Here is a 116,898-nt window from a genome sequence, read left to right on the forward strand (position 1 = left end):
TTTTGTACTATCTGACATTCACTGCCACCCCTCCCTATTCCTAATTGACGTTGAATATCAACAAAAATTAAAAGAGTACTCTTATTATTTTAACATGCAGTTCAGGAAGATGACGTTATTAGTTACAATTATTACAGTAACAATATTGAAATATTTGAGATTAACAATTGTAACTGTTTGCCAACACTATCTCAGTCCAGGCCAATTAGATTTAAACTGCCAAATAAAGTCTCCACCACAAAGTTCAAAGAAGGGAATGAAGGCTTTAGATTAAAACCTAAAGGAGCTTAGAATGACTCTACTTTTCCCAAGGAGAGGCCAGTGTCAGCAGAAACCTCAAGATGAGAGTCTACATAATAACCTAAGAATCAATATATACCCCATGAAGGAAGGAACTAATGTAACCTTAATGGCAATGGAAAAACGAACACAGCGCTGACCTCCCGTACTAAGAGGGAGTAACTAAGCTAGAGAATAAGCCAACTTCTATCCCCTTTAAGCTCTTTTCTGTATCATAATTGTCGTATTTGACAATTCTAACGTTGCTCACTTTCCTGCATGAAGGCCAGCTTGTCCTTCCGCTACATTTTTTTCTTCTTTTTTTACTTGTCATTTACCAATAACATAAAGGAGATCTAGAAAGTTTACGGACAGAGATTCCAAACAAGACCAGATTGTATAGATAGCACTGTGCATATAACTGCATAGCTTCTTGATTTACACACAGCATATGTGGAATTAATTATTTAAAAAACAAAGAAAATATTGTGTGCAGAGCATAAATGGGAGAATAGTAATAAGAAGACTCACCATATTCAGTTTATCTGTCTTGGAGACACGATGAAATGCGTGCAATGAATGGGGTAGTTCAAGAGGTGCAATAGGGTCACAAAATCCATCTTTTGGAGCCCTCATCCTCATGATAATATGCCAGCTGAAAAGAAAAAAATAATAGAATCAGTAACCTAAAAAAGGTTAAAAATCAAACAGACAAGAGATGAAGTGTCCCACTTCACTGATTAGTGTGCAAAACAGGTGGAGAAAAAGAAGCATACAAATGTTGGAAAAAGGTAAAAGCATGCATCCAAATCTAAATATCGTGTAACAAGCCCATTGTTAAAGTACTGATTGCTACAACAGTATTGAAACCGCGCGGGGGACGCGGGGGGGTGGGGCGCTGGAAAGGGCAGGAAAATTGGATGTAATGATTCTAGCTCCACGTTATCATTTTGACAATTCACAAAGAATATTTTACCTTTTCCTTCTCTCTTTTTCTTTTTTTTTTTTTTTTTCTTATGGATATGTCAAAAGTTATGGCCTATATAGTTTTTCTTCTTGAATTTGTACTTCATATTTGTTCTGGGAGAGCATATTAGGTTTTCATCTCATTCCTCTGTCCAGATCTGCTAGAAAAGCAATGAGGAGCAAGATTGAGAGAAAAGATATTACAACATTCTTCCATGATAAAATTGAGCTGATATGGATGAAATGGCAACATAAGGTTCATTTTTCTGGTTTGTGTGTGTGTCCATATGCTTTTCTTATTAAGTCAAAGCTTGAAGTATAAGGGATATAACCTGTCAATTTTCATTTCCTTTGCAGTCTTTACATGATTCAAGAATGATTCCACAGATTGACGATCTGTGCCTGGATTTTTCTTTCCCTGTAAGTTAACAATGCCCATGTTATGCAAAGCTGCTGAGTTCAACAAGCTTCAAATGCTGGCCACATTTATGAAACATTATTTCTCAAGATGCAGAACACCAATAGACATCCATTTAGATCTTGAAGAAACATAAAGAAAAAATTTAGCATCTCCATGATTTGACATGTGCATGCATGATGAAGAAGATTTAGTTTAGCGTCATTTCCAGCTACAAGTAAATAACCACCAGGTGGCTAGCGCACTAAAGCTTTCACTTAAAAAGTATCATAAAAACGTGGTGTTTTCTTCTATGAAATATATTATTGTAGCTACAATTACGGGGATAAGTTATAGGCAAGAAATATTCATATCATTAGTAGTACGTCTTATCTATACAGCAGTCAGTAAATCAGGGCAAACAAGAATAACAATGAGGAAATTAACACATAAACCATCACTATACTGACATTCAACAATTTCATCTATACAATAACAGTAAACATCACATCTTACCCAGCCAAAAGAAAATGGTATGTTGTTTCCAGTTCCCAACGGTATTGTTGCAATTGGAGGCGGCTGTGGTAGCTTGAGATCACATACTACTCCAAGGAGCCAGCTGGCTGTCCCATCCCCACCAGCAACCTAATGATAAATGTGTACAATAGATATAAAAGAAAAGGAAATCGAGGTTAATCTGCAATTATTTTTTACACTTGTGCGTTTGTGTCTGGGAATTCAGAAGGAGATAACATGAGTCATACTTAAAGTAAACTCACAATTATTCTCAATTTCTTTTGAATTTCAGCTGCCAAAACGTCTCCACCGTACTTCAGAGTTTCTAAAGTAACATAGAGCTGGTGTAGCACCTTATCAGGAGCCATTTCTCCCAAATCAAAAACCTGAAAATCAGTCACCACAATGTCAATCCCATTAGTAACAAGAAATCTTATAACCACAACTGCATATCCTATTCTTAAGACATCTTTCACCAAGAATCTAACTTTTGGGCAAGAACTAGATTTACCTGGTTTTCATTTAGAAGAGCACGATACGTAACAAGAAGTTCCCCTCCCAGCTGGCCCCCGCTTTTAGAATTAATGAAGACTATTACAGGACAAGCAGGAATATGCGAAGCATTTTTTACCTCTGAATCAGGTACAAGTATGTAATTTGGAATGTAGAATTCCTTCATAGTTTTATCAGATACCATATCACCCATTACCACTTCCCAACTGCAGATTAAGCAGGACCGTCAAAATTCTGCAATCAAGTAATCACAAACCTATAAGTAAGTTCACTAAAACTATATGAAAGCAATTTAGAAAAGAAATCTTTGATGACAAATACCAGGGCAAACAATAAGTATACTAATTATTGTCACATGTAAGTTGCTGTTGACACAAATTTGATCAGTTAAGGGCAAGACAATTTATGACACTAACAATTAACATTAAGCACAAACTTGTATAGTTGAATTTTTTTAGACTCAAATATGAAACAATAGATGGATAAACCAATTGATGCATAATATAGTCTAAGGTCCCTTGTTTGACAAGCTAACAAGCAAAGCACTACCATATACGCGATTAATAAGCAAAAGAATAACGATATTTCCATATTCATTACTCCATCATATCACATACATACATATTATGTATGTTTATATATCACATTGATCACAAGTGTAATATAGCTCCATAATCCCACACCTCCAAGCAAGAAAACCATGAATAGAAGCCCTAACATCCCAGGCTACAATTTGAGAGAACTCAATGACAATTCACGCAAGCGATTCCCCGAACGGAACGAAATCATGTTCAGGAACTCCATTTCCCTTCTACGCTCCCGTTCGGCCGAGGAGAAAATCAACGCACACAAAAAATTCAACCAAACAAATTTTCTTTGCTTTCGATTTGCTTGGATTTCGCGGCAAACAAACAGGGTTATTAGTTATCCACAGAGGCAGAAAACGTTGTCGTAAAGGGAATATAAATCGAAAGTAGTAGATCCTTTACCTGTAGAAATATACTCGAAAGGAAAACAGAGAGAGAGAGAGAGAGAGATTCAAAGCGTTGAGAACAATGTTTGGGATCCCAAGCGATTCTTCGATTCTTCGATTCTTACTCTGAATTGTAGTTTTAAGATTGAATATCTTTGTTATTGTAAGCGCGTTTGTTTAGAAAATATGTGGGAATGAGAGAAAGCAGTGCGAACTGCGAAGGTGCTGATTCCTTAGCAGTTAAGGTATCAATATGAAAAGAAAGGGAATTTGGATTTTGTTTTCGATTGGCCCTTTCCGCGGGATTTGGTAGCTGAGAGAGCTTGTTTCTCCGAAAGTATCTGCGAGCCTGTGAGGGCTATTTGGTTTCTGTTGTTTGCGCCTAAAATATTTAAGTAGGTGCGTTTCGCACGTGGAACGGGGCGGAGGGGTTTTTCTTACGTGCGGTAGCGTCCATGGGCCAACAACGAAGGAGCTCAATGGCTCAAGCAAAAAAGATACGGTTTCTTTAAGAGTAATTAAATTGGACGTTATTTGTGTTTTAAATGGCTTTTAATTTAATTTATAAAATTATCATATATTCTTTGATTAGGTAAAGATATGGTTTATTTTTTCAGTGTAACCCATGTAAGGAGGGAGGCTAAATCAACCGCACATATATTAGCCAAATCGATTGTAGCTCATGTCAAATATTTAATATCATAAGAAATCTACTTTTCCTAACTTTTTACCTCAGGTCCTCTAAAGGTTATCAATGAGAATTGCAAATTGTTCCAGAAAAAAGAAATATTGAATTCTTTGTCATGTTACCATTCTTGGAGACGTTGATGATGCACATTCCACGTCAATTTTCACAACCGGTCCTTCATAACAAGTCAATTCATGAAATCGATTCTTTACGAAACGAAATTGCGGTCGCTTCCGTACTGGACCCTTTATCGAAAATAACGGAAACGTGTGACCTAGGAAAGGACGCGGCAACTTCGACATTTGAAGTTATGAAAGGACGCGGGCTTTTCCGCGAACGGGACAAGCAATTGTTGGCTACGTTATGAAAGCTAGGAGTTCTTGCCATGGTTTTAGACAAGGGATTAACATATTCCCGAATTATTTTGTTCGAATTAAATAGAATTTGTGTAATTGATTATAAAAGGTCACTTATAAAATCTTCTTGACCAAACAAAAATTTTGAATTACCCGATCATTATCCGATCAGATGAATGTTATAAAAAATATATTAGCTGCACAATAATTATATAGCAATACATCGATGTGCCCATCATTTTTATTTTTTATTTTTTACAAAAATTAGAGTGATCCTTGCACTCTTTATGCACAATAATGGCACAACACCAAGGTACATTGGGGGTCCCACCCCAATGTGCCTTGGTGTTATGTCACTGTTGTGCATTGTGAGTGTTTTGATCATTTTCCTTAAAAAAAAATGGGGAGTGATCCTTACACTCACAATGCACAACAATGACACAACACCAAGGCACAATAGAGTGGGGTTCATGTGTGAGCCCCACTCCATTGTGCCTTGGTGTTGTGTCATTGTTGTGTAGTGTGAGTGTTTTAATCATTTCCTTAAAAAAATACTCGACACATCAACATTGTTGTGTAAGAGTTGTGCAAATAACATATCTCGTCTCATAAATGATTTCTTACAATTATCTGTTCAATTTTTTTCAAATTCGAACAAATAATTTGAGAGGATCACAATCCAAAAGACAAAAACTCATATGTTTAAACAGATATCAAACAATATCCATATTTACTCTTTATATTACTAGCCATCCAAGCCCTAAATCTTGAAAAATTATATTTACTGTTTAAAAATTCTCTCACAAAATGTTGGAAATCCAGATTTGCTAGGAAATTGAAAAGAGTCTGCCCTGTCCGTGTGGATTCTGCACAATATTTATGGAAACTTAAAATAGCGCTGGAATGGTTTGGATTACGGGTCCAAAACTCTATATGGCCTGTTTGGAAACTTCTATTTCGGGAGGAGGCCTCCAAGTCCAAATCGTTCGTTTGGGCCCATAAATGAGTATGGGATTTGATTCATTTGAAGTTGGCGAAGCCAGCCTACCTACCTAAGTGAATTGTGAATTGACTTTTCTTGTAACTTTTTTTTTTTAATTATTATTATTATTTTTTTAGTACATCAAATAGGAACACAACCAAGAACAACGACAAAGGATTGGGAAATCCAATAATAAGCTCCAAAATAACCAAATTAGTGCAAGTAAACAAAAACTTAAAAAGAATACATCAAATAAATTACGCAGCCTTAAAGATTTTTGGAACAAAGATCAAGAAAAATTGTTGTCATTTAAGACAATTCAACAAGACAAGCAAGGGATAACACATCCAAGAGGCACAAAAAAAAATGCCACAAACCTCGAAAGGTCCATCAACCCTTTTCAAACCCTCATAGAGACAGTTGAAACAATAATCTAAAAAGATAACCATAACAGAAAAGAAGGCACTGATGAAGTTCGAAAAGAAAAAAAGCCGCATAAAGCGGTAAAAGCACCTAAACAAGGGGCGATAGTTGGGGCATGACTCTTACGAGACCCTTCAACCCTACTCGAAATCCCAATACAAATTACTTGGATATGAGGATGACCCTTTAAATACTCTTCAACCATACCCAAACCCCTATTTGGCAATAACAACTATAACAACAACAACAACAAATAAAAGCATAAATAAAACACCAAACCTATAAATCAACAGCACTAGCATCAAAGATGGTGGCGGAATAGACGTTGGGGACGCATGGGCAAGTGAGGGCCAAGCAAGGGCGAGTGAAGGCCAGGCAGAGATGGAAGGGTGGACTGAACTGACAGACAAATTTAGCTTAGAAAAAACTAGGCTTGAAAACCAAGTCAGTATCAAAAGTAGTAGAGGCAGAGAATGGAGTAATGGAGGAAATGAACGACACAGTGGATCGGAGAAGGTGGCATGGCAGTGGTGGATATGATGAGGTTGTGGTTTTAGGAGAAAGAGACGAATCCCTTCAGATAGATCGCTAAAGGCAATGAATAAAGCCTCAAAATAGGTGAAAAACTCTAAAAGGAAAAGGGGAAAAACAAGGAGAGGAGTAGGAGAGGGAGAGGGAGAGGGAGGAGGAGGGAGCCAAAGAGATGCCTCCCTCCTCCCACGGCAGCTTGGTGTTCGTAGCTTGGAGAAGAATTTATTTGTTTATTGGAGAGAGAGTTGCGCTAAAGAGTTAAATAAAACTTCTTGTAACTTGTTATCTGCCCAAAAATTAGTTGTTACTTCCTTACAAATCAATATGGTAGTCTATGTAACATTTACCACCAGCACTACAACACTTACAATCTAACATGTCAATCGCTTTCAAATTCACCCAATCACGTCGCAACTAGTGCAAGGAGCGTGGGAAGGTCACCAATACCCCATCCATCCACGCTAGAGGTTGGTGGGTGGCCACTCACCCACCCTTAAAGGGTGTAGGTAGATTGCCCCACCCACACATATTGCCACTAACACTAATAAAGGGGGCGTGGGTTGCCCCATCACCTCTCATTTGTCGGATGTGGGTCATGACCCACCCATGCTCTTGTGCCAATGAGGGCATGGGTGGGTTGTCCCACACACCCATGTTGCCATTAGCGGAGGGGGAATGAGTGGATTATAACTCAAGCCCTCTCCTAATATAGGTGAGTGGGTTGCAACATCAGAGGAGAGGGTGAAGTCACCCCACTGCCCTGTTCGTTAACTGGCAAAGGATTTGGGTCACAAGACTCACCACACCCACTTGCTCTACCAGTGGGACACCCCCCAACATGGGTAGGTGAGGCGACCCATCCACACCCTCCATGGGGTGGTAGGTGCTTGAAATTTGAGAAAAGATTTCAATTTATGCTCGTAAGAAGGGGAAAATAGTGGCTTTCACTCATGTTGATCTCTCTTGTTCTTCTCCCCTATATAATTAGGTGGAAGTCTCCGTTTGTTTCGACATAAAATGTTTTCTGTCGTAAAAATATTTTTAATGAAATCATTTTTCAGAAAAAATGATTTTCTTGAAAATATTTTTCGGTGTTTAACTCTTACGAAAAAATCACCAACGGCAAAAAATTACTGGTGACAAAATTTCGTTACTGGCTAGCAGGATTTGAGCCACTTTCTCCGAATTTTGGCTATTGTTGCCAGATTTCGGCGATGGAGGTCGAAATCTAACAACACTGGCCAGATTTTGGGCCGGATTCCGACAATTGCTGCAAGAATCTGAAAATTTATGCCGGAATCCGACCTGTTTTGCTAAGCTAGATTCCTGCCAATGTCGCTAGATTCCAGCAATCAAATACCAAAATTTGGGGACCTTCGATGATAGATTCGGGCTACCAACAAACTCCAATCAGTTGATTTCTAAAAGGTTTTAGAAGGTTGACTAAGTGATGTGACTATATTTTAACCTTTGGATGTTGATGCTTTAGACGTTGCCTATGTGGCTTATATGCAAATAAGGAAAATGTTGGGGTACCCACCAGCATCCCACCAAGCCTACGTGGCTTTGTTTTTTTATTTAGTAAATTCTTTTCAGTTTTTAAGATTTACTCATTTCTTTTCATTTTTTATCCCGCATCTTTCTCTCTCTGCTATTTCACAAAGAGAAAAAGCCAAAAACTATTCCTATTCATATTCCAAAATCTTATGCGGTCCCCCCTCTCTCTTGCCGGAAAAGTCTCGCCAGAAAAATTGCCATTTTTACCGGAAAGTCTCCATTTTTGCAGGGGAAAAAAAAAAAAAAAAAGTCTTCATTTTTCAGCTGGACTCCCTCTTGTTCTCGTTGGACTCTCTCTCACTTTTCCCTGGAAAAATGTCTCATTTTCGCCGGGAAATCTCTCCCTCGTTGGAAATCTCTTACTCACCGGAAAACTCCACTCTCGGCAGGTGCTCATTTCTTTCATTAATAACATCACTTGTATAAGGAAAGAGGGAGTGAGAGATGGATAGTCATATTTATGTGTTTATTGGAGTTGAAAGTAAAATAGGACTGTACTTGAAGGAACAAAATGTTAAGTTGGATATGGTAAGATTTAGGGAGTACTTGAAGGAAGTGTACAAGAAGGCCAAGAAACTCATGGACAAGGAGGGATAGTAACGAGGGTCCTGATATTATTAATTTTTGTTTTATTTTTCGCATTTATTTGTATAATTCATAAGAAAAATTAGAATTTGAAGATATGAGTGAAGCATTACGAATTTGTTTAAACTTTTAGGGCTGACTAATTAACTAATGTTTTGCCATTGCCAATCCAAGATACGAATAAAAAAATAGAATTAATTAATCTAACACAATGTGATTGTTAACTTATATCATTTTGTTGGGTAAATTAATATTGTTATTCAAATGTAGCTACAATGGGAGGATTTGAAAAGAAGGCTTAAGTAGATGTAATATGTTTAATCCCCTTTTTTGTTTGTATTGTCTGATTATGTTGTTATTTTGTAATTTTGTTTGGGTGGTGTTCACAATTTTGGTGTTGTCTTGTTTTTAGTTTGCTTATGGGCTTTTTTTATAAACAGTAAATGTTCATGGTGATGTTAGTTTTTGGCTAAGGTCTTGTAATTGGATCAAGACCAAATTCTGGTTTGAAGCCCCTTTGTCCCCTAGTCAAGTGGTATTTGTCTAGTTTTTCAATGTATATATATATATATATATATATATATATATATATATATATATATATATATATATATATATATATATATATATATATATATATATATTTCGTCTTAAAAAATTCTATTGTGTTTCTCAAACCTTGTTCATTGTAATGTTCTTCCTTAAATAGAATTATAGGCATATAGGCATTATAATATCTTATTATTATTGCACTCTTAATTCTACGCCACATTCTGTTCTCTTAAATGGACGATTCAACCAACGAAGATGGACCTGAATTTGGTTAGGCTTTTAACTTTTGCATTATTTATCTAAATTCTATATTATTGATTTGATTTTTTATTTATTTATTTTTTTGTAATATGTGATTTAGAGTTGGATGATGAGGATAATGAGCCACAATACAAGATGATAGATGTTTCAAATGATGACGATTCAACCGACGAAGATGAACCTGAATTTGGTTAGGCTTTTAAGTTTTGCATTATTTATTTGAACTCCATTATTGATTTGATTTGATTTTTGATTTTTGATTTTTGATTTTTGATTTTTGATTTTTGATTTTTGATTTTTGATTTTTTTTTTTTTTTTTTTTTTTTTTTTTTTTTTTTTTTTTTTTTTTGTATTATGTGATTTAGAGTTGGATGATAAGGAGGATAATGGGCCACGATATAAGATAATAGATGTGAATGATAAAGTTGAAGAACTTAATGAATCAATGGTGTTTGATTCGTTGGAATACGTGGAAGACTATTATAAGAAGCATGGTCAGCAAGTTGGTTTTGGTGTGGTAAAAAGAACCGAAAAAAAAAAAGGGGAAAGATGGAAGTCCTAAGTACATAATCCTTACATGTATTCGGCAAGGCAAACCAAAAAAAGGCAAAGGTGATTGTACAGAGGCAGTTCAAAAAATAATTAGAACACAATGTAAAGCCAGGATTTGTGCGACCTTGTATGCTGATGGAAAGTGGTTTTTGAGTTATGTTGTGGTGGAGCATAATCATTGTTTAAGCCCAGAAAAATCAAGGTTTTTAAGATACTATAAGAATATAGATGCTGCGGTGAAAATAAGGCTTGAGCTAAATGATCGGGCCAGAATACGTTTGAATAAGAATTTTAATTCCTTAGTTGTTGAAAAATGGGGTTATGAGCAGTTTACTTTTGGAGAGAAAGATTGTAGGAATTATATTGAAAATGCAAGAAAGCTCAGTCTTGGCAAAGGAAGTGCTCAAGCACTTCGTAATTATTTCAGTAGAATGCAAAAGCAGAATGATGGGTTCTATTATGTGATGGATGTGGATGATGATAGTAAGTTGCGAAATGTATTTTGGGTTCATGCACGAAGTAGGGTAGCATATGAATTCTTTGGGGACGTCATTTCGTTTGACATGACCTATTTGACCAATAGATATGACATGCCATTTGCTCATTTCGTAGGTGTGAATCATCATAGTCAGTCAATATTTTTGGGGGCAGGACTAATATCAAATGAGAATACTGAAACATTTGTTTGGTTGTTTAGTTCTTGGTTAGAATGCATAAATGACAAATCTCCAAATGCAATTATAACAGATTAAGATAGGGCAATGAAAAATTCAATTGCTATAGTTTTCACTGAGAGAACTCGACATAAATATTGTTTGTGGCACATTACAAGAAAACTGCAAGAAAAATTTGCAACACATACTCAATTCAATGGCATTAAGAGTGTCTTTAATGTTTGTTTGTATGATTCTCAAAGTTGTAATGAATTCGAAGAAAAATGAAAAATCTTCTTGAGACTTATAAACTTCAGGACAATGCATGGCTCAATGGGTTATATAATGAGCGGACTTTTTGGGTGCCGGCATATATGAAGGATACATTTTGGGCTGAAATAAATACTACGCAGCGGAGTGAAAGTATGAATACGTTTTTTGATGATTATGTGCACTCATGGACTACATTGAAGGAATTTGTTGATCAATTTGATAGTGATTTGAAGAGAATGGTTGAGAAAGAGAAAAAAGCTGATTTCGATTCTTTTAATCGCATGATTTTATGTTTTTCTCCCTATCTTTTAGAGGCGAAATTTCAAGATGTGTACACCAATGCAAAGTTCAAAGAAGTTCAGAGGGAGTTTATGAAAGTTGTGGGTTGTAATAACTCGTCTTGCAGATGAAGGTGCAATTTCTACCTATCAAGTGACTGAAGTTGGTGTCATTAATAGAAATATGAAAGACATATCACATTGTGTTTACTACAATGAAGAAAATGAAGATGAGGTAGAAGTGAAGTGCACTTGTGCATTGTTTGAAACAAGAGGTATCTTGTGCAGGCACATCATTTTTGTGCTATTGTCAAAAAAAGTTGAAACATTGGCACCAAGATTCTTTCTTCCGAGATGGAGGAAGGATCTAAGGTGAAAATACACATTGTTTAAGAGTAGTTACAACAATTTTGGTGGTAATTCTGATGATGAAAAATATAACAACTTGTCCAAGAATGAATTGGCATTGCTCGGATTAAAAGGCAAGCACATTTACACTATGGCGATGAAAGGAATTGATGTTTTAAAAGAAGAATGCCGTAAATTAAGTCTCATTTCAATCCCATCTTCTAGTTGTAATGAGGTTGTTCAAAGTAATTAAGATTCAATGTTGCAAAGTAATATTTTGCTTAGTCCTGTTAAAGTTGCACATAAAGGTAGACCATCGTTTATAAGAATGGCGCCAACAGTTGAACAAGCAGCGACGAAGAAGTCACAACTCACAAGTGACAAATGAGCCAACAAGTGACAGCAATGCCAAAACAAGTAGACGCAAAAAATAGGTTCATTCATTTTTTCTTTTTCCCATAATTTTGAAACACATACATGTCTAGGTTTATCTTGCATTTTGTTTGAAACACATGAACCTAACCATTTTTTAATTGTAGATCTCCAAAAAAGCAAAGTAAGATCAAGTAAACAGAAGTCAAACTCCATTGCCTTCAGTAATTGATGATCAACATAGTCATTTAGTTCGTACTCAGGTATTTTCATTAATATGTGAACAAATATGACGGTTTACTTGATGCCAATTTTAAAATCTTTTCGAACTTTGGATTGTCTCATTTGTGTATTAGGTTGGGGTGGCCGTTGATGTAACAAGGAAGTTATTAAAATTGGTATATGAGCAAAATTTTGAACATGCTTTCCACATAGCCCTTTCAAGATGTGATTTGTCATTGCGTCTTGGTTATGTTTACAGGTGATTTTTCCATTGTGCCTTGGCTATGTTCACAATATGTGAAAATTTATGGGTTTTTTTTTTTTTTTTTTTTTTTTTTTGTAAAAGAATAATAACAACTCTTTCTTTGACATTTGAAGATACGCATGTGACTGATGCAACGAAAACTTTCTTTTCAAGTTGATCTACAATGGATATTGTCTATAGTTCCTCTCCCTCTGAGCCAAGGAGTACTGCTCTACCTTCTGTGGCAATTAGTTTGTGATATCAACAACCCATCCAAAAAACTTGCTTGAATGACAGTTGTGGCCAATTCAATAATACCAACCGACCCAGCGATTGCATTGCATGTGCAACCCATCTTATTTCAAGTCTATAACATTCTCAACCATCAGAGCACCTTACCCTTACAAGCTGGTGTTGAGCTTTCAAATATTCATTTTTTTTTTTATCAATGTCATCAATTCCATGATCATGACATCTAAATAGTTCTAAAGTTATTATATTTGTACTCTTATCATGGTCAGGTTATGTAATTTTGTGAAATATTATTACTATCATGGTCATGTAATTTTTTTAATTGTAACATATTTAAGTTATTCTCTAGATGATTGACTTTTTGTAGAGGCAAATTCTCGAGGAGGCATTGAAATCGTAATATGAAAGTGTTGATGGCTAAGTAGTGGAGTTTTTTTTTGTAATTAGTTTGATTTGAACCATTCCACAGGTGAAACGGTTGTTTGAGAGTTTCAATGTCATCTTGTATGTGATGCATTTTTTGGATTTGGGCATGTACATTTTGTTTGAAATTTTAGTGTTGATATTAAAATTTCTAAAGATGCAATTTGGATTCGGGCATGTACATTTTGTTTGAAATTTTATGTCAGAACGCTTCCAGTCACAAAGTGATTTCAAAGGCATACTTGTGGATAATTATTTACATAAATTAAAATGATTTTCGAATTCAATTTGAGTAGTTGGCAATTGGAGTAGTTGGGAGTAGTTCAATTAAAGTGTGACTTTGTTGTAAATCTTCACAAAAATGCACTTGCTTTCTCCTTGTTTTTTAACGCTTCCACGCATTCTTTTCTTGTTGGACTTCGACATGAAATAAAGCGGTAGGCATTTACAATTTTTAGTGGTTCCCTTGGTTATATTTTTTACTAAATAATTGCTGCTTTGGAGAATGCAGACAAAATAGTCTATTTTTAATGTCAAAGTATGCGAAGAAGCAACAACTTGGTTTCGTATTATTGTGTTGAAAGGGCGCTTATCGTGCAAACAATAAAGAATTTTCCCTCCTTGCTTTGCTTCCTGATTGATATTATCTACGTTCTTATTTCTGAATTGAAACCTGATAATTAGAAATGTTGTATAAGAAACTCAAATTAATTGATTAATTTTTATAGCACTTAGCAAATGTCTGTATATATATTTTCAAGATAAATAACACAAGAGACAACTACATTTGATTATATTAGTGTACATACACATCTTATAGCACTTAGCATTGAACAAAATTACAAAAACATTTAGATTTAAGAGAATGCAGTGACACAAAATTACAAGAGCATTTTCTCTCTATCCTTGAACTGAATTTCAAAACTAAGCTTAACTATATCATCATGTCAACGCACTGTCTCCCTGTGAAAAAAACAAAAAACAAAAAAGATAAACATCACCACATAACCATCAATAAACATCACCGCCTAATCACCATAAAACCATTGGTAAACCCATTATCATCAATCTTTCATTCCTACATATTACAACAACGTTGTTAAAGGTAATAACAAAGAGAACGTATACAATCTTTTAAAACATTAGAACTATATACGTAAAACAGAATGTGTATGTGTATAGTACAATGCAATTATAGCACTTGACTTAATTTTTCTACAACTGTTCCTAAGCGTAACAATCACATGTAACTTAAATTTTATAATATACTACATTGCAGTGCAGACTGCAGAGTAATAGGAAACTACATATATCATCAAACATATTGTCGAATTGCAATACATGTGTATTTTACCAAGTGATCATCACATGTACACTATGCATGGTTCCTAATATTTTACTAAGTAATCTTTTTATAAACTAACAGTTAATCATAGTTGCAGATGTACTTGAAAGACCAAACCACTCTCAAGCAAAAAATACAAAGAATAATGAGAAAAAGACAAATCACTCCCATTAGAATAAAGGAACCTCGAACTATAAAAGACTAGACCCACCCATATTCCAGGATAGTAGCAGCAATAAGAGACCTTGTGCAATATGCTAGCTCATAAAGCATAAAATGTACATTATAATATAAAACATAAAATGAATCATCGAATCACCCAAAAATGAATCACTGAATCAATAGTTTGTCATAGTTCTCATAATCTAAGTACACAATTCTAAAAATCTGATTAACTGCAATATCTAGTCATTCTTCATTCTCACGTTTCTACATTAGAAATTTACAAATTCTAAAATTCTTGAAGTTGCAGGAGCCATTTTATAGAAAACAAAATAAAAAGGTGCACAACCCATTTTATATAGATCATGTTGATAATATTGTGCATAACTACAAAGTTTAGGAGGTAATCTTGATATAAGATTGACCACAGGATGTTAGGAGTGTGGATGTCTCGAATTAGTTTGTGTATCACACAACATGATGATGCAAAAGTCAATAGTGTAATAAAATTCAATCAAACCAACAAATCCCTCCTTCATTTGAAGCAAGACCACTTAAAAGTCATCAACCCATTAACCCTTTTGTACAACTTAAACCTCATTTATGTAGGACTAAAAGCTAACACATACCTAATTGACAAATTCAATCAAAAACCAAATCTGCCACACACCCAGCTGATAAATTGAACTTGAAACCAAAATCTAACACAAACCCAAATCATAATTCAATCAAAACCAAATGCAAACAACAGGAAAGACAAGGAATAAAAAAACTCACTCAATCATCAACCAACAATTGATAAGAAATTCACAAAACACAAAGGATGTTTAGTTCTCACCTCAAATCCCCAAACAACTGATTCTTTTTTTTTGGGCAATTAATGAGTCTACTTACCCAAAAAGAAGTCAACCTCAACAATGTGCAAGCTTTCCATCACCAAGAAAACCACAATACAAAGAACCCAGATCATCGAATGTAGAAAAATCAATACTTCGACCAGAACCCATATTTCTATCAAAATTTTTCCCTAAACACCCATATTTTGACTAGAACCAAGAACAAAGAAAAAAAGAAACTAGATCATTGAATGTAGAAAAACCAAATCGAACTTAGAACATAGTGCCTTATGTAAAAAAACAGAAAAAAAAAAGTTTCAAAAAAAACCTTGGTTCTGCCGGATTTGGTTCCGTCTCACTTGCCGGTGGAGATGGCGTCGGTGAAGGATGGCCGGAGAGAGAGAGAGAGAGAGAGAGAGAGAGAGAGAGCTACAACTAGATCTTATTGCTGGTGAAGAACGAACGAGAGAGAGAGAGAGATGTGGGCCGGTGGAGATGGCACCGATGAAGAAGATGGACGGCCGGCCGAGAGAGAGAGAGAGAGAGGGAGAGGCGGTGGGAGGGAAAATGAAATTTTTTTTCCCTCCCAACTCATTTTAGATTCAAAACTCAAAAAAAAAAGAAAAAATAAAAAAGAATAAAAAATAAAAAAAATGAGTAAATCTTAAAAACTGAAAAGAATTTATTAAATTAAAAAAAAGCCACGTAGGCATGGTGGGATGCTGGCGGGTACCCTAGCATTTTCGTACAAGGAACAATCAGCAGGATACCAACCGGAGGCGAGGTGCGCCTTTCCGAAATCTCTTCAAATTTGGCGCCTTTTCTGCCATTTTCACACCTTCCAAGCCCTCGCCCTCACACGGCATTAGCGACAGAGTAAAAACAAACCCAGAAGTAGAAGGATCATAGGCCACCACAGAACTTCCGTCGTCGCCAAGCCAAGATGGTGCTTCTCCACCAAGTCCCTTCCCGTAAAAGACCCTCCTCCTCCGTTCCCCCCTTCCTTCCCCCCAAAACTGCCAAATCCACCCAACCCGCCCGGCGAAACGACGTCGCGGAAGCCCCGGCAATAGATAAGATGGTATCGGTTCTAGCAGAGGCCGGGTGCACCCTCATTAACCCGGCGGGGCCACCATGCCTCCCCGCAGACCCTAACAAGTTCCGCCGCCACCTTCACCGCCTCTTCTCTTCTTCCGAAAATGCCTCTGCTCTCCGCTCCGATTTCCTCTCCGGCTTCTCTTCCTACATTCGTACTCCACATAATCTCCGCAGGTCAGTTTCTTTTCACATTCTAATTCTTTATTGGGTTTCGAACCCATTTCCTGTTTTACCCTATTTCTCATTCATTTCCTTAGGAACCATACGGATAATTATATCCTAAAACGAATTGTATTTTTAAAATATTTGGAAAAGAGGGGAAAGCCTAGGATTCTATTAACATGTTGGGCTTATATGTGACTTTCCAGTGCTTTCATTTTGCATTTTTCCTGTATTTTCTCGGCAATCAAACAAAGCGTATTTTTAAATTTTACCAAAACAACCTGACCCTCACTTCTATTCATACGTTTTAGTGTGTTATCTTTCAAAGTTGTCTGACATTTACATGTCTTCAGGGTTCTCACCCCTACGAATAAAGATGGTTTTGGTTCCACCAGAAGCGAGAGCTTTGTCCGACATCTCTTGCTGGTCCCATCTGTCCAATTAGACATTCAGAGCATGCTTCTCGAGAAAATTCCAGAATATTTCGATGTAATTCCAGAACACTTGGGAACATCTTTGTCGTTGGAAGATGATGTCGCTAGGCTTATCATTAATCAGTTCCGATGGCTTGATTTCATTGTCGATCCTGATGTCTTCACTGATAAATTGATGCAAGTCCTCTCGATTTGTCCTTTACACTTAAAGAAAGAGATCATTGGATCATTGCCGGAGATTATTGGTGATCAAAACAATAGGACTGTGGTTGATGGCCTTGAACAAATGCTTGAAGAGGATTCCTCTATCATTATACCGGTGCTTGACTCTCTTTCGAATCTTAATTTGGACGATCAGTTGCAAGAGCAGGTTTTCCATTAACTTTTAAATTGAGTCTCTGTTGGTGAGAAAATATAGGAAACAAAATTTTCAAGCATTTTGAATCGTACTTTAATTTGGTTTCTAAGAAATGCAAAACTTGCCATATAGTTGAATTGAGCTTAATGAACTGAAGGTTTCTGCTTTCTCAGGTTCCCTGCAATAATATGAATGAGATTCAAAAACTTGATTTATGTTCTTTGCTTCAAATTTACACCAACCAAATGGTGCATTAGGCTTTTTTTGGTTGCTAACGAATATGGAGTCTCTAAAATTTTATTCTTTAGGACTCGGGGAAAGAAGACAATTCAGTTAGTTGAGTCGGACATGACTGCTTTTCTTTTAGTGGATTATTTTGTTTCTTGGAAAACCATACCAACCGTTAGAGTGAGATTCATATTGATCGTCTTTTTATACATTTTCTATGCAATCAATTAGTGCTCAATAGCTATGTCTAAGTGTTTTCTTGGGTTTTTTTTTTTTTTTTTAAATTGAAGGTCATCACCATTGCATTATCATGCATCCGAACGATTGATGCGGAGCACATGCCATATCTACTTAGGTTTCTACTGCTTTCAGCGACACCAGTAAATGTTCGGAGAATAATCTCACAGATTCGTGAGCAGTTAAAATTTGTTGGACTGTCGAACTCTCGAGCATTGCAACACAATAAGCTCAAAGGAAAGTCTCAAGTAAACAACACGGAGGCTTCTATTCTTGATGCATTAAGATCAAGTCTACGATTCAAGAATGTATGCTATCTGCTCTACTGTGTCTTGAGATTCTCTATATGTGTTTAACATAGCTTTTTGCATTTGCTGCTATCCACAGTTGCTCTGTCAGGAGATTTTGAAAGAATTGAATTGCCTTGAGAAACCTCGTGATCACAAAGCAATTGACATATGGCTACTTATGCTCATATATAGTAACAGTGAGTCCCTGCAGAAGAGCATTGAAAAGATGTTCAAGAAGAAAATTATTGAAGATTGCATTCAGGAAGTAATGCTTGATCAGTGCATTTGTGGAAATAAGGAATTGGTACAGGTATCTATGACAATTATTTGGTTTAAGGAATATTTCACTTCAATTTTATATGTTCTGAAACTCTATCTGCGTCTCATTAAATTTCGTAGGATTATTTTCCATTGTTTCTTTCGTTGTCTGAGTACTTGTTGGCTTCCAAAGAACAAAAAGCAAGGGAGTTTGGCATTCACATGTATACTCGTCTGTTTGAAGAGTTCATTGACACTTATTCAAGACAGGAAGTAAGCAGCCTAAAAATTAATTTGTTTGTATACTAATGAATGAGAAGATGTATTATGGGAACTCTTAGTTGTGGTTTCTTTGCAGGTTCTTGGTGCACTGGTTACTCATGTCGGATCTGGTGTTAGTTTTGAAGTGCAGTCTGCTTTGGACACTATGGCTCTGCTGGCCTCCAAATATGCACAAGATTTGATTCCTCTTTCTTCTCATATGAATGGTACCTTCTTTGTTCTGTCTAGATTCTAGTGCATCTTTTAAGGTGATCCATTGCCAAGATGCCTTGATGTGTTATTCGTTTTGAAATCCAGGTATTTTGGATTACTTGGAGGGATTTACTGTTGAAAATCTGCACAAGGTATTTTAGTATCATGTGCATTATTATTTTAGTGTTCTACCTTCCATTGTTTCACTGACTTACTGATTGTGCAGGTTTATGAGGTTTTTGGCCATTTGGCACTTTCAGCTAGATCAAGTGCAGATTCATATGGATCTTCGATTGCAAATGAAGTATTGATGATAATAAGGAAGCAGGTACCATAAAAGCCCTTTTCATATGGAATGTATACATTAAATCCTTTGATCAACTTTGTTAAATGAGAGTATCTCTGTTTTGGATGTATTCATCGTCTTTTTAGAGTCTCTGGTAACTGTAAAGTATTTCTGCTGCCCCTCCCTTAGGTAAGCAATCCAGATCTGAAGTACAAGAAGATGGGCTTAATTGGAACTCTAAAGATAGTTTCCTGTCTTGGAGGTGCAAATAGTGTTTCCTATGCATCTGCATCTCAGGTAGGACCTTGTAATACTGAAATTAGAGATCTTCCACAGGCGAAGTTTGTTGCTGACTTAAAGTTTTTTGACATTTATGTTAATTATCAGAAATATAGAGGACTGCATACAAACACCCAAATATATATGGATGCATATGTACATACATAAATACATATATGTATATCTCTATCTGTGGTGAATGTGTTATATACTCTCTTACATGCATATATCCCCATAATTACCATATGTCAATCTTAACATTTATATTAGGATTTAACATCTGAGACGCTGTTTGCTTCTTGTATGGAGGTAATGTGTGGAATTGACAAGAATTTCTCAACAAAAGTAGTCTCAGGATGAAAAAATGTAATATTCTCTAGCTTAGTGCACATACAGTTCCATTGGCCTGTTGGACATCGCCATTTTGACATCTGTGTATTAAAGAAAAAAGTTCAATTTATCCCGGAAATAATTGCTGTATGTTGTTTTCAGTGCTAAAATCATTTAAGAACTTGTGATCTTTTAATACTCTTATATGCTAAGGATTTCTTTGAAATGCAACTAGCATTAGTTTGTTAAGTTTTGCCATATTTTTTTCTCCTACTAATATATATTGCATGATGTGCATTTACCATTTGTGAACATTACTGGTACAGAAATCAAATTGGGAAGAGGCTTTGGAACTCTTGACAACATCTCTGGACTCTTGCAAACAGTTTTCATTACCTTTGATACTATTTTATGATGAACTGACTGCAATGTTGTACCACAGAACTCTTCATCCATCAATTATGGAATGGTAAGCTAAGTTTAACAACCCAATGCTTGTACCACATGGCTACTTAACAATATGGAAATAATATTGTGATTACTTTAAAACTTGTCTGCATTATTGTAGGATAGGGAAACATGTAGGAGAGTTCGAATCTGTTTTTCTGTCTGATCTTGAAGGTGGGAAAATGTCTTCTAAGGAATCATATTGTGGTTTAGAAGGTGAGTTACGTGGTGCAGCCTATGTTCCTGCCTAGACTAATAAAAAGATTACGCTGGCTTATAGATTTGTATCTTTTCTTGGTACTTTTTGCAGGCGAATTGTGGATGAACTTGGATGGTGATATATCTCCTGTTTGTTTGAACATTTTGCCATTGGCTTCCTCTTCCCTGCCGTATTGTTTTGGCCATGCTCTCCCATGTATCATACCATCAAGAACTTCTCTAAATGTTTATGAATGCTGAAGTTAAAATTTTATTGTATGCAGGTCAGCTTCTTTACAAATTCTTCCGGCTAACTTCCTTTTACTATCCGCTGTAAGTGTATTGGACCTTTTGGAAGTGAGACGAGAGATAAGTAATGGGATAACTAATTGGGATTCTCTGTCAATTTTCAGATCGAGAGGTTGACAAATCAAGGATCTCTTGAAGGAATTGACGCATTACTTGGCTGCCCTTTGCACCTTCCTTCCTCTAAGGTCAGAGCGACAAAAATTCTTTTCTTAACATCATTAAATTGCTTCTATACCTTAATGTGCCACTCTACTTGTGTTTTAAAGCTTAAGAGATTCAATTGCTTTTGTCTTGATCGGTGTTACTTCTCTTCAATAGCATCAATTTGTTAAAGGAAGACTTTGAGTAAATTGAAACTTTAGTTTTCCATAAAATCATCTAAACAAGAAGCAGAGATTATTATAAATATAGCCCGGGGAATAACTTTGAGCCGATGAATACAAACTAGACAATAGTGTCGAAAACTTGCATGCTGGCTAGGATGATGGACCTTAACAAGCCTTGTTGTTACGTAAAGCAAAATTGTTTTTTAAGAATTACTTTTAAAAAGATAAGTCTAAGACTTAATGTAGCTGAAGATATATTTCAGAAACAAGAATCATTTTTCTGCTTTTGGTTCTCTATCTTTGTCTTTGCCAACTAATCATCTATATGAACTTTAATTTCTATTTTCTACCATTAACACACTTTTCAAAACAACTCAGAAAACATTTTTCAAAAAACAAAAAAATAAAACACAAAACACTTTTTAGAGAACTTCCCACACCTTCATATAGGAATGTTTTGAAAATATATGCTCATTCTCAGATATGGAAGCTGGACTTGTTACTTAAAAACAATAAAAATGTATCAAGGTCGCGGGATTTGTGTGGCCGCTGCTGGATCTGTCTGGCCCATTGGATTTGCGTGGCGGTCTCCACCCCTCATAGATGTGGGGCTGCAGCCGCCACTGATGGAGGCTAACCTCCAACAGGCCCAATTTTTTTTGTTTTTTTGGTTTTGTTTCTTTTATTTTTTGAAAACACTTTTCAGTTTTTTTTTTGCTTTAGAAACACTTCCTAGTTTACCAAACAAATTTTCTTTTGTGGACCCCACAACAACACTTTCAAATGTGGTCCCTGCCAAAAGCACTTCTCAATTTTCACTTTTCAAAACCCAAAACACTTTTCAAAAACTTTACCCAACTTTAGAAAACTGTAAACTAAAAGAAATGGTGATTAGTGTCACTTCTCAATTCAACTTTTCATATTATAATTCAAAGTCTAAAATTTTTCTAGTCACTAGATCTTAGAGTATTACAAGTTCAGAATAATCAAATTTCACTTAAGTTGGTATTTCACTTTTTCTATCAACAAAGTTAGGTTCAGAACTTGATTTGATTTTTTGGTTTGAGCTCAAATATATGTCCCCCCCCCCCCCCCCTCTTTTCTTTCTTCTTTTGCACTTGGTAATTAAAGTTTTTAGAATCAAGTTTGAGAGGCTTTGGCGGAGCAAAACATTGGACTCTTTATTTGGTTCCAAGTAATGTGTGTGGGGAAGTGGGAGTGTGCTCTTTGGTTCCCTCTCCATTTCTTTTTTTATGTCAGGAAGGGCCTGCAATCGTATACATGACTGCCTTTGCACATTGGAATGGCTGCTTTTTTATGCCATGTCTTGGGCATTCACAGTCTAGTGATATTTTAATATTTTTGCTACCTTTAGTTGTTGCAAGATTTTGGATGTAATATCTATATTTTTCTTTTCTGCTACCTGGCATTGTGATTCGAGTGCACTGCAGTTGTGATAGTCAATATCTTATTTTCTTTTTTTTGCAAAATGGGCAACCATTGCAAGTTTGACAACTATGTTGGAAAGTCCTTCAATTGTTAAAACTTTAAAGGGGGGCCCCGTGGGGGGGGGGGGGGGGGGGGTGTTGGAGTATTGGTATTGTTTGAGGTGAACGGTACTTCAACTTCAAAATAATTTAGGCTGACAATAGGCAACTTCCTCATCAGTTCTCTTTTGAAGAGGTTCAGTCTTTTGCTTTTTTTTTTTTTTTTTTTTTTCCTGTACTGTGTTTGGATTAGTCCTCTAGATTACTATCTTAAGTTCCTCGCTGTCATTTCTCCATAGTTGAAGAGAATTGATCCATTATTTAAATACTGATTACATCCTTCAAATAACTTAATCTAAAAATTAACTTTTTTCACGAAATAAAAATTGATCTCTAATGTCTCCATAGATACATGCTAGTAGAACTTTGAGTTCCAACTCAGTTTCTTCTAGTTAATGTCCTGAATCTGCATATGAAATTATTAAGTGAAAATTATTTAATTTGCTTTTAATTTTATAGTTTTGTCTTGATTGATAACATCTTTTTGTTATTGTGATCTGGCATGGCTTCTATATTGAGCCTGTCAATACTGCCAACTGTGCCTAGTGTATTGACTTTTTTGTTTGGCTTGTGCAATACCAGTACTTCTCCGGAGCTGGCTGGAAGTCTTTGACCGGGAAGCAGAAACAGATTGTGTCCCTCTCTCTCTATTATGCAGCAAATTGGATACGGGAACTGGTAAATTCATGAAGTTTGCAAATGCTACCTTCATCTTTGGATGTGCCTGTTATTCACATTTTGGTTTGTTACACTCCTGCTGCCTCATGTAGCTTAATGCCTTCTGTACACAAGTAGAAGGAAGAATTGCCTGTACAAGTCAAGCTACAAAAGAGGATACTGTTTGCAAGCTATTGAAGCGTTTGAGGAACCTTGTGTATGTTCTTGTGCTTTCAATTCCTTGACAATGTTTGTTTGAATAGTTAGTTAGTTAGTTATTATTATTATATAATTAAAACTCTCTGTACTAATTTTCAGGGTGGTGCTTTGCTGAAATTTGTAACTTGAGCAGTATTTTCCTTGATTGTTTTCTTGTTTCCAACTTTTGATGCTTTAGTTCAATATGACTTTCATCTCTATTTTCCAATTTGTCTTGTCCAAGCCAATTTCTCTCTCTCTCTCTCTCTCTCTCTCTCTTACTGTAGTCGTAATCTGTGTCTTTAATAATTGATTTGCATCCATTCACTCAGTTTTGTCAATCTTGTTGCATTTCATACACACAGAATAAATTTGAGAAGATTCATAAAAAGAGAATGTTTGGTAAAAGCTCCTGAAATGAAGTAAGTTTCGTGAAGAAAAATAATCAATAGTAAATTCAGCTATCGTTTTACTTCTGATGATAAAGAATAATGGAGATGTAAACCCTGAAACATAGATGTTGATGGGAGTCTTGCAAACAAAGAAAGTCATTACTTTATTCTTGATAAGTATTACTTATAGGCAAAAAAAGAAAAAAAAAACTACACGTAATAGAAATTGGGTTCTTAAGTCTCATTACTTTTCTATTTATCTTGAAGTTTTTTAAAAATTAAAGTAATTGATTAGTCATTTATCTAGAGAAATATTAAACACTGCAATGGATGTGGGCTCTATCTTGTTTTAAGAGAAATACTTGTCTAAGATAGATTAGGTACTGCCTCTTTTGTCCTTGAAAGGAAGTTGGAAGATGTGAGGGAGCCCCACTGATTAATGCAGTTGAAGTGCTGCAGTTTTGTATTTAAACAGTAAACAAGAGCATGCTTTTTCACTAATGTGAACATTCTAGAGACCTGAGCATACTACCTGATTAGGAAATTGTATTTCAGACAAGAGACTGTAGTATGAGACTGACTTTTCTAGGTTGGATAGGTTATACAATGTAAAAATAGAACAGGCTTATAACAGTTGTTGCATATGAGGGAAAAAGTAAAAGTGTAGCATGTGCACACATTTTTCAATGTAAAAATAGAATAGGCTTACACATGCTTTTTTCCTTTTTTGAGGATGGCAGCATGTGCACACATTTTTCAAGAGTTACAAAGAACTGAAATTCCTTTGGATGAACACTCAACAAGTTGATTACTATACTAAAGATGGTGAAACTTAGATGTTATTTGTGACAAGTGACAAGATGTTTCAAAGTGTCATTTGTATCATGACTTTCGGATTTGTCTGTCTTGATAATGCAGATTTTTGGATATCTTATTGAACTATTCCATTGAGCGGTGCTCTATATCTCTACCTGAGCTTCACTTTTATGTTGATCATTTTGGACCTCCACTCCTAAACCAACCTAACCATATGGGGCATGTGCAAAAGAATGAGCATAAGAGAACACAAGACAGTGCATCGCCAAAGAAAAATAGGAGACCCAAAAAGATATCAAGGGCCTCAATTTCAGATACTAAAGGGAAACTCAAGCAGCCCACAGTATTGGATGTGTTGAAGAAAGCAGGAGCTTTGACTAGTCAAGAGGTGCCAAATGAGGAGTCTGTTGATCTAAATTCACATGGAAGGACATCTAATTCAGCAGATCAAAATCTCTGTGACTCCGATGAGCCTGTAATTATAGAAGTTTCTGCAGTTACCAAGGCTTTGGAAGCGCAAAGATTCAAGTTCAGGCCTCTTCTGGTGCAATGCTTTTCAATTTTGACATTTTCAGAGGTGTGTAGGGATTGCATTGTATTTGGAGTGAGTAGTACCCATTGCATTCGCAAAGTACCACCTGCAGGTTCTTGTGAATTAGTGCAACTTAACTACTTAAGTTTTTGAAGCCATTTTTTTCCATATTTTCTTCAATGAAGAACAGAAAAAAAAATCTATGACCAAGAATTTCATGTATGAAATATAATTTAGAATACGTTTGTTTCTCTACCAACTCAGACAAAATCATTCACTTTAGGACTTCAATGTTATTTACAATTGATCAATTGTTTATGAGGAGTTGAATAACCTTCTATTCTTTACCTGAAAGCTTACCTACTCCAATTATGTTATTTTATTTTTTTAACAATGTGATGTATCTCTAACACACTGTATTATGAGAGTGCTTAAGGACATGAATAGAAAGAGTGTTACAGTTGTCTTCTTTTAACATACATGCATGAAGTTATTCTGAGAAATATTATGAAATGCGTACTTCCTTTGAATATATTTTCTGAAAACTAATCACGTTATAAGGGTTTCAAGAAACTAGTGAGAACAAGAAGACTGAGAGTATATATTTGTGAATGATGACAATAAAATCTAATTTGTGAATGTTATAAAGTAGTTTTGCTAAGAAAAGCTCTATATTCGTAATAAAAACATTTAAATGCTAATAAGAAGTTACTTTTTAGTTTTAGTTACTCATGCTACAAATATATCCCGTCTCTCTGTCTCTGTTTTCTCCTCTCTCTCTCTCTCTCTCTCTCTCCATCAATATTATTTTCATTGGTTCGTATTTGTGCTGCTATAAACATTGTCACAAATAAAAGTTACTCATAGTTTTGGTTATGATTGCTCAGTTGAACAATGCAGCATTTGTGACTTTGTCAGTATTAGTAGGTGAAGCTGATTTTCAAAACCCAGTACACAAAAGGTCATCATGCTCAAATGGCAATGATGAAATTGATGCTTGTTTCTGATTTATTGAATCTGATTGCTGCTAGTCCAAGCACCTAACAATCTTTTATCTTAGTGAGATTTTGGCAAATACTGTTTACTTGCTGCTTTGGAGAGTGAAAGCTACTTCTGTATGCTGGGTTTAGAGGTATGATCATCTTGTCATAGATGGTTTAGGCTTAGCAGTTGGAACTTGCAATCTCTTAGAGATTGCCTAATATGCAAGTACAAGTCCTCTCAAATTTTGTGTTCTATTTTCAAAATACAGAATCTTTAATTGACCAAGATGTGTAGATTGTCAAAGTGCATTAATTACAAGTTCCAGAAAACTATGTTGCACTAGAATTAGAATAACTTTAATTGCCCTAATTTAATTGCATTACTTCTAATAGTCATATCAGTCTAATTGCTCATTGCTGCTAATGAGATCTGGTCAGATGACCTGCGACTACATTACAGACAGTTTGTGCTTGGAAATGTGCAGTATATATGAATAGAAGAATGATGAGAGTTTTTTAATGTGTCCTTTAAAATGCAGAATCAAGGTTCCTGTTGCTCTGATCCTGCTGCAGAGGTACCATTTTAATTTTACACTGAATCTGGTTGACGAGTTTTTCTCTTAAAAATAAATGAATTCATAAAAATTGAAAGCTGGTTATTGCCTTTGCTAGTTACCTCTATATCTATACCTTCTGCGGGATCTTCACTACAAGCTGGATTATTTCACTCCTGCTAAACAATTCTTCTCTAGAAGTTCCAGTCCTCCAGCTGGTTTCACCAGGATGACAGCGGATGATTTCTTGAACAAAATTAGATCACTCTTTCCAAGTCTTAAGAAGCATTTCGACAATGCAGTTTGTACGCTAAAAGAATGTAAGATGATAGCATTCAACTTGGTTGGATGAATACTATAACAGAGCTTCAATGTTCTTGTAATCTTAGATCAAACTCTTTGTAGGTGATGAAACTTGTCAAGAACATTGGAAAGTTCAATCTGCTTCTGCCGAAAACCCCAATGGACCCCATCTTGTGCTTTCAAGACCTGCAGTTTCTACGTTTGTTTTCAAAGAAACGGTTCATTGTTTCAGTAAGGTGAACTTTTTACTTTGTCTATTCTGTCTCTCTGTTTGTGTGTGTGTGCATGTGGCTCTACCTGACCAATACCTCACCATGCTGATTAATTGCAGAAAATTTATTGCATCCAAAACTACTAAACTTTTATTCTAACTTGTGAGCGCAGATGCTAAATCTTCCTTCCATTCTTAGAGAAAAAAAAGTTCTCTCAGATCTGCTTGAAGCCTTCCAGCCCATCAAGATACCGGATAGTGTTTTATCAGACATACAGCCCAACATTTTGCCTGGGACTGTCGAATTTTTGTATTTAGGTGCTTATTCATATATAGAAGGTGTCTTGAACATAGGTATATAATCCTGTTCTGTTTCCTGTTGTTGTTTATGATGCTCTTTATGATTATTATTATTATTAACTAAATTTGTGTTGGCATCCGGTTCCTGCAGTATGCTCCTTTTGCTTTACACTGGCATCAGAATCTCTTCTTACCCTAGAATCAATTATAAACTCGTGCCAGAAATTTCTTGATAAGTTGGAGGAAAATGGTAAAAACATACATTCAGAATTTATCCACAGGGCTCTTCCTACCTTGCGAACCAGACTTGGAGCTTCTGCTCAGAAGCTTTTAAGGCATAACTGGGATAACAGCCAACTTCAGAGTGGTTGGAAGAGCAAAGTAAGACCATCTATGTTATGTTTTCTAGCACTTATTCTCCTTATAATTTTAGCAATGATTAGGAATGATCTTGGCACTTTTGCAGTATGTTTGTTTGCATGTATAGAAGTGTTAAACCTTCTGATTGCAGGGAGAAATGGTACAGAAAGTATTGCACATTTACTTGGAAAATAGCGACTCACCTTCTGATTTGCTGGATGAGCTGGCCTGCTCTATCTTACCTCAGGTGCTTGAATTTGTCCAATACTTTTTTAATTGGGTTGGTTGTGTTGACATCCAGACTAATGGTGACTTAATTGTCCTTATGCTGCATCTCAACATAAGGAACTGTTTTGGAACTGGAAATTGATTACGCTAACGCTACCAATTTCTAGATTATCAAAATTTTGTCCTTTGTTTAGGAGGGGAGAGGAGAGTGTAGGTATGACAGAACTTAATGAAACGTGGATTTAAGAAAACGAAAACACTAACACTGACTTGATTCAAGTTTGGATATAACGTCCAAAATAATTTGAACCTGCCAATCCATTATGCATTTTTCCTGGATTGGCTTTCATAAATGTATAAAGAGTCCCTTTCTTTAACAGGTTTCTTCAACAAAGGAAGAAGATGCTCATCATGGTTTCCAAACTCTATGTTCTGCAACATTTGTTGTATGGTACAAAGTTCTGGTAAGGCATCTCTGGTTTCCTATTACGATATTTTATACTGTGTCTTGATGGACATGTTACAGAAGGTTTAATGTGCAGCATGAAGTGAATCTTACTGTTCTTAACAAATTGGTAAGCTGTAGACTCTTATCTTTATATCTTCCAGTAATCATAGATGAGCTAGGGAGAACTCACTGTATGAAAGAATTAGAGTTGTTACTTGTTTCTCTCTCAATATTAGGTCAAGGAAGTTGTTCTCTTAGAGAAACCCAGAGCTGGTGTCCAACTTCAAATTGTTGAAAAACTTCTGATCAAGCTACAACACTGTGTGAACGTGGTAGTATCATTGGTTAACATGTGCAAAACTCATAGCAAGGTAAAGAAACAGAACTTCTGAAGTGTGTGTCAAAATTTGTTTTAGTTTTATGGTCACCTTCTGAAGTTCTGATGTAGTAGGATGTTAACTTATTAAAATGATGGTACAGGTAACTGTGCATGCCATGGCTGTCAAGTATGGTGGCAAGTTTGTGGACTCCTTCCTGAAAGGTATAGGTCTGATACGTTTACATGCAATGATCCGAGGTCTAATCTTGGGGGTACTGAATTTGGAATCTTCTCCAGTTTTTGACTTCTTACAGGCCCATTCCAACACGTGCAACGAGCTTATAATCCACTTGGTAAGATAAGGTGCACCAAATTTTTTCTGGCATGATTAATTGCAAGTAGAAATTCTAAAGATGCAAGTCTTTTTTATTTGTTCAAATTTTTCTGGTTTGTTCAGGTGAAAGAGCTGCAAAAAGCCACAAGAACGATACAGACCCTATGTTCTGAAGCAAAGGTTTAACTTGTATCTCAACTCTTTTCCTTTTACAGAATGACTTAATCAGGAAAAGAATTAGGAGATTAAATAATCTAAATCTTCACTTAATTTGTTTTGTTCATATTTCAAAGGGCTTGAAACAGACAATTATCACCAGCAAAATCCCCGCTACAAAGAGATCTATGGAACGCTTTTTGTTCTGTGTCAAGGCTCTTCTCCATACGACATCAAGTGGATGCTCTTTCTGGATGGGTATGCAACAATTCAGCGGTTTCGTTGCAAGAAAAATACCTTATTTTTTAGCCTTGAATTATGCTCACTCTTTTTGTTGTTTTCTAGCCTTGAATTATTTTTTTGGTCAAGATTTTGGTGGACGAATATAAATTTAGATTGGAGAACTTATTTACAACTTTATAACCATGCTTTGCTTTGGTTTTATTCAACACAGAGAGAGAGAGAGAGAGAGAGAGAGAGAGAGAGAGAGAGAGAGAGAGAGAGGTGGTTAATAAGTCCAAGGTGTCGATATCATCTATATTTATGTTTCACAGCTAACCATTCATCTCTTTTCTTGACAGGGAATCTAAAGCATAAAGACTTGACAGGACAGGTAGTGAGCTCCCAGGCGTATGTGGATGATCAAAATAACAACGATGAAGAAAATTCAGCAGAAGCTGTTGATGATGATCAACCTGCCGTTGTTTCCAGCGAAGAGGACAGAGAAATAGAGTGAAAAGTGACTTGGTGTCTTGAAAGCTTCATTAACGCTGAAACATGGTGAGTTTTGAGTGGTCCGACTCAGATTAGCAATCTTCACACTGCTGGGTGGGCCCATCGGCTGTTCAAGCTGCTCTGGCTTTATGAATTGTAGATAGTTATAGCCCTTTAATGTTAGGACCATGCTTGGGTTCCACCTCAATGTGTTTTGGAGTTACTCAATAGTTGAGTTAAGGTTATATTTTTGTCATTTCCCTTAATGTTATCATTGCTTTTGTGAATATAAAACTACATTTTTTTATTTTTTGTTTTCTAACTTGCTATAAAATATAGGAAAATCTTCATTTAACCCCATAAACTTTTATTACATTTGTAATTATTTCTCTAAACTTAAAAAAACTCTCAATTTAGTAGATTCATTTTTCATTTTTTTTTTTAATTTCATATTTCCGTTAGGATTTATTATTAAATTCTGTCAAAATTTCTAAAATACCACATTTTTTTTAAATAAAAAAATATAAAAAAATTTCAAAGATTCATGCCCGGGTATTTGCGTTAAATCTTGATCAACGCTTAAATTTTTGCAATTCTTTTTTCTTTTTCTTTAAAGAAATGGGTATTTTGAAAATTTTGATAGACCACCGTTAGTATTTAACGAGAAATTTTAACGGAGGGATAAAATTAAAAAATAAAAATAAAAATAAAAAGATGGATACACTAAATTGAAAGTTTTTTAAGTTTAGATAAATAATCGCAAAAGTGATGGAAGGTCAAGGGGATTAAGTGGAGTTTTCTCTAAAATCTACTAATATTTAACCAACCCCCCCCCCCCCCCCCCCCCCCCCACCCAGCAAAAAAAATAAAAAAAACAAAAAATTATAGCATTTGATGGCCATGATTTGTTAGGATGCAGCTGCAAAGTGTTAGTCGCCAAATTGTATCCGTTGACCACACTTTTCTGATAGAGTACAAAGAGAGATGTTAGCTGCACAATATTTGCACAACAATACTTACGTGTAAGTAGTTTTAATTTTTAATTTTTTAATTAATTAATTTATTTTTTAAATGCCGGACAACATTAAGAGAAGGGAAACTCACTTAAACGTAAACATTATTGTGCAATTGTTGTATAAAAGTTGTGCAGTTAACATATCTCGAGTACAAATCCCTAGTCTCTCTAATACTGTTAAGAGTCCAAAGATTATACAAGAGAGAGAATTGGATAGATGATATAATAAAGTCTTACAACTCTTAGCGTATAACTGTGTAATTTTCTTATAAATCCAATCAATGGCTACATGTGACCAATGAATACATCCGTAAAAATGACTTTGAGCGGAATATCAAATCTTATCAAGACTAAGAAAAGTGTCTCCCAATGCCCCTACTCATTGGGGCACTACGGATTGAAAATCTTCAATTGGCTTCGAGTTTCAACTCAAAGCTATATATTCAATCTCAATATAGTAATTTATCTGCCAATAATTGTATTATAAGGTCCAAGAAGTGACAAAAATTATGTTGACGGCGAGCATAGAAAATATGTTACCAAGTAGTCCTCTTTTTCCTCTCATGTTATTTAATATTATCCAATCGTTTTCTCAACTTGTGTCCTTTTAGACCCAGTCAATTCCGTTTATATATAGGCAACATGTCAAAGTAGTAGTTGTCAAACCTAGACCTTATAAGCTTATAACTAATCAAAAGTTATACAAGGCCTGATAAGGTCAACAATAACAATCCATACAAGCTAAGTCACGTGGTAAGGAAATATGGTTATTTTTCCTCATTTGCCTAATTATTAGTTAATTAACAAGCACATGTAGTGTGAATTGCATTTGTCTATGTTGTTTCAATTTGCATAAATTGAGTAAGGAGTAGTTTTTGAATTGTTATAAATTGAGTTATGGAGGATTTTCATAAGATATATGAACAGTACTGCATGATTCTCCTATGGACTATATATATACTTGATAAAACTGAGTTAGGTTGACTCATTCGGAACCCGTTCGGACGAGGTTTTTTTATAAAGAGATCATAAAGAGACTCGTTTGGTATCGTGTTCCGACTTTGTCCAGACGAGGCAAACCAGAAAAAGCTTTGTTCGGACCCTGTTCGGACGAAATGTTTTTATAAGGGAGGCAATAACACTTGTTTGTGATAATCCGTTCGGATACCATTTGGATGAGCTACTCAGGTAAAGAAAAATAACGATTGTTTTGAGGACAATACTAATAAGTAGTCTAATAATTTTTAAGACTATGAGATTAAAACTAAAAACTAACATGAGATTAAAACATAAATTAATACAGATGGTTAGAAACTACGAGCTAGATATACACTATCAAGGAAGGAATAGCAAGTGTAAGTAAAATATCTCGATCAAGCCTTCATTAAAATGCTTTAAATTTCATAAATTGATATGCATGCTTATTTAATGACTATGAGCATATGCTATAAATATGTTATTTATGAACTATACATGCAATACAATGATCAGCTTAGTGCTGTTTAAAGAAAAAGATATTTAAGAAGGAGTTTGAAAGAACCCATGTTAATCTAAACTATAAAATGTTTATGTAAGACCTAATATGTGAATGAGGGTTAAATGCCCAACATATGATCCTGTTAGTGGGGGTGAAGCACTTACATCATGACCCAGTGCGTGAACGGATCGGAGGGTAAACGCTCGACATATGATCCTGTGAGTGGGGGCCTCATAGGATTTAAACACTTATACCATGATCTAGTGTGTGAAGCATGGCTTATATGCTCGACATATGATCCTATAAGTGGGGATTAAACACTTACATATATGTTCTATTTGTATATATATATATATATATATATATATATATATATATATATATATATATATACATATATTGTGATTTTAACTCTGGTAATATCTACATCTAAATTCTGAAAGAAAAGCATCTCTTAATGATTTTTTTCCATGGTACAAAAACCCATTCCCTTGAAGAATGGGAAGTTAATACACCTTTAGATAGGTCGTTAGCAACATATTTTGAAGCTTTAGTGACAATGACCGATGATCGTCTCTCTAAATGTCCAAGAATCCAACTTGAAGAAATTGATGCTACCTCTTTGAAACGTAATCCAAGACTATATTCGCAAATATGAGAATTTCATGTTACCTTACAAGATGAAATCTAACGTGTTTATTTTAAAGTTGGTCCATCAACACAAGCTTTCATAATATCCATTTTTCAGGATTGGATAATCATCGTTGCCGATCTCAAGTTTCTAGGTTCAAGACTACTCAAATTGGTTGGAGTAGTCACCCTCAAAGTAAGCCATATTTTGTCTTTCATGCTACAATTTTGCTAAGAAATCAACATGTCGTCTAGGATCATATGCATTTGCTAATAGGACATGTGGGGAAAAATTCAAATTCACCACATAAAATTATTGAAATGTTGTGAAGATCCAATGCATTCACGGCATAGTTACAAGTTAATTGAAAAAAAAAATCATGACAAGAAATTGAGAATAATTGGTTGCGGCTTAAAACCTCAATGGATTGTGTTTGATGACTAGCATTCCATGCATGTACGTTTATAGATCATGATGAAAACTTTGACTAAAAAAATAGGATAATTTCATTGAATTGATAAAGTTGCCGGACTTGTCTTGAAAACTGCTTCACGACACTAATCCCCCCAAAATTTTTAAAAAGTCCTCTAATTTTGCATATCCTTGCGAGTAAAGTTCAAGATGTATCGTGAAGAAATTGGGGATGTCAAATTTTGCATTCTCATTGATGAAGTCGAGGATGAGTCGAAAATGGAGAAAATGACTATTATTTTGAGGTTTGTTGATAAAGATGGTTTTATTGTAGAGTGATTCTTTCCTATTTTGCATGTCAAAGGTACTATTGCAAGAAATTTTAAAAATGGGATAATGTGTTGTCCCTTTTTCGTTACAACCTCCAAGTTAAGAATATTCGAGGTTAGTGAATTGATGGATGTAGTAATATGTGTTGAATGGAATGAGCTAGAAGCTTTATTTCTTAGAGATTGTCCCTGAGCATATTATGTGCATTTCTTGGCTCATAAACTACAATTAGCTTTAGTTGTAGCATCTAAAGAAGCAAAATATGTTAATAAGTTCTTTATCCATTTGATTTTTTATTATCAAATATTATCATTGGTTACTCTAAACATAATGATGAATTGCAATATGTTGAAATTGAACGTATGATTGCATGAAATTAAGATTGGAAATGGGGCAAATCAAATCGGTACTTTGCAACAAGCTGAAGATACTCGATGATCATCTCATTTTCAATTTGTTTGTAGCTAGATAAGAATGTTTGGTGTAACTTGCTAAGTTATCAACACTGTCTCAAAGGAGGGAGCCACTATTCTCAACGTGATGATGTTGAAGCTGCTTACATGGTATTAATATCATTTGACATTATTTCGATATTGCATTTGAGGAAAGAGATTATGGGAATCACTAGTATTCTTTGGAAAACTTTGCAACAAAATTCTTAAGACATTTTAAATGCCATGAATATAGTTTCAACTAAAAAATACTCATTCAACAGTTGATCAAGAGATGATGGATGAGAGCCTTCGATTGATACTGTTGTTGTAAGTTTTAAAGTACTCGCAAGCAAGCAAATCGTTTGAAAATATAGTGTGTATGCAAGTGCGAGGTCAAATCTACAAAGAATTGTGTTGCGAAAATTAATCTCTATTTAAACTAACCCTATTTTAACCTAGTTCCAAATTTAGGGCTCTTTAATAAAAGATAACATAAACTAAATAAATCAAAAGATAGGGTTCTAAGGTTCAAGAACCAACACCTACCAAATCATAGCAACATATTCTTATGTTCATCAACAAACATTTGAAGTTCGCACCATACAAATCTTAGGTTCATTCTACTTTGCTTCAAAAATTGATTAAATCATTCAATGAATCCATTCTTGCACAAATCACAAAAGATATCTAGTTTTGACTAAATCATTAAATGTATCCGTAGAATAAAACACACCGAATATCCAACATTTTGATAAATAAAAACCTAAGCAATCAATTAAATGAAACTATCTCAAATCATTACATGTATCCGAAAATCACAATAGATATCCAAGATTAATCTCAATAATTGAAGTAGAACAATAAGAAATCAAAAACCTATAAACTCAAATGGTGTAAACAAGCATGAAAACATAGTTTCTCTTCAATGGTGAGGCTTCATCCTCAACTTTAGTTGAGATTTTAGCCTCTTATGGAAAAAGAAAGCATAAAGAAACAACAAGAATCCATTAAAAATCAAAGAAACTTGCAAAATATGGGAGTTTTAGGTGAAAATCACTCAAGAAACCCTAAAAACTAGTGAGAACGGTGCCTAGGACTCTCTCCTAGCATCCTCTGCGAAAGAAATGAGAAATAGGAGTATTTATAGAGCTGGCTAGGGTTTATGCACATCAAGGTCAGCAAAAGTATACTTGATCGCACTTATGGTGTGCTCGAGCGCACTCGGGCATTCGTCGGGGCTTCTGCAGCGCAGCGCATGGGCGCTGTGAGCAGTTTTTCGCTTGATCAGAATCAAAGTTGCTTGATCGATTTGTGCTGTCTGATTTTCATCCTCTCCCCGCTTCTCTGCAATTACACATGAAAAGCACAATTTTTCTCTTAATGACCTGCAAAACATCAAAACTAGCCAAGACATCAGAAAATAAAAAAACTAAAGGATTAACTTATGCAAATTAAGGGGGGTTCAAATGTGCAATATTTGGCACTCATCAATTATTAAATCATTTTGTGAACAACATGAAATTGATATTCTTGATATGAATACTTATTATACTAGAGTTTGAGGTAGATCCCTCAAGATGGAGAATCTTCGAGAACAATGAAACATCATTTTAGAATTGATGTACTTACCGTTGCGATATACTTCTAATTGCAAGAACTTAATAATATATTTAGTGAGTATGCAGTGAAACTTCTCGTTCTTAGCACCACTTTAAGCCCTAAATATGCATAAAAATAATTTAATATTGATGATATATGCAACTTAGTCGAGAAGTTTTATCTTTAAGATTATACTGAGCAATAAAAAATCCATTTGAGATTTTAATTGTAACATTATGAGCTTAATGTGCAAAACATATGGATTAGGAGTGTACAACCGGTTGCGGTAGCGGTAGCGATTATTAGCTCATAACCGCAACCGGGGTCCTTGGTTATTACTATTTCAATAACCGCAACCGCAACTGGTAAGCCGGTTGTAGTTTTTACCAACCCTCGATTATCCGGTTATTTTAACCAGGTTATTAACCGGATAACCAGTTTTATTTATTTTTTAACAATAACAAATGGTATTACGTTTAATTTGTATAAATTATTGGTCCTCTCGTTACTGGTCGGTGCAATTGCGTCTAGCAATTAAGTTGTAGGACTTTTCGCAAGCGGTGAATGGAAAGTTTTGGAGAAAGAGATGAATGAATATGAAAAAGGAAAGACATCCTACTTGATGACTTTGAATTGGACGGTTGTGACATGACAGATTTCTTCAGTGGGTATTCTCTTTTCCAATGTCATTGATAGATTGGCTTTGCCTCTTGTTTCCATTCTTGCGGTAGTATTTTTCCATGACAAGTTAGATGGGGCGAAGGTGATCGCCCTGCTAGCAATCTAGGGCTTTCTTTTATACATCTATCAATGTTATCTCGATGACTCTAAATCCAAGGTAAACAAAACGAGTGCTGATGAGGCTTCGAGCTCTATTATAGAGATTTGTTGAAGGTAAAGGATATTCAAAAATTCCTTCTTTGCTGATGACAGGGTTTTTTTTTTTTCCCCAAACTTAATGCATGTATACACTAATTATAATTTTATATAATAATAAAAACCGGTTGCGGTTACCCAGTTATTAACCGGTTTTTTAGAATGTAATAACTGGTGACCGCAATCGGGTACCGGTTACCCTGTTATCCGGTTGCGGTTATTTCTGGTTTCTCGATTTTTTGATTTTTCCTGTTTCGGTTATTGATGGTTATTAGCGGTTACTGGTTATTTCCGGTTAATAACCGTCCCGCTTGTACACCCCTAATATGGATTTTCAAAATATGTCTACATTATCTGAGTTATGCAAAGGATTAGCAAAATTTCAAAAAATTTAAAGGACTATCATTTGATTGACAGGTTGATTTGTCTAATGTTGACTCTCCCTGTTTCTACTGTCACTACAGAACGAACTTTCTCTACCATGAAACTTGTAAAATCTAGATTACGTACGTACTAGAATAGAAATTGAGTTTTTGGTAGATAAGTTGATAGTTTATATTGAAAAGAATTGCAAAGAATTTCACTCCATAGATGATAATGGATGAATTTCATTCAATAAAATACTATTGTCGAGTATAATTTGAAAGATATGCACTACAAAAAATTCAAGATTTTTTGACGGTTTGAAACCGTCCAGAAATGGCAAAAACCTGTCTGGAACAAAGTCCAAACTGTTTATTCTGGACAGTTTTAAACCGTCCAGGAATATGGGTTGGGAATTCGGGTTATGGACGGTTTGGGCCAAACCGTCAGGAATTCCAGTCGGTTTGGGAAAACCATTCAGAATTAGTTCTAGACGGTTTGAGACCAAACCGTCCAGAATTAATAATTTTTTTTTCCTGCCTTGATTTATTTATTTTATATATATATATATATAATATTTATATATATATATATATATATATATATATATATATATATATATATATTAATATCATTAATTAATATATATTTTTAATTAATTATTTATTTGCCAGAATTTTGTTTTTGTTTTTTCTGTTTCATTTCATTTTCATCAACGGTGCCGCCAGGTCGACGACGGAGAGGATGGAAATAGCATTCCCACACTAAGCCTAGCTTCTGCACAAATCCTTCACAAACCCAAAAATTTTCACAAATCAAACCCAAAATTTTTCACAAATCCTTCATAACCCCTTCTTTTAGCCGTGAATCATTACAATCCAAACTCAAAACAATTTCACTTACCCAAAGAAAAAAAAAAAAAAGAGGATCCGGCCAGATCTCTCTCTGTATTCCGGCTAGAGATCCGACCGAGCGTGGGTTTCGGTCGAATCTGTCAAACCCATGCATGTACACCAGTGTAGGTTTGACAATTTCGGTTGGATCTGTCAAACCGACACACATACACCGGCGTAGGTTTGACATATCCGGCCAAAAACCCACTCTCTCCAGTTGTGAGATCCCGTCGTCCCGTTCCCGTCATCCCGATCCCGTCTTCAATTGCCGGCCAGAGAGAGGAAGAAGAACGAGAGAGAAAGAGAGAGAGAGAGAGAGAGAGAGAGAGAGAGAGAGAGAGAGAGATAAACTTCATCATTGGATTACCAAAGGTGAAGGATTTGTGGTCGAACCTTCTTAAAAAATGTCTCTAAAGGTAGATAATGGGATGACTTTTGTTTTAAAAAGAAAGAAATAGGAAAAAAAAAAAGAGGAAAAAAAATTGTTACAAACGGTTTTTTTGAAACCTTCTATAAGTTATAGGCTGTTTCAAAAAAACCGTCTCTAAATTTATTTGAAAATTAATTTTCAGACGGTTTTAACCAAACCGTCTCTAAATTTACTAACAGTTTTATAAAACCGACTGTAAAACTATAATTCTAGACGGTTTTCAAAACCGTCTAATAAAAAACCGACTAAAATCAACCCTTTTTTTGAAGTGATGCTACGTTCTTTTTTGAAATTTTTTTTTTGTTCATGTCTATAGCAAATTAAGAGACTTTTGTATTCCAAAGAAAAGTTCTATTTTAAGACGATTTCATAAATATGTAACTTTTGTATATAATTATGACTTGTGACCGACTATAGAAATAAATTTAAAACTTATCTGTTTATATTTTATATAATAAAAAAAGTCTAAACTTCTAGATATTTCGTCAAGGCCACATATTAAATTTCTCAATAATGTGAATGTATTGGCAAAAAGTAAAAATAAAAAAGTTTATTTTTTATTTTTTATTGGGGGGTATTTAGGAAAGTTTTAGATATTTCGTACGTCAACGTCAACGTCAACATCAAGGCCACGTATTAAATTTCTCGATCAATAATATGAATATATTGGTAAAAAAAAAAGAAAGTGATTTTCTTCTTCTTCTTCATATTTTTCTTTTTAAATAATAAATAAATATATATATAAAGCAAAATAAATATATATATATATATATAGAGAGAGAGAGAGAGAGAGAGAGAGAGAGAAAGAAGGGAGGATGATGTAAGCGCAATGCACGTATTGGTAGATGAATCGATGATATGAAATAGCACTAATTAATGATTCAAAAAAAAAAAAGAAATAGCACTAATTAATTAATTGTATGCTATCCACACAACTCACTCGGATATCCTATTCGTGGAATCGTGGCAACCGGCAAGCCTTGTAAATACGTGAGTTGGCTAGTTAAACACCTACGTACAATATTAAACACACCTTTAATAAACAGAAATTAACAAAATCCCACCAAACTTGTGTGCATCAGCAAGTCAACTAAGACACGTGGGCAGCTAACTTAATCGGGTAGCTCAGCTTTTCCGATCCGCGAGAAAGTCCTAGATTTCCAACATGTAATTAACTAATAATTAATTGGGCATTATGCGTAAGCTTTCCCTAATTTAAGTATATGTATATATTTCATGGTAGGATTCAGGACGTACGGTGGTTAAGTCCGTTTGGAATTGCGATTTCGTAGATAATAATAGTGCGTTTAGAATTGTGATTTTATGGAGAAAAAGTGCGATTTTAAACCTAATCACAGAAAATGAACCATTTGAAAACTACATTTTTAAAAAATTACGATTTGAAAACGCAGAAAAGTGCTTATTCAAATCTCAGGCAATGAAGTGTTTTTTTGAAAATGCAGTATTTTAAAAGGTTAATTTGCGATTTTAAAGACAAAATTATAATTTTGCCAAATACTTAACTGCGTTTTTAAAAATCACTTTTTTAAATCGCACATTTTAAAATCGCTATTTTTAAAATCGCATTTTTTGAAATCGCAAACTCAAACGGATCATAAGTGTGATTTTAAACCAAATTACAAAACATAAATTGTTTGAGAACTGCGTTTTCAAAAATTGCGATTTAAAAATACAGAAAATTTGTTTTTTTAAATCGCATATGAGATAATACTTTTTTGAAAACGCAAAATTTTAAAGGTTAATCTGTGATTTTAAAGGTTAATCTGTGATTTTAAAGGTTAAACTGCGATTTTGTCAAATGATTAAATGCATTTTTAAAAATTATTTTTTTCAAATCATATATTTTAAAATTATTATTTTAAATCGCAATTTTTTTTTTTAAAATTATAAATCCGAACGAATGTTAGTAAACAAATTAAAATGCGCGCGTAAAAGTTTTTTCTTTGAATTATAGAGTTAACAACTTTTCAACCTGAGTCTTTGTGAGCGAATTGAATACGAACGATTGTTTTTTTCTCTGCTGCTTAATTTAGTCAAGAACAAGGACAAGGACCCTGGAAAAAGTTAACTTTAATATTAATTAAATATATTCTTGTTTCCATAATTGGCTCCAGAAGTTGAGACATCACTGCAGGCTTGTCTTAATAAATTCCAAGATATATAATTTTATAATTAAAGCAAGTCTAAGAACAACGTAGGCAATGACATAAATTTTAATTAGCTAATTATAATTTGTTCATATATAACGGGCATTTGAAGTGTCAGTGTGCATGACTCATATATATGCCACATATGATTTAATGTGGTTTAATTAAATATAAAAAATTAAAAGTGTTTAGTAATTTATTCTAAAAATAAAATTATTTATAAAATTCTAATTAAAAATTAGATTTTATTGTTTGATGAGAAGAATAAAAGTCGATGGATCAATTGGTCATGTTGATCTGGAAGGGAAAGCTTAGGATCGGAATTGTACACGTTCGTTAGACATATTTTGGTTAACAAACTCTGTAGTTTTTTTTTTTTTTTGAATGAATCAAAAAAATTTATAAAGCTCAACCAACAGTATACGCTAGTAAGCACTAGCCCAAAAACCCCGAGAAGAAGACTCTATCCAAAATGACCTATACAGTCATTACTACATGAACGCACCAAACCTAGCTATATCAACAACGTATTTTTGTAAATTCCAACTAATTACAAGCTTTATACATTTATTTAGATTCTTAAAAGATCCCTTAACAAGGATTCAAGTACGAAAAACTCTGGAGTTTTAGTTTGACTTGATATATATCGTATGATGCATGCAAACTAGAAGTCTAGAACAGATAAATAATTGCATGTTATATATATATAATATAATAGCCCGTGCGTCTATGGATAGAGCAAATAAATATATTTCATGCATGCCACAGATCAGAAGAGAAAGGGCCATTTAATTTCTTGTCCACAAATGCCCATGATATCGTGTCCATTATTAACGTTAAAATATACAAAGCATGCATGTAACATATATATTAGACAATCATCCATCATATATATACAGATCGAATTAATTTGATAATATATGCATAGGTGGTCGATCAATAGACGCTATGTTGGTGAGTCATGCTCAGAATGATCTGGATGTCTGTTATATATGTTTGAATAATTCTTCACAATTACAATCAAGCCTTAGATTTAAGCCAATTAAGTGCTTACCATAACGAGTATAGGATGTCAGCCTTCTATGGTTTTAAGTATATATTGAAACCTCAATCGAAAACCCTCATAGAATAATTAATTAGTAAGTTCGTATATATATATATATATATATATACCGTTTGAAGTACATCAAATATAGTTGTTATAAGATTTCCTTGCCGGCCACCAAACTTAAAGATATAATTAAGTGTTAATTAAATGATTAAATTTATTTTGTTTAAGCTTTTGGTGATCTGAGTCAAAGGCGTGGCGGCATTAGTTATGAATTTGGACCACGTTAATCTTTTTTTTTTTTCTTAACTGAAAGTGATAGTAGCTAGCTAGGTTGTTCTAACAATGTGAGTTAATCTCTTTCCTCCCTTATAGAAGATCTATACATATGGATGCCATGGAGCTGTATATAGGAATGAAAGTACGTTGCCGTTGTAAATATATAAAACAAAAATGGTTTTCTGAAAGTCAAAATTATCATTGCCACTAACGAGTTATTTTCCTCCAATATTATTAAAATTAGGGTTGTTGAGAAAAAATCTCAAGAGCATATCTTAATTAATTAGATAATCGATAAAATAATATTTGACCCACCCCGGCCTTGTCGTGTATTGTGATTGAATTATTGCTTTATAAGCTTAATTAATTATATATATCTAAGGAGAGTGTAGTACGTAATTAGTACACTCACACCTTATCTATCTGCGTTGGGAACAAATCTAGCTAGGGAGTAGATGTAGATATATAGCTGACGATCAGGCCGGTTCCATAGCATTCAATTATATTGCTGCTTGAATGAACAGACCTTAACGTTAACGTTAATTAGTTGCAGCCGGCAATCTCAATCGAGGGCTGCCGACTGCCGACTGGGTTCAGATCACTGTGGTCCACGTACTGGTCCATCAAGCACATGATCTTTGTCGGTAAGAATTGACCATGAACCGCGCGCGTCACAATAAATATAGAACCGTATATATATGATAAATTGATAAATATTAATAAATTAATTATACTATGAGACTGCAAATCTCATGAGCCAATTAGGCTTGTGGCCCTTGAGCCGAACCTGTAGCAGGAGCCATGGCTTTGATCAGTTCTCTTTTTTCTTTCTTTTTTTTTTTTCTTTTTTTTTTTTTAAAAAAAAAAAATTAAAAATTTAAATTAAGCTTATTCATTTATAATCATCACTATTACTAGATGTGTTTTTTAATGGATGCGTAGATTCCGTTTGGTTTTGTTCATAGAAAATGTATCTAAATGTATAGGAAGAGAACTGATCACTAGTTTGTGTTTATTGGTTTTATTCATCAGAAATACCATGGATCAAAGCTAGCCCATGGTATTGCATGATAAGAAATTTTATTTCAACTGAATAATCAGTTAATTGGACATTGTACTTCATGTCAACAAAATATGCAATGGAGAAGAAAATCAAGCACGAGTGACTTCATTGGAGTGCCAACAGAGAAATACTTTAATTAATTTAGTGCCTAAGTCAGTATTTACTTGGGAGAAAAGAATAAGAAACTTAGAAGATTGTCGTGTGGTGATTGAATGAATAGATGGTTTCGTACCTCTCAATAATTCCTTTAATTTATTTTCACATCATGTACGTGCTCTCTCTCCTCTTGAGCAATGCTTTGAGTTGGGAGTGTTTGTTTACTAACCTTGACGAATCACATCTCAAAACCTGCTTCGCCTTTCGGCGCGATACAATTCTAACGGAGTAATGATGTCGAATTAAATGTTATATACTATTGTTACAAGAAGGTAAGGCATCTCATGTGTACCAAGGCAAGGTGTTGCCTAATATTCTGCTGATAATTTGTGAAGTGATTGAAGTAGCACAACGCGGTAGGATGACACTCCTTAAACTTATTGTGTATCGAGTTGTTGGGCTTTCCAGAGGCTCGATCGGGTTTGGCTTGCTTGAGTGTTACCTGCCAAATAGGCCTTATTAATTGGACAAATTCTTACAAACCAGTCTTTAAAAATGATACGTGTCTTTTAAATTATTAAAAAAAATATGCTATTAGAAAAACACGTTTCTTGCTAAAAAATATAGGGATAATTGCACCGTTGGTCCATGTGGTATACCATAATTATTTTTCACTCCCTATGGTTTAAAAAGTTCATGGGAGGTCCTCGTGATATGCAATAATTACAAATCGATCCCTGGCGTCAAATTCTGTTAAAATTTTTAACAGATTCCGTCAAATGCCACGTCAGCGCCACGTGTCGCCAATAAGATGGCGACACGCGTCTACCGTAATAAAAAAATTATAAATTTATTAAAAAATAAATAAAAATACTTATTTTTTTATAAAAAAAAATTCAAAAAAATAAAAAAGCTGAAGGGGTGGGGTGGCGCATGGCCACCCCCTTTCTCCATTTTTGTTTTTTTCTTCTTTTTTTTTTTAAAAAAAAAAATAAGTATTTTTTATTTATTTTTTAATAAATTTATATTATTTTATTAAGATTAGACATGTTAGCGCCATGTATCACCAATAAGATGACGACACGTGGCGCTGGCGTGGCATTTGACGGAATCTGTTAAAAATTTTAACAGAATTTGACGCCAGGGATTGATTTGTAATTATTGCATATCAGAAGAACCTCCCATGAACTTTTTAAACCATAGGGAGTGAAAAATAATTATGGTATACCACAATGACCAATGATGCAATTATCCCAAAAATATATATCATTTTTAGAAGTTGAATTGTAGAAAATTTGTGTTCTAACTCTATCTCGGACTTAGGGCCCACTACATGTGAGAATTACTCTTGAGTACACACCATCTACGCTTCTCTTTTTTCCAATTTTTTCCCTCCCTACATTTGAATAAAGAAGAAAAAGAAAAAAAGGGCTCTCTTTTCTTTTTATTAATTAATTTCTAACAACTATTTGAGGGGGTTGAGGCATATAGAAAAGGAATCTAACACGCTGCTTTTTTAATTTCCTAAAAGGACGCATCGGCATCTTATTTTCCACTAGCTCTCCACATGATGAATTGAAGCAAGTGCTTGCCACTAATCATCCATTTATGGACCTTTTAAATGCAGTCAATAATCATACATTCTAGTCAATGGATTCATATTGATGATGAGTCAATGATTGAAAAGTAAAACGTGGGGCTCCGCCCTAACCATTAGCTTAGGAAAATTGCGACACTTTCAAACCTAGCTAGCTAGATGCATTCACCCTATATAGCTCTTACAATTTGCCATGATTTAGTGGATAAATAGTACCAAAGTTTACTAAACTATTATATATATATATCCGCAGCCATATTCATCATCAATTCTCCGAAAAGTTAGTCCTCTTTGCACAGCTGTTTATGGAAAAGCTTCTGCTGCTCTTTTGGCTGTTCGTCTGACCTTATTTTTACAGCTCTCTTCTTTTATATTAGAAGGTGATTCTTTTACTGTAACTTTGGCTATTCAGAAACTGGATCATACACAAGACTAGCGTATTGCTCCTATCATCTCTGAGGCTTTATCCATGATTCTTTCTTCATCTACTTGGCTGGCTAGTCATGTTAACCGAAGTGCAAACTTCTGAGCCCATTATGTGGCAAATTGGGCGGCAACTAGAAGTTTTTCTGGCTGCATTCCCACTCTTTCTTTCTTGTCTGGACTTTCTCCTATCTGTTTTGAAAAAGCTTCCGCCTCTACTTTTTTAGTTCCTTAACTTGTTGTTTCTTCTTTCTACTTAAAAAAAAAAAAAAATTCTCCGAAAAGTTATTTTATCTCATTAATTCCGATTTTCCAAATTCTTAGCTTCACAGGATTTATCTTAAATTATAATGGCATATATATATATATGGAAATTATCAAGTTGCTGCAGAAGATCGAGAAACGGCACTTGGGAAAAGAACCACGTGTATTTTTTCTTTTTCTTTTTTGTTTGAATAAGACATGGCAACTTGGCCTAGAAAAGCAAAAAAGCAAAAAAGAAAAAGAAAAAAAGAAAAATATCAGATGGGAATAGCTCTCTCTCTCTCTCTCTGTGTGTGTGTGTATATATATATATATATATATATATATATGTATATATAATATGATCAGTTATTGCCTGGCCGGGTGCTTACTGTCATTGGATTAATTTCACTGCAATGTTTCAAACTTCTCCCAAACTTTTGTTGACAAGAGAAAGCATCCAATCCAATATGGTAGAAATCCTGTACAAAACAGTGATAGCTAGCTAGCTAGGGAAAACTAGTGGAGCCCAGAAAGAAATGTGAGTAGGACCTTGATATGATTGGTGGACTGGTTCTTCAATAACTAGTTCATGGAAAAGAAACCTGATATTACGGCCTATATAGTTCAGTTTTTTTTTTTGTTGACTTTCGAGAGTTAGAAATACATAATTTTTTAAGCCAGAGGAGGCTAATCCATTAAAATCACAGATCAAATTAATTTGTGAAGATGAACAAACTTTTTCGAGAGTTAGAATTATATATATTTATATATATTGCGGACAATATTAACTAGGTTCTTTTTCAAATTAAGCATTAATATTGCTACAATAATTAATTTCCTTGTTATTTTTTATTAAGGAGAGCAATAAAATTCAGATAGAATTTTTTTAATTAATGTAAAAGATAAAGAATTATGACCAAACAACCATGCAAACTGTACATCACAGTAAAATTAATGGTCAAACAGAAGAAACAAGAGATGGTCAGACACTTAATAGTCACATGATTAATTAATAGTTGTCTCAAGGAAATGAGTGGTTGGGGGAATTCGGAAAAGTATGGTCACTATGATGAAGATGAAAGCCACTAATACCGTTTCTCCTTGATCGATCTCTTCGCTAGCTCTAGAGTCATCGATCCTTCCTAGCAGTACTCTAAGACTCACCTACGTACATTTCTGTCCAAATGAATTCCATCTGAAAGGCAATATTCATGCTAATAAGAGATCTTTGCTTTACTCCTTGCAATAGATCTTTCTTTGTCTACGCATTAATATCTCCCTTTGAACATGACCAATACACAGTGAAAATCTATGCATGACAAGAGCCTTTGCATACCGATCCAATGCATGGGGTGAATTAGTTAAGGTGTCTTCACGCTAACATAATATCCCATGATTGAAATGGGAACCTAATGTCCACGTAGGTGGCCTCTCGCTAGAACGTACCATATATAGACCAGCATTCTTTTTTCTTTGGCATTTGTAAATGGACAGAAAAATAGACGTACATGTTATTTAGGATGAAGAAAAGGTTCAAGAAAATGAAAGCTCCCCCTCGATCATTTGTTGAAAAGTATATAGATTAATTGTTGATGCAATTATTTGTTGCATATCTTTATCAGGAGAAAAGATAGGATTAAATAATGCACATTAGGCCAAAACCCTTGGGTTGACTACAATTTTGTTTGAGGACTGAAATTTTGGGTTTGGTAATGGACCCAAAAAAAATTGGGGTTTGTTAGTAACTATGGATTAATTAGGGCATGATAATTAGTTACATAAATGCAGCTGATTGGTGAGCTGCTAATTGGATTTCCTCTGGCTGGTACCCCTGTTTTGATTTATTATTATACTTTATAAATAGCTAATTTTATATATTTGGCTCAAAATAATTAAGTTTGACCCCTGCCCAGAAAAAAGGCTTGGCCATCGACCCTATTATAACAAAAATCGTTTTATACACTACAAAAAAAAACAAAAAAAAACAAAAAAAAACAAAAATTTAATGACGTTTGAAAATTAAGCGACACTAAAAATTTAGTGTCGTTCACTATTCAAACGACATTAAATTTCAATTAGTGTCATTCACCCCTACAAACGACACTAAAATTTTAGTGTCGTTTACGATTCAAGTGACATTAATTTTAAATTTAGCGTTGTTTAAACAGTAAACATTGCTAAAAATTTAGTGTTGTTTGAACAGTACTATACGACCGTAAAACGCTAACAATTGAGTTTTAGGGTTTTGAGTGCTCAAAATCGAGTTTTTGCCGCATCAAGATCACTCCCAAACTTTAAAGGGTCAATCCTTAGGGTTTCTGGGACCCTGGGATCGATCTTCTCCTTTATTTATTTTTTATTTTTTAATTCTCATATAATGTTGAGAATAAATGCGAGTATAAAAAGATTGGGCCAGGCCTCACATTTTAAAAAAATGTTACAAGTGTGTGTAAGTAATTAATATGGCATAGTTAAACTCAAATTCTTAAGCTTAAGATTTTGAATTTAGTAGTGTTTCAACGTACGAGCTATATTATAGTCTTACTAAAAGACTCTTGGAAGTGTCAATTTCCCTAAAATGTAGTATTAGAGTTGATAGTGGTATGCAATATGGTGGAATGACTTATTACAAATAATGGTCCATTGAGTATAAAAAAGTTACAGGGTCCTGGAGTTATTGAGGCAAAGGTTCATGATGGCATGAGCACAAACAAGAGTTCCTAGAATAGTGACAAAAGTGCAAGGTAGGATCGAATACAGATGAACTAAGGTCCCTAGAGTAAGGGGCAAGGGTTAAAAGTTCATGTCAATAAGGGCAAAGGTGCATGGCGCAAACAAACCCACATAGCACACAAGTGATCTTGGAGATCATCCATAAAGTTGAATTAAAAAAAGCTTCTATTTGAAGAGAGTGTAGCAATGTTGTGATGGACTTACACGTAAGGTTGAGATTATCAAATATATATACACGTGTGTAAAAAAATTTGAGTCTCACATTACAAGAATGTCACAAGTGCAAATGATTATTAATATAGCATAGTTGAGCAGAAACTCATATATTTAAACTTTTGAATAAAGTAATGTATGCATATGCTGTATTTTTTATTTCACCAAAAAAAAAAAAAAAAAACTCCCAAAAATGTCAGTCTCTCTCATATCATATATCACTACTACTTACATACTCAACGGTTTGTATTGTCAGGAAACAAGTCAATTCGCTACCAAACGACCAAAACAAATAATTAATCGTTAGAAAAAAAAAATAGAGAAGAAGAGGACAAGCAATCCGACTCTACATATGTTCATACAAGATCGGCTTGGGGACTTGGAGTCATGCATGAGTAGTATGGACACAAGAGGTCCCTGTTACACGGTCTACGAAAGCGTCACTCGGGGTATTTATGTGGCGAAATAATATTGGTGACAGCTATTCCAAAAGTAAAATAAGGACAGTGGCTCGCAGCGATTTGTAGCATTTGATCTTGATGATGACAGCGAATCAACATTTTTCAAACAATTTGTATATGTCATATTCACTATTCAACAATCCTAGACAGTCATATGATGCTGATCAGGAGTGAGGAGGGAAGGGAGACAAGACAAGGAGCTAACATATGTGGTTCTACGGGTTTCACTGGATTAATCCTACGACAACCAATAGCTTATTGCCATATTATAGACATTTGACTGCCAGTTTAGGATGATTAAGAAGCGATTTGACTACCACATTTACGTTAAATTGATTATGAGGGTTGAAATTGTTCTCCATTTACAGTCCAAGAGAGAGAGTGTGTGATAAATTGACTGTGCTTGTGATTTTTTTCTACATTAGAAGACACGTCTCTTGAAGTGTAGCAGGGGCGGTACCGAATCCCATTGACTTAACCATTTTTGTTTGCTTGCATGCCTTCCTTCTCTAGTATTTGTTTATATATATATATACGCACAGCAATACTTGGTTTTCAATTAAAGCTGATCCTCTCTCTGTCTCTCTCTCTCTTTCTCTTTCAATTCTCTCGGTCTCTCTGTCTCACACAAACACACTCGATCTTCTGTCAAAGTATTGATCACAACTTTTTGTGAAGATACAATGGGAAAATCTCCTTCTAGTGACAAAGATGGATTAAAGAAAGGTCCATGGACTTCAGAGGAAGATCAGAAACTGATTGACTATATTCAAAAGCATGGACATGGTAGATGGCGAATCCTTCCTAAGAATGCAGGTGTATATACTATCCCCACTTTTTAAATTTACACGTATATATATTTCTGCTTGGAACTTATTTTCTATTGCTTTCACGGCTGATTTATATATAGATTGTGATGAAAATAAATGTTTTTCCTTTCTATTTAATTTATCAGGTTTGAAAAGGTGTGGAAAGAGTTGCCGGCTTCGATGGACAAACTATTTGAGACCTGACATCAAGAGAGGGAGGTTTTCGTATGAAGAAGAAGAGACCATAATACAATTACACGGTGTTTTGGGAAATAAGTGAGTCCCTTATAAATTCATTTGTTTTTCCTTACTTATTTTGCTTATCCTCCACTTATTATAAGCAATAAAAGAACAAGAAAGATGCTACCTAGCTATGCAAAATATGTGCTGATAATATATAAATGGAGTACCTACTTCATGGACTTCTTTAGATTTGTGCAAGTCAATGATGTTACAGCTGGAACGCACCCATTGGTGAATATTTAAAGAACAATTCCCCACAATATATATATATATATATATATATATTCATTTCCACTCTAAATTTTTATTTCTTTTTATCCAATGGTGTCTAGCTAACTTTTTCTTTTCACTCTGTCTCAGGTGGTCCGCTATTGCTGCTCACTTGCCAGGAAGAACAGATAATGAGATCAAGAACTATTGGAACACCCACATCCGAAAGAGGCTATTGAGGATGGGAATTGATCCAGTGACTCACACCCCACGCCTTGATCTTCTCGAACTCTACTCGATTCTGAACTCATCTCTCCACAACTCATCTCAACTTAATCTCCCCAGTTTGCTAGGAATCGGACCTATTGCCAATCCAAATCTCCTAAGTCTAGCCACAGCTCTCTTGTCATCGCAGTGCAAAAGCCCAAACACAACTTCTCAATATCTTCAGCAAAACCAACTTGACAGCATCCTAATTGACCCAAACCAGTTCCAGTCCACCCAACCAATTCAGCCAAACACAAGTTATTTCTCACAAGAAATTCAACCTTGTGCAGCATTAAACTCTCTAAGCACTGCCTTTCAAAGTGAAACCCAGCTGACAGAAGCCAAAATGGAGCAGCTCTCTCCAGATTTTACCAATTTTAGCTGCCAAACTTCTGTACCAAATTTATGGCAAAATAACGGACACAATCCTGCAGGTTTAGCTATGAGAGATATTCCTTTGCCAAAATTCGACCCCACTATTATTGATCACCTTCAATTTGAAAACCAAATTTTGAAGTCAAACAACAATGAGCGCGTACCAAATTTCAGTTTTGGCTCTCTTATATCGACAACTTCATCAACTCCCACTCCCCTAAATTCATCTTCTACTATCACCTATGCAAACTGTAGCATTGAAGATGAGAGGGATAGTTACTGCAGCAATATTTTGATGTATGATATGCCACATAGCTTGAGTGCCCGTGGATTGCATATGTAAGAAGACAACAGGCGTACGTGTGCAGCAAGAAGCTGATATTTTCATATAGATTTAAGCTTTGTCTAGTGTTTAACGTTGAGATTTAGCTTGGGATTTTAATTGTATAATCTGCATGACTTCTACGTAGGATATTAATTATAATCATGCATTGATCTTTCTCCACCATTATAGTTTGCTTAATTAAAATCAATTTTATTTTATAGTCTTTTGTATGGATATTCTACGGTTGGTGTTGCACGGCCTCGTCCTTCCAAACTCCATGAGCATGCATACAAATTAATCAAGCATCCAGCAAATATTGCGTTTGCGTAGTGTGAACAAGGGACATATATTACGTACCTAGCTTGTCTGCCTGCACCTAGGTTGGAATGTTTAGGTTGCTTTTCATAGTTAATTACATCATGCGAGTAAAATGAAACTTTCATAAATAAAATTTAAATTTACTTATTCCTATCGGTTTAAGTTTAATTTTTAAGAAAATTACTGGTGATTTAATATAGTATCAGAGCCAAAGATCATGAGTTCGAACATTAACTCCATCATTTATCTCTCATTTCAATTAAATATTCTACGCGTTGGTCAGGTCTCACCTATTAAAAGGTAGTTTGAGTTCAGAGGTGAGGAGAAGTGTTAAAATATTATTCGTTTAAATTTTTTGAAAAAAAATTGTGATTTAACAAAAACTAAAATAATTAAGAAATTGAAGAAAGCAAAAAGAAAGAAAAGCAGAAGGAGTAGCGTGTGTATGTGTGTATCTATTATTGTTTAATGATCACCTCAATCGGAAGAGATGAAGTTCTATATCAAATTAATTACGCATGAAAAATCTTGAAGACTAATGAACCAGGAAAAATGAACCAAAGCTGGCCACTACCTAGCTTAAACGTAAATTGAAAAAGAAGCAAGAAAATTAATTCGTATAGTGCTACATTAGGAGAAAGGTAAAGTGGACCAATTGATCGAAACTGCTAATTAATTAAAATATTGAAAAAGAAGTGTAACGGATTTATTAATACTGGAGTTCCGTCTACGGTTTAAACTCCTATCATAGCTAGCTAGCTCGTTCAATTCGTTCAAAGTGCGCATGATATGCTAAAGAAAACCCGACAACAGTTGTTAGTCTCCGCAGGCTATGTAGGCGGAACTATTGGATCGAGCTAACGTACAGTAGCCTGGCACGTGTCCAGCGACACGTAAGGAGGTGATCACTCCCCTGAATGATGGTCCATGGCCTAGCTAGCTGCAGTGACGACCTGCAGTAATGCACATGGGAAGGTTGCTGCCGTGCTGGGCTAGTATAGTTGTACGTACATAATTAAGTGATCAGCAGTGACGACCTCTTCAATAATCCCTCTTCATTTCTTATATATAGAAGATATTTCCAAAAACTCCTGCAATAAATTTTTCTTCCTTGACTTTAACCAAGAGAAAGGTCTTGTGCTATCCAAAATTTAGGTCAGGGAATTGAGCATTTTAGCTTCTCTTATTCTTATTTTATTATAAAAAATAAAATAAAAAAAATCTTTTGTTTTCACACTTTCTCCTAACATTAATATTGTATGGAGTATATTTGAATAAGAAAATAAAAAGTAGTTTAGTTTCTTAATTTAAAAATTAAAAAAAAAAAAAAAAAAAAATCCCCTTAAAGTGCTCTAATATTCCTCGAGTTGGTAGAGCCTAGGTAGTATAATTTGACTATGTTCAGAGAATTTATCAAGTAATTAACATCGGAGAAAATTGAAAGCGTTTTTTTTTATTTTTATTTTTAGGATCCTCTCAATTTTAAATGAAATGGATAGTATTAATTTAATCGTTAAAATTTAAAATTGATGCATATAAAAGTGTACATGATACATAAAACATCATTTAAATTTTTAAAAGACATGGCAACATTGATTTCATGTACAATATCGTTGGATACACCGAACTAACTTTAAATACGTACTAACCATGAAATAGATACTATCAATCTCATTTGAAAGACTAAAACTAAAATGAAGATTCGTGTCATTCTTGAGTCCTCTCAAAATTAAAGTGACTTTAAAAATCATCATTAGATGTGTGATAAATTACTATTGAATTTTGATCCAATAGTGATTTTAAAAGTCACATAATTTTTTGAAGGACTTAAGGTATGTATGGGTCCTCTCTTTATAACATTACTCATGTTAAATCATAACTTAAGTTGGTCTCAAAAGCTTAAGCAATGAAAAAGAGATGAATTTAATTATATTTTAACAGTACTCTAGGAAGAAGTAAATTTAATTAATCAATCATTTAACTTTATTTTAACTACAAGATCATCGATCGGTCTTCGTAGTTGTTGAAAACTTTTATCCAACTATCATACACAGATTGTGTTAGCATAAAGACTACTAACTACTTAAAGTGAATGAAATGTCAAACAAAACTAAGTTAAAGCTAAGTTTGCATTAGAAGACCTCCGTTCTCTCTCCTCCCTTCTCTGAAAAACCTGGTCATGCACCAAAACACCATGGGATCGAGGTCCTCTCCTTTTTCTCATTTTCTCCTCCCCTTACTTCCCTTGCTATTGCCTCCGATGAAGCCCTTATTGTGCTGAAGCTTGTTCTAGCCTTTATCTTGGTAGAGCTTGCTCTAACCTTATCCATGTTTGTTTCTTTGCTTTTTTACGTACCTTCCAGCACAGTTCTCATGGGTCTCCTCCCTCCACCGTGTTCTCCATTATGTTTTTAGCCAAGTTTGTTTAGGATCTATGGTCGCGGTTTTTAAACCTAAATCTACGTACGCTACTCCTCCATAGAAAGCATCCAATCCAATATGGTAGAAATCCTGTTCAAAACAGTGATAGCTAGGGAAAACTAGTGGAAGCCAGAAAGAAGAATGTGATAGGAGTAGGACCTTGATAATGTAAAAGATAAAGAATTATGACCAAACAACCATGCCAACTGTACTTAATTCACAGGATAAGTGGTCAAACAGAAGAAACAAGAGATGGTCAGACACTTAATAGTCACATGGTTAATTAATAGTTGTCTCAAGGAAATGAGTGGTACGGTTGGGGGAATTCGGAAAAGTATGGTCACTATGATGAAGATGAAAGCCACTAATACCGTTTCTCCTTGATCGATCTCTTCGCTAGCTCTAGAGTCATCGATCCTTCCTAGCAGTACTCTAAGACTCACCTACGTACATTTCTGTCCAAATGAATTCCATCTGAAAGGCAATATTCATGCTAATAAGAGATGGCTTTGCTTTACTCCTTGCAATCGATCTTTCTTTGTCTACGCATTAATATCTCCCTTTGAACATGACCAATACACAGTGAAAATCTACGCATGACAAGAGCCTTTGCATACCGATCCAATGCATGGGGTGAATTAGTTAAGGTTTCTTCACGCTAACATAGTATCCTATGATTGAAATGGGAACCTAATGTCGACACGTAGGTGGCCTCTCGCTAGAACTTACCATATAGACCAGCATACTTTTTTCTTTGGCATTTGTAAATGGACAGAAAAATAGACTCGTTATTTAGGATGAAGAAAAGGTTCAAGAAAATGAAAGCTCCCTCTCGATCATTTGTTGAAAAGTACATAGATTGTTGATGCAATTATTTGTTGCATATCTTTATCAGGAGAAAAGATAGGATTTAATAATGCACATTAGGCCAAAACCCTTGGGTTGACTACAATTTTGTTTGAGGACTGAAATTTTGGGTTTGGTAATGGACCCAAAAAGATTCGGGGTTTGTTAGTAACTATGGATTAAATAGGGCATGCTAATTAGTTACATAAATGCAGCTGACTGGTGAGCTGCTAATTGGATTTCCTCTGGCTGGTACCCCTATTTTGATTTATTATTATATTATATAAATAGCTAATTTTATATATTTGACTCGAAATAATTAAGCTCGACCCCTGCCCAGAAAAAAGGTTTGGCCATTGACCCTATTATAATAAAAATCGTTTTATACACTACCAAAAAAAAATTTAATGACATTTGAAAATTAAGCGAAACTAAAAATTTAGTGTCGTTCACTATTCAAACGACATTAAATTTCAATTAGTGTCGTTTACCTCTATAAACGACAATAAAAATTTAGTGTCGTTTACGATTCAAAAGACACTAATTTTAAATTTAATGTCGTCTGAACAGTAAACATCGTAAAAAATTTAGTGTTGATCGAACAACATTATACAACCCTAAAACACTAAGGGTCGAGTTTTAGGGTTTTGGGTGCTCAGAATCGAGTTTTTGCACGTCAAGATCACTCCCAGACTTTAGAGCATCAATCCTTAGGGGTTTTGGGACCTTGGGATCGATCTTCTCCTTTTTTCTTTTTTCTTTAAAAAAAAAAAATTCTTTTATGAAAAAGTCACGAAGTATAGTTAATACACTTTGTTTTAAAATCCATGTGTACATTTAAAAAAGATTTTTTATTTTTGGATGTTACAGCTCTTTTTATTTTTTATTTTTTTTTATCTATCTTCTTTTGATCTTGCATTTTATCGAAGACAACTTATGACAGGAAGACAAATCACAATTTTTACAACTCCAATTGTGAATTCAAAATCGAAGCTTTTAAGAAAAAAAAGAAAGAAAGAAAGAAAGAAGAACAACACGTACAATTCTCGCTGTTTATTGATGGATATGACATTCTTATATGTATGTTGAGAATAAACGCGAGTATAAACAGATTGGGCCTCACATTTAAAAAATAAAAGTTACAAGTGCGTGTAAGTAATTAATATAGCATAGTTAGACTCAAATTCATAAGTTTAAGATTTTGAATTTAGTAGTGCATGTCTCAACGTTCGAGGTATATTATAGTCTTATTTAAAGATTTTTCTAAGTGTTAATTTCCCTAATTAAAATGTGGTATTAGAGTTGATAGTAGTATGCATTAGTGGAATGACGTAGGTACAGACAATGGTCCATGGAGTATACAAAAGTTACAAGGTCCTGGAGTATTAAGGGCAAAGGTTCATGATGGCAGAGCACAAACAAGAGTTCCTATAATAGTGACAAAAGTGCAAGCTAGGTCCGATAGAATACGGATGAACTAAGGTCCCTAGAGTAAGGGGCAAGGGTTAAAAGTTCATGTCAATAAGGGCAAAGGTGCATGGCGCAAACAAATCTACATAGCACAAAAGTGATCTTGGAGACCATCCCTAAAGTTGAATTAAAAAAAACTTCTATTTGAAGGGAGTGTAGTAATATTGTGATGAACTTACACATGAGATTGAGATTATCAAGTATACATGCGTGTAAAAGGATTTGAGTCTCACATTAAAAGAATGTCACAAGTGCAAATGATTATTAATATAGCATAGTTCAAACTCATATATTTAAAGTACTTATGAATAAAGTAATGTATGAACATGCTATATTTTTTATTTCCCTAAAAAAAAAAAAAAACCTCCGAAAAATGTTAATCTCTCTCATATCATATATCACTACTTACGGACTCAACGGTTTGTATTGTCAGGAAACAAGTCAATTCGCTACCAAACCACAAAAACAAATAATTAAACGTAGGAAAAAAAAAAACAAACAAACAGAAGAAGAGGACAAGCAATCCGACTCTACATATGAACATACATGATCGGCTTGGGGACTTGGAGTCATGCATGAGTAGTATGGACACAAGAGGTCCCTGTTACACGGTCTACGAAAGCGACACTCGGGGTATTTACGTGGCGAAATAATATTGGTGACAGCTATTCCAAAAGTAAAATAAGGATAATGGCTCGCAGCGATTTGTAGCATTTGATATTTGATGATGACAGGGAATCAACATTTTTCAAATTATTTGTAAATGTCATATTCCACTGTTCAACAATCCTAGGCAGTCCTATGATGCTGATCAGCTAGGAGTGAGGAGGGAAGGGAGAGAAGACAAGGAGCTAACATATGTGGTTCTACGGGTTTTACTGGATTAATCCTACGACGTACAACCAATAGCTTATTGCCACATTATAGACATTTGACTGCCAGTTTAGGATGATTAAGAAGCGATTTGAAATTGTTCTCCATTTACAGTCCGAGAGAGAGAGAGAGAGAGTGTGACAAATTGACTGTGCTTGTGATTTTTTTCTACATTAGAAGACTCGTCTCTTGAAGTGTAGCAGGGGCGGTACAGAATCCCATCGACTTAACCATTTCTCTTAGCTTGCCTTCCTTCTCTTATTATTTGTTTTTTTTTTTTTTTATATATATATATATATCTTTACTTTAGAGTAATATATAAAGCTGTAAAGGCCTCTCAATAGTGACTTTTGTTTGATGGTGCGGTTTTACAATTCTGCCCTTGTTCTCTCTTCATTAGACTTAAATCAGGCAGGGTTATTTATATCTTTTGATATGTAGATTTACGGTTATACCCTTCTTCCATCATCATTAGAGTAAAATCAAACAGGGTTATTTTTGTCTTTTGGCAATTCTTTAAATTGTTACATTACTATGTTGCCCTTGTTTTTTTTTTGAACAAGATAATTCTGATTTTTCATTCATCAAGAATAGAAAGTGATCCACAATACAAAGAGGATCTAGGGAGCAACTGCTTCCCTAAAAACAATGGTGGAGATATTACTAGGAATATCCTCTCACCATAACACATTAAAATTATTACAAAGAGCTTCTTTAGCAATGCAATGGGCCGCCGAATTTGTCTCCCGGGGAGTGTGAATGAATCGACTGGACCGTAACCCAAGTTTTTCCTTATTGATGCTCTCTATAAAATGGCCAACATTCGAAAGGTATGGGAAATTCGAATTAATCTCCGAAACAACCTGTAGCGAGTCCCCTTAAAAAATGACACCCATAAAACCGGCTTCCTTACTGAATATAACAGCTCCAAGGGTTGCCATGGACTCTACAATCTTTGCTTGCACCTTAAATTTTTGGACAAGGCTCCGAGCACCCATAAGAATACCCATATGATCCCGAGCAACAATCCCCACTCCAACATAACCCTGTTGTGTGTCTAAAGCAGCATCATAATTAATCTTCACAATACCTTGAGGAGGAGGACACCAGGCTGCAATATGAGGAATTTGTTCCATACTTGGTTGCCTTATGATTTCCATCTGCTTGCCGTAAGGAGGTGATCACTCCCCCGAATGATGGTCCATGGCCTAGCAGTACTGACGACCTGCAGTAATGCACATGGGAAGGTTGCTGCCGTGCTGGGCTAGCTAGTATAGTTGTACATAATTAAGTGATCAGCAGTGACGACCTCTTCAATAATACCTCTTCATTTCTTAAATATAGAAGAAATTTCCAAAAACTCCTGCAACAAATTTTTCTTCCTTTACATAAACCAAGAGAAAGTTCTAGTGCTATCCAAAATTTAGGTCAGGGAAGCATTTTAGCTTCTCTTATTCTTATTTTATTATAAAAAATAAAAAAAAATAAAAAAAAAATCTTTTGTTTTCACACTTTCTCCTAACGTTAATATTGTATAGAGTATATTTGAATAAAGAAATAAAAAGTAGTTTAATTTTCTAATTTAAAAAATAAAAATAATAAAAAACTTAAAGTGCTCTAATCCTCGAGTTGGTAGAGCCTAGGCAGTATAATTTGACTATGTTTGGAGAATTTATCAAGTAATTAACATTGGAGAAAATTGAAAGCGTGTTTTTTTTTAAGGATCTTCTCCATTTTAAATGAAATAGATAGTATTAATTTAATGGTTAAAATTTAAAATTGGTGCATATAAAAGTATACATGATACATAAAACATCATTTAAATTTTTAAAAGACATGGCAACATTTATTTCATGTACAGTATCATTGGATACACCGAACTAACTTTAAATACTAACCATGAAATAGATACTATCAATCTCATTTGAAAGAATAATACTAAAATGAAGACTCGTGTCCTTCTTGAGTCCTCTCAAAATTAAAGTGACTTTAAAAATCATCATTAGATTTGTGATAGATCACTATTGAATTTTGATCCAATAGTGACTTTAAAAGTCAAATCATTTTTTAGAAGACTTAAGGTATGTATGGGTCCTCCTTTTATAACATTACTCCTGTTAAATCATAACTTGTCTCAAAAGGTTAAGCAATGAAGAAGAGATGAATTTAATCATTTAATCAATATTTTAAGAGTACTCTAGGAAGAAATAAATTTAATCAATCAATACTTTAACATTCTTCCTCACGTGTGGACTCAATAAAGGGAAGTTAATGATGGAGTCAATATTCGAACTCATGACTTTTAGCTCTGATACCATGTTAAATAACTACTTGTCCCAAAAACTTAAGTTAATAGGAAGAGATAAATTTAATCATTTAATCAATATTTTGGACATAAGATTTTCTTTTTTTCTTTTTTCCAATCTATTGAAAATTTGACTTCATGAATCTTAGCAGAATCTGGTCCGCCCGTCTGGTAACAGTGGCAGGATATGCCGGATTCTGGCGACATGATGTTGCCGGACTCCGGCGCCGGCTGGATTTTAACGACCGACAATTGCTGAATTCCGACAATCGGATGTCAAACGTGTGTGCAAAGACGAAGAGTTTAATTTTAAAACCTTAAACCGTTTTCTAAAAATTAAGGAAGCTTTTACTGTCAAACTAAAAATGATTTCTGTTGATCATTATTTTTGTTCCTACCAAACACTATAAAATGCTGAAATCTTTTTTCAAAAATCATTTTACGCCGAAACAAACGGGGCATTAATCAAAGATAATTAAGCTTTTCTTCTCTATAAAAAGTCTCTATCCTTGTTGAGTTATTTACAATTGATAAAAGAATTTGTTGTAATCCTCAAAAATTAATCTCCCTATTCCATAGGTCAAATTCTGATTCTTTTTCATTAGTAATTAATAGAAGAAATACCATTGAACTACAAGATCATCGGTCTTCGTAGTTGTTGAAATTTTTTATCCAACTATCATTTAATTTGACTTACCTACATAGATTGTGTAAGCATGAGGACTACTGACTACTTAATTTTGTGTTAGCAGATAGGGGAAGCAATAACAAACGCCCAAGGAATGATCGAGAACTTAAATCCCACTGAAAAATAAAAATAAAAATTGACATTTCACCACGTGGCTACAGTTTCTGGTAATTTACCACGTCGCAAAATGTACAACGTGGCTAATTTGCCACGTGAATTATTGCTACGTTGCCAATTAGAGTTGTGACAAATAAACCAGATGGTTAATTTTTTTAAAAAAATAATAATAATAATAATAATAATCAATTTTTTGAGGATTTGAAAATTTAGCCACGTGTTTTATTTGTCACGTTGCCAATTAGTGACGTAGAAAATAAACCACGTGGCTAATTTTATATATATATATATATATATATATATATATATATATTGAGGATTTGAAAATTTAGCCACGTGTTTTATTTGCCACGTCGCCAATTAGTGATGTGGCAAATAAACCACGTGGTTAATTTTTGAAATCTTTTTCTTATTTTTTGAGAATTTAAAAATTTAGCCACATATTTTATATGCCATGTCGCTAATTAATGACATGGCAAATAAACCATCCGGCCAATTTAAAATGATTTTTTTTTTCCGGGTTCTAATTTCCCTCAAAAAAAAGTTGCGCTTTTTCTTTTCACTTATTTCCCTTAACACATAAGAGCATTTGTAGTGAACTCGTCAAAATTTGCTGAAATTTTGACGAAAAATATCACTTTTGTTATTTTAGCTACCTAGTTTTCAAAAGCTCCAAATACCAAACTCTCTAAATATTCTCTACTTTAAAATAAATATTATTTTTTATTAACTTTTCAACCAACCAACGTTTCACTGTTCTAGAATCTTCTCTTCTCCACCGAACCCTCTTTTTGAATCCTTTGTTCTCGACCAGACCCAACCTCTTCGACGGCTGGCTTCTTCTGGGCCTCCTCTGCTTCTAGATCCACTAGAACCCTAAAATTCCTAGCGATGCGCCTCGGATCGCCGCAACGAGAAAACCTGGCCCCGCCGCTGCGCCTTTCTCCGGACCCAACCCGTTCTCCGGCCGGCTTCTCCTCTGTCGACCTTGGCTTCCTGAACGACCGGCTTTTTTCTCCTCTGCTTCTAGATCCTCCGGCGACAAACATAAAAGGGGAACAAGAAAGAGGATAGGAAAGAGATGAAGGAAGTTGGAACCCGCAAAAATGGAATAAAAACAGAAAAATAATAAGAGACGAGGCTCTCTTAGCTCGGCTGAAGAGACGATGGTGTCTGACACTCAGCTGATTTATTGTAGCAGTAGAGAGTTTGTTGTAGAGATATTTTTGAGGTTTCTCTTCTGATTTTGGTGATTTCGTCTCTTTGACGACTTTACAAATGCTCTAATAATATTATTGCTTTTCTTTTCTCTTATTTCCTCTTCTTGTCTTTCCTCTTTCTCCAGCTTCTCGATCCTTCTTCCCCCTTCTCTCAACAAAACACTTAGCTGAACCCAACCGAAGAGTGAGATCGGAGAAACCCAAAAAGAGAGAGAACCGGCGAACCCGTGAGCTGAACCCATCAGACCCGAATCTTCATGAGTCGTCGCCGGTGAACCCAAGTGTTGCATTTTTTGGCAGAGCAAAGGCGCGACTTCCGGTGGATCGTTGGCCGGTTGAGCTAAGAGTGATTTCCGGTGGTTTTGGCAGGAAATCCGACGATTTTTTATTGATATTTTGGCCGACGGATCTTCGTACCTCCCCCTACCTTACCGGCCCTCGCCGGATAAAGCAGGATCCTTCGTCGGATCAGGAACTACGGCGCCGAAGATCCAGAGAGATATATAGGATCTGAAGAAAAAAAAATAAAAAAAGAACAGGAATTTATGTTCTTTTTTTCTTAAATAAATAAATAAATATATATATATATATATATATATATATATATATATATATATATATATATATATACACACACACACACACACATGTTAGCAACGTGGGTTAGTGGCACGTGGCTAAAAGTTTTTTTTATTTTTTTATTTTAAAAAAAAAAAAATTGCATTTGACCACATGTTAGTGGCATGTGGCTAAAAGTACAACGTCGCTAAATAATCACATACATAAAATACCATGTCGCAGCATTGCTAATTGTCATTTAGCGACAACCTAATTAACCACGAGGGACTCACGTCGCTAATGCCACATGGCGACCCAATAGTGATGTGGATGACCCTCATCCACGTGGCTAACTACATGTAGCTAAAAAATGTTTTTATTTTTTTGTAGTGTCTAGATGAAGCCTTTTTTTTAAAAAAAAAATAATAATAATAATAACGAAAATAAAAAAAATAAAAATAAAAATAAAGAAATAAAAGAATATTAATAACATTCTAAAAGCAACCCACATATGCATCCTAATCAACTGATGTAGTTAGCAACCCACATTAAAAAATTAAAAAATTATGATAATCAACATAAGCAAACAAGCTAATTAAAAATATCAAAAAATTACAATATTCTAGAAGCTTCTCATTTTTTAGATTTTACTGTCTTAACTTATCAAGCAAATAGACGTTGCTATATAGCATTCTAGGTAAAACATGCTGTGTTTTTTAAAATAATGATGATTTGCATTCCATATGCAAAATATTTCAGAACCCCTAGCTTGTATTTTTTAAAAAAAAATAAAAAATAAAAAATCAACTTTTTAGACCTCAATTTTAAATTTGTTCAATTAAGACTCAAGTTTATGACAATTTTAAATCTAAGTAACAAAAATGACATAAATAATTGTAATTTTCTCAAAATTAATTAACTATGGTAATTAACACAGAGTGTTATGCATAGCGCCTCTACATTAATTAACTTGTAATTAACTGGAATTACTCCTTAAACACTAAGAGTGACATATAGCTAAAACCGAAAAATAATTGACTAAGTTGAAACTAAATAACTTCAATATTATCATTTAAGGAAAACTTCACAAAACTCCATGAACTTTCACTAGTTTCGAAATGATCTCCTTAAAGTTCGAAAATCTCAATTTCATCCATCAAACTTATAATTTGTTGCAATTCTCCCCCTCCGTCAGAGTTTCGCATTAAATTCTAACCGCACCCTTAAAAATTATGAAAATACCCTCATGATTTATTTATTTTTCATTTAATATATATATATATATATATATACACCAATGAGGGGGGCGGAAGCAAATATAAAGAGGTCTTAGAAGAAGTAAGAAGTTGTGATAGTGGAGTGGATGGAGAAATGATGAGAGTAGGTAAACATAGTGATAAGCATACGAACTTCAAATTCAAAATTTGAATATAAAATAACAGAATATTCAAAGATCATGAAATACTTAAAGTAATATTTGAATAAAAGCTTTAAATAAAACTTACAAATTGACTTAGACCAGAGTTGCTCTGAGAGATACAAGCTTAAACATAAAACTTGAAAGAGGCATTACAAGTGTTTGTAAAAAGGTTTTACAAGTGTTTTGGGTTACAAAACTTTTTCAGAAGGGGTCTCTCTGATTTCCACTCGAATGAGCTTTGTCTTGAACTTCATACTTCTGCTTCTTAAATAGACTTGAAAGGAAAGCTTGAGTGCTGGAATCACGAGATATCCGCGTGCATAAAGCTGCCACGCGTGCACCGAAAGTAGCTGAAAGCAGATTCCTTCTGCTTTTACTTTGGGTAAAAATAACGAAAGCTACGTGACTCAGGTGAATAGTGAAAAATGTCACTATTCATGAACAGTACTTTTTCGGGTGGTTGACAAAATACTGTTCACTTTTGTCTTTTCGTGCCAATAGATGCAAACACAGAAGAACTCAGAAATCCAAACCTAAGTCATAAGCATCAAGAGGGTCTTGGGGATCTTGGTAGAAATCGACTTGGTTGTGGTGAGTAGAAGATTCTGCTGCAGAGTCTTCTTCTTCTTCTTCACTGACTTCATAGAATTGCTCTGCAAAGGCAAGAGCAAAGGCTTTAAAATCTTTCTTGGTAGGCTTTTTTCCTTTAGAGAAAGTAGACGATTCTGACTTAGGAGCTTGAGGAAGCTTAATATGAGGTTTTGGTGATTGAACCACTGGGGTTTGAGCTTGGGTAGCTGGAGCATCTTCTGACTTAAAAGGGAACTCAGTGTCTAGGAGGGATCGAATTCTGGTGAAGTCAAACTTATCCCACCACTTAACATAGAACTGTCTTGCAATACAGTTATGATTTAGAACATATTGTCATTTCACAATCCACGAGACTTTGTAATGGCCAAAGAAGTGGAGGGTTATTGGCAACTGGGCTTCTTGGTGTGTCAACTTCTTGACAGTGGAGAAATATCTTATGGCTTCATTGACTTCTTCAGGGATGATCTCATTAACGGGACCATAAACTTGACACTACCTGTAAAACCATAAAGGAATTGGTCCTTTAAAGTTTCTGTCAAAATTAACAAACCAGGAGTGGGAATGAGTTTCATTTTGGTACAACAAGACTTTGTACCAGGCTTCAATGTAATCATGGTAACTGGAGAGCTTCTTGTTGTTAAGACTTTTGAAGGCATAAGGGGGCATTCTCCAGTCTTTTTGGGACATGAATCTAATGATGAAGAGAGAATGGAAAGCGATTCTTCCTGGAACTCTCTGGCATTTGATCGGGTTGATCTGTATGGACTTAGTTTCAAGGAGTACATCTCTATAAAACTCAATGGACTTATCTGGGTGGATGGCTGGGTAATGCCAGCGTGGACGAAAGTAAGCTTTGGCAATAACTTCTGGAGATTTTAGGTGGCTAAAATCTGGCTCAACAAAAAATTGGTCATGGCTTGGGAGCTTAGCAAAATATGGAGAAGTTTTTTGAAAACTTCTAGAGGGCTTTTGTGGCTCAATGTTTTCAAATGGGTCATAATGGCTTATTAAGGCAGACTGAAAGGACGGCCTTGGACTTATGGTACTTCCTAGAGTGGTGAAGCGGTTCGCCATTTCGACAGGTGAATTTCTTAAGACAAGGTCTCTGGAACTTAGTTGGCTTGGGGTAACAAGTTCAAAGGGCTTAGATTCTGGACTTAATTTGGACTTATTGGTTGAGGGCTTTTCTTTCTTTTCATCCGCCATTGTTTCCTTGCAAGAACTCACGAGTTAAGAAATCAGGAATAGAATTTTGATTTCTTTTGATAAATTCAATGTCAAAATCAAATATGCTTAAAATGGCTTACCATCTTGCAAAAATCTGTTTAGAAGCAATATTCTGAATATTCTTTTCTAAAACATGTTTTGCACTTTTACAATCAACTCGTATCAAAAACTTTTGATTTAAAAGATCATCTTGAAACTTTGAAATACATAGTACTATACATAAAATTTCTTTCTTACTAGTACTATAATTCTTTTGAGCTGAATTCCAAACTCCTTAATGGAAACGAATAATTTGTTCAGGTTGGTTGGAATGAACTTGCAGCTTGAGAATACCACCGTAACCAATGTTAGAGGCATCAGTTTCAACAATCTTAAAAGAGTCAGTAGTTGGAATGCCAAGACAGGGCAATGTCTGGACATGGAGCTTAATTTCTTTGACAACGGAAGTATGAACATTAGTCCATGGAGGAGGATTCGTCTAAAGTCTATCAAATAACGGCTTGCACTTCTTTCGAAGGTTTTGATAGAAATCAGCAGCATAATTGAGAGATCCAAGAAATCTTTGAAGTTGGGTTTTCTCAAGGATCTCATTAAGAAACTTATCAACAAATTGGATGACTCTGTTGATTGGACTTATCTTCGATTCAGGGATATTGTATCCAAGAAATCGGATGTTGGTTTGAAACAACTTAATTTTAGTAGCAGAAACTACTACACCATTAATCTTGACAACTTCTAGAAACGAATTCAAATGTTTCCAGTGTTCTTCAATGGACTTAGAGAAGATGAGAACGTCATCTATGTAAACTATGGAGTATTTACTTAAGGGGCCAATTCTGGAACTCACTTGGGCATTCTTAAGACCAAAGGGCATTATATTTCATTCATATTGCCCAAAGGGTGTGACAAAGGTTGTTTTGTACCTATCCTTCTCATAAATTTGAATTTGCCAAAATTCATTTTTCATGTCAAACTTAGAAAAAACAACAGATCCACTTAACCTATTGATTAAGTCTCTCTTGTTTGGGATTGAATACGTGATCCATTCCAAGACTATGTTAAGGGGCTTATAATTAATGGCCAATCTTGGGGCTCCTCTTTCTAGTTAGCATTCTTCTGAACATAAAAGGCTGAGCATGACCAAGGGGACTTGCTTTTACGTATTATGTCTTTACGCAATAGGTCTTCTATTTCGTTCCGGTAGAATTCCATAGTTTCTTGGTTCATTTGAATTGGTCTAGCCTTAGTGGAGATTTTTTCTTCGTCAAAATCTTTGACATAAGGAAGGCTTACTGTGTGCTTCTTCCTATGCCAGAAGGTAGTAGAGAGATCAGAACAAACTTCACTTTTGATCTTATCTTCAAAGAGTTGAATTCTTTGTTGAAGGGTCTTTTGACTTAATTGTTCTTCAATTCTTTTAACCTTAATTTATTCTTGTAAAAACTCTATTTGTTGAGTTTTTTATTTAATTAGGTTAATAGACTTAGAGATTGAATTGCTTTTGTAAGCATTCAATTGACTTAGTTCTGGCTTTGCTAAGAACTTAAACTTAACCTTTTCATCCATGGGATGAGTAATCAAACCATCATGGTCTGTTGTAAAAGGGTATAACAAAGTAATGAAAGGTAAACCTAATATGACTTTATCAGTCATATTCTTAACCAAGACAAATGTTGTTTTAAAACAAACATTGTCTTGACAAACATGAGCTTTGTTTATTTCAAAAGTAATTTGCATTTTGCTACCATTAGTAGAACGCAAAGTTTCTTTTGGCTTACTATAATACTTCGTAGGAACCAACCCTTCTTGTATACAGTTTAGATCTGCACATGTATCAATTAATACAACTACAGATAACTCAAAATCTTGTATCTTAATCTTAACCTTTGAATACCACTTTCTGATATGGATTCGGTTAATTATACTTAGACAATTTTCTTCAAATTGTGAGGTTGTGTCTTCAGGCTTAGGCTCAAGTTCGGCTTCGCTATCATTATGACTGCTAGCGGCTGACTTAAGTTTATGCTCAATTTTTAAGAGGTTGACATCTTGTTTTAACTCTTGATTTTCTTCCTTAAGTATTTTTATCTCAGACTTAATTTGATTAACTTCAAGTTGCAAATCATTTATCGTGATTTGTTTCTTAGGCTTATCAAATCTTTTAAGTGTGTTTAGACTTACTTCTGGGCTTTTAGACTTAGCTACTTCTCTCTTTGTAAGAAGTTTTCTTAATTTTTTCAAGTATTGTCTTTTTAACTCAGGATTTTCAATTTTACTTATGAGATCAAGAAGTAACTCTTCTTGCTCTTCTTCTTTGGTCATGACACCAATTGTTTTACAACAAGTGTCTTCACAACTAAACTTATTTCAAGACCAGACTTAGACTTATTGCTACTACAAGAGCAATATCTTTCACTTGAACTTATTTCAGACTCATATTCACTTGGTTTAGTGTCTCGTATTTTTAACATTCTTATGAAAATTTCTTTTTCTTCGTTAGAGACTTTTAGCTGCTTAATAGTTTCCTTAGCTTTGCAACCTTTTGCAAAGTGACCTGGCTTTCTACACTTATAACAACCTTCTTTGTTCTTAAATCTTCTTTTCTTAGGTTTCCTCTTCTCTTTCTTATAAAACTCATTAGGTTCGAAGCTTCTTTTCTTGAATCTTATAAACTTTCCTTTATGTTTTCTATATTCTTCATGCTTACGAGATTTCTTATGTTTCTTAGATGGTGCGATCGAAGGCAGACCATATTGTTCACAAAAGTTTCTCATTTCATACTTAGCCTTTTTCTTATACTTATTGGCCTGGTTTGATATTTTAATATATATATTGGGTATGGGTACTCGTGGGGACCCAATGTGACCCACAGCCGACGGGGTCACCACCAAACCATGCGGTGACCTGTGTCTGTGACCCACGCTAGTCAGGACCCGGCATGACCCATGCTGGGTAACAACGGGACCCATCCTGGGTCACCTTGTGACCCACAGCCGGCGAGGTCACCATCAGACCCTGTGGTGACCCGTATTCTGTGACCCACGAAGGGTCATAAGGTAACCTAGTCGTGGGTCTCAATTTTTTGTTTTTTTTTTTAAAAAAAAATAATAATAATAATAATTTGAAATTAAGCGTAAATTGAAAATTTTATAAAATTTTCAGGGGCATAAAAGCCATTTTACCCCTTTTGCCGTTTGATTTAACGTCAAACCCTAATGGACAGGGACGGAGGGAGGGGGGCTGGCAAGGGCCATGCCCCCCCACCCCCCCCAATTTTCCAAAAAAAAAAAATTATTAGATGGAAAAAAATAAAAAATAAAAATAAAAAAATATAAGGTAAAAATAAAAATTTAGCTTATTTGACCCCTACCAAAAAAAAATTTTGGCCATTAGCCCCTGGCTCTGTCCCTGCTAATGGATGGGGGACATTGCAACAAATTCAAGGATTGATGGGTAAAATTGAGAGTTTTTGAACTTTGAAGGAGTAGTTTCAAGTCGAGTGGAAGTTCATGAGGGTTTTGTGAAGTTTCCCCTATCATCTATCATCAATTATAAACAGAGCTTCCAAGAGAAGGTAATTCACAATAATCATTATTGTCTAAACAACACTATGTAAACATGTCTACACAAAATTTTCGCTAATTAGCATATTCAGCTTTATGAATCGCTTAAGTTTGTTTCCTTGATAGCCTACTAAACTTCAAAATACCGAGATGTTTTACAGATGAAAAAATAATTACGTAAGTTCACGACTTAATAAATAAATTATCATGAAACTTGCCATGCAGTGAGTCTTAATTTATAAAATATAAACAATTGACTTTGATAATTGACAATGTCATAGCCTCATAGGTTTTGCAACATTGATAAGTATTGTCTCTGTTAGTATGCTAGCATCAAAATGGTTTTTGTTTGAAATTATGATTTGCGTAATTCCAAAGACAATTCGCATATTATTTAATGTAGAAACCATGCTGAATAGATATTTAAAACATTATTTATAATTACTTATAATCTATAACTCTCCTCCATATGATCTATTTGAGTCATTAATCCATTCTCGATAGGGTTTGCGTTGTCCCGTGGGACCTGTAGTACGACATTGGTACTCCGGTGAAGCACACATACCGTCATTGCTAATGGTCTAGTCAGATTTAAACCCCGAGTTATTCACACCACTAACGATATTTTATATGTGACCACCAGTTGTACATGGTTGCGTTGGTCACTTATAAAATAATTGGGTCAAAAGCCAAACAACAACAAAATAAACCATCGACCATAAGATTAAGCCTTTATACCCATGTGCTCGTCATCCGTACATGACGATCCACATCATATGTTCAATTATCGTAATTCATTTTACATATATAATTATCTGTCTTAATGCAATTATAAACATCCTTTGAAAACATTAGGCTCACAGGATGATTACCTAATAGAAACATGCATTTAAAGAATACTCAGTTTAATAAATATATCGCATGATAAAAAACCGTTCTACTGTTTTGTAAGTATTTATTTACCTAGATCTCCCATCCTCAATCATGAACATCTTAAAAGATTTACCTAGATCTCCCATCCTTAATCCGCATATGCTAAACCCTAAAATGTGTTGTTAAATAATGTGTTATTGTGTTTTAGTGTTTTAACTCTTTTTTAGGTCCTAATTGGAAACAAGAGCAAAATCATCAAAATTAGGCCTAAGATACATCAAAGACAAATTGAAGATCATTTAAGGTTCAAGTCCTCCTGCCAAGAAGAGAAAAACCGGTCAAGTAAAATCGATCGATCGAAATTTCCATGCATAAGAATGTGATCGATCGATTCTGCAATCAAACTAAAAGCGATCGATCTACATGCGATTGATCAAAAATTCCAAGGCTAAATAATCGATCGATCGACTTCGGATATTCCAGAAAAGATCTCCAAATGTCAACACATTTGTGTGTGATCCAAATTCATCCTCCAGCTGTGCGGTTATAATCAGATGTTGTCACCCTTCATTTGTGCAGCTGAAAGTGATTAAATGGATTAAATTTGTTGTATCAAAATTGTCTATAAATAGAGAATGAACGTAAGAGTAAGAGAGAGTTTTTAATTATTTTTCTTAGTTTTAGTTTTTTGTGCATTTCTTTGATGCACCCTTTCCTTCATATTTTCCAGATAGCTTAGATTTAGTGTATTTTAGTTTTGTAACTCACTTTAATTCTGTTTTTATTCAAGTAAAGTTTGAATTTAGTTTGATGCAATTGTTCTTTATATTTTCCAGCAACTTCTTTCTTCTTCCTTTCTTGTTTGTTTTATTTTATGTTTGATACAACCCTGGAATCCGAAAATTCTAGAGAGTTTAGCTAGTTCCTTTAATGCTTTCATTTAGATTTTTCTTTCCTTAATTCTTGTTCTTTATTGTTCTTAGTTCTTAGATTAGTTCTTTTATTAAATTAAGTTGTTTTACATATTGTTAGTTTGATTTGTAATTTCTAATCCTCTTAGAGAAATGAGTTCTTCTTCTATAAGAGAATCTCATATATCCATGAGTAGCTAAACTAGTTATAGGGTATTGATGGAACTCCTTCCAATTGCCATGGCTTGATTGTGTTATTATTGAATTTCTATACATGTGTGATGATTACATAGCCTAGAGGTTTGCAAAACTCTTGTTAATGTTCTTCAAAACAAATTCAATCTTGAAAAGAAGGATCTCTTGTTTATGAGAATCCTTTGATTCTTGATTGAACTCGACAATTCATTTTTCTTTGATTAAGGGAATGATGGTTATGTAATGTTACTTGTGACATAATTTATGTGAACTTGATAAATCATGCTAGGGAACATGTATTACTCCACATCATTTTAGTTTAATTGTTGTTTAGATGTTTTTCAATTATAGTGTAATTGTATGCGGAGGTTATGTCCTAAACTAAGATGGTTATGCTTTTTCATAGATATGCATGCTTATTGAGAGGTCTTATAGTCCATACTATGGAGCATTAATCATCCATGCATAGGTATTGGTTGGATGACTATTGTGTAAGTAGATGGATTATGATTGCTTTTTAACTAAAACAATTTCATGTTGAGGTCGTCGTGTGATTGACAATCATTACGCGCTCATATTATACATGTGAAGGAAATCCGAGATAGACATAATATGCCATGTGTTTAAAGATTGAGTGAAATCAATTCCCTAAATTTTTCATTTTCTTAAATCTCTCAACTTTTAGTTGTTTTTAGTTCATGTTAGCTTAATGATAAAAACCAAACAAAATATCTTTTTCAAATTAAATTGGAGCACCTCTTAAGTATTTCACAACCAAACAACCATCAATCCTTGTGATTCGATACCCTCCTTAGTCTTATTCTGCAAAGTCTCATACTATTGCAAGTGGTTACAAATATTAAAATCCAAGTAATTGTGAAAACCAATTAAGTTTCAAAACTAAAATTCTTTATTTTTAATCATCTGTTGGAACGCTACCAATTTTCATACTAAAAAACCATAATTTTAAATGTGAAACCGTAGTCACGCGTCTAAGAACCCAAACATGCAATTAACCTAATATTACACTTTATGTCATCATCGATCGATCGATCGATTGTTGTTTGATGACTGCCAAAAGCTAGTAATCACTAAAAACACCTGCCAGAGCATAATATCAAGCTTTAAACAATACTCCTAACGATCTCAAAACCCCTACTAATATAGACCCTACATCATGCACATACATTCTAATCAAGCATAGTTTCACACATAGCTTTAAACGTTAAAGATACTAGCTTTTATTCTTATAGTCATAATTAGTTGCAAATCAGCCATGAAAAAGCATCTTAAAGTATTGGAATGTAGATGCATTAATGCTGCTTCACATAAAAGGAAATCTATCTTTAAGGTTTTATAAATCTTCATGCAATAATCAACTTGCCTTTTATAAAAATATCAACTTTTAACTCATACAATTAAAAAAAGCAGCTAAACATGTTTAGTACAAAAATTACAGTAAAAGCATGCACAAATCCCATAAAAACTTTAAACATTTCACATTCAAGTTGTTCCATAACAAAGCACGTACCAAATCAGTTAGGATAGAGAATGTTGGAGCTCTTTTTAGTGTTCTTATGATGTTCATTTGAATAGGCATAAATAAAATAAAATAAAATAAAAATTACATTTATGTCTTTCTGAATGACATGAATGCAATTTTTTAATTTTTTTTATGACATGAATGGACACTAAAAATATACTAGAAAGAGCTCTGGCATCCCTCGATGAGTATAATAAGGGACCCAAAAAATTATTTGAAAGAAGTAAAAGAGGGGAATTTGCAAAGGATGAAGTGTATCCCTCATTAATTGTATGAGTACTGTATCCCTATTTTGTTATCAATTTTTTTTTTTCAAAAAAAAATCAATAATAAAATAAAAAAGCAAGAAATAAAAACTAAAAAGGATAAACCCTAGTTACACGTTGGCCAAAACTAGTTAGCAGAAAAACAAGCGCTCAACCAGACGTTGGTGTTCCGCTAAGATCCGACCATTTCAGTCCTCTCACAGTCACAGTTGCCTCAATCTCTCTCACACACGAGCACGCACGCCACCACAAACCACTACCATGCGCCAACTCAGCGCCAACGATCTATCGCGGCGGCGAGGGATGAGACACGTTAGACGCCGATGACGGTGTATGCACTGGCGTCGTCAAAAAAACGCCGGCCAGTGGCTGTGCCGCGCCACCTGCGTATTCCAGAGCACACCACCGATCCTGTGCACTGATCGCCATGTCAAGGTCAGTGCCTCTACAACTTTCTCTCATTTCGTTTAATTCTTTTAGAATTCGAACAATTGCGCTGTCTGGGAAAGTCGAGAAACTAGAAAAATGAAAATATTTGTTGCATTTAAATTTTGAATTGAAAAATGCACCTTTAATAGGGCTAATAGTTCTATTTGGAATATAATTGAAGAAAAGAAATGTGTACATGTTGCTGGATAAGGCATGTAAATGTAATGAGTTGATGCCAGGGATTTGTGTCGTAGAAGAGTTTGTATAAATTATCTGATCGAAGCTGGTATATTCGCATTCTGGTAAGATATATCCTCGTATAGATGAGGAACCCACTGATGCTGTTTATCAATGAACCATTGCTGCTCTATTTTGTGCTTCTTGAACCATAGTTGTGGAGGCAGGTTTTTCATTTTCATTCCGAGATGTATTGCCATAGAAACTACACGATCCTTAGTGAAGAGAATCAAAGGTCTATGGAATTCTTATCATGAATAAACTAATTGATGCAAGGAGGCATATATGGCAAATTGATAACCTTGCTTTAATTATATTTATTCCTTTGCGAATAACGGAAGAAAAGCCTTTTCCAAACCTGTCTATTCTTCCTATAATACCAAGGTTGATGGCATCAACACTTGTTGATTCCCTAAGAATGCCAAGTGTTGATAAACAAAGAGAAATTCTCTTTCAAAATATTACTCAAAAGGATTCTGCTTCCATGCTGTAGAGAAAAGTATTGCACATCTCCAGTAGAAAAAATTGACAGTCCAGGTTAAATCTAGTATATTTTAACTCAAATGACGTCGTAGAAATAACGTTTAAGGAAAAAAAACCTTTAACGCCGTTTCAAAGGAGAAGCACCCACAGGCCACAACTTAGCTCTCTGTTCTCTCCTGTTCTACATGTGTAGACAAGAAAGATGGTGATCCACTGATGAGTCCTAAGTAGATGATGGTGTGGACTAATATAGAGACCCCACTAGTTTGTCTGTCTGCAAATTCCACCACTCGGCTATTTCTAGGCAGCTGGAGTGCCCAAACCACTTGGAACCGAGCAGTCCCAAGTGAGAAATGAGAACCAAAAGACGATTTAAAATCGTTGAGTATATGAGTAGTAGTAGAAGTGTACATAAGGAGGCCAACACAACTATTATAGAAGTGTTGGAGGGATAGAGTAAGACAAATAGAAATCGATGAGGACAAATTGACAGAAGGGCATTGGATTTGGATACAACGCAATGCAAGTTTGGAAAAATTCGGGATACAACGCCAGTGGTTGGTCTAATGGGCATCTTGCCTCTCCTTGGATGGCTGGGTCTTGTATAAGCGCATGAAGTTGCAGCTTCATGCTTCACTTCCCTTGTCTACAAAGCATTTCACAGCATTCCACCCCTTATTTACAGAAGCACTCAATGACTTGTTTTTTTGTTTTGATTCTTTTGAACAATGGATCATTATCCATGCCAAACGAATAAGACAGAGAGGTCGAATACTCCAGCATCATATCAGTAGTAGATTTGGTTTCAGGTTCTACAGGTCTAACCACAATATCTGCAATTTGAGGTGACTTATCTGTTAAGTCCATGAATCCCTATTCCACCACAGATCTAGTATTCATAGTCTTTTCTCATTCAATGCATTATTTGCCTTTGGAAACAGCAATGGTCTTAGAACCCATCATATAATGCATCTAAAGTTTTGCATCTCTCAATGACTTTTTATGTATTAACGTCATGCTTCATGTCCCTTCACGTTTGTTCTTAGGGTTTTTTTCCTTCCTTTGAAACGGTGTCAAAGTGGGTTTTTGTCTCCAACGTTTTTTAGGCTTTCACGACATCATTTGGGTTTCTTGCGGTTCTGGGTGTTGTGGGTGCTGCATGCAGGTTTTGGGGTTGGTCCTTATGAGTTTGTTTGGGTTTTTCCTTTTATGGGTTAGCTTTGGCTGTTTCTATGTATACTTTCGGTGTACTTAAGTCCGCCATATGCTTATATATAAAGTTTTCTTACTTATCAAAAAAATAAATAAATAAATAAAATTGGAGTGAATCTGGACTGTCAATTTTTTCTACCAGAGATGTGCAGTACTTTTCTCTGTAGCATGTAAGCCGTATCCTATTCATAACTCCATGAACTGTTGTGTTCGGCAGCTACATATTATTATCCTAAACAAAACCCTAAGTAGAGCAAATTATGAAAAACCTAACTAAAATTTGCCAATTCTGATGCGCATTCCAAGTGGCGTTTGAACGGTGTTTTGAACATTGTCCTTCCCAAAGTCATAAATCTATTTAGTTCGAATAATGTTTGAACGGGACTTTGATTGGCATTGATCTAGAGAAGTCAAAATGTTTTGTTTGAAGCACACGTGAAACAATGTTCGAACTAGATCCATTCCAAGGAGTTTAGAGAGATTTGTTCAAAGCACATGGGAAACATTGTTCGAGCTAGGTCTATGTAGAGAGAGCTCAAGGAGCTTCATTTAAAGGGCACGTGAAAAAGGAGTCCAAACGGCCTTGGATAGAGAGCTTCATTCAAAAGAAATTGGGTTTGAACAGCTTTTCAAACGAGATAGTTAGCATCTTGAACCTGTGGGAAGATATGAGATATTCTGCAATGCGATTGGCATCACTAGGTGCTGAAATATTTTGCATCATTGTGATAAGGTTATAGACAAGATTGTATCTGGATCATTCTTCGCTCATCTTCAAACATTAAGATCTCTGAAAATCTGCATAACTTGCATAATAACAGTTCTTTAATGTTTAATTTTTTTTAAAAAAAAAAAGTTAATGTTCAGGTTTATGCTCGTCCTATAATATTCTCTTCTCGTTAGCTTAGTGCATTATGAATTCTAGATACATTTTGTAATGTGCAGATTTTGGACCTCTGGAAATGTGAGGAGGGTTGCACATTCCCTCCACCCAAATCGGAAGAGAGGCGGCTTAGAACTAAATGGTGATGGGCCATTTAATGTACTTGGGCCTTGTTCCTTCCTACGCAGGAAATTCTCACTATATAAATTTTCTTTTAGAGAACCTTCCCCTTTTACTTTATATAAAGCAAAAGAGAGTTTATTGCACAGTAGTGGTTCCAGAAACTTCTACTGCCTTTCAGCAAGTAAGACAATTTCTCACCAGGTGCAAATTGCTTGGAAAAGGTTTTCTCAAGTATGTTCCTACAGTGGGCCAGCTTTACAACCAATATATGGGATTGCATGTGCAGTGAGCCTTGCTTTGACCCGATCAAATCTAGTTGTCCCTGGTGTTATTGCTATCATAATCGGAGAGCTTGCTTGGACACAACAAACATGGGCAGAAGCAGAATACTTGCCAACAAGGGATACATTTTATATGCATGCCCAAGATGGACATGTTTATTTGACCTTGCTTGTGTATTCAGTTCTGGAGGGTTTTATCTTGTTTCTTAGAGCTATTTATTTAGCAATTTTGTTCTCACCTTGCATTGCTATGGCTCCGTTTGTGGATTCCCTTGGTGTTGAATTTAGGAAAAGATGGCTCCACATCGTTCATCTTACACTTGAAAAGGCAGGTCCAGCATTCATAAAATGGGGTCAATGGGCTGCAACAAGACCAGATCTCTTCCCCAGAGATTTGTGCACCGAACTTGCAAAACTTCATAGCAATGCACCAGCACATGGTTTTGCATTCACCAAAAACAGCATTGAAAGGGCATTTGGTAGAAATCTGCATCAAATCTTTGAAAACTTTGATGAGAAACCTGTGGCATCAGGAAGTGTTGCTCAAGTTCATCGAGCTACACTGAAATACAGATATCCTGGTCAGCCAATCAAACCTGTTGTTGTTGCTGTGAAGGTTCGACATCCGGGTGTTGGTGACACAATTAGAAGGGATTTTATGATAATTAATTTTGTGGCCAAAGTCTCTAGGTTCATCCCTTCTTTGAAATGGTTCAGATTGGATGAAAGCATACAACAATTTGGTGTCTTCATGATGTCTCAGGTTGATCTTTCAAGGGAGGCTGCTCATTTGAGTCGTTTTATCTATAATTTCCGAAGATGGAAGGATGTCTCATTCCCAAAGCCTCTATATCCCCTGGTGCACCCCTCTGTTTTAGTGGAAACTTATGAACAAGGTGAAAGTGTTCTACATTATGTTGAAGAGCTTGAAGGCCATGAACAAATTAAAAGCGCCCTTGCTCAAATTGGAACTCATGCACTCTTAAAGATGCTTTTGGTACCTTACATTCTCTTTGCAACTCTTTTTCCCTTTTCTTTCACATTTCTTGTTATAGTAACTTGTGATTCCAAATACTGATAGTTGAGTTAGTGTTTAAAAAATTGTGTTGTATTCTTCATCTGTCCTGGAAAAGTTAAAGGCCCTGTTTGAAAACCCCTTACCCTCCCCTCCCCTTGGGATTTTTTTTTTTTGAATGATTGAAAAATAAAATTGATGTGATATAAAGTTGAAATAATTTATATGGAAAAATGAAAATTAAAAATTGTATTGTAGTGAGTTTTTTATTTGAAAAGTAATAAAAAAGTGTTAATGTGATATAAAAAGTGAAAAAAATTAAGAATGTTTTAAAATTGATGTGTTTTTGGGAGAAGTGAAGGGAAGGGGAGGGGAGGGGAAAATGGTTTTCAAACGGGGCCAAAGTTGCATAATAATCTCTCCATGAGTCACTGCAATCTATGATGATCTATGATGATAGGATCCAGACAATATTACTAATTTTGCAAGTGAATGATAATAAGCATATGACACATTCTTTGGAGACTTATTTCCATCGGAATGAGATTTGCATCGTCTTGATATCTGGTCAGTTAAGATAATTATTATATTTATCCAGTCATTTAAGTCATGTATGAGAGGACCTTATTCCTGCACTTAAACCCCTGAACCATGTACCATCCTTCTTTAGATGGATAATGGTTTGAAAGTTGTTCCTCTCTCCCCCTTGAAGCATTGATATTGTTATCCTTTTACTTTTCTATGTATGTCCATGTCACGATTGACAGCTTGACAAAGATATTGAGTTCCTTGTCCATGCTAAGGCGAATGTCTCAAATATTAGCGGCTACAATTTCTAGGTAGGTGTATCTTCTACTATGGGGCAGTAAAATTACAAGATTACATGTATAATACCTGTGGAGCGCGCTTTTGGTGTAACCATGAAGTGACTTGAGAGCAACACAAGTTCTCAAGAAGCTAGTAACATATGGTTCTACGGATTATTTTACCCTAAATGATTATAAATGTCTTGATATGTAGTTCAAGTTGCCAATTGTCACTTTGGTCTTTATGAAATTAGATGTTTCCTGAGTGAAATAGTTAGTGCACTATGCTGAGAAATTGCTTTTTACTCCAGGTAGATAATTTTATTCATGCGGACATGCATCCTGGAAATATTCTTGTCCGAGCAACACATAGCAAAACATCACATAAACAAATTTTTAGATCGAGGCCTCACGTCATTCTCCTTGACGTAGGCATGACTGCTGAACTTTCTAAGAAAGATCGAGTGAATCTACTGGATTTCTTTAAGGCTGTTGCTCTACGAGATGGTCGCACTGCTGCAGAATGCACACTTAGATTGTCTAAACAACAAAACTGCCCAAATCCGAGGGCTTTCATTGAGGTAATGCATCTGCTTAGCTTTTGTGTGGAGGTAACATATAGTTCTTGTTATCAAAAAATTGAGACTAATTTTTATTGCTTGTTGCTGCTTCTGGTAAAAGACATGTATTTGTCTTGTCCGGTCGACATAAGAATCTTGCAAACAATTATCACATCATTTACCAAACTCTTTATATTTTCATATATTGAACTTTTAAATCATATACAATGCAAATTGGATCCAGATTTTTTTTTTTTTTTTTTTGGGGGGGTGGGGGGGGGCGCATGTGTATGGAAATCCAAAACCTCATTCTATATATGGGGCTCGTAAGACGAAGATCAAGTTCTGAGGGGGTCATGGTGTAGTATGTCTAAGCACTTGTGTAAATTAAGCTCAAAAATGATAAACTAAATTGCAACCTTTTGGAGTTGTGCAACCCATGGGGAACCCACCAACAAACTCCCAGTATATTTTACCCAGTTAATATGTTTCACTGTACCCAAGTTGGCTTTAGTTCATGAGGTCTCAGAATACGACCTTAAACCTTGAGTCTGGTTGTGTCTAAAGATCTAGGTAAAACTCATTCTAGATTGAATCTAACAGCTGGTTTGGCTGAAGACTCCAAAGCTTCAGTCCTTCCAAATTTTGGAGCCCAGTCGTGCAATATGCGGTGTTATGATTTATTCTTGTTAGGATTGTAATTAATGAATGGCTTAAGATACATCACAATTCACTATAGTTATTATAAGTTAAGTCAAAATCTTAAGAAGTTTTGCTGGTTTAACAGGAAATGGAGAAATCTTTCAGTTTCTGGGACTCCCAAGAAGGTTACGTTGTCCATCCTGGTGACTGCATGCAGCAATTGCTTGAGCAAGTTAGGCGTCATAAAGTCAACATCGATGGCAATGTTTGTGCTGTGATGGTAACCACTTTGGTGCTTGAGGTAATTTCTGCCTTTTTTCTCTGTCCCCTTGTGTATCACTCTCATTTCTTCACTCTCAGGTTCCTTTGGAGTGGGTATGTGGAAACATATTAGGAAGGGGTGGGAGAAGTTTCGCAATTTTGTTCTTTTTGAGGTGGGGAATGGAACACATATTAGTTTTTGGCATAATTGGTGGTGTGGGGATAGATCCTTGAAGCAATGTTTTCCAGCTCTTTTTAGTATAGTGAGGAACAAAGATGCAATGGTGGAGGATAATTTGGCTATTCATAATGGTTTTATTCAGTGGAATGTTCTTTTTTCGCTACAAATCCTGGATTGGGAGATGGATATGGTCCTTTATTTCTTCAATCGACTGTACTCCATTTCGGCTCGACATGGAGAGGGTGACAGGTTAGTGTGGAATCCCTCTAAAAAATGTTTATTTGAGGTGAGATCCTTCTATGAAAAGCTTATTAAGAAAGATGGCCCATCTTTTCCATCTTTTCCCTGGAAGAATATATGGCGTGTGAAGGCTCCAACAAGGGTGGCTTTCTTCGTATGGTCAACAGCTTTGGGCAAAATATTGACGCATGATAACTTGCGTAAGAGGAATGTTATAGTGATTGAGTGGTGTTGTTTGTGTAAGAAGAGTGGGGAGTCTATTGATCATTTGTTGCTTCATTGCGAAATCGCCCGGGATCTTTCGAGCTACATTCTTATTTTATTTGGGGTAGAGTAGGTTATGCCACGAATGGTGTTGGAGTTGTTGAATAGTTGGGGGGCGGCGATTGGGTATGGTCGTGCTAAAGAAGCTTGGCGGTTAGCTCCTCTGTGCTTATTGTGGTGCATTTGGAGGGAACGGAATGCGCGGCTATTTGAAGATATAGAGACATCTATGGTAGAGCTACAGAAGCGGTTGCTCAATACGTTATATATTTGGATAGCGTCCCATCATAGCTTAAATGTTTTTACTTATGTAGACTTTTTAAAATTATTCTCTGTTTGTCCCTTCTAGGGGTTTTCTTATATACTTCCCGTGTATAAGGGTTGCGCTCCTCTGCGCTTATTTTTATAAATTGCAATTTTCTTATCAAAAAAAAAAGACTAGCCAATGAACCCCAGCTTAAATGGCACATTCCCTCACCCCCTACTCCTCCCCTCCGGGTGGTTAGAATGAAGTGGAGGGTGAAGTGTGGGTTTAATAGAAAAGGATTATTCATTGTTACTTTTAGTTATTGCAAATGCTTATTCTTTGTTTAGTACGAAAAAATATATTGAATTGCAATACATCTGAAAGCATTTTTGTTAGACCTTTTAACTTTTAGGACTTAGTTTTAGAACCTTTCATCCAGAATTTTTTATTCATTAAGGTTAAAGGCTCTCAGGAATAACTTTGTGAATATGTAAATGTTTCGTGGTCAGAAGTTAGTTGGCCATCTTTCAAATTGTCATGGATATTTGATGCAGGCAATTTACAATCAAATGTTACATACTTGGCAAGTTTAAGAGGTTTTAAGCAAAAGGATAATTTATTGAGAACGTTTAATCTGCAAAGTTAATTAATTTGGAGAAGGCTATTGCTGGCATGGTTCAACAACTTGTTTTCATGGTGCGTTCCTTAAAGAGTATTCATCAATGAATTCATTTGGTAGAAATGCAATTGAGGAAGTGTTGTTGCAAAACTGAAAATGTTGGAATTGTAACAATTATTAAAGATTTTTTTAAAGATTTTTTTTATTATTTTTTATAAATATATTTTGCTTTTTTTGATAAGTGGCCTCAATGGAGGGGTAGGGGGAGAGTTGGATGAAGCGTCTGGCCATTCTTCCACCCCTTTTATCACTTGCTTTGTGTGTGAGTGTGTTTGGAAATGCACTTCTTCGCTTCAATAATTTTATGACAACATATTTGTAACCCCTGCCCCCAATTCTTTCTAACCTAACATTTTGGCCGCAAACACATTCACATACTTTCATGAAGGCTTTTCCTGTGAGCCTTAGGGGCAAGGACAATGCCATAGGCTAATATAAGATTTAGAATTATGGAATAGCATATTTATTTACTTTCTTTTAGTATTTTGTGATGTAGTAGATAAATCTGATTATGTGCATTGTTTACTTAGATATTGATGTGGCCTTGATCAACATATGTTTCTATAGACGGTCTAAAGAAAACTTTATCAGTTTTTATTAAACTTTATTTATTTTGTTGTTTTCTTACTCCCTTCCTGTAGGGGTGGCAGCGGAAGCTTGATCCAGACTACGATGTGATGCACACATTGCAGACATTGCTATTTAGAGTGGACTGGGCAGAGTCTCTCTTCTACACAATTGAAGGACTCATGGCACCTTAAAAGGTGCCAACCTGTTTACCTTGAATTTTTCTTCTTCTCTGGAACTATAGGCACTGATTGCATAAAAATTTAAAATAGAAAAATAAAGGAATGCAGATTATTACCATTACTTTTTTACGTGTTTTTGTAACTCATACCTCTCGATGTATAGCAAAATCATAAAAAGGAAGAGCGTCCGGACGGGATGGCACGGTCGTCCGGACGGCTGACAGGGAATCGATTCTTCTGACTTGTACACAATGCAGATTTTTTGAAACACTTTTGAATAGTGGAATCCCTGTTATAAAGCACCTTTACAAACAAGTGATTTTGTCCAACCAGAATGTAGCCAATTACAACCTAACATGTGTTATTATTGATGGGGTTTCATCCTCATTTTTCCTTTTGATATAGCTGTCTTTTTCTTCCATGTGTATGCATGAATAGCCGCGGTTTATATGATTGGTTGTGGAGCTTCATTTAGTGTTCTAAGTTTGTAATTTGACCTTGAAATGAGTAAGATTGTTCTGATGGTTGGTTTTGTCACTTATGGTTCTGATTACTACTGAAAATCGCATTTTGTTTCATAGTTATATTTTTTTTTCTCATCCGTTTGCCTGATATTTCCTACTTCATAATGATTCTTTTCAAGAATTTTTATCATTCTCATGACGAGGGCACTTTATTTGCTTGAAAATGGTGTACAGCACTAATTGAAGATGGCGTTTGAAAAATCCAGTAAAAAAAAGGGGATGTGATCGCTTTGTTTTCTTCCGTTTTGCATGGGATAAAAGATTGAATGATGGACCAAACGAAGTGATATCTTACAAACTAAATTGAGAAAACACCAACGATTGTTGTACTTCATTTCCTGTCAACTTGTGCTGACACATTCCTCCAACCAATGTGTAGAATGGAGAAGAATCTGTCAAGGATGTCAAGGATGGTACTGGTAGAATGGAGAAGATCTCCATTGGGGAGATATTTTGCTTTGAGTTGAGAGACCCAAAGGATGTCATGGTTGGAAAGGAGTTTTCAGCCCAATTTGGCAATGAGAGCCTGTTCATCTCCTTCACGGTCCAGAGGCCAAGTCCACCCAAAGGGGAGGGAAACAAATTGAATTCCAGGACTTGAGGGTCTAGTTTCTGTATTTTTCCCTAGGAAAGCCCTATCAAAAGTCCTTAAACAGTTTATCTAGACTGCAACATAGGCTAGAAGGCAACAAAAAGGTGCTTATAAGCCTCATAGCTCTAAAAAGGGGGAGCTGTCAAGCTAGACGTTTTAGATTCATGTTTTTTCAATCTAAAATGCATTTCTTGATCCCCTTTAATGGTTGGGCCAGCCACTCTACAAATACAGTGAGATTGGATTTGACCAGGCAAATTACCCGCCCTTCTGACCCAATCTGACCGAAAATAGTTGATTCCAATGTTGGCTGGCCGAGGGTCAGTAAGAGAAAATAGATTTCCAGTTGGCTATTGGGTGATAGGAATGGGAAAACTGACTTGTACCAATCCGATCAACCCTTAGGTGCTGCAAATGGCGGTGGTCACCGTACCACCAAATCTGGTGGCGGTGGGCTGAGATCTCACACACCGCCACTAGTTTTGGTCGTAAAAAACTACAGACGATTAACCTAAGGAGACTGGTGCCCACTCCTACAGTAGGAGAGAAAACAAGCTAAAATCAGCTAAATAACTGAAAAAAAACAGAAAACATAGCTAAAAGTACAAATGAGCAAGTAGTTAAAAACTCAAAAACAGGGCTTTTACTATGGCTGTTCATAGCAGCTAACAATGGTTTTAACAATGGAATTTGGTGTGACTGTAAAATACTAAAAATTTATTACTTTAGGCGACGCTTCTTCAAGACCACCAGGGATCTTCGCCTGTTCTGAAATCAGTTTCAACCCACGGAACAAACAATACCTTCCCGTCGTCAATATCTGCATGTGCCAGCGCCAATGACTGCTCCAAATGAAGATAAGAAGTATAATTAGCACTCAGAGAGAGAGAGATAGAGAGGAGAAGATATGCAAGGGATTGATTTTGGAGGAAATGATATAAATACATCTTCTATACGTTTTATTTTCAAATTCATCATTGGATTTATGGAACCCATAATAGGTCTCACAAATTTAATGGTGAATTTAAAACTTGATTAAATAGAGATGTGTAGGGGATGTATGTGTATAATTTCTATTGATGTTGTGACTTACGAGAGGAGCAGGTCCCCTGACAACCTTGCCTTGGTTATTGTACTGGGAACCATGGCAAGGACATATGAACTTCTTTTCGGCAGTATTCCATGGCACCACACAACCAAGATGCGTGCAGACTGCGTTGATACCATAGGTTGCTAGAGTTCTATCATTCTCCACAACAAGGTAGGTTGGGTCTCCCTGCAATTTGTTTACAATTGAGTAGGAAAAGACCATTAGACATTTGTTCTTGAAATGGAGAAAGATTTGAATATGCAGGCTATATAAATAAATATGGTCAAGAGTTATAAAGTGGTAATACGGCTGATTTGCATTAATGCTTAAAGTTTAAGCTCTTAGGATAAGTTTAACACAGTATAAGAGCAAAGGATCAGAGTTTGAACTTTGTCTCCGTCATTCAACTCCTATTTTAATTAAATATTATACATGTTGGGTCTCACAAATTAACGAGGGGTTTGATCCCACGCGTGAGAGGGAGTATTAGAATATAATTTAATTGATTTAGTCTACCTTTTCCTATCAACTTAAACTTTTGGAATAAGTGATGATTTAACAAATATGAGGAAGAAAAAAAAAATAAGGAAAGAGTACCTTCAACCCTTGAGTTAGTGTTCTGTCACCAGGGCCATGGGTCTTAAGCCATTCAGATGCAATGACATCATTTCCAAGGGCATCCTTTGCTAAGGTACCGCCACCGGCACCACCCGACCTGCTCAGTTGCCGATAAGGAGTATAACAAATCAAAATTCAGGAGTTGCAGGAATCATAGTTAATAGTTTAGTGACAAACCTGAAATGAAGTATAATAGTTACATTTGGATAGAAATAAGTTGATTTACTGGATTCTATCATTTTCAGTGGTCCAAAATTACCGGAGAATCTCCTGTTCAAAAATTAACGATGAAGATTGCAAAATTCGGGAAAAATTCCAGTTATTTTTTCACAGGAAGCAAGAAGATCTCCGGTGATTTTTTCACTAGCGGTAACTAGGTAAGCCAAACTCAATACTTAAAATACTTCAATATGAGAGCTGAAAGACTCTTTGTCTAAGGGACTGAATCAACGACAAGACCATCACCGGTGATCCAGGAGAGAGAGAGAGAGAGAGGGAGAGAGAATTTTTAATTTTGTATACCAGCTGAACGATCGCGTGGGAGTGGCAATTTTTTACACGACCCGTGAACCCAACACAAAATTAACAGGATAGAGTAGAATTATCAACATTAAATGGGTCAGGTTAAGGTTGACTTACAGTCTTATATTTATGTCTCGACACGACCCAAACTCAACATGTGACATAAGAATTAGCAATTTTTTACACAACTCACGAATTCGACACAAACCCAACATGAAATTAGGAGTCCGGCCCTTTTAATTAAATGGGTCGGATTAGAATTGATTTATATAATCTTATACGAATGTTTCGACACACACAAATTACAACCCCTGATCCCTATAGTATGGAACTTCCAAGAATGCATTAGCGATGTAAGGCTATGAAAGGAGACTGTAAAATTGACAAAGATATCCGATTAAGAGGTTGTTTCATGAACATTTAATGGAAAGCATGGCAAGTTACTCTTTAAGTCTGAAGCTTTTCAGTGTTCACTGAAAAAGTTAAATTAGCAGCAAAATTATCAAACCCAGTACAAATTCCAGAACATGAAATTTCCATATTCGACCCTCTGAAGATGATAGTTCTCTATTAAAACTTTTGACGTACTTTCTCCATCTCCAAATACCAGCTTCTTTTTAATTGTTCCAATATATATATATATATATATATATATATATATATATATATATATATATATATATATATATATATAAATAAGAATTTTCAAGAATAAATGCATTTCATCTATTTAACTTTCCAAATTAATAATCAAAAAAAAAAAAATATTGAACTTAAGAAAAATTATTATATTTTTATTCCGTTTAGTTAAAATATTTATGTTGGGACAGGAAACATAAATTAATTAATTAGGATTAGAACTCACCCTGGTGGGGCAAAGAAGGTAGCATAAGGAACCAACATGCCAGCCGTGGGGAGAGATAAGGCGCCCAACAAAATCAGATTCAAGAGCTCCCTCTTGCCCATGTCAGGCACGCGGTCGGCCGGAATGCCGGTAGCCTGGCATTTGATTTTCATACCATTTTCCTTTCTCGCCAACTGGGTTCTTGCGGGCTTCAGCATCGACGCTTGGGATGAAGAAAACATCCCATTCTTACTAGAGCATAGCTGAAAACAAACACGAGCAACATGGTTGGTTGTTGCAGAGTTCCTGATGAAGATAGGCAGTACGTACGTGACGAATGAGTACTTACCTGGGAAGTGGTCGAAGGGGAGAGAGTAGAGGCAGCCATGGAAGAGAATTTCAGAGAAGACAAGTGGGTCGATTGGGCATGTGAAGGAGATGAGATATGTAAGAGCTAGCTTGCGGATAAGGCAAGAGATGCGATTGATGGAAGGGGGACGGGGTTGCAGAGCCACATGTTGGAGATACGAACATTTTAAATGTATTTTTAGTCCACTGGTTGACAATTACATTTTAAAAAAGAAAAGTTAATCGCACTCTTTGGGTTAAGGAAAAATAAATAAACAAATAAATTTATTTTTACCGTTTAAAAAATTGACAGAATCTATTAATGTATCACATCAATACGGATCATATTTTGACAAATGGCTTTCTAAAGTGTTAAGGAAAATTTCCAAAGTTTGGGGTTAATTTTCAAATTAAATCTCGAACTTTTATATTTGTTTGAGTTCAAACTCTAAATTTCTTCTATTAATACTAAAAGTTTAGCTACGTAATTTAATTTTTTAGATCATAACACATTTTGATAATTGAATTATATTATAAATCAGATTTCAGTTTCATTCCTTAACTACTAATTGTTTCTGACTTAGTCATCAAAGTTCTAAAACAATCTCGAAAAATAGATTGCGAATTATCAAAAAAAAAAAATCACAAAAAAAAAAAAAAAAAAAAAGGGTTTATCCAGGCTGTAACTGCAACCAAACAAGATATGAAGTCAATGTTGGCAAGTCTTCTAAAAAATTTAAATAATATCGGATCATGTACATCTTTAGATACATCAATTTTAAATCATCACCATAAAATAGATTCTATATATTTAATTTCAAAGATGGAGAGGATCTTTGTCTTTGCTTTAGACCCATTTTGATTCCCATCACTTTCTTTTCCCTCAATTGGACGTTCTACTGTGTGAAATCAATCCTGATGTTTTTGTGCTTTCCTTATGTATTTTGGACCTTAATTGATTGTTTACATTAATATTTGTCTTGTAACTGGCTTTCAACATCTTCATGAATCATGTTGCTTCTTGACATTTTTGCAATGAGATTGTATGTGTTTGATAATATATAAAGAGGCAAAGATAAGGCACCAGTCTTCAGAAGAACAACTCACCGCCCATTGAGTAAGCTCTCATTTTTTCACATTTGTAGCTTAGATTTTGTCACGTCAAGTAAATGAAATCCGAGGGTCCAAAATAATGTAAAACGTTTTAATCCAACCATTGAATCCCATGCTCCCTCATCACTTACACCCCTAATCGACGCCCAACTCTGACTACCAGAGACATCGCCATCACTAACACCATTGCACTGCCACTCTCGAGTGTCGACCATTATTATCCCATCCACACAAAATCAATGGACTCAAGGCCCATTGTTGAGGTCACATAGGAGGCATTGATGTCACCAGAGATCACCTAGGTCTCGTTGCCATCTAGGTAAAGCCACCCACTCAATGGCGAGACGCATGGCCAGCAATCTCAACACGTTGTTGGACGGCTCTCCAGAGCCGTCATTTCGTTCTCATAAGTCATGGTCGCCAAGCCATTGATGATGTCAGGGACATCGCGTTTGGGTCGCATAATATGTTGGATAGTTTGTTCGTTGAACTTATGTGTGGTATTGGGTTGGGTCTAACTCGAGTCAATCTTGGTTATAGGAACCCGAACTTGGAGGCTGAATGGAGGAGCTAGAGTTTGCTATCATAGTGAGAGAAGATGGTACCATTAGAGTTTCAGACAACAATGTATTGAGAAAAAGTGAAAGTAATTGAGACGTTGGAAGTAGAGGTAGGGAGTTGAACGGTGTTGACATCGTCGAGTCTCTTTAAAACAAGAGCTCAAAGTTTTATTTATTTCACCAAAAAAATAAATAAATAAGGGAAGGGACATTTTGGGCATTTTAACAACAACAAAAAAAAAGATTAAATTAAAAGTGACTATAACATTGCAAATTTTTGATTGAAAAACCGCTTATACTCGAGAAGTTAAATTTCCCTACTTAATAAAAGCCTAAAGAGCGTGCCACATGTTCTGTTTTTGTGAGACCTACATATGACTTAACGTGTCATATCATTACAGAGTATACAAAAATCATCTTAACTGATTTGATGACAAAATTTGAATCTATCACATAATTTAACCACCAAATCATATCAAACGTTAACTATATATCACATAATACATCCACTAATTTAACCACCAAATCTAGGGAGTTTTATCAAGGGACAGTTAATGCAATATAGTGACTCGAGCCATGGGGTTCGACAACATGCAACACAAGAATATCCTCGCTGTTTGCTCAGCCGAATCAAACACGCAAAAAGATGCGAACTCAAGGGAGAGCAGCAGGCACAGAAATAGAAATCAATACAAAATTGAAAATGACAAACACGCAGAATATTATTTCAAAGAAAAATGAAAATATGGGAAATTCAATATGTTAAAAAAAGAAAAAAGAATCCGATATATCTGTCAAAGCTGCACTTCAAGGACCCTACGGCCCAAAGCACAGTTTGCTGATATGATAGCTCATATTCTGAGATTGCATAGTACCTATTTTCTGCTGATTGGTATTTCCTATCCTTTTGGTGTATCTCAACTGTTAAGCCTCTCAAAGAAATATAAATACCCCATATCTTTGGGGGGATTAACGGAGGCCCCAACTTTGTCATCATTGAAAATAACCCACCTCCCATCTTTAAAGATGTGAGCCACATAGTGACCGCATTGAGTTGAGGTTCCAATGTGGCTTACTATTCCAATCAGTCTGTACCCTGGGAAAGCAAAGCCAACAATTCAATCAAAAGTTGTCACAAGCACAAGAATAACCATAAGAACTAATTATTAATCGTTGTTTTAACAGTAGTTAACCAGATATACAAAAGAAGAAAAAGAAACTAGAACATTTTTTAACAATCATCAATGATACTGCAGTATAAGTACTTCCTGCAATTGAGGGAAAATGATAATGCTTACTGAAGAGCGAATGTATTTAACAGCTTAAATTTCAGCCATATCCAATTGCTTTTTGAAATTATTTGGATATAATTTAAAAAGTTTATCAAATCAGACTTTGGAACATTTTGAAACAGAATATGACATGAGGCAAATATGTAGCAATAATCAGAAGCATTACATACAGCACTCAACAATCAATAATTTAAATGATAAACCACGCTACGTATTTATACTGAGTTTACTTTATGCTATCGACAGGCATCAACTTGGACCAAAGAAAGCAGCTAATAAAAATGAAACACTAGTTTTTGGAAGAAAATTTTGTCATTGCCAATCAAGAGGAAAGTAAAAGCAGCCACAGAAACATGTAGCCAAGAAAAAATTAGTATGAGCTGGTATAAAGTTTTTTACAAAATAAATAAATTAACTTATGAAGAAGGAACTCACTCCCTCCTCCATCGGGTAGTCCAGCGCTAGTGGGATCAGATGCAGTGTTTGATGTAGTAGCATCCATATCAGATGGGACAGAAGCTTCAGGATTGTTAAATATCCAATCTGTTGCTTTCTCAATGTCACTACCCTGAAAAACAAAAAGTTACATACAACCAACAATCAAATACAAGATTTCCAGTATTTTGCAACCCAATAGTTAGATGAACTATCCCTTTTCTCAAAAGATTGAAAAGGTAAAAATTACTTACTGAAGCCTTCAGTGCTTTCCTAGCAATTTCTTCTGTAAAACCAAATGAGATCAAAGTATCAACTTTTGATTGGTCAACGCTTGACAAGAAGGCCTCAGCACCTTGTGCCTCTTGAGAAATTGGAAAATCGATATCTGAAAAGGCCAAAGTGCATTAATAAAATTTAGTGGAGTACAATATGACAAATAATTTAGGTCATAGCCCTCAAAAGCTGGATGGAGCTAAAAGCGGTTGTTTTCCTAGGTTTTTTACAAGATAACACTATGTTCTAAAGTACCTGGATCATCCATGTGAGAAAGTAACCAATTCATTGCCTCTTCCACGCCAGCATTTGAGGTCTTTATGGCAGCTTTCTGACAATGAAGATGGTTGAATCCCATTGAGACAAGCTGGGAAACAATATCCTCATTTGGTACGGGCATATTTGATTCTACCTCTCCCCCAGGAACTGTGTTATTAATAGAAAACACGGAAAAAAAATATTAAAATCAATTGCCAATTCAAGCACCAGAGCAAACAATTTTTTTTTTTTTTTTTTTTTGATGAATAACCAGAGCAAACAATATAAAAGCCTTAAAACGCATTAAGAACTTTAATGATGGTAATTAACATATCATAAAGGAGTAAAGCAATGTGGTTGGATGGGGCACTGTATCCATCACCATCAGGTTTTGTATGCTAGCCTATGTATTAAGATAACGTGAGATGAATGACACATAGCCGTCATTGTTTTAAATCATCATTTGAAACAAATACCTACACCAACCCCTAGGGCAAAGAACCATTTTCCTAATTGTAAAAAATTTGTAAATGAAGTAACTATCATCTTCTGCAACAAAAACTATGAAAGTTAAACTTCCCTCGAACCTACTAAAAAAAATACAAAATACAAAAATAACTGCGTCTACTAAATTACCACTTTGGAAGCTAATCAGCTCAGCCACAGGCATGGCTCAACAAGCATGGTTTGACGCATGTCAGGAAATTGTCACAGTTAGGCAATAAATATATATGCCCCTAAACTTCGCTAAAGGCGGAGAGGAGAGAGAGAGAGAGAGAGAGAGAGAGAGAGAGAGAGATCAACATCGCAATATGCAAATTGACATAAAGATCTAGCAGGTATGCAGAATTAAGTTCAGAAATAATAAACTAAAAACATATATTTTTTTCCAAAAGTAAGTTAGAAACATATAATCCCTATACAAAAACAAAGAGCCAGTAAAACTCAAAACCTATAAAAACAATTGGAGGAAGACAAGTAAACAGTACATAGGCAAATAATATGAATAACTTATTATAGAGTACTGACCATTGGCAGATATTTTGAGATGTAAAATGGAGTTAGCAAACTAGATTAATCGTGTAATCTCAGTAAATATCAGAGAGAAAACACAATATACGAGAATGCAAAGGATACAGTAACATGAAGAGAGAAAGATTGTCTCAAAGAAGTAGCTTAGAGACGTAAAATACTAAAATACCAAAGCCGGTTCTTTTTCATTGATAAGATCTAATATTTTGATTCATTAGTAACAAGCTGCGGGATCTACAAAAGAGATAATCACTCTCTCTCATTGGCAAGTGTCACTTACATTGATCTGGTCAAGTGTCAAACAATAAAATAAATGCTTGTAACACAAAATTAAATAAACAAAAAAATATTTAAAGAGATTATATACATGCAAGCATGTGCAGGTGTGAACTTGAGAGAAGGGATATAAACATATATAAATATGTATGAACAATTCAAATAAACAAATAATAAATGCCTGTGGAACAAAATTTAAAAGGAAGTTCGAAATGCCAGAAAGACCACATACCACCGTCTGGTAATAGCTCCTCCCCAAGTTGAAGGCCCTTGCTGCGCATGTGACTAATATCTATGATATCAGGAACATCTATATAGACATCTGTATGGACAGATACAACAAGCAATAAGAACAGTTTAGACAGTATAAAAAAATAATAATAATAATAATAAAAAGAAAAAGACAAAAAAAAAACCCAAGAAAGAAAAGACAACAAAAGTAAGCCACAGAAAGATACCAAGCTTTTTTGGCACCCAGCCCTCCTCCATAACAAATTTACGCATGTGTAACACCAGGTAATCAGGGAACGAAGTTAGACCTGCACTCCTGCAGGATAAAAATGAAAGAAAGAAATGAACAGCAGTAACCAGACATAAATACAGTTGTTATCAACAGTTCATCGTTCCCAACTCCAAGAAAAATCAACACTAATTTTTTTTTTGATAAGTAAAATCAACCCTAATGTTTCCTGAAAAGAAAGTGATACAAATTATTTTCTTTAGAGAAAAAAAAAATAAAAATAAAAAAACAAAACAGAACAAAAAAAAAACAAAAAAACAAAAAAAAAACAAAACACTATAAAAGACAAAACCAATCAATTCGGGCTTCATGACCGTGTGGATCAGTGAGAAATCTTTTTTTTTTTTTTTTTGATAACAAAGGTGTCCCCACCTTCGGTGAGACTAATCCCCTGTAGGGAGCTAGCGCGCAACCCAGCGCCATGACTCCCCACTTAAATCACGAGTTTTATCCTAAGGGAATTGAACCCGAGACCGTGCGCCTCACCACACAGTCCCTTGCTCGCCCTTACCACTGGGCCACCTCATGGGTGGTGGATCAATGAGAAATCTTAGCCCACTTCAATCTTTATGATATGCATGTATAGACATAAATAAGCATGCATCCTAACTAACGAAGCTTACTTGATTGCACTTTGGGATAACATATTTTCAAAAAAAGAAAAAAAGAAAAATTGATGCCAGTGAATAATAACAAAGCCTACTTGATTGCTGTTGTCTTAGCCTTCAAGGCAGTGCTGTAAAAATCATGTATCTCCTCTGGAGCTGAAAAGTTTGCAAGGCATGCTTCTAGCGGTACCCTTGGACGTACAATTTCATCACTGAATCTGCAGGAACTAGATACTCTAAGCAAGAAGTCTAAAAGGGGAAAAAGCATGATGCTGAACCATTTGAACTTACACTTCCATTCCTTCTGAAATTTTTTCTGCTTTGAACTTGTGAAATGCTTCTAGTTCTTCTGAATTCTCAAACAACAAAGTCTTTAGTATATTATGTAGAATCGCCCAGAAAGAAAATTACTAAAGAAAGTTACCTTTATTGGTTGCCTCATGCAGTGGGATATTTAATGAAAGAATGTAGTCAAGCCTTCTATTGTAAGCAACTTTTCCAGATGAACATAAGATTCGATCTTCAATACCAAACTTAAAACTCCTTGCAGGATCCAATTCAGGTTTCCCAGCATTAGCCCGTTCAACTTGGTCAACAAAATGTAAGAAGAATTCCAGGGCATCCTAAAAATAAATAAGTAACAAGTATTGTCAAATAACAATAACAGCATGAAAGGGATAAATAATCGCTACCAGTAAAGAAAGAATTCCTCAGTCAACCCCTCAGATAGAAAACCACCTATGGCCTAAAACCCGGCTCAAGGCAGGTAACGGAAGCTCTACTTTATATACAGCCTACATTGGCCGTGGAAAGATAATATACAACACCATAGAAGCGAAGAAATAAGTGCTTAGCTACCTAGCGAGTTGTTTGTCACAGACTCACATTGACCCTAAAGCACTTTGTTTGCTGTTCACACATGCTACAGATTACGGCTTTGATCGATCAGATATTTTGCACATTAAAAGCAGTAGAGACTCACAATAAAAGTGGAGATAGTCTAATATAATAACCTAGAGAAGGTTCTCCAATCGAGTTTGAGATCGTAAATATCATAAACCATAATCAGATTATGCTGCAACACTATCATAATAGAATTTGCCAAATTGTACTATTAACAATTCAAACCATCTGAACATTAGTGGATTGAAGGATCTATGATCCACTCTTGAACAATTACGTCCCAAACTTTCTAAAATTGCCAACTACAAAACTCTCGACTATTTGCCTCTAGATTCTTTGAGGGGAAAAAGGTTTTATATGTATGTTCTTCTCTTTGGTACCATGCCCTACTTGCCTCACATTTGCCATCGGCAGGTAAAAGAAAGTTAGAGATGCAATACAAGCACTCCTTTGTATAAATTACATTGATCTCTCTGCTTCATACTAAACAAGTTTTTGATTTGTATACTAAAAGGTCTTGCAAGGAAACAGGAACATACTTTTGTCCTATAAGAAATCTTAGAAATTATATAATTTTTATGGGTAATGCTACTCTTCACACTCATTTCACCCCGGCTGACGTATAAATTACATTGATCTCTCTGCTTCATACTAAACAAGTTTTTGATTTGTATACTAAAAGGTCTTGCAAGGAAACAGGAACATACTTTTGTCCTATAAGAAATCTTAGAAATTATATAATTTTTATGGGTAATGCTACTCTTCACACTCATTTCACCCCGGCTGACGTAGCATGTTTTAAGTGATTTTCCATATCAGTCACTTGAAAAGAAGAAGAGGAAAGCCACTTAAAGCACGTTGAAATGAGTGTGAAGAGTAGTTACTTAATTTTTATTGTTTCATGGCCATTTGATTTATTCTTGAGATTTTCCATACAAAGTATCTATACATCTGCTTCCAACTTAACATCCACCAAATCACTAATGTTTCACTGCAAGTGTTATATGGTACCATCTACGATGATGTCTATGGTTAATCTTTCTAAATGTTTAAATGCTTGTTAGTGACCATATCTGCCATATTACAGAGCCATATAAAAACGACAACAGAAGGTATATGAGGAAGCATATATCAAAATTTCATTTAATTGACCTGCTCCAGCAATCCCTAAATGCCGTATGCAGTGTCTTTATGCTAATTGACATAGCTCTCTTTTCTGAGTTAGAGCTACGAGTCATCTTATATCAGGATAAAAAAAAAAACATATATTAAAGGAAGCAAATCACAGGTTTGTTATATCATAAAATGCAATTCTCCTTCATATATTCTTACATAAATTTGGGGGAAAAGAAGTTGAATATACCTGTTGTCTCATTGTAGAGAATTCAGGATGGCTAGCAGCAATAACTGCTTTGAACATACGAGGGGGTATCCCTTCCTGTTTCTATTGTTTATGGCAGACGGAAAAAGGAAACAAATATAGAACAGGTCAATAAACAATCCTTTGAAGAAATTAAATAAAATCAAAAAATGTGGAGCAAAAAATAAAAAAGAATATCGATAGGCAAATGTAATCTCATTTAGACAATTGGACAAGATAGAAACAAGAAGGTTGAAAAGAATAAGTTAAAACTTGAATAATGGACATCAAAGTTTTGAGAAAGAACAAACAACATAGATAACTAAGAAAGTTGCTAACAATCCAAGGCCTGTTCAAAAACTTCAAGGTTTAGAAATCTCAGCATATTATTCATCATAAATCCCATTGTATAATTTAGCAATTTCAAAGCACAAAGCAGACACTTAGAACGCCGACAAAATTCAGCCAGAAAGCTTACAGCACTTGCAGTTGTGGAGGCAGCATTTGCAGTATCATCTTTCTGGATGACAAATAAGAAAATGTGAAACATACAGGAGCAGAAACCATAGTCTAAAGGAACTCATTTTCTTACAGTCACCATACCTCCAGTGCTGGCATAGAGTATTTACCAGATAGCAAACCATGCGCCAGCTTAGTTCTGCAACAGAACAAAAAAAGCCTATGAACAAAGCAGGAAGAGAAAAACTGCTGCAAAAGAGATACAGAACAGAAACATATTAAAACACATACGTATTATAATTACATGAAGACTACACACGCATGTGAACCACACACACACATACACATGTATATTAACTTCATACTTTAAAGCATATATGCAAAGAATACCAGCAATATATACATATGCATTGCCAATCAATTTTTATCACCAGGAGATGCTCTGATCTCATGCAATTAGCAAGATGAAGGAAACCATAATTATCAGATGACAGATTGAACAAAAAGCATTAACAGCACCAATGTGCTAGTATCTTACAACTGCATATTCAGGTCTACGGTTGGATCAGCAGGAGCCATCTCGAAAGCCATTTTTAAACTTTGGTTTCTATAGTATCTGAAAATGTCATCGCAAAAATAAACAAATAAGCATGAACAATTCAAAAGAGTGTGATTAAAATTAGGGGGAAAAACAAACTAGAAAATTTATACTCACCGCGAATGGAAGGAACGTGTTGAATACACCACTTGCATAGTTGCTGCCATGTAGCAGCTGCAAGAAAAAAACAAGATTCATCGAATGAGTAAATATTCCCAAGCAGCCCTGAAGAGGATCAAATATTACCTGTTTCCAAGATTGACAAGTCCCGTATAACCCGGTCCAAAGATTGGCTCCACTTCCTGTCCACTTTCTTGGATTCTGTCCCAATCAAAATTGGTATTCTGGTCAAGTTCTCTCTCAGCAGTTGTCATTTCAGTCTGAAACAAGAAAGTGATAGTATCCCAATCAAACTTTAATCGATGTAACAATACAAAATATACTTGAGGTCAATATCCCCACCTTAATTATAGAAAAATGAGCCAATTACCAAAACATGCATAGTTGAAATACGAAAAGAACAATTGAAGCCTGGATATACCATAAATAACTTAATGAAAAAATAAAAAGACCCTCTAGATACCACCTAAGTTGAAAAGACAAAGGTGCGAGACCAAATCAATCATGGTCCAAAGCTAAACAACCATAACCCAACCAAATCATTACACCACATTATGTTATTGAACACTACATCTGACATATGTTGAGATCAGAAATGCCTTGTGTACACAGGTACTAGCTATAACACTGTTCCCAGAAGAAGAAAAGAGAACCTTTTGCAACGATGAAAAATCAATGCCAAAATGCGCCAGATGCTCTGCTAATAGCGGGTCCAGAACACCTTCATCTTCCGGATAAGAGAAAACATCTGAGCTGCCACAATATGTTACTCATCATTAGCACTCAATACTGTAAGAATGAATCCTCAAGAGAAACACTTGATATCGCATTAGATGTTGACTATTAAACTCTCGAAGGCACATTTGCCTGGTTTTTCAGGCTGCAAAGGCACTTTTCAGTGCCAAGTAGCACATTTTTAATTCATGAATATGCAAGGTTAATAGCATTTAATAACATATTTGTGATGAGAAGTACAGAAACCAACTCAAATGGGAGACAATCTGCAGACAACATACACAACATTGAAAAGAATCCTGCACGTAAAGAATAACAGCTCAACTGACTAACAATATTATCCGGCTTTCTATAGCTGCCAACTCTCCTAACAATTCTGAGATCCAATTCTCAGAGGGGATAAGTTTTCAAGTGATTAATCATCAACGCGTGATTAATCATCAACGCACACACAGTTCTGGCTTTCCAAAAAGCCCATATAATAATGAGGGTACAGCTTCCACAAATATCAAGCCATAGGATCCCATCCTTTGATCTCTCTAGTAGCAAACAGCACATCAAACAAGGACAAACTCCAATACCAAATCAACAATGCTTTTCACATCATACATCATAGTCTTTATCCACTAAAACAATTATCAAGTATCAAAATCTTTCCCGGAGCCCCAAAACAATTATCAAGCATCAAAATCATACATGATTTCTTATGGTGTGGGCTAGGCAAAGAGTTCCAAATATCACCTGATAAGCTAGTCCAAGATTTGCTTTCCGATCTTTGAAGGAGGGTTAGGGATCCAAAACTTGCTAATGTTCAATCGAGCTCTCTTAGGGAAATGGGTATGGCGCTATGCGCATGAGAGAGAGACTTAGTGGAGAGTGGTGGTGGACTCTAAACTTGGCAGTTCGTGGGATGGATGTGTTCTAATGAATCTCTTGGGACATATGGGGTGGGTTTATGGAAGAGCATAAGAAGGGTTGGGGGAAGTTCTCTAGCCATACCAGATTTAAGGTGGGTGATGGCTCTGAGGCTAGTTTCTAGTACAATCTATGGTGTGGAGATATGGCCCTAAAGGAAACATTTCCAAATTTATTTGGCATTTTTTTTTCTTATTGAAAGCGTAAAGTGCCCCTAGTAAACTGGAAGTATACAAAATGAAACATCTAACTAGGAAGAGAAAAACGGACAAGGAAATCGACAAAACTAATCGACAGTAGGGACAAAAAAGCCACCGTCCAAAGACACAAAGTATGAAAAAACAAAGCTAAAAGATCCTCCATTGAACTCTCCAAATCCTCAAAACACCTACATTTATTTCCTTCTAAACACACCAAAAAATGCAAATGGGCTGAGAAAAACGGACAAGGAAATCGACAAAACTAATCGACAGTAGGGACAAAAAAGCCACCGTCCAAAGACACAAAGTATGAAAAAACAAAGCTAAAAGATCCTCCATTGAACTCTCCAAATCCTCAAAACACCTACATTTATTTCCTTCCAAACACACCAAAAAATGCAAATGGGCACCATCTTCCAAATCGCAGCACTCCTCCGCCTTCCAAACTTCCACCAACAGACAAACAAGTCGATAACTCTTCTAGGCATAACCCAAGGCATACCAAATCGCAATGAAGAAGAAGGTGGTCCACTGATTCCTCATCTCTTTTGCACAAGCAACATCTGTCCACAATGATGATATGCCTCTTCCTGAGATTATCCACAATAAGGATCTTGCCTAGGGTTGTCGACCATATAAAAAAAGCCGCCATCAAAGGAGCCTGAGTCCGCCACACACTCTTCAAAGGGAAGCATCTACCTTCAAAGCAAGCCAATAAGCTAAAGAAGGACTTGACCTTGAACAAGCCTTTCTTGGAGGAGACCCACAAAAGCCTATCTGCACGATCTCTACTCACAATGGTTGAGTGCAACACCTGGAAGAAGGAAGCGAAGACATCTACTTCTCAATCATACGCCTCTAACAAAGCTCACGTTCCACTAAGTAGAACCACCCAAAATCTCCATATTATTTGGCACTGTTTGTGCAAATGATTCTTCTATTGCGGCTCGTTTGGAGTTTTTGGGTGGCACCACTCAGTGGAATGTAAGCTTTGCTAGAGCGGCTCATGACTGAGAGATAGATGTCTTTGCCTCTTTCTTCAAGTAGTAGTATTCAGTTTGAGTGAGACGAGAAAGTGAAGACAAGCTTTGGTGGATCCCCTCCAAAAAAGATTTGTTCATTGTTAAATCCTTCAATAGTGTCTTGGTTCGCAATAATGGCTTTCATTACCCTTGGAAGAGTGTTTGGTAGATTAAGGTTCATTTGAAGGTGTTCTTTCTTGCTTGGCCAAAGGTTCTTGGAAAAATCTTATCATGGATAATCTGAGGAAACAATATGTCATCGTGGTTGATAGGTTTTGTATGTGTAAAAGGAATGGGGAGTCTGTGGACCATCTTCTTCTCCATTGTAAGGTTGTCAATGCCTTATGGGATGTTTTCTTCAGTCAATTTGGGCTATCTTGTGTGTTGGTGGACTATCGGTAGGGCTTGAAATGTTGTTGTGTGGAAGATGGTGCCTCTGTGCCTTTGTGCCTTTTGTGGTGTCTATAGAAGGAAATGAATGACATAAGTTTTAAGGACCGTAAAATGACTCTTGAGGAGATTAAGTCGTTATTTTTCTATACTCTATATCTTTGGACAACATCTTTTGCTTCTCCCTTGATGATTAATTATCATGATTTCCTTCTTTTTTCTCCTTCTAGTTAGGTGTTTTCTCATATATATACTTCTTGTGTACCTGGGACACCTTACGCTTTTAATAATATTTCGATTACTTGTCAAAACAAATTACTCTATATCTTGAAGTTCCATACCTTGAAATATAATCAAATTTCTGCCTTTCGGAGGTTATATACATTATTCCTAAATCAAATAAAAATTAAGTGAATGACCAATAACTATATCCCACATCTCATTTCAATTCCATACAGTGTCCTCAGAGATTGGTCAAAGTCACATTCTCTAACTCTTGCTCTTATGAACATCATTTATTAGCTTCACAAATATGTAACCTTTAGCATTCTGCAAATTGGCACTCCCCCCCCCCCCCCCCCCCCCCAACCTCCCTTTACATGCCAACTATAATTCTCGTACGCACCATATAGAATAGGATGACCTGGAGACTGGAGTGCACCATCTGTATACAAGCAGTTACTGGCTATTTCTTTAATCAAATTCGATTGCTTCTCAAAGAATTCCCTTTTGTTTGGGGATGGGGGGGAGGGGGGTGCAAGGGTCGAGGCAGGGAGGGGGAAAGGGGGGAGAAATAAATAGAAGACATTGCCTGAATTCAAATGCCTCAAAGCCTTTTAGACCGATCAAACATTTATTAAATAATCTTGATTGATTTCAAAGTATGACTTATTTGCTTTGGGGTTCTTTCCCGTCACAATATTTTATCTAGATTGAATGGTGTTTCCTTTCCTTACAAGAATAAGGTTGAGGGTAAGGTCATGATTTCAGAACTCACTTGGTGTTGTGTAACTTACCAACAATGATCTCGTCAGACAACGCTTTTTAGATTGTGTTTTTTACTTTTTAGTTGAAAGAGTGTCCTGACATGACATAAAGGTGGAAGTAGTTTTGAATTTTTTATGTTCGAAGTTGTTTGTTAATACTTTTGTTTTTTTGGTAGAAAGCAAAAGGCAAAGGCAAAAAGTGTTGCCAAACAAGGCCAAATAACTCTTTAAGAGGTCAAGGAGGAGGATAAGAGTTTCAGGTGTTAACAAATCATCAGTAAAATGATTACTTCTGACAACCAATTGGCATTTTGGAAGATAAATAAACCTTTCTAAAGACAAAATATGGTTGCTCTTCTTCTTTTTTCAGCCAGCTTAATTATCAATCCTCAGGGAAAAATCTACTGTTGCAGCCCTTGGGACTTGGACGAGGTGGTATTGAGGCGGAGGTGGATGTAGGGGATGGTTCAGGACAGGTATTTGATTTGAATCTTGCCAACCAAATGAAGAAGAGGGAAAAAGCAAATACATTCAGCATTATCATTAATAATATTCAAGAATATTAATCATATACAGATCAATCAAATTGACAATCACAATTTAGCATACTTGACTACCTATGCCACTAATGATGACCATATGGATGATGCTCAGGATTAGCAACTTACATAGAACAATCTATGAATTCCACTGTCCTAAGCCCGAGGAAAAAAATAGAGAGAGAGAGAGAGAGAGTGAACCATTTCACTTATGAATTGAACATGTCAATCCAAAATGCACAACATTGGTAAGATCATAAGAATACAACACCACATATTGCAGAGAAATAACATTTCAAATTAGTTCACTTCATCATGCTATTATCAGATGGTTCTACATGATTATATCAGTAGAATCATAAGTACGTGAAAGCACATATTACAAAGAGTATCTTTAGAAAACTTTTCCCATTTCAAGGCCAGGGGGCATTACCTGCTGCTTCCAGATCAGCTGTAACTGTTCCAAGCTTTACAGCAAGAGGGTAGCCAGTCTCCTTGTAGTGATCAATAGCATGGTTGTTGCCACCGGTACCATCCCAGTTTCTCCTCCCACACTGGATCATTCCATCAGTCAGATTTAGCCAAAGATTGTCCCTTTTATCACACTTAGCACATCTCCACCCAGATGGAGGGACAATAACGCCATTGTCAATCTGTTGCAAATTCATGGCGTATGCACTTCTCTGTTTCTTATCAGCTATCCAAGCTGCAACTTGCTCTTTCCGCTCAGCACCCTCAGCCATCAAGATAGCGTCAACTGCCAACCTTACCTGCAGCATTTTATATTACTGGTAACCAAATCATACTCTTGTTTGAGATGGAATTTTTTTTTACGAGAAGAAAAAACAAGAAGCAACAAGCACCTTTTCTGGCAACTCCACTGAAGGAAATGGAAGAGTAACATAATCAGGCAATATGACTATATTGTGAGTTTCTTCATATTCAGGTTCACTGTTGTCAAATCCCCCATCAACACCTGCAATTAAATCATATATCATATTATAAGTAAGCACAGCAAATAATTAATATAAGTTAAAACAAAGATTCAGCATTCGTACAACAACAGCCAGAAGATCCTTTCATAAACTGCTAATAACAAATTTTTCAGAGCAACGTGACCAATAAAAAGTTCACTCTTTACAAACAGACTACGAGACTAGTAAGAACAGAAGCCAACAAGTTGGTAAAAGACCAGAACCCTGAAGTTTTGAGCCTGTCTCGTTTGCATGGTATATTTATCAAAGCAACTACAGATTCCACCTGCTTGGAAGATGAAAATATGGTTTCCTTTATCACATAAAATGTAATATCCTGATTGTCTGACCAATCTAAATAAGTTGTAGCATCTGCTTGAGTTTTAGTATTGGAACACTGTATTTTCTTATCCGCCCATTACTTCAATTCCACCTGTAAATGGCTAGCAAAGATAATGGTAATAAAAAAAAATGTGAACATACATAGACTCCACAACATAAAGATCCCTGAACATATATTGTATTAAAGACATTGACCACCATAATTCAAGTACCTATAGCCAAGAGAGTCGGTTTCTTCGTTGGCCTATCTTCAGGAACCACTTTTTTTGTTTGTTTTATATGCAAATAAACTGGGTTCCCAGTCTTCTCGTAATTCCACGCCACACTGTCCTTCCCAAAAGCAAGAAACGTATTCATGTCGATAAACAACCCACCTTCTGATCTCTGACATCCAAAAAACAGCACAAAGCATGAATATCAAAAATATATATATATATATATATTATAAAAGGGATAAACATTAAAATCCCGTTTAGTAGCAAGAAAGCTAAAGAAAAGGAAAATAAAAATCTTAAAATCCGTTGGAACAGAAAACCTCTAAAGTCAGATTGTAAAATGTACGACGGTTGAACCTCTACATGGTTGAAAAAAAAAAAAAAATAGGAAAAGAAACCACAACAAATAAAACAAAACAAAACAAATTTCAAGTTCATTTATATATTTTCACAATGACACTCTTTTCATTTTTGACATACAGAAAGTAAATTAACAAAGCTTTGAAATTTTGCATTAATCTTATTTTCTTATCCCATATTCTCTCCGAATCCAAACAATGATAACAGAGAAAGAAGAAAGAAGGGGAAAAAAAACACAGTCACATAAAGTTTTTTAGAAAGATAAAAATAATAATAATAATCACCATTTGGTTGGCAAAAAAAAATCATTAATAATTTGGAAAAAAAAAACTTAAGTTCAAAATTTGAAAAGAGAAGTACAAGATGGGCAAATAACAACGCCAAAAAAGAAAAATCCCAGGTACAATATTTGAACGTCACTTTCTATATTGCGAGTATGCCAAAAAGGGTCCTAACATCTTCTGTAACCTATACTTTCTCAGCAAACTTGCGGAACATGTACTGATGTACAGACGCAAACCATCAGAGGTAGAACCTTCAAGAAATAGAAGAGCTTGAACATAGTTAAAACTTTGGGAAAACTGATGCTAAGAAGGCTAAGCCAACAAGAACTGGCATCTTTAACTCCACCTTTTTCTTTCTTTTTCCCGGTAACCAAACAGAGAATAAAATCGTCAAAGAGAACTTTTGACAAACAGTAGAGCTTCAAGGGAGTGAAACTTTGGGAAACCGACAAGGAAACGAGGCTAACCAACAAGAACTGGCAGAACATTTTTCTTTTCCGACTAAACTTTCTTCTCTCTTTTTTTCTCGAGAAACAAAGGGAAAATGAGGGAGGAGAGATTACCGGAGTTTCGAAAGTGAGGCAGCATTCTTGCTTGTAGATGCGATTGGTGGGTTCCGGGATCCGAACCCGCGAGAGATTGGATCGGAGCAGTTCCATAGGGTCTACCATGTCTCTCTGCAAAATCAAAAGGGTTTTGAACAGAGACAGAAAGTGAGAGTGAGAGAGAGAGAGAGAGAGAGCGCCTTGCCCTAAGCTAATGCAGAGTCTCTTTGTGATTGTGAAGGCCACTGTAGAATCGCGTTTCTTGGGCGTTTCAAACAAGTCTTCTTCGTCAGTTTAATTAAAAATGAAGGTATATAAGTTCATAACTTACCTTTTTGTAGTTTTATTCTTTTCTTTTTACCCAATTATAGGTATAAGATGCGGATAAAGGTGATTACGTGGACTGTTAATTGTTAAAACTACGTCTACCATCTCTTATCCGCCCATCCACGTGGTTATGAGGGGATTTTCAATCTTTAATTTCAGAGGCAGTTTACAATTATTTTACTCCTTATAAAATAAGAGGTCAGCTCTTCTCTATTTATTTTGAATAAGTGAAAGCAAATATTATTCGTGTCCGGCTACCTATATATATAAAAAATAATAATAATAAAATTGTTTATAAAACTATTTTTATACAATTTACAAGCTTTTTTTTTTTTTTTTTTTTTTTTTTGAAGAATTTACAAGCCTATTTTAAGTTCATAAAAAGCTTACTAAAAAACAAGAAGACCATATATATTAAGTTCATAATTTTAAAAACAAAGAAAAAAAAAATCAAAAAGTAGCTCAAAATGGAAAGCGGGTGTCACTTGTGGTTCGTACAAACAAAAGAATCGCTCGCTCGACGAACTTTGCCCTTCACATAGTACAGATGTGGGTGCATCATAAAGGTAATATTTGCTCATATAGAACGGTTTACACCCCTAAATACGAAGACAAATAAAAAGAGTACCGCTAAAATCAAAAAAAAATTCACAATTATCTTTTAATGCTAGCGTGACAGTTTCAAAAACCATTTGATCAATCCTTGTTAAAAAAAATATATATAAGAGTTGGTTGGAACTGCTATGTTAACACTGTGAAATAATTGTAGAATAAAAATATTGCGTTGTCTAACTCGTAGCTCTGTTAAGAAAATGCAAGATGTCTTTGATAATCGACTTGATTTCCTAATATGTCCAATAGTCTTGGCTCTAAATGCCTTAGATTATTATTTGGGAGTCACCTCCAATGGTGATGTTGTCCAAATCCATTCTAGATGTTTTCGCAACTTTGATAAAGGCTACTTGAGATTCACCGAGTGTTAGGTCATGAGTTAGGCTTTTGGCTAATTAGACATGGTTTATATCACATGGTTAGAGATGGTAACTCATAATATGAAATTGAGCATAATCAAAACAAGTAGAGGAAATCGAAGGATTGATGAAGATGACTAGGGTAAAATAACAAGTTACGAAGTAGCGTTTTAATGGTTCCTCAAATAACAAATGAGGCGAAATATCACTGGTTTGTTTGGCAACGATTTTTAAAATGTGTATTTTGCTTTTTTATTGTAATATGACTATCCGAATTATAAGTATAATTACCTAATAGGATATTCCATGCCATTTTCAATTGTAGTCTTCCATAAACTATGGCATTTCGCAAGGTTTTTCAATCCTTGGCATCGTGAAGACTTGGAATGGGAAATTCATCTTGTTTAGGGTTGTATTCAAGTTGAGCTTAAGGCTGCCAGATTTGACTCGAACACATAAAAAATTGGCATGAGCTGGGTCGAACTCGAACCGAGTTTTGAAGGGTTGTTCGAATTCGACTCATTAAACCAACTCGACTAGCTTAATAAGCCGAGCTTCCAATCAAACTCAAACAGTTCGATTTTAACTTCGAAAACAAAAAATTACTCAAAAAAAAAATTAAATATTAAAATTCAGGAAAAATTTTAACTTTAATCTATATTTCATATTCTAAATGGAACGTTTGTAATATTATATATATTATGTTTACTATGTTTATATTTATAAACTACAATTATAAAATATTATATTTGGAAAACTTGTTTTTTTTAATATATATACACGAGCGAGCTAACAAGTCGAGTCGAATTTATACAAGCCGAACTCACGAGTTTTGAACGAACCGAACCGAGTTTATATGAGTATGTCTCATTTAATATACGAGTAGATTATTATATTCACGAATAACTCATTTATTTTTCAAATCGATACTAAATCAAGTATAAACAAATCAAGTCAAATCAAATTTACAGGCAGCTAGACTCATCTCACACTATTCTTGTTGATCAAGCATTTGGTGAACTTTTCTTTTTTGTCCCTTAGTCATGACTCCTACAATGGTATCTTCTAAGAACCCGAGGCAAGTGAATGTTTAGAATGTTATTTGTGGCTTTTATCTGGTCTATACTAGATAATATTAGGAAATTGAAGGAAACAAACTTTACTTGATTAAATAGGGATTTCTTTTTGGAAAAAAAAAAAAACTCAAAATTCAATAAAACTTTTTATTTTATTTTCTTATTTATATTGTTTATACAAGGCCCTTTTTTTTTTTTTACCCATCCACGTATTATCGATTCCATTACAATAACAAAATATATGTTGGTTAGTGTGTTTTGGAAAATGCTTTTTATTTTTTGTTTTAAAAAAAAATGTTATAATGTGACCTACTAAGATAAAAGTATTTATTTATTTTTAATATTTTTATAAATATTTTATATTTTGAATCGTTTGTCACCATCTTTACTTTATATTATTACCACTATAAACTAAAAAGATAGAAAACAAAGATAGAACCACACGTAGCCAATTGTGATCCAAAAGAGTGATGATTAGGGTCAAATGTATCATTGAAAGAAGCAAAATGTCAATGCTTTTTTTCTTGCCAGTCTCACTCAAATAATCTTTTTAATATTCTTAACTTCGGCCCTAAGTTTGAATCTCGACATTGGGTATAACCCATAGCTCTTTTTGTTTTCTACGTATAGAGTAGAATTATAATATTTTTAATGCTTAGAAAATCAATAACGTATCTACTATATGTGTTTTTTTGGTGATTTTATTATTATTTTTTATGTTTTTCTTATATTAATGGAATGGAATAGACTATAATAAAACTGTTGAGAATGCTCTGATGCGATTCTTAGGGGTCAAGTAATCGAGAACACTATCCATTGGTCAAAATTCATTCTTTTTTGTTAAAGAATTAATACTTTGAGTTGAAATGTTTATTCTTACAACTTCTAGTCATACTATATATCGTCGGCCATTGAAATTCAAGTAAAATTCTCTAGATAGCGAGGTGAATTCTTTGTTTTTTTATGCCCCACCGTTGCTTTTTAATTAATTTTTTATTTTATTAAAAAGTAACAACTGGGGATGAAAAAACGTCATCTATAAATCACTGCTCTTATAAGAAAAAAAATTTATATGTACAAATTAGATTGCTAAAGCTTTGCCATGGTAATCTGTTATATATGGGCGTCATATATATATAGTGAGATGAAATCTGATGTGACAAAAATATTAGAGATACACATATATATATATATGCGATGTCCTCTCAAACAAAAATATTCCATGCATGATCCAATGTGTACAATGATGATCATGACATGACTGAGAGAAAATATAACAGGATATAAAACTTAAAAGATAAATAATAGAATAATAGAATAGAGACAAGAGAATTTTATGTAAGGAAGAGAGAGAAAGAAAGAGAGGAAGAGAGAAAGCGGAAGCTTATAATAGACTACATTGTGCTTATTTAGTTCATTGCATTTTCTTGCTTAACCTTTTACAATACAAAAGTCCCTATTTATAGGGTTTAAAATGAATACAAATATGGTAATTAAATTTTCATCAAATATGGTAATTAGATCTCCATGATTTGATTACGACACACCATAAATATGAAATATTACAATACCAATCAAATATGGAATATATGGAAAGTATATTATACTTTCTATATATTCTAGCCCTTCATATCTTCTAACATCCCCCTTCAAACTCAAGGTTGAAGATTCTGGAATCTTGAGTTTGCAATAATAAATGCTTATTCTTCTTCTTTTGGAGATGACAACGATCAACGACAGTCAACGACGATGAATGGAGGAAGTCGGCGATGGTGAAGATGCGCCTTAAATATCAATGGGCCAACTATGGGCCAAAGAAAGTGAAAAGAAAAGAAAGATTGGGCCAACTATAGGCCAAAAAGAAAGTGAGCCAACTATGGGCTAAATAAGGCATGATATCACTTTTCAAATGCTAAAATAGAATGAGCCAACTATGGGCCAAAGAAAGTGAAAAGAAAAGAAAGATGAGGCCAACTTTGGGCCAAAAAAAAAAAATGAGCCCACTATGAGTTGAAGAGAGCATGAGTTTTAGAGAATACCTCAAATGTCAAAAGAAAGAGAAAGATGGAGTCAATAACCAAAAATAATGAGCCAACAAATGATATTACAATAATAAGCCAACAAAGGGCAAGAATAATATGGGCAATTTGGCCTCTTTTGATTTTGATTTTTTCTTTTCTTTTCTTTTCTTTTTCTTCTATTTTCTTTTTTTTCTCTCTTTTTTTTTTCATCTTCCCGAGACTACCCATTGGGCATTCACTACCAAAACTACATCCTTTTTTTTTTTTTTTTTTTCATACCTTGCATCTGCATCACACAAATTGTTTAGAAACGCAGGTTACGCAACACACACTTCCTTTCTTGCTGAACCAGGAAACGTCACCGGTGCTTCTGGACGGTGGACTGACGCTGTTGAGGGCGTTGGTGGCGGCGGCGGAGGCGAGATGGGTTGCTGTTGGAGAGAATTGCCGAAAAATGGTGGCTCACTAGTGAACTGTGATGGTGGGCTGCAAAAGCGTGGAAGGAGGCCGGAGGGACTGTGTCGTGTGGTGTTGGAGAGGATGGCCAGAATTGGTTGCGGCACCACTGAGGCGGCGGTGGGCTGGAATTGGTTGCCTTTGCTGGTTGCTGGGTGGGAGAACAGTGGAGAAAACGGTCTCTGTGTTGTTGGGTATTAAAGAGAGGGCACATGAGGTGTTACACTTTATGTGTGGCTGGACAAATAGAGGGGAAGATCATGTGTTTGACAGAAAGACGCAGAGAAGCTGCAGAAAGAAAAAGAAGACGACGTTGGTCGATTTTGAAGGCTCTTTTTTTTTGTGCCTTTTTTTTTTTTTTTTTTTGAGAAAAGAAAGGAGATTTTGGGAGAACAGTGGAGTGGAGAGAACTCTTTCTGCAGAATTTGAGTGGAGGAACTGAAATGGCGTGGGCCATATTAGAAAAAAAAAAAAATTTAAGACAGAAAAGGGATAGAAGAGAGGATCTTGAGGCTAAAGTGTTTGACAGAAGTATACTAAGAACTTCAAGAAGGGAAGAACGACGTTGGTCGATTTTCAGGCTTTGATACCATGAGAGAAAATATAACAGGATAGAAAACTTAAAAGACAAATAGTAGAATAATAGAATAGAGACAAGAGAATTTTATGTAAGGAAGAGAGAGAAAGAGAGAGAGGAAGAAAGAAAGCGGAAGCTTATAATAGACTACATTGTGCTTCTTTAGTTCATTGCATTTTATTGCTTAACCTTTTACAATACAAAAGTCCCTATTTATAGGGTTTAAAATGAATACAAATATGGTAATTAAATCCTCATCAAATATGGTAATTAGATCCCCATGATTTGATTACGACACAGCATAAATATGAAATATTACAATACCAATCAAATATGGAATATATGAAAAGTATATTATACTTTCTATATATTCTAGCCCATCATATCTTCTAACAATGACTACATATATATATATATATGGTCAATCCAGTGGTACTACTGTTGTTGATTTTGTGATTAAGAGCTAGAACATAAATAGGCGACTTTCATACTTTCTTTATTTCTTTCTTAGGGAAGTATAATAGAATTTCTATTAGGTTTTGAAAAATTGCACCCGTGAACCACAAAAAATGAGTTACATTCGTGCAGGACAGGGTGCCTGGGGGCGGGGGTGCGAGTTGGGCGGTGGGGGGTGGGTTTGGACGAAAGAGATGAAGAGACGAAATAAGAAACAAAATTACGAATTTATTCAATACAGAATCAAAGACCAAGACCAAGAAAAACATCACAAATTTATTCAATACATAATCAAATACTAAGAACGAGATAATAGCATATATATTTGTTTACATGAATCATAAATATTGCCAATAAAATATTACAAAGGCGTACCTTATGAATTTGGCAAATGAAGTGATTAGGCGATGAGGTTTAAAGTATTCTAGAAGCTGAATTTTGAGCTGAAGAATCATGGTCGCCAGTCTTCCTCATAAACGGAAAAAGAAAAGGGGGTCTTCCAATCTTCCTCATAAATGGAAGGAAGAAGACGGAAGGAGGGTGAGGAGGTGAAGGAGAAAAGGAAAAAAGATGAAGGGCAGGCGGCGCAAGGGTTTCCTAGCAACTGTAAAAAAAAAAAAAATGAAGAAGACAAAGGGCGGCGGCTAGGAAAGTAGAAATGAAGAAGGGGTAGTTGGGTAGGATTTTTAGAATTTGATGTCTTTAGAAGGGTCAGCGGGCGCGAGTCCCCGAGGTTTTAAAAAACCCCAACCCGTAACTGCCTAAAAATTGAATTTTTTTGAAAATTCGGGGTGAGGACTACGTGTCGAGTGTGCAGGTTTTTGCCCACCCCTATTTGTAGCGGTTTGTAAACAATTTATGTCCATAAAAACATGAGCTCATCCAATTCATGTCACATGACACTCATAGAAACTGTCATGTCAGTTTGTAAAGGGTTATAATAAAATTAGTGTTGCATACTACACTCTCATTCAATTTTCATTTTATTAAACTGACAATGCTCATCAGCCCTTATAATTTTTTATTTTTTATTTTTTTTTAAAAGGCTTATTCAAGGGCTGATGGGTCCATCAACACGGTAAGATGAAAGTATAATATGTAGCATAACTTGTATAACAAAATTATAAAAGTCTATTAAATAAAATTAGTCAAGCTATAATACTCAAATATAAAACATTTTAATAGTTTTTGAAGGGGTTCAACTAATTTCCCATTTTAAATGCGTCCTTTTAAATAATGCACCGACAATCTGAATTCAAATCCAAATCAAATAATTTTTTCTTTGGAATAATATTACTTTTTATATTAGATTTTCATATTAATTTTATACTGATTGATATAATGTATTTTAAGTGATTAATATTTTTGTATTTTTTTTTTTAAGTAACTGACATGAAAAGTTACTTAAAATGTATCATATCAGCGGTGTGAAATTGGTGTAAAAATCATGTTTAAAGTATAACATTATTCATTTCCAAAAACTAAAATAAAAGGAGAATTGTTTTTCATAAAATTGCTCAATAAAAGTAGAATTGTTTTATTAATCCCATTTGGCGGTTCGTAAACACACCGCACGCATGTACACGAGTGCCAAAACCGCACGCATGCCAAAACACGAGTGCCTAAACGGGGAGGTTCGAGACTGAAGTATTTATCACACCTGACACCAGGCCAGTTTTGATTAAAAAAACAAGCCCCGATTGTTGGGCTGGATCCAATTGTGCATTACTTGTTTATTCCTTAAAGCAATCTTCGAGCCAATTTTGGACCAGGCCCAACACATCCAAATTTTAATTTTGGACAAGAATGCTGCATTATTAAGCTCTATTCATAAATTATTTTAGTCGTCTACATGGTGATATGTATATAGCAGCATGAAATTGTTAAGCTCTATTCATAAAGATATATTATTTGCATAATTTTTATATAATAATTACACAACAATATTAATGTATTAAGTATTTGTTTTTTTTTTTATAAATAAAATAAAAATACTGAACACATCAATATTGTTGTACAATTAGTTGTACAACAATTAACATATCTCATTCATAAAATACAATATAAAAAAGAAAAAAAGAAAGAAAGAAAGAAAAATAAAGAAAAAGAAGCTAGCTGTATTTGGTGTTTGATCGACTCCGACAGTCACGGAATTGATAGCAATTCCTGAAAGCACGTATTTGCGGAATTGCGCCTCTCCAGGTCGTTGCTTGAGACTTGTGCGATGGTCTATAAAGTATAAACCGGTCCAAAATAATAATACAAAGACTTTGTTATTGACGAAAATAAGTCTAATGGTCAATTCAAGTATGACCAAGCCAATTTGGTCATTAATCATATAAAAACAAAAATACCCATAGAAAAGTTCTTCCATGTTGACTCTGTCGCAAACGGCATGAATCATGACCATAAGTACATTAAAAATAAATAAATATTGGGGGTTGGCTATGCACAATGACAATAAAATAATAGAATTTACATATTGGCAATATCAGGAGTATTCTAAATATGTTTTAATTTTATTACAAAAAAAAAATGTTATAATTTTATTATAGTCAACAATTTTCCATCTCTCCATAAGAGCAAATATATAGGTTTTCTTTGATAATGTTTTTAGAGGGTATTTTTTGTTTGAGAGAAATACAATAAAGCCATATGAACTAACAACGGTTTTATAATAGTCACTTGAATTTTTAAGTGTACTAATATGACCTATCGAACTCCCAAAATGTTCCAAAAAATGTCACTTTTGTCAAAATATTCCTATAATATTCATATTATCTTAAAAACTAAAAAAAAAAAAAAAACTAAACTATTATTTTTTATAAAAATAAATGCAAAATAAATCATTGTAGATGACTTAAATTACAAATCGTTTACAATGGAATAAAAAATAATTCAAACATTTTCAAGGTAGCCAAAAAATAACATGACATGTGTCACTCTTATTAAAAGAAATCAATTATTTTTTTAATTAAAAAATTTTAATTTTTTTAAGTTTTTAATTTCTTTAACTTTTTAGTTTTATATTAATAGTTTGTTTTTTTTTTTTTAAAAAAATATTTCTTTATTTATTTTTTTAAATAGTTTTTTATTAATATTTTTATTTTAGTTTTTAAAATAAGAAGTGCATTATAGGAATATTTCGAGAAAAATGATATTTTTGGCACACTTTGATAGTTAAATAAGTGACATTAGTGCACTTGAAAATTCAAGGGATATTCTAAAATCAACTGCTAGTTCATGGAGCTTTTTTATATTTTTTTCTTTTAAAACTTTGAGTGTTTTATGAATGTTTTATAGTTTGAATTATTTCTTAATATAAAAGGAAAAATAAAAAATAAAAAAAAAAAGAAAGTTATTTTTAGTTTTTTAGTGGATGGCTTCTAATCATAAATCCACTTTTCTAATGGAAGAACATTACCCACTATTATACACCACCCTTTAAATAATTATTTTTAGAACACCTTTCAGTGGTAGTTTTTAAACGGAGCAAGAGGTAAACGAAGCGTGGCATCGCCGGCCCGTGGATGCAAACTATGTGCCCATCTTATATAAATCGCACAGGAAACACAAACACAAGCGCAACACACTTTTCCACCGCTTTCTCAGAATCCTTAACCCCAACATTTTCGGGAAACAAACACCCCTCTGAATCCTTGCAACCACCGCCACCCCAGTTCATTCGAATCCATGCCCTCATGGAATCCAACAAGACCAGATTAAAAAACAAGAACAAAAAGAAGAACGAGTACAAGAATCGCAATATGGACAACAAGAACAGGTTCTTTCAGTGCTTTAGACCGGTCACCGTTGACGGTCGGGGTCCGGTTAAAAGGTTGCGGCGTCCGGACGGACCGGGCGAACCAGCTTTCAAGTACATCGCTATGGGAGAGATGGAGGGGGTGGTGTTCAAGAAGATATTGCCGCCGGATTTGGCAGCGGATATAGATAAAGAAGAAGGCGACGGTGGCCGGAGAGAGAAAAGCTCGAACGGCAGGCTATCGAGGATTTTGAAATCGGTTTTGTCCGGGACGTCCTCGGTTAGTACTTTGACTTTCTCTGTTTACTCTGTTCGGTACTCTGTTTTATGGATGGTTTTTAGTCTCTCTCTCTTTCTGCGTTTTCTTGATTATATTGTTGTTTTCGGACTTCCACTTTGCATAAAAGAGAAGACCCATATTCCACAATCTTCTTCTCTGCGTCTTTACTCAGGAAATATCTACACTTGACCACAAAAGCTTAACTTACCAATTACCATAATCTTCTTCTCTGTGTCTTTCTTTATAAGGTTTTGGAGTAAATATAAACATGAGATTTGATTATAATTAATCCGTAAATAGAGAATATTTCAACGTTATCCGAATATAGAATATTTTTTTTTTCGTATATTCTAACAAGTTGATTAATAAATACTGGGTCCTTAATTTTCTATCCAATGCAACGCTTCTTAATTTTTTATTTTCTATTTTTTTTGGTATGCTTGTGATACATACTTTATTTACTTGTCAATCCCACTCCATACGTTTTATTGTACTCTGCTTTCCTGCCATCTGTGAAACTGATAATCCATGCATACATTGTCTTCAGTGGGCGAAGAGGAGTAGCAAAAGAAATCTTGGACAAAGATCTTTCCGGTTAGAGACATCGAACTCGACGGAGGAATCTCCGACGAATAAACAAAGTTTGTCCGACGATGAAAAAAAGCTCACAGTTAATTCAAACGATTCTGATACGAGGCCTTTGCTCGAAACATGCAACTCGTTTAGATCAAACTTACCAGGGCCTAAACAGAGGCGGGATGATGCCCAAAAGCCCGGAAATGAAGATGGAGGTTGTGGTTTTAATGCAGGGTTGTGTTTGCTTGTTATTTGTCTTTTGGTTTTGACTTTTTGGGGCAAGATTTTCGCTATCTTTTGTACTTCGACGTGGTTTTACTTGATTCCTCGAAGCACTAGATACGCATCTCCAGGAGATGGGAAGGTGTTTTCAGGGTTTGACTTTGAGAAGAATAATAAGAAGGTCATCATGGAAGGACTGTTAGAAACTTAGAAAGGAACCAATAACCATGCTTGCCGAGTCAAACCCTGTAAAAAATAATAATAATAATTTTTTTTTTCTTTTTTTCTCCTGATCTTTGGGATTATCCCACACATGGCATCTCTCTTTGACGAGAAGATCACTAGATCAGTTTAGATTTCTTTTTAATGTATGCATGTTTCAATTTCAAGAAATGGACGTGTATAAATATGTTTCTAAAATTTCGTACAGAAAATTTTTATCCTTGTCTTTCGTAGATTTTATATCATATCAAGGGCATCCCAATAAGCTATTCATTTTAAAATTTTCATTAAATTTGAGTGAATCTTGACCTTAAAGAAACTTATTTTAACAGATTATCTACAATTTTTTTTTTTATCATTTTTTGAATTCCTCACTCATTTTACCTCACTTTTTGTCAATTTTCATTTGATATGAGTGGTTGCTTAAAATTAATAAAAAAAATTAATATTTTGTTAAAATAGAAAAATATTTGGAGAGTTTAGTGTAAGAAGTTTGTTAAAAGCAGTAGTTAAAATAATAAAAGTAAATTTTTTTTTCCCGCTAAAATTTGGTTAAAGTTTGAAAAGCTTATTGAAATGCTCTAAACAATTGCTTTTAGATTTTTATCAAATATATTGCTTGGATTTTCACTTGTTAGATTTTTTTAACTTTTCAAAGCATTAAGCTTGTGAATATGATGGTAGAGTAATCATAGATTCATCTATCCATTCTCCCATATTTTCGCTTTTTAAAATTATTATTAGATTTGTATAGTCCATATGTATCCCACACATAAGCCTACAAATTTAATAATAATTTTGAAAGTGTCAAATTTAAGGGTCATATAAAAATTAGTTGTAATTATATCGAGTTCGGATAATGTCAAAATATAAATATAAGATTATATAAAACAAACATAACCCACCCTATTAATTAAACAGCCATACTAATCTTTAACCCTTATTCTTTAATTTCGTATTAAGCTCATATCAAATTCACAATCAAAATTAATTCCTCATGGGCAGCCTCTTTATGGTGGGTTGAAGATCCAGGTGCTCGATTTCACAAACTTGGCTCCATAAACCGGTGGCGAGCATGGATTGGCATCGATTTAACAAACTTAGCTAGATAATATATATATATTTTTTAAAAAAATTATTCCAACTACCTACTTTTTAAAAGTATTTTAAAACCAAAAAGAAAATAAGTAGGTCACACTTTTTTTTCTAAATGGGGTCGGAATAATTTTTTCTAACTTAATTTATTAAATTGATATGTATTTAAAAAATATGTGAAAATTACTGTTTTATTAAAAATGCTTTCTTAAAAAAAAGAAAAAAAGTATGAGCAAGGATTTTTTACTGTCATTTTATACTCCGTTTGTTTCGACGTAAAATAATATCTGGAAAATGATTTTGGCATTTTCCGGTAAAGTATGAGCAAGGACTTTTTACAGTCATTTTATGCTCAGTTTGTTTCGACGTAAAATAATATATGGAAAATGATTTTGGCATTTTCCGGTAAAGTATGAGCAAGGACTTTTTACAGTCATTTTATGCTCCGTTTGTTTCAACGTAAAATAATATCTGGAAAATAATTTTGGCATTTTCCGGTGTTTGGTAGGGGCGAAAATAATAGTCAATCGAAAAATGATTTCTGTTTGATCGAAAACCCTTAGTAAATTTCGGAAAATGATTTACGCTTTTAAAAAGCGTAAATCATTTTCCGAAGATGCCAGACGCATTCGACACCTATTAAACGACATAGTCGACCTTCACTTCAAGCAGTCGACCATCACCGAAATCTTGCCGGTATCAAAATCCGACAGCATCCGATCTATGTCGCCGGATTCTGGCCAATCCAGCCAGTATGCCGGAGTCTGGCCGTTTAGTGCCGGAATCCGACCAACCCAGATTTCGACGAAACTGTTCGGATTCCGGCCTTTATCTTGGATTCTGGCTATAGTAGTCGGAAAGGCGAAATTCGGTAAAAGTGGCCAAAACTGTCGGTCAATGACGGAATCTCGTCTTCGGTAATTTTTATATTATTTTACATTAATATTATATGTTTTGAATAAAAATTGATTTTTATAGGTTAAT

The 116,898-nt window shown here is 35.0% G+C and overlaps 7 protein-coding genes across 13 annotated transcripts in view; 4 read left to right on the plus strand and 3 right to left on the minus strand.

Annotated features, from left to right (window-relative positions):
• Positions 1–3,995, minus strand: part of LOC133874530 (diacylglycerol kinase 1-like) — a 10,289-nt gene extending 6,294 nt beyond the window's left edge. Inside the window, exons 1-6 of one of the 3 annotated variants that reach the window (XM_062312371.1) lie at positions 3,661–3,995; positions 2,670–2,877; positions 2,422–2,544; positions 2,159–2,287; positions 1,578–1,663; positions 811–934 (exon numbers count right to left, since the gene is read on the minus strand). In XM_062312371.1, coding sequence (XP_062168355.1) covers positions 811–934; positions 1,578–1,663; positions 2,159–2,287; positions 2,422–2,544; positions 2,670–2,864 — 657 coding nt within the window. In that variant the 5' untranslated portion in view covers positions 2,865–2,877; positions 3,661–3,995. Of the gene's footprint in view, positions 1–810; positions 935–1,577; positions 1,664–2,158; positions 2,288–2,421; positions 2,545–2,669; positions 2,906–3,354; positions 3,628–3,660 lie in introns of those variants that run through there. The other 2 variants (XM_062312370.1, XM_062312372.1) reach the window with 2 other exon arrangements.
• Positions 3,996–16,311: 12,316 nt separating this feature from the next.
• Positions 16,312–30,612, plus strand: LOC133876038 (uncharacterized). Its single transcript, XM_062314342.1, has 31 exons — positions 16,312–16,811; positions 17,153–17,603; positions 18,110–18,364; positions 18,444–18,656; positions 18,746–18,877; positions 18,963–19,092; positions 19,184–19,230; positions 19,305–19,406; positions 19,554–19,661; positions 20,300–20,442; positions 20,542–20,636; positions 20,731–20,809; positions 20,903–20,951; positions 21,032–21,112; positions 23,383–23,478; positions 23,571–23,674; positions 24,966–25,440; positions 26,918–26,953; positions 27,051–27,252; positions 27,338–27,471; positions 27,620–27,800; positions 27,898–28,127; positions 28,258–28,353; positions 28,715–28,798; positions 28,877–28,909; positions 29,019–29,153; positions 29,263–29,323; positions 29,399–29,454; positions 29,559–29,615; positions 29,729–29,849; positions 30,173–30,612. Exons 1-31 carry the CDS (start codon positions 16,483–16,485, stop codon positions 30,325–30,327), a joined length of 4,470 nt encoding a protein of 1,489 aa, XP_062170326.1. The 5' UTR covers positions 16,312–16,482; the 3' UTR covers positions 30,328–30,612.
• A 19,032-nt stretch (positions 30,613–49,644) lies between these two features.
• LOC133875220 (transcription factor MYB41-like) lies at positions 49,645–51,503 on the plus strand. Its single transcript, XM_062313264.1, has 3 exons — positions 49,645–49,907; positions 50,047–50,176; positions 50,504–51,503. The coding sequence occupies exons 1-3, from the start codon at positions 49,775–49,777 to the stop codon at positions 51,336–51,338; spliced, it is 1,098 nt and encodes a 365-aa protein (XP_062169248.1). The 5' UTR covers positions 49,645–49,774; the 3' UTR covers positions 51,339–51,503.
• A 21,333-nt stretch (positions 51,504–72,836) lies between these two features.
• LOC133874827 (uncharacterized) lies at positions 72,837–83,369 on the plus strand. 5 transcript variants are annotated; one of them, XM_062312697.1, is made up of 6 exons: positions 72,837–73,160; positions 76,032–77,370; positions 78,506–78,775; positions 79,542–79,697; positions 81,910–82,032; positions 82,921–83,369. In XM_062312697.1, exons 1-5 carry the CDS (start codon positions 73,153–73,155, stop codon positions 82,027–82,029), a joined length of 1,893 nt encoding a protein of 630 aa, XP_062168681.1. In that variant the 5' UTR covers positions 72,837–73,152; the 3' UTR covers positions 82,030–82,032; positions 82,921–83,369. The 5 variants fall into 5 exon arrangements, with proteins under 5 accessions (XP_062168681.1, XP_062168683.1, XP_062168682.1 ...); XM_062312699.1 differs by lacking the exon at positions 82,921–83,369 and adding an exon at positions 82,716–82,820; XM_062312698.1 differs by lacking the exon at positions 82,921–83,369 and adding an exon at positions 82,450–82,616.
• Positions 83,370–83,753: 384 nt separating this feature from the next.
• On the minus strand, positions 83,754–86,717 carry LOC133874829 (cytochrome b6-f complex iron-sulfur subunit 2, chloroplastic). The gene is made up of 5 exons (XM_062312700.1): positions 86,557–86,717; positions 86,229–86,470; positions 84,821–84,938; positions 84,227–84,409; positions 83,754–83,975 (listed from the first exon to the last, which is right to left on the minus strand). The coding sequence occupies exons 1-5, from the start codon at positions 86,593–86,595 to the stop codon at positions 83,874–83,876; spliced, it is 684 nt and encodes a 227-aa protein (XP_062168684.1). The 5' UTR covers positions 86,596–86,717; the 3' UTR covers positions 83,754–83,873.
• Positions 86,718–88,898: 2,181 nt separating this feature from the next.
• LOC133875174 (ubiquitin carboxyl-terminal hydrolase 14) lies at positions 88,899–104,146 on the minus strand. Its single transcript, XM_062313206.1, has 21 exons — positions 104,078–104,146; positions 103,891–104,004; positions 102,681–102,852; positions 102,016–102,128; positions 101,586–101,922; positions 97,019–97,113; positions 96,492–96,625; positions 96,363–96,419; positions 96,186–96,263; positions 95,792–95,846; positions 95,667–95,708; positions 95,192–95,272; positions 93,350–93,548; positions 93,217–93,274; positions 93,021–93,143; positions 92,256–92,344; positions 92,030–92,119; positions 90,487–90,657; positions 90,210–90,343; positions 89,956–90,088; positions 88,899–89,324 (listed from the first exon to the last, which is right to left on the minus strand). The coding sequence occupies exons 2-21, from the start codon at positions 103,996–103,998 to the stop codon at positions 89,146–89,148; spliced, it is 2,448 nt and encodes an 815-aa protein (XP_062169190.1). The 5' UTR covers positions 103,999–104,004; positions 104,078–104,146; the 3' UTR covers positions 88,899–89,145.
• A 9,124-nt stretch (positions 104,147–113,270) lies between these two features.
• Positions 113,271–114,881, plus strand: LOC133875722 (uncharacterized). Its single transcript, XM_062313933.1, has 2 exons — positions 113,271–113,799; positions 114,347–114,881. The coding sequence occupies exons 1-2, from the start codon at positions 113,287–113,289 to the stop codon at positions 114,806–114,808; spliced, it is 975 nt and encodes a 324-aa protein (XP_062169917.1). The 5' UTR covers positions 113,271–113,286; the 3' UTR covers positions 114,809–114,881.
• The last annotated feature ends 2,017 nt before the right edge of the window (positions 114,882–116,898 follow it).

The sequence above is a fragment of the Alnus glutinosa genome, chromosome 8 (assembly GCF_958979055.1).
Source record: "Alnus glutinosa chromosome 8, dhAlnGlut1.1, whole genome shotgun sequence".
NCBI classification, from domain to species: Eukaryota; Viridiplantae; Streptophyta; class Magnoliopsida; order Fagales; family Betulaceae; genus Alnus; species Alnus glutinosa.

What these genes read in the sequence shown, in the direction of transcription:
- LOC133874829 (XM_062312700.1), bottom strand. Translation starts at nt 86,595, where the DNA reads ATGGCTGCCTCTACTCTCTCCCCTTCGACCACTTCCCAG. An exon ending in CCCCTTCGACCACTTCCCAG is followed by an intron (nt 86,471 to 86,556) that starts GTAAGTACTCAT and finishes GTTTGTTTTCAG; the next exon opens with CTATGCTCTAGTAAGAATGG. An exon ending in CACTAACTCAAGGGTTGAAG is followed by an intron (nt 84,410 to 84,820) that starts GTACTCTTTCCT and finishes AACAAATTGCAG; the next exon opens with GGAGACCCAACCTACCTTGT.
- LOC133876038 (XM_062314342.1), top strand. Translation starts at nt 16,483, where the DNA reads ATGGTGCTTCTCCACCAAGTCCCTTCCCGTAAAAGACCCTCCTCCTCC. An exon ending in TGCACCTTCCTTCCTCTAAG is followed by an intron (nt 21,113 to 23,382) that starts GTCAGAGCGACA and finishes GTGCAATACCAG; the next exon opens with TACTTCTCCGGAGCTGGCTG. An exon ending in TGTGCAAAACTCATAGCAAG is followed by an intron (nt 29,154 to 29,262) that starts GTAAAGAAACAG and finishes ATGATGGTACAG; the next exon opens with GTAACTGTGCATGCCATGGC.
- LOC133875220 (XM_062313264.1), top strand. Translation starts at nt 49,775, where the DNA reads ATGGGAAAATCTCCTTCTAGTGACAAAGATGGATTAAAGAAAGGTCCA. An exon ending in AATCCTTCCTAAGAATGCAG is followed by an intron (nt 49,908 to 50,046) that starts GTGTATATACTA and finishes TTAATTTATCAG; the next exon opens with GTTTGAAAAGGTGTGGAAAG. An exon ending in CACGGTGTTTTGGGAAATAA is followed by an intron (nt 50,177 to 50,503) that starts GTGAGTCCCTTA and finishes ACTCTGTCTCAG; the next exon opens with GTGGTCCGCTATTGCTGCTC.
- LOC133874827 (XM_062312697.1), top strand. An exon ending in CACTCTTAAAGATGCTTTTG is followed by an intron (nt 77,371 to 78,505) that starts GTACCTTACATT and finishes TTTTTACTCCAG; the next exon opens with GTAGATAATTTTATTCATGC. An exon ending in TAACCACTTTGGTGCTTGAG is followed by an intron (nt 79,698 to 81,909) that starts GTAATTTCTGCC and finishes CCCTTCCTGTAG; the next exon opens with GGGTGGCAGCGGAAGCTTGA.
- LOC133875174 (XM_062313206.1), bottom strand. Translation starts at nt 103,998, where the DNA reads ATGGTAGACCCTATGGAACTGCTCCGATCCAATCTCTCGCGGGTTCGG. An exon ending in ATTTTTCATCGTTGCAAAAG is followed by an intron (nt 96,626 to 97,018) that starts GTTCTCTTTTCT and finishes TTCTTGTTTCAG; the next exon opens with ACTGAAATGACAACTGCTGA. An exon ending in GGAAAGCACTGAAGGCTTCA is followed by an intron (nt 90,089 to 90,209) that starts GTAAGTAATTTT and finishes TTTGTTTTTCAG; the next exon opens with GGTAGTGACATTGAGAAAGC.
- LOC133875722 (XM_062313933.1), top strand. Translation starts at nt 113,287, where the DNA reads ATGCAAACTATGTGCCCATCTTATATAAATCGCACAGGAAACACAAAC. An exon ending in TTTTGTCCGGGACGTCCTCG is followed by an intron (nt 113,800 to 114,346) that starts GTTAGTACTTTG and finishes CATTGTCTTCAG; the next exon opens with TGGGCGAAGAGGAGTAGCAA.